The sequence below is a fragment of the Hylobates moloch genome, unplaced genomic scaffold, assembly GCF_009828535.3.
Source record: "Hylobates moloch isolate HMO894 unplaced genomic scaffold, HMol_V3 SCAFFOLD_3, whole genome shotgun sequence".
Classification (NCBI taxonomy): domain Eukaryota; kingdom Metazoa; phylum Chordata; class Mammalia; order Primates; family Hylobatidae; genus Hylobates; species Hylobates moloch.
In genome coordinates this window covers 66,498,861-66,616,230 of record NW_026652278.1, presented here as the reverse complement: position 1 = coordinate 66,616,230, position 117,370 = coordinate 66,498,861, and the positions used below count along the sequence as shown (strand labels likewise).

General features: G+C 53.2%; 1 protein-coding gene across 2 annotated transcripts; it reads right to left on the bottom strand.

The window, feature by feature from the left end:
* Positions 1-11,332: 11,332 nt before the first annotated feature.
* Positions 11,333-100,909, bottom strand: UNC5B (unc-5 netrin receptor B). Of its 2 annotated transcripts, XM_032139326.2 has the most exons (17): positions 100,410-100,909; positions 34,129-34,353; positions 29,274-29,417; positions 28,708-28,811; positions 27,267-27,447; positions 26,359-26,526; positions 25,401-25,565; positions 25,143-25,175; positions 23,000-23,194; positions 22,288-22,677; positions 21,564-21,651; positions 20,546-20,714; positions 20,186-20,419; positions 18,158-18,307; positions 17,418-17,582; positions 16,057-16,238; positions 11,333-15,066 (listed from the first exon to the last, which is right to left on the bottom strand). In XM_032139326.2, exons 1-17 carry the CDS (start codon positions 100,486-100,488, stop codon positions 14,901-14,903), a joined length of 2,838 nt encoding a protein of 945 aa, XP_031995217.1. In that variant the 5' UTR covers positions 100,489-100,909; the 3' UTR covers positions 11,333-14,900. The 2 variants fall into 2 exon arrangements, with proteins under 2 accessions (XP_031995217.1, XP_031995226.1); XM_032139335.2 differs by lacking the exon at positions 25,143-25,175.
* Between the last annotated feature and the right edge of the window lie 16,461 nt (positions 100,910-117,370).

Sequence of the window (117,370 nt, the reverse complement as noted above, 5' to 3'; positions counted from 1 at the left end):
AGCCTAAGGCAGAATAATCGCTGGAACCCGGGAGGCAGAGGTTGCGGGGAGCCGAGATCGCCCCATTGCACTCCAGCCTGGGCAACAAGAGCGAAACTCCGTCTCAAAAAAAAAAAAAGGAAAAAAAGAAAAGAAAAGAAAGCGGGAACCAGGGGAACCAGGCCAGGCACGGTGGCTCACGCCTGTAATCCTAACGCTTTGGGAAGCTGAGGCAGGTGGATCGCTTGAAGCCAGGAGTTCGAGATTAGCCTGGTTAACATGGCGAAACTCCATCTCTACTAAAATTACAAAAATTAGCTGGGCGTGGTGGCGCTCGCCTGTGATCCCAGCTATGTGGGAGGCTGAGGGAGGAGAGTCGCTTGAACCCGGGAGGTGGAGATTTCAGTGAACCAAGATGGTGCCACTGCACTCCAGCCTGGAGCCTGGGCTACAGAGCAAGACTCCATCTCAAAAAAAAAAAAAAAAAAAAGGCGGAAACCTTCCTGACTCCCAGTCCTGGCCCAGTTGGCCAATTCAGAGCAGGGATCTGGATGCTTCACAGGGCCTGAAGATCTGTGACCATGGATAGTAATTTCTTGCCGTTGCTACCCCAGGGCTCAGGGGTGCCACATAGCCCATCGAAGCTGTCAGTGTGTGGACAGGTTCTCAGAGCATCCCCACTCCCTGCCCCAGCCTCTCATTTTATAACCACCATTCCCCAAACACTGGCCTGATCATAAAAGTCTCTGGGTACACATCCAGCATTCTCCCCTGGAGGAATGCTGCCACTCCCCACTCCCTGAGTGTGGTGCTGTATCTGCTTTGTTTGCTCTTCCCTCATAGTGGGCACATAATTTGTGTTCAATAAATACCTGGATTAATACAACCCATCATTCAGGGGGTACAGACTGGGGATTCAGAATGGATCTATTTAACAAGCTCCACCAGCAGGCGAGTTTGAAGACTAGCACTCTAACTTGTCAGAAAGCCCCCCAGCCCAGGAGAGGAAGGGGCTTAGCTCCAGGCTTACGAGCTGAGGGATAATGGTAAAATTACTAAACCTCTCTGAAACCCAGGGTCGGCTTAGGACTATCCGGAGAATTAAGTCAGGTGATCCATGCCAGGCACTCAATGCAAATTCCCATCACTTCCAAGGAAGACACTCCCCACCCTCAAAATGTGATAGTTTATATGCTAGTTTAGTCATCAGGCCTTATTTTTAGCCTTCTTTACATTGGAAAAAAAATCCTCTAATATACAGAGCATTTTCATGAACAGTCTCTCATTTGATCCCCCCCACCCCAGTACCCAGTGAAATGGGACTGTTGTCCCCATTTTACAGATGAGGAAAGCTAGGCTCAAAGAGGTAAAGTGGCTTCCCAGGGCACACAGCTAGCAGTGATGGAGTGGCAGAACCCAGAGCCAAGGCTCTTTTTGTCATGCCTGGTTACAAGCAGGCAGGTGAGGCTGAGGGGAGCCAGGACAGCATGAGGGACAAAGCTGTAGGATCCAGTGAGGGTAGCAGATCAGGGCTACTTCTGGTCCAGCCCCGGGACCATGCCCCATGTCTGTGAAGCTCCGGTGCTTTGTCACTTGATTGCTTTTACTTCATGCAGAGTCCTGAGTTGTTTGTTCAGGACTCTGAACAGGAGCCATTGTTATCTTTATCTTTGGAGAATGTGCATGTATGTGAGTGAGTGAGACAGTTTCAGGACAGCTGCTTAGAGAATCAGAGGTGCCAGGAGCCCTCTTCCAGAGCTCTGAGGCTGGGATCTTTCTCAAATGGAGGAGGCGCCAGCCACTTGGGGATTTGTTGGTTGCTAGGGCTGAGTTCAGGAAGGGGCTCTGGGGATGGCCTCCATCATGAAAGCAGAAAGCCGTGGGAGGAAACAGGTTGCTAATGCATCCGTGGGGCTGCTTCCCAGCCAATGTGGGCTTGTCTTCTCCTCCAGGATCTAGGTGGATGGCGGTGGTAATGTCTAGCTTGGGGACAAGATGAGTCAGGTACTGTTGGGCACACAGCTTCCCAGGGAATGTTTGAGGCTATGGGGGATCAGGGAAGGAACAGGAGAATGGGGGTCCAGAGCCCTGAGCTCTGAGTCTGCCCTGGCCCCTGGCCAGCAGGCCCTTCAGTGACCAGGTAATAAAAACATTTACCCTGACAGATGATCAGAAAAGAGGGAGATTGGGTCAAGAAATGGAAGTAGAGAGGAAACAGAATAAAAGTGTTTTCACAACGCCCACTTCATAGCAGCGGACTCCAGGGACAGGAGGGATGGGGAGGCTGGGGTGGGCAGGCCTGAGAAATTGGCTGGGTTCCTGTCCCTTGCCTGAAGTTATCCTGAACATTGCTTTTGATAAGTGCTATAGGAGTGGAAAGGTAATTTTTTCTAGCCTTCATGAGGTAGAGTAGACACCTGAAACAATCTTGAGATTGAGAAGAGAAAAACAAACAGAAGTTTAGTAATGTGTATATGTCATGTGCACTTGGGAAATACTCAGAGAAATGAGTAAATCTCCAAAAACCACGGCTTTGAGTTCAGGCTTAAATGCCATCTTCAGCTGAAACAAAGAAAGAAGGCCCAGCTGTGGGGATGTGGGCAGGAAAAGCTTAGTCAACAAGGGGAAGGTTGGTCTTGCAGACTGAAGTTGGTGCCTTCTCCATTGGTAAGTGTTTCTAGTGATTAGAGACATCTTTCTCTTCCGGGTGCAGAGAGGGAGACACCCTGACGTATGATTTCTTTTAAAGATGTAAGTTTCTCTTTCCAAAGGGTAAGTTTTCCTTTTGTTCTTAGAGCTTCTCCTGTGTCTGCAGTTTCTCAAAATAACCAGCTCAAAATTATTCTTATGCCAAGGAGGCATATTTTGGGTGGCCTATTCTTGTCTCCTACAGTCACAAGTTTGGGGTAGTGTGTCCTGAACCCCATCTGTGTCTAGGAATGCAGTGGCCATGCTTTTCCGCCTTGAGAGCTCCCAACTCTGTATCTGGCTAGAGCATATGAGGCATTGCAACCGAGCAGATTCAATGACAACAACCATCTATGCTCAAGTATTGTTGGAGAAGGTCAATTACAAAAAATATTTGTAAATGGTAAAGTACTACAGCCATTAGGCATCTTTATTCTTATACATGAGGAGAAAAAGAGGAGGAGGATAAGAAGGAGAAGAGAAGGAAGGAAAACTCCAAATGGCCAAAGCACTTTCCACTGGATCGACATTTTACAATCCTTAATCCTTTGAAAAAGCACCCTGGCCGGGCGCAGTGGCTGGCGACTGTAATCCCAAGCGAGATTACTTTGGGAGGCCAAAGCAGGCAGATCACGAGGTCAGGAGTTTGAGATCAGCATGGCCAACATGGTGAAACCCTGTCTCTACTAAAAATAACATGGTGGTGGGCCTGTAATCCAACCATCGGGATGTGAGGCAGGAGAATTGCTTGAACCAGGGAAGGCAGAGGTTGCAGTGAGCCGGAAAGAAAGAAAAAGAAAAGAAAAAGCACTCTGTTTCTCCTTGGTTTGGAAATGCCTTGAAAGGTTCTGAGTGCTGGCAGAAGCCATCCCACTATCACAAGAGGACCAGCTCCAGGCCCAGGGAACTGGAGGATGAGATGCCAAGGCTGGCCAGGGTGGCCGATAGGGAGGCCCCTTGGCTTGGTGTTCAGAACTGGGCCCTGGAGCCAGATAGACCTGGGTTAGGATGCTTTTTATGTGGCCTTAGGAAGTCAAGCCTCAGTTTTCTCATCTGTGAAGGGGTTGAGAATAACAACCTAACAGCCTTCTAGGAGGCATAGAGTAGGCGTACGGATTGCTGTTAAAGATGGTGAGCCAGAGGACATAGCTCCCGCTCTGGCTCCAACCCCCGCCACGGCCGCCCCCCATCCCGTAGAATGCACCACACACCGTGAGGTCAGTGCAGTTGTCAGCCCCATTTAGCTTATGCGGAAACTGGGGCACAAAGAGGTTAGTACCTCATTCAGAGTCACACAGCTAGTCAGCGGCAGAGCCAAAATTCCCATGGATGCCTTTCTGCCTCCAGAACCCACCCAGGAGGCTCCATGAAAAGTGGTTGGGAGTGGGGGTCACAGAAGCCCTCATCTTCTAAGACTGGAGCCCTACAAGCTCTTCTCTTCTTCTCTTCTCCAGAGTCTGTTGACCTGCAGGCGATATAACAATCAGGAAGAATCAGAATATTTTTCACAGGCTCCTTTTGGGGGAGGGTGCGGGGCGTTCGGAGGTGGGGCGGCGGGGGGCGCGGAGAGCTCCAGGCATAAGGCTCATGGGCCGATGCTGCCATCTCGTGGAATTTCTCTATCACTGCAATGCTCACAGATTGGGGTCACTCACTACGGTCTTTCTTTCCAGGGTTACTGGATACCCATGCGGGGCACAAAGATTCTGAGAGGTAAGATTAGTAGTTATGGTGATAAAGCCATAACTACGGACTCATAACTTCTCTGCTTCCACATCACTAATTTATTTTTTAAGAGACAGGGTATTGCTCTGTCACCCAGGCTGGAGTGCAGTGGCATGATCATAGCTCACAGCAGCCTCCAGCTCCTGGGCTTAAGTAATCCTCCCGTCTCAGCCTCCCTGAGTAGCTGGAACTACAGGTGCAGGCCACCACTCCCGGAACTACAGGTGCAGGCCACCACTCCCGGCTAATTAAAAAAATTTTTTTTTAGAAATGAGGGTCTCACTGTGTTGCCCAGGCTGGTCTCAAACTCTTGGCTTCAAGTGATCCTCCCACCTCTGCCCCCCAAAATGCTGGGATTACAGGCGTGAACCACCACGGATGGCCCACATCACTGATTCGAATTCCAGTCCCCATTCTGACTCTAGCCACCTCTCCTTGCTATGTGCTGGTCAGTGGCTCCCTCCAGGAACGTTCTAGACTTCTGGGAGATGCCAGCACTGACTCCTCTGTCTCCCCTTCATCCATCAAGCATGTCCTTCCTTCTATCCTCAGGCAGCTTAGATCCCAAGGTCCACCATATCAGTAACATCTTCGCAGTACCCTAAACTCCCATGTCCCTCATCTCCCCGTGGCAGCGTGGGCCCACCCTGGGGGAGCCCAGCTACAGCTGACAAATGATCCTCACCGGAGAGTGCCCAGCAGACCAGTGAGTCTGCTTGGAACTCACAGTTATCAATGCCAGATGGGCCTGAGGATTCCCTGCAGTCCTACCACGTGTCTTGGCTCCTGCTTGCTGTAAGAACCGTTGCCATCTTCCTCCTCCACTTGGCCCAGAGCCCTGAACACATCCCTCTGGGAGATGGTCTTTACGGAGAAAACAGAGGCCACCAGTTAGGGATGTTCTCATTTCTCAGCGCCAATCTATCTCTTGCTCCACAGTTACAACAGGGAAATTGCTCTGCGTCCCCCCCCCTTTTCTTTGGTCTTCTTGTTTGAGTTCTTTTTATGGAAGTACCACCTACATAGAGACTAGTGTGCAGATCCTAAGTGTAGAGTTCATGAATGATCACAGAATGGTGGCATCTGTTCCACCAGCACCCGGAACAAGAAAGTGAACACTCTTAAAGCCCCAGAAGCCGCTCTCCTCTGGTTGCTATGTGTACAAAACAAATGACCCCCAAATGTAGTGGTGCCAAAAAAAATTTGTTATGGGACAGATTCTGTGGGTTGGGAAATGGACAGGGCAAGATGAGCATGCCTTGTCTCTACGCTGCACCCCCACTCACTCCCCATGGCTGTGGCCTCGGCTGGAAGACCCAAAGGTTGGGAGTTGGAATCATCTGAAAGTGTCCTCCCTCTCTTGTGTCTGGCAGTTGATGCTGGTTGTTGGCTGGGCTTCCCCTGGGATTACTGTCCACAACTCCTTCAAGTGGCCTCTTTCTGTGGCTTCTTAGGCTTAAGGAAACACAGGGAGTTTTTAGGATCCAACCTTGGGAGTTATGCATGGCCACTTCTGCTGTACTCTGTTGGTCAAGGAGTCACCGAGGTTCACCTAGGATCCAGGGGGAGGGGACATAGACTTCACCTCTTGATGGAAGAGTGCCAAGGTCAAGTTAGAAGAAGAGCATGTCAAGTGGTACATATTATTGCAGTGATAGTTGGAAAATATAATCTGCTATGATGGTCATATGATCTTTGTCTTTATTCTATTAAAATTTACATTAATTGATTTTCAAATGTTAAATCAGCCTTGCATTTCTGGAATAAACCCAACTTGATTATGATGTATCCCCACTTCTCCCTATCGCTTCCCTATAGCACTGCAGCCAAACGTGAGAGGCCACTGAACAGGATATCTATCCTCTATTTCACTCAAGTAGAGACTTGTGCTGCTAAGAAAAGTGAGAAATGAATGATATGCTGAGACAGCCTGATGTTTCAAGAAACAGCTGAGCAGGCACATTTCTCTGTGAAGTGAATTGCTGGTTTGGTGGCTTCTCTCATTCACATGACTGAGCGGCCTGGACACATTCGTGTTTTTGACCCTTAGTCTGTGGACAAACTCCTGAGGCCTGGCTTCTGTGAGTGGACCCCAACGCCCAGAAGCACATCTATGTGAACCTAGAGCAGGTGACCAATAGGGAGCCACACCCCTCTGTCCTTCACAGACCCCAGGCTGCTCCTGTCCTCTCTCCCCATGCTGGGCTTCTCCACACTGCACCCGGGATAATGCTGTTCCTGCATCCCCGCCCCAATCTCCACCTGCATACACATCACCATCTCTCGAGGTGGGGCAGCTAGAGGGACTCCTTCCCATCTTCCTGCTCCCACACACTCTGCTGGTACCATCTCAGGGTGTGTGGTACCAGCTATGTGAATTCAGTTTGTATTCTACTGTGAGCTGCTTAGGGGCTGAGTCCAGGCCTGATGTATCCCCTTCCCCCAGTGCTAGGCCCGTCTGGGGATTAGGGCTGTATTGATTGAATTTCTAGGTATTGAGGACCCTCATGTTGAGGAAGCCTTTTAGGTTGAGGAACTAGGCTGTGCAGATTCAAGCCACCCCCAGTGGGCCTGGATGCCCAGCCCCTCCTGATTGCAGGAAAGCAGGAAGTCACTGGTGCCCCTCCCCACATTCCCCAGCTCCTGGGTTGGGGTCACTGAGAGGACATCAACTTACATTCATATAAACAGGCGCGAGTAGGGCCGGTGACCATCTGAGCATCTCCGGCAGACAGCAGCCTTCATGTCTAGCCTGCTAAAGGGACATCAGCATCTTCTTAGTAAGAAGGGGGTTTGTTGTTTTTTTAGAGAGAGGGTCTCAGTCTGTCACCCAGGCTGGAGTGCAGTGACCCCCCTTATAGCTCACTGTAGCCTTCAACTCCTGGACTCAAGGGATCTTCTTGCCTCCGCTTCCCAAATAGTTGGGATTACAGGTGTGTGACACCTGGCAATTTTTTAAAACTTTTTTTTGTAGAGATGGAGTCTCACTGTGTTGTCCAGGCTGGTCTCCAACTAGTGGCCTCAAGCAATCCTCCTGCCTTGGCTTCTCAAAGTGCTGGAATTACAGGTGTAAGCCACCATACCCAGCCAAGAAGTTTCATGAAAGAAAGCTATTGTAAACTTTTGCCTACAAGTGTCTCCCACAAAATGCATACCTGAGAAGCTATGTCTCAGGGAAACCAACCCCAGTGTTGGAAAATACCGTCTCTTCCAGAAAGGCTTTCTGGACCCCCAGGCTTGGTCAGGAGTCGCTCCGAGTTTCCAAAGCCCCTCACCCTTTTGATGTGTCTCCTCTTTTGATTGTAGGCTCCCAAGGGCATTGTGTGCGACTTTTGTCCTTTACCCCGGAGGTGACCAATGCAATTGGCTGAATGGGTTGTTAAACTGGAGCACGGTTGTCCCCTACACTATATGTGTTTTGAAAAATTGGGACTTGGGCCAGGCACAGTGGCTCACGCCTGTAATCCCAGCACTTTGAGAGGCAGAGATGGGTGGATCATGAGGTCAGGAGTTTGAGACCAGCCTGGCCAACATGGTGAAACCCTGTCTCATTTAAATACAAAAATTAGCTGGGCATGGTGGCGGACACCTGTAATCCCAGTTACTCGGGAGGCTGAGGCAGGAAAATTGTTTGAACCTGGGAGGCAGAGGGTGCAGTGAACCCAGATCGTGCCATTGCACTCCAGCCTGGAGGACAGGGTGAGAATCCATCTCAAAAAAAAAAAAAAAAAAAGGAAAAAAAAAGAAAAGAAAAATCAGGACTTGGGAAGTCCTCATCTCCAGGTCTGCCTGTCCCTGGAATGTTCTATGCAGGCCAGGGGTTATGGTAGAAATAGCGTCTTGTCGGCCGGGTGTGGTGGCTCACACCTGTAATCCCAGCACTTTGGGAAGCCAAGGCTAGTGGATCACCTGAGGTCAGGAGTTCGAGACCAGCCTGACCAACATGGTGAAACCCAGTATCTACTAAAAATACAAAAATTAGCTGGATGTGGTAGTGGGCACTTGTAATCCCAGCTACTTGGGAGGCTGAGGCAGGAGAATCACGTGAACCCAGGAGGTGGAGGTTGCAGTGAGCCAAGATCGTGGCACTGCACTCCAGCCTGGGCGACACAGCAAGACTCTGTCTCAAAAAAAAAAAAAAAAAAAAGAAATTAAAAAAAGAAAAGAAACAGTGTCTTGTTGATAACAAACAGTCACTGGATTCTCCAGGGCCCAGTTCTAAGGAGGCTGGGGTCTTGGTGTGAGATGCCTGTGCTGGTGCAGGAGACCAAAGTGTTTTGATGGCAGCTTTTCCTATCAAATGATGAAGGAGGGAGACATTGCTGTTCAGGGAGGGGAGGCAGGCAGCCCCAGCCTTCAGTGGCCTGCACTGGGGCTCTCAGAGAGCTTTAGTTAAAGGTGACGATGGAGTTCCAGCATGGCCTGGTTGAGCCTTAGCAACAAAATGAGACCGTCTTAGTAACAGCAACAAGGGAAAAGCCAGGGACCTCCACATGTCCTTAGGGAGCCTGCTAGCCAGTGGGAGGGATGGCGTCGACAAAATCAATTTCTGAGCAGTTATTGGAAAAATAAAACGGTTTCATGTTTATACCTCAAGGGTTTGAGGCTCCTGGATCAAATCCATTATATTTAAATATTTACATGTACAAATACGCGTGTGTATATGCACAGATCTTCCTAGGAGGCTACAGAAGAAATGTAACAATTGCCTCTATGGGAGTAGAGTGGGGACTAGGGACAGGGGTGGAGAGGGAAATGAAATAGAGACAGAGGAAGGAGGGAAATCTACTTTTCACCAATTCTGTTGTACCTCTTGATTTTTTCTTTTTTTAAACAGTAGGCATGTATCATTTTCAATTAAAATGGACAAAGGTTTTGAAAATTTGCTGGGCAGTACTGTGTCTGACCTCAAGCTGTCAGCTGGAGTTGGAGTGGATTTCCTCTTCTTAGGGTCCCTAGTGGAGAAGGGGGCACACTTTCATGAGTGACAGGCCTGCAGTGTGCTGGCTGTGCCAGGCTGGCCAGTTGGGAGGATCTCGTGCCACCGGCTCTGGCCCCTCACTGGGCACCTGCACAGCCCCAGGCTGCAACCAGCCCCTTTGCTGCCTTCTCCTGGTTGTCCCTCAACCATCCCCTGGGCTTGGCAAAGAAAGTAGGGTTCAAGGGGTGCGGCTGTCACACTACTGCCTAGAGCCAGGGCCCCCCCCCACCCCACACCCCCTGCCAATTACAGAATTACACCAGCCAGAGGTCTCTCACAGGGTAGCAGATCTATGCCCCACATTTCACAGATGGAGAAACTGAGGCTCAGGGAAGGATAGTGACTCCACAGCATCAGGGCTGGGACCCAGGACCCCTACCTTCAGGACCAGAACTCTTTGCACCCCACCTGCTGCCCAACCTGATTTTAGGTGAGATTCCAAGGGACAGTGGCAGGTAGAGAATGAAGTTTAAATGGGTCGCCTTGACTCCTGGGAGACCCCAGACTGTCTGCCTGCTTGTGGGGGCTACTTGCATGAAATAGCTGCCTTACACCTGGCTCTGCCCACCCCTTAGCTGGGCTGCTGCCCGCCCCCTGTATCCCTCCCTTCACCCCCCATCCTTATGAAGCTGTCCCTTTCCTTTTCTTCTCCCTTATAAATCCTTACCCCAAATAATCTCTGCTAGGAAGGTCATGCTGAATGTGACTGCTCCAAGTCTTCTGGGTCCCCGGGGAAAGATGATGATCTGAGCCTGGGGGTCTGCGTGCAGGTGGGTGCCATTGTGCCCTGCCTGCCCCACCTCCTCCACCAGAGGACAGACGTGGGTTTTCTCTTGTCTTGGTAACTTTCAGTCTCAGACCCAGCCCAGAGGTGCTCCCCACTCCAAGGGGGACAGCTAGGTGATACAGCCACATAGAACCCAGAGCCATAGGTCCCAGAAAGTCAGGGCTGGCAGGGCCTATAGGCACCACATGCTCAGGCTGTGAAAACAAGTTCCAAGGCCAAATCTATCCGGGATGTCTGTGTTAATATGAGACCAGCTGCTTCCTGCAGGGCTTTTCAGAGCCTTTAACACGCTGATTGGGCAACATGACTGTCCAAGATGGGGCCAGGGGGTGCTCTCACCCCAAACTTAAGACACCACAGAATCTACTCATGGAGCAGGCAATCCATGCTGGGAAATTCTCAGGCCAGACTCAAGGCATAAAGGGAAAGACGAGGTCCACAGGGTGGAGGGGACCAGCTGAAATGGGACCCTTGCCAGTCTTCTTACAGCACGTCTGTGCACATGAGAACAAGGCACCCTCTCCTCAATAGCAAGGTACTGCTTTTATTAGCACAAGACCCTTTACTGCCATCTGCTGGAAACATCTCAGCAAATACACAAATCTACAACATACATGGGAATGGAGCCACCCCTCCCCTTTAGATATGGTACTCTTGCCCAGTGCGTTACCTGCCCAACCATGCCTGGCAGCCTGGGGCGGAGTCATAAGATCCCAACCTGCCCATCACTCCCTTTCAGCCTGCACAATAGTCATATATCCTAGGTGAGGTTTCTGAACTGACCTCACAGCCTCAGCACCCTTGGGGATGCCCCCTTCTGAACTCCTCAGAGACAGACAGGGATGCTGGGGCTTCATCTCTGTGTCATCCCTCTCACCCATTACCTAGCCCCTGGCAGACTCACACGACAAACTCCTGAACAGATCCAGATGCACAAGGACTGGGATCCAGATGGACCACGGGCTCCTCCTTGCTGTGTGACTCTAGGGAAGTCCTTACCCCTCTCTGAGCCAGTTTTCCCTTCTGTAAAATGAGGCAGTTGGGCTTGTTCATCTCCTGGGGGTCAGATAGCTCTGAACTGACAGTGACACCTCCACCTTCCATGGAATTTTGAGAAAAGCAACGGAGTCATTCCCAATTACCAATAGGAAGACAGCCAAATGCAACCCGGATTTTATTAGACTAGGAAATATAATTTATTTCATAAAAATTAATTTTGTTACAATAGGAATGCTAAAGGTTATTTGTAGGTTGTAGTTTACAGAATAAACAGAGGTGGGATTGGGGGCCATCCCTGGGGCCCTGCACCACCCCCTCCCGGGCATATAACCATGTCCACAGACCTGGCAGGGGTCCAGCCCTTTGCCCCACCAAGAGCTCCCTGCACCGAAGCTCCTGGTCACCTCCCCTAAGGGACCCGGCTCAGCTGCCTAGGAGCTGGGGAATAGGGACCAGAGTGCCCTGGAGAGTCCAGGAGATGAGGAGGATCCCCTGCACCCTCAGGAGAACCCCTACCCCTGAGCTCTGGAGCCGGGGGCACTGTGAGAGAAGGCAGAGGGAGAGGCACGTAGAAGATACGCTGACTGACCCTGTGGGCTCAGGGAGGGCAGAAGACAGGCACACCAAACTCTAGACGTCCAAACCTGGGACGCAGAGGAGCACACACACACACTTGCTCAGGTGGGGACACGTGCACGTGTTCTCTGAGGGGCACCCTGATGTGCCCACAGAGAAAAGCACAGGCACGCACACGCGCAGCACACACGCACCCCAAAAAAGAGAGAGATAGAAACACCTGCGTAAGGGCCCTGCAACCCCCAAGGGTACCTGAGCTGCTTCCCACCAGGTACATGCCCTCTGGGGCTACCTCTTGGGTCTGAATTAGAGGAGAAACCACTGATCCCACCCCGGAGGCAGGCAGCCTCCACAGACGGATGGAGTCGGCAAAGCCTTTCTGGGCATTTCTCATAGAGCTGGACGGTTTGAACCCTCCCAGGAGGCTCCAGCCAATGGGTCTGTTCTCTAGGACATGGTGCACATTTCCGGAAGTCAGACTGGAAATGGCACCTGGGTGGCTGGCTGCAGCTCATCCGTCAAGCTCCTGTCCTGGGGGCAGAGCAAGCAGCTTCTGAGGGTGCGGCGGGGAGGACAGAAAAGAACAGGGAGGAGGGGCACAGCAGATCACAGGGTCCCCTACAGAAGCCTAGAACAGTGTGTCTGAACCCAAAGAGCCTCAGACCGCAGCCTTCTAGGTATGAAAAGGACACTGAAGCCCAGAAAAGGCAGTGATATGCCTGAAGTTGCACAGCAGTTTAGTGGCAGATTTGCATCTTGATTCTTGGTCTTTGGACTGCCAGGCTGCATGTGGGCACATTAGAGCCTGTGAGGGGAATGGCACCCCCTGTCACGGCACGTGTGGTCTAGCCTGGTCAGACTGCCCTCAAAGCCACGTGACTGAGGCCCACACGTGTTCATGGGCTAACAGTGACCAGTGAGGGTGAGCCCATGGGACGGGCACTTTGGCAGGGAAGGCTCACTGCCTTTGTCTGAGGCAGCATCCACATGGAGGCACCAGGGTCGAGAGCCTTAGTCTCAGCCTCCGGGCCCAGCCCCTGATGCAGGCCTGGCCCCTCAGCAGCCCTGGTAGAAGGAATCTTCTCTCAAATCTCCAGGCAAATCCTCCTCTGCCCACAGCCAGGCCGCACCCCAGCGGAGCTGGTGGGTGGTAAGAAGCCCCACCAGCTATTGAGTCCATGGCAGGGAAGCCAGGCTGGGGATGCTGGCTGGAACTGCGGCCCTAAAACCTGCCCTTCCCTCAGGATACCAGACTTTCAAAGGCCAGGATGTGCTGAGACGGGTCCCAGTGGCTGCTCAGAGGCCTGCTGGGTCACGCCCTAGGGTCACAGCCTGGAGGTGTTGGGGAAGCTGGCATCTGCCTTGCCTGGAGTGCCAAGAGGGAGAGGCCTTTGATGAGGCCTCTGTGCTGGCTGCAAGATCCTTGTCCCAGCCACTGCCAGGCAGCTGCACAGGGCAGGGACTCATCCTGTGCCATGCAGGCCCCTGGAACAGGTTGGGTGGGAGTGGTGTGTGCCGTCCCCTCAACCCTGGCAACCCCGCCCACTGGGAAAGGTTATTTCAGATCTCCCAAACTGTAGCGGGGTGGGTGAGAGGAGGGTTATAGGAGGTGCCTGTGGAGATCAGAGCTGAGAAACCAGCTCCTCAGCCTCCTCCTCCACTCCTGGGCATGCAAAGCACAGCCAGGCCACCCTCCTCCAAGCCTCCCACGTCGCAGAGCTGACTGACACTGGGAAGCTCAGGCTTCTGCAGCTAGAGAAGACTTCTCAGCCCTCACTCTGCTTTACAGAAGGAGAAACCAAGGCTGTGGAAGGGCAGATTCTGGATTCCTGGCCATCAAGAGAGCACCACGCTGCTTTAGAGGCTGCTGGGCTGAGGAGGGGATGAGGGTGTCAGGGCTGGCTCCACCCTAGGGTAAAGATATCCAGCCCCCAGGAGAGAGATGCCCGTGGAGGACTGTCCTCCCCTACTTCATCTCTCTGTTTGAGTCCCACTTCTGGGCCACATCCCTTTCTACGAGCCACCAGACCAAAACCAGCCTGGAACATTCTCCCTGGCTCACAGCTGGCCTGAGCAGTCTACCTCTTTCATCCCAACTTTCTTAATCCAGATTCCCAGGAGTCCAGACATATCTCCCTGGGGCTGTGGGAGGGAGGGCTCACCCACTCCAGCCCTCAGCACTTCTTGGCTTTATGGATTCAGCATCTGCTTAAGATTTTAGAGGAAAATCTAACCAGCTAAATCTAGACAGTGAAAACCCTGTCTGACCTACTCCCTGCACAACTGGGGAAACTGAGACCTTGTCAGAATTTAGTCCAAGATGGATTCGTTAGCAGCAAAGTACTCTCTGTTCAGTCTCTCTCTCCTCAATGCACACACATACATGTATACACACACACACACACACACACACAGGCACATTCACTCCTGGCCAGAAGTGTGAGCGTGCCCATTCTCATCCACACTCAAGAAAAGAGTTTTCTATTTTTTTGTGTGTTGTTTTTCATTTTCTTTTTTTTTTCTTAAAAAGGACTTATCCAAATAATCTGGATAATAAATCATTTGCGTTTCCTAAGAAACTGGGTTTTTCTTTTCCCTTGTGGTTTTGGTGTTTTTCTTCTTCTTTGAGCCTTACTAGCGGTCTGAAGCTTTCTTTCTTTCCTTTGCCTTTTTGCTTTTGGACAGGAGAAAGCAGTTTGTCTGAATTGTACTTGACTCTTCAAAGAGGAAAAGGGCGTGGAAGCAGAAGGGGGCTTAGGGAGAAAGGAGAAATCAATAACGGAGGAAGAAAACGAAGAACAGAACTAAAACCCATGGAACCCAGAAGTTACCAGGCTGAGGGGGGGCGGGTGGAGGGAGGGCCTCCTGCCTGCCCCCAACCAACTGCCTCCAGAGGCTTCAGCCCCATCTTGGTTCCTGCACAGAGATCTCAGGCCAAGAGAGAGAGAATAGGGATGGAGAAGGAACTCTGGGCCCTCTAACAACAGAGTACATGGATTTTCTAAGGCTGGTCGTGGTCTGGGGGTTGGGGAAGAGGAGGAGGACAGGCAACTCTGGCTGTGAACTGGGAGGAAGCAGAGGCCAAACATCCCCATCAGGAGGCTGCCCCAGGCCTCCCTGCACCTGCCTCCTGCCAGTCCCTGCCAGCCCGCTGTCCCAGGAGGCTCAGCAGTCCCCGTCGGTGGCCACAGCCACCAGCATCTCACTCTTGCCCATCTCCTCCAAGGCACTCGCCAGGCTGTTGAGGTCCCCATCGTCCAGCTGCAGAGCTTCCCAGAGGTCCAGGATCACACCCGTGGGGCTCGCTTTGGTGGCAAAGTAATTCAGGTACCTGGCAGAGGGAAGGAGGGCACTGAGGTTCCCAAGCACTTAGCCCCTCCCCGGAGCCTGGGGGTGAAGGGGCACAAGGGGAAGTGGGAAGGCTGTGAGCTTTGGTGTCCCACTGTCCTGGGTCTGAATTCCAGCTACTGTGCTGCAGTCTGTGTGGCTCTGGGCAAGTCAGAACCTATGGCTCAGAATCTCAGTCTCTTTGTCTCTAAAATGGGAACAATGCCAGTTACCTCTCAATAAGATCTAAGATCATATAAAGTAAGGGTCTAGCGTTGTCTCTAGCATGTAACCATCTTGTTCATCATCATCGTTATTATCATTGAAAGACACTGGCCCCAAGAGAGAATGACCACGTCTAGCATGTGGTCATTCCTCCCACCTGTGTTCCCTCCTGCTCCCATGAACTGCCCTGATAGGAGGAACAAAGCCTTAGCCATCTCTGTTAGTCCTATTCATTTCTAGTAAAATGTCTTATCTAAAGCATCTGCTCAATGCAGATTTATTACACATCTTTCAATAAGTATAATATTTATTATCATTGGCCTTATATTTATCCAGCATTTGAGGTTCTCCAAAGGAGTTTTGACACCAAAGTGTATCTTGGTCGGTCAGCAAGCATCTCCGGAGCACATTCTGTGTCCTAGATACCAGGTGCTGACAATGATAGCACCGAGCTGATGCCCTGGCTTTGAGTCTCCTGCTGTTCCGTGAGATGGGCAGGTGGAGCATTATCCCCGCACAATGGGAAAAGAGCAGGGTCTGAGAGTCTGCCTGGCTCGAGGACCAGTGCTCTGAGCATGATGCTCCTCAAGGGAGCAGTATTCTTGAACTTTGCATATCCAATCCTGAGTTCCTGATTTGCCACAAATGGTGGCAAAAGGGCAGCTGGTCTGGCAGATGGTCTTGGCTGTCAGGCTGCCTGCCCTGCCTGCCCCTGTGAGACCTTGAGGACGAAGGCAGATGGGGATGGGCTGTGGTCTGGGATACTCACCGGTCCATAGAGAGCTTCTGCGCTAACATCCGCCAGTCATTGCCCCGTGAGTTGGGGGCATCTAGGCTGTTGCATATCTTCTGGCGGATGGACAGCGGGATCTTGAAGGCATAAGGTCCCAGCTGGGTGGTGATGGTGCTGCCAGGAGCAGAGCAGAGAGTGTCCAGGGAGCCAGCAGGTGTCTGCAAGGGCGGGGGCCAAGAGTGAGAGAGGCACAGCGCTGGGTATCTGCCCTCCAGCCTCTCTCCCCTTGGACTGTGAGCTCATTGAGCCTTGAGTCACTCCCACCTCCTCTGGACAGACTCCCACTGTTCAGGCAGGGGCTTCTCCCTTGAAGGGTCGGTTCCCAAGGGCAAGGCCTGCATGGCCACCCTTCAGGCCTCAGGGGGTGCACCATGCTTACCTAAAGCCCCAGGCAAATGCAGATGCAGCCTCATAGTTAGGAAGCCCCAAGGAGCCCCAGCCACAGTCTAATCCACATGCACCCACTTGTACAGGTGGAAAGTGAAGTCTAGAAAAGGGGAGTGGCTTGCTCATGGCCACATGCCAAGTTAGTAGCAGACGTGGGTCCAGACCTGTATCCAGTGCTCTTTACAATGCCCCAAGAGGAGGATCTAGTGTTGCCACCCTGGGTGGCCTGGGTTTTTAAATCTCAATCCGGATTTTTAATGGTTGAGAACCATAGGCCTGGTCCTTGCATCAACTTGGGTTCGAATCCAGTCTTGCCATTGATGTACTGTGTGCAAATCCTTGCCCTTCCTAAAACCTACTTTCTCACCTCCCAGGTGGGGATCATATCTGTCATGCATCTTCCGGTGCTCGTGAAGATTTAGTGAGATCATGTAAGTTTTCTGGCATATGCCAAGCATATGAATGGCACTCAATCAATAAATGACGCTTGTTAGACAAACGTGACCAAATCCCTGCTCAGACTTGGGAGGTGAGAGGGAACTACAGGGGTCTGTGTGCTGCAGCCCAGCCCCAAATCCTAGAGGTGTCCTCTGGCCCTCACCTCCACCAGCGTGGTGTGCAGCTGGACTATCTGGCCGCCCTTCCCTCACCTCCACCAGTGTGGTGTGCAGCTGGAATATCTGCCCCACCCTTCCCTCACCTCCGCCAGTGTGGTGTGCAGCTGGAATATGTGGCCCCCCCTTCCCTCACCTCCGCCAGTGTGGTGTACAGCTGGAATATGCGGCCCCCACTTCCCTCACCTCCACCAGTGTGGTGTGCAGCTGGAATATGCGGCCCCCACTTCCCTCACCTCCGCCACAGTGGTGTGCAGCTGGAATATGTGGCCCCCACTTCCCTCACCTCTGCCACAGTGGTGTGCAGCTGGAATATGCGGCCCCCACTTCCCTCACCTCTGCCACAGTGGTGTGCAGCTGGAATATCTGGCCCTCCCCTTCCACTTGCCGCACGCAGATCTTGCAGGTGAGCTCTGTGGAGGCCACGCTGTGCCTCTCCAGGGTGAAAGTGCAGTGGAGGGCCTTCTGGCTGCCACTCCAGATGTGATAGAAGGGGATCTCCTGCAGGAGGAGGGGGTCAGGACCAGGCAGGCGAGGCCAGCCTGCCCTATCCTCATGGAAATGGAGGCTCAGGGAGGGTTGGGAGCTTCGGGGGGCAGTTCAGGCCTCTCCACCCAGATGGGGAGGGGTCAAGTGCCCTAAGCTAGCCAGCTGAGTTGGTGTCAGGCCCTCAGTTCCAGAAGGGAGCTGAAGGTGGGTAGGTGGGGAGGGAAAGGCACAGGTGTGTGTGTGTCAGGGGCTGGGGGGCCTTGTGGTCTCAGGTGCTGCTGGGTGGGCAGCGGGCATGCCCTGAAGGGGGGGGAGCCTCTGTGAGGATGAAGGGCATAGGCGTCTGTGCGTGTGAGGGTGTGACAGGGCAGAAGTGTGCATGTGGCTGCCCATTGCCCTGAATTTGGGGACGTGCCTGGAGATGGCTGGGAGCCTAGAGACTGGGGTGGGAGGAGACAGAGACAGTGAGAGACCCAGGGAGGGGTAAGGCCACAGGACAGAGCCGGGAGACAGGGCCCGGGAGGGAGCTGGTCTTCCCGGGCAGCCCTTAAGTGGTGCCCTTCCCCATCCATCAGCCCAGCCCTCACCTGGTATTTGGCCAGCAGCTTGCTCCTCCAATGGGCATGGGGGAGGTCATGGAGGGAGAGGCGCAGGTTGTGGTAACTGTCCTTGAACACCAGGGGTTTCGGCTCCTCCACCAAGTAGCCGCCCAGAGTCCGCTCCAGCTCCAGCACCTCCTGTGGGCCAGGGGCATGGGGAAGGGGAACCCATCACACTTGGCTGATGGGCCTCTTCTGCTGCACTCTACGGGGCAGGGGGCAGGAGCCCATCTGAGTGCATGGCTGGGCATCTGCAAGAGCTCACAGAGGGCTTATGGTGTGAGAAGATGAATGGATGATGGATAGATGGACAGACAGTGGGAAAGATGACTAGATGAATGAATCTATAGATGACCGTATGGCTAGAGAAACTAATAAATGGACAGATGGATGGATAAATGGATTGATGGCTAGAAAGATAGACAGATGAATAAACAGATGGATATACAAGGATGGGTGTATGAATAGAAAGATGGAAGAAAAGACGAATGGATAGACGAGCAATGATTGGGTAAACAGATGGGCTGCTGACTGAATGGGTATATGGTCAGATGAACAGAAAGACAGATGGATGGATGAACAGATGGACAGATGGATGGATAATGGATGGAGGGTTGAATAAACAAAGAATGCCATCAGGCTCAAACCTGGTAACTTCTCTCTTGATTTCTATACCACTCTCTGGCCAAAGCTGGCCATTAGCCAATGCCCCAGGACCAAGAGATCCAGCTGCAGGAGCACTTCCCAGGCATCTCCCACCCATCACAGGGCCACTGGCATCTCAAGCCAGGGTCCTCCCAGCAGGGGACACTCCTTCTCCCATGGGCCTTTCACCTATGTTGTCTGCAGTGTGGGCTTTGGGACAAGTCCCATGAGCCTGGGAGATGAAGGAGCTGGACGGGGCCAGGAAGCAGGAATGGAAGGTGCATGGAGCCATGGGAAAGGACCAGGAGGCGCTGAGGAGGGCAGATGGGAGGAGGGAGGGGAAGGGGCTCACACACGGCCAAGTGTCTGTGTGCTTCCAGGGTTACATCAGGATGAGCCTGAGCTCCTGAGAATGGGAGGAGCACTTGGGGGAATGCACCAGGGCTCTGAGGCTGGCAGGGGACAGTGGTGCTAACACACGGCTCCATACCTGCCATCGTCAGGCTCTAGGTGCTAAAAGACCCTCCCTTCCCCTTCCCTCCCTCCTGTCCCAACCACCCCTCATCTGCATGACCCTTCCTTCACTTGGGGCACTGCTCTCCATCCTTCTGCATATGCTAGGAGCCTGGCTGTCAGCCTTAACTTCCCCTTCCCACCGCCCATCCCATCAGTCACTGGTTCTGTCCATTTGACTGAGCACACGCAGCATCCAGCCCCGCCTCTCCCGGCTGCTGCCACTCCCTGTGGCCCAGGGTCCGGCCCCAGCTTCCCAACAGGCCTCTCCACCTCTCATCTACCCACCCGAGTATAGCCACAGGGGCTTTTAAAGAGCACCTGTGAACAGGTGTCTACCAGGTCCACTCCCCTTCCTGCCGGGTGGATTCCAAATTCCTTGGCACGGGCCCTGAGGCTCCCGGGAAGCTGAGCGCTGCCCATCTCGCCCGCCCTCACATTCACACATTCTCTATGCCTTTTAGTCGGTTGTGCTGAAACGCCTATGAAACGCAGTCATTTCTGTCGGTCTGGAATGCCCTTCACTCCTTTCTGCTCAAACTCCTACGTGTCAGCCTTCTCAGAGACCCTCCCCACCAGCCCAAGCCCCTCTCAGTCTGATACTCCCTCAGTCCAGGGGCAGACCCCATCAGAGCCTTCAGGGATCCCTGGTCTGCCTCCCACCTCTAACCTGGATCTTGGTGAGGCAGGCCCTGTGCCCAAGGCTGTTTCAGTGTGTGAGGGCCGCATGCGGGACCTAATAAGGCTGGTGGCAGGGAGGGGTTCCTGGGAGGGCCCATGAGCCTAGGGAGGGGGATGCTGGCAGGGATCATGCAGCTGGCCGGCCAGGGCTGTGTGAGCACCTGCAGCTGGCCCTACCTTCAGTGCTACAGGCGTGTCCTCCAGGCAGTAGACCCGGAGGCTGTACTCCAGGGAGGTGCAGAGGGCGGGGGCGAAGACGGCCAGCTGGAGCCGCTTGACTGCTGAGCGGGAATAGGACTCGCCCGTGAACACGTAGGTGCCCAGCTGGTCCAGCAGGATGTGGCAGGCCCTGGGCTCCAGCTGGCAGTAGCAGGGTGTGTTCAGGGTCTCCTCATCCAGGGTCACCACCTCCTGTAGGGGACAGCAAGGGTGGGGTAGTGATCACGGTTATTCAGGCTGGGCCAGAGGAAAAGGGCTTTCTTTTGCCTCCTTGGGCAGGTTGGGAGAGCTGGGCCAGCCTTCACCTTGGTTCCTCACCTCCCAGTGGCCCTGGTGGGCCTGGGTCTTGAGCTGAAAGATCCAGTCACCGGCACTGACTTCGGCACAGTGGGGCATGGTGAGGATGACGGGGCGGCACAGCAGGAGGCCTGTGGGTCCACAGGTCACCGAGGGGCTCAATACTGTCTGGGTCCCTTCTGAAAGCGGGCTGGGGGAGGACACAGGGTCGGAGAGAGGCAGTGAAGAGTTCAGCAAAGGTGCAGGCTCCTGCTGGGCTCCCAAGTCTGCCCAGGGCCCGGGAGGTGGAGGGCAGCTCTTTGCCACTCAGGGCTCTGCATTCCCAGAGGTCATGGGGGCAAAGGAGGCAAAGAAAATGGCATGAACCTTGAGGTTGTTTCCAGATTTTTGCTATTCCACTGCAACATTATCATAGCTCAAAATTCCTAGCTTAAATTTTCCAAGGTTGTGTAATCTTGGAAGGTTTTCAATAGGTCACACTAAAGTGCCCTCCAGAGAGCTGGTTCCAATCTATACTCCCGCCCACGTGCCACAGAAGGCCATGTTCCCACCCCCTTGCCAGCAAGAGGGTATTATCTGGAAAAAGGTCCTTGCAAATTCCTTAATAATAATAATTTAAAAATCCCAGCATACCTTGTGGTTGTTTTCATTAGTTTTCTCTGACTGCAAATTAGACTAAACATTTTCTCATAACCTACTGGCCAGTGTGTTTGTGTGAGAGTGTGTGTGAATCACGTGTTCATATCCTTTGCCCATTTTCACAGTGAGATGTTTACTTTTTCTTATTGATCTACAAAATCTCTTTACATAGTAAGGATATTCAACCCTTTGTCATACTTGTAGCCAGCTTGTCAACTGCCTTTGAGTTTTACAATTTACGGTGTTGGTTCTGCAAGTTTTAAATATGGACACAGTAAGATTAATGCTTTCCTTGGAGGACTGTTTGGTCTTGGCATCAGGCTTAGAAGGGGAGCCATGTGTGGGCAGGCAGCAAGGGATGGGAGGAAGAAAAAGGAGCAGGGGCTGGGGCTCTACTCACAGGGTACTTTCTGCCTTGTTGATGAGTAGATACATCTCGTAGAACTTGCCCTGGGGAATGGCTCCATTGGGCACCAGCAAGCTGACCCCTAGGGAGAGAGGGAGGTCAGCAGGGAGTCGAGGAGCTTAGGAGAACAAGCGATTGGGAAGTTGGCCCCAGCTTGGGGCTGGGAGAGAAAGATATCTCCTGAGCTCCAGGTAGTCTCCAGCCAGGGGTGGAAGAGAGGGTCTGGGGACTGGATGCAAGCAGAGGCCAGGCCACTGACCAGTGCTGGCTTGTCTAGGAAGACAGGGTTCTCTGACATTGCTATGGGGTCTGGAGGTCTAAGTACTCCTAGCTTAGCATATGATGCTGTGAAGCTGTTAATTGCTGGCTTTGCAAACTAAAATGGGCGCCCCTGCCCCTCTGCTGCTAGTTCTAGGACAGTGCTTTGTAAGTCTGCTGAACTATGTAGGACTATTCTCTCTCACACAACAGAGACACTGAAGCTTAGACGGTGGCTGGCCCAAGGTTCCTCTGCCCTAGTGAGGGCACAGGCAGGCTTGAAGCCTAGCTTTTCTAGTCAGACCTCTCTATTTTATACTCACTTCCTGCCTCCAGGCCTCCCTTTCCCCATCTGTGAGATGGGATTAGAGCAGCCCTATCTACTGCTGGATGGGTGTTGGGGCAGTCCACAGAGGAGGTGCTAAGGCCAGGCTGAAGCACAAGCAGGGCAGGGGCTCACCTGTGCCAGGGATGCTGAGCCTCCCACCCAGGCAGCCAAAGGTGCTGCTGACGCTGCTCCCTGGGTCTCGGGGCAGGCCCAAGAGCTGCTGGGAGCCGAGGCTGGCGCTGCGCAGGTGCAGGAAGTGGGTGTCCCGGGCGAAATCGCTAGGGTATGTGCCAGGCGGCAAGACCCCCAGCAGGTCAGCCCCATCTGCCAGGCCTGGCCCAGAGCCTGTGGTGCTGGAGCTGTAGACCTTGACCTTAAGGCTGGGTAAGGGGTCCAGCAGAGGAGAGTTGGTCATGGGGATCTTGTCGGTGGAGTCCTGCAGGGCATACACGGGTCCGCGGTAGATGCCGGCGCTGGCTGTCAGGTCAGGAGGCACAGAGGGGTGTAGGAGCTGGGGGTTGCCTGCAGGAGTGGGGGCTATAGTTAGACCCAGCTGTGCCTCAGCTCACTGGCCCAGCTCCCACTGCAAAATCCCACCCAAATGTCCAGCTGTGAAAGGTCTAATTGTTGCCAGCTGCAGGAAGCTTTGGGAATCCCGCAGCCTGGGTCACTCCCTTCCTCCTCTGTAGTTCTCTAATCCATACCCATCCACATAGTTATCTCTAGAGCAAACTCTGCAAAAACCCTGGGAGGGAGTCAGGAGCCTGGCTCTGGTCTGGGTACCACCAGAGCCCTCTGGGTATCCTGCCTCTGCCAACCACTCCAGACATCCTCGAGTTCTTACTGGGCCTCGCCGTCTTAAAGTTGGCGGGGTGGAAACCACCAGTCAGGGCAGCAGATGAGTCAGTGATGTCTGTGTCGAAGTCACGGCAGTTGCGGCGGTACACCACCACCCCCACCGCCATGAGGATTGCCACGACCACGAAGACGGCCACCACGAGCCCCGCGTACAGCGCCGCATCCCCTGAGGCCTCCAGCACTGCAGGGACAGAGGACCACATAAGGGGCAGCACAGAGACCAGGCCCTGGGAGAATTAGGGAGGCCCTGGGTCCCTGGAAAGGGCAGGGCCCAGGGCCAACCAGCACGGTGCTGAGTTCCAGTCTGAGCCCCGTCTACACAGGCTGGCAACCTCGGGCTAGCCTTGAACCTGTCTATCGGTAAAATGGGCTCGAAGTCCTTGCCTTACTGCCCTCCTAGTTGTGGCATGAGAAACAAAAGAACAAACATGTTCATGCCATGTGTTAACTCACTGCTCGCTGCTGATGAGAGAGGGTCTGTGGTTCAGAGTCACTGGGGCTATATAATTTGCCCTATGAGTGCTGGGGTTGAAATCTCTGAGTCTGTAGCAATTTCCATAGGACCAAAGGCCCTGGCTCTGTTATCTTTGTATATAGATAAGCTTTTCTGGCTCTGTTATCTTTGTAAGTAGCTGTTCTGAACTCTTCTTCCATTCCATGCTCTGAGGGTGGAAGGTGGAGGGACGGGGAGCTGAAGAAGTGGAATGAGATGCACAGCAATGTGGTGTGGAGAAGAGGTGAGCATGTGGGGAGAAGGATGGGCCCAGGGAAGCAACCCATGGCTACACTTTCCTCCCCCAGGCAAACATGGCCAGGCAGCAAGTCTCAAGGTCAAAGTGGCAGGGTCTGAGGCAGGGCTGTCTGGTGGAGCTTTCTACAGTGGTGGAATATCCTATGTCTGCACTGTCCCGTATGCAGCCACTAGTCACATATGGCTCCTGAACAACTCAAATGTGGCCAGTACCACTGAGGAACTGAATTTAAAAATTTATTTAATTTTAATTAAGCTAAATATAAGTTTAAACGGCTGAATGTGGCTGGTGGCTTCCACACTGGGCAGTTCAGGGAGAGCAAAAATGGCGGCCAAGATGGCTGCTCTTCCCCTTGCTTCCTTTGGGAGCTCCAAGAAGCACCTGTCCACGCACTCCCTCCCCGGGGGGTCCTCAGAGAAGCAGGCCTGCTTCCTCTGCCTGGACTCCTCTACACCCTGCACTTGGAGTCAGCCTGAGGCTTTCAGCAAGTCAGGGCATGGCTCCTAGCCCTGGATGTCTGCCCACTTCCGACTTCTGTCCCCCTGTATCTCTCCTCAGCAGCCCTCACTCTTGGGCTCCCCAGAGGACCCCTCAGGGCTGGGCTCCTGGTTCAGCAGAGAAATGGTTCCCCCAGCTTGGCTCTGCCTCCTAATGCCCTCACTAACACTGGGGCCACTTGCCTGGGGATTTACACTCGAATCATCCCCAGCCCGACCCCCAGTGAGCTCGGCCGAGGGCCTCACTGATTTTATGATTCCAGAACTAACTGGAAATTGTGGTTTAATTACCATGGGCCAATCTGCTCAAGTGGCTTTGCTGCTCTGATATGATTGCAGTGGTGGCGCAGCCTCTGGGGCTGGAGGGTGAGCCCTCCAGAGCTGACGCAGGACAGTGGGCATCAAAGACAATTTGGAAGGCTTGGCCCAGCTGCTGGGGCAGAGAGGTACAGCAAAGGGCATGAGGGGGGGCTGGAGTGGTGATGCCCCGGCCTTGGCCCAGAGAGGAGGGCCAAGGCCATATGGTCAAGAACACCAGCTTTGGCTATAAAAATATTTGGGTTCAAATCTTGGCTGTGCTATTTCTTGCCTGTGTCTCTGGCCAAGTCCCTTCTTCTCTCTGAGACTCAGTTTCCCCTCTTATGAGAGGAAGCTCAGTAGGGTGTCCTACGGCCTTTCTTTTCTGTCAGCCAAGGGTTTGCCTGTCTGCCGGTGATGGAGATGCAGACACATGCAGTGTCAGGTGTAGATGATCCCATGGGGGGTGGGTAGGGGGGCACCTTCAGCTCTCCCTGCCCTGCACCCTGATCCCGGGAAAAGCCAGCCAAAGAGAACCAGGGATCCCCCAGAGGAAAGAGGACAGCCATGAAATGGGACTTACGGTGGCTGTTGGGGTCGCTTAGAGTTTTCTTATCTGTCAAGGGAAATAAAGGGAAAGACAATGACATACGTGACAGGGAAAGGGTGGCAGAGAAGGCAATGGGAAGGATGAGATGAGATGATGGATGTGGTGGGGGGACAGAGGCCCTGAGGACTGCCGCGCTGCAGGCCGGGCACTGAGGCGTGGGGCCAGGTTTGGGGGACCCTTACATGGCTCCAGAGTCCCCACTCCCAGGGCCCCACCTTCCCTGTGACTCACTTTGCATGCACAGCCCATCTGTGCAGTTCTTAGAGTCGAGCAGTGTCCCGCTGCAGTCACGGCCTCCGTTCTGGGGTGGGGGCGCCATGCACTCGCGGCTACGCCAGTGGGCACACTCAGTGCTGCAGGCTGACCACTTGCTCCACTCCGTCCACGCCCCATCAACTGTAAGAGCATGCCATACAGGAGCATGTGCACGCAGAGACATGTGCACACAGTTATGTGTGCAGAACACAGCAATGTGCCAACACACATGCATGCATACACATCGTGGAAGGAAATGAACCCAGAACACATGTGTGCCACACAGAAATCCACATGATATCCACATAGCCCCATGCCAATGAACAGCCAGAGGTACCTGGCAGGTGGACAAAGAGGGTACAGATAGATGCATAAGGTCATCAACACAATATAGCCCAGTGCATGATGTAGACACACAGACACAAACCCAGGGTAAAGAAAAACAGTGTAGGCACAAACATACAACCCAAAGGAGAGAACACAGCACATGTGCGGGGGTAGGGGAGCAGAGGGGCCGCACAGAGAGTGAGAGGAATAGAAGGTCTGTCAGTACGAATAGGGTCTGTGGCCACGGTGTCTTAATAGTTAGGGGCAAGAGGCTGTCCCTGAGGCTGGGGAGCTCTGAAACCTTGGCCTGGGGCTGACACGCTGACACTGAGAACGCTCAGCTTGGAGGGCAGAAGAGCCCAGGCTAGAGGGTCAGGGAGAAGGGGCTATCCCTCAAAGCCTCTGCCTCCATCTCACCAGCAGCCCAGGGCAGAATAATTGGTCAGAGATCAGAGCATCTAGTCAGCCTGGGCAGCCGGCTGTGGGCTCGGGACAAGCACCTTCTACTCCCCATGCTGGGGAGAGAATGGCTGTCCTGGCTCTGGCACACAATACAGAAGGTGGGACAGGGTTCAGGGTGGGGCTGGACATGGACAAGCCTCCTCACCTGGGCAGATGGTGGTGCAGGCGGTCTTCTGGAACGCCTGGCCCTCGCAGAAGGCCCCTCCGTTGAGTGGGGCGGGGTTGGTGCAGGTCCGGGTGCGCTTCTGCCAGCCTCGGCCACAGCGGTTGGAGCAGGGCGACCACTCTGCCCAGCTGGACCAGCCGCCATTCACTGCAAGGCGGCAGCTGTCAGCTGGCTGGCCTGGCTCTGGAGCCCTCTGCCCTCCCCCAGACCCATCCCTCACCCTGACGAGGCCCCTCTGCTGAAGCCTGGCCTTTCTGGTGAGACCCCTTTTGCCTACAGTGTGAGGGTCTCAGAAGGGGCAGGTAGAGCTGGGCTGCAACCATCAGCACCAGAGGGGACCCAGGAAGTCACTGTCTATGCCCCACCTCATTGTAAGATGGCAAAGAAGGTCCAGAAAGGGCTGCCACTTCCCCAGGGTCACCCCGGGAGTGATGGGGGCCTGGGACTGCCTGCAGCTGGAACCTAGCACATGGTTCTTTCTAAAACTCTGTAAAGTCACCTCAGCTGTGGCTCCACTCCTCCCACCCATGGGGCCCAAGGGGGCAGCAGAGAACAGCCCACAAGCCTGGGCATCGGTCCTTAATTCTACCAGGACAACAGGCTTCTGGACATACTGAGTGGGCCCTGCCTCAGCCCCCAGACTTGGAGAGAATTGGGTCTTCTCCTTCAGAGTTAGGCAAGGCATCTTGAGAACTGGGGAGTGTTCCTGGCTGGGAACCTAGGAATGCCCAACTTGGCCATGAATTCTGCTGTGTTGTGATCTTCATCAATTCACTTCCCCTCTCTGGGCTGCATCCTCCCTACCAACCCAGGGGTCCCCCCTACCCCCAGGCTCTCTCCTCCCTCCCTTGGCTGTGTCTGCCCCTCCCACTGCGAGAGGCCCACACCGTAGACGATGACAGTGGCAGTGGTGCTCCGGCGTTTGGCCACGATGTTCTTGGCGACGCAGGTATAGTTGGCAGTGTCCGACAGGCGGGCCTGACGGATGATGAGGTTGTGGTCGATGGTGAGCAGGAAGTTGGTGTCCTGGGTGGGGTCGATGACATCCTCATTCTTGAGCCATTCCACCTGCAAGAGTGGGGGTGAAGGGGCGGTGAGGGCCCAGGGCAGGTTTGATCATAAACAGAAGAAGGGCAGTTCTACCTGAGTCCACGCCATGGTCGTGGCAGTGAGGCGGGGCCTCGGTGGGACTATAGCACTGGACACTGTACAGCTCTGGGGTTAAGAGCACCATTTGCCAGCTGGGTGGTCTTGGGAGGGGACTTACCACTCAGGACCTCAATTTCATCAACTGCAAGATGGAATTGAATAGCACCTACCCCATAGGGATCCATCGCGAGGATTACATGAATTAGCATGTGTAAGGTGCCGAGAACAGTGCTCAGAGGAAGTTGAGTTAAGCTAACTAAATAAGTGCTAGCCAGGAGTATCTGTCTTCATCATTAACTCCTCCTGGCTCTGCTAGCCAGGATGAAAAGCCTGGGAGGTGATAGGAGAAGGTCCCTGGGTCTGGCAGACCTGGGTCCAAACCCCAGCTCTGCCACGCACCAGCTACCTCACCCTAGGTGGCCACTGGGCCCCTCCCAGCCCTGCTTCCCTGCAGTAGGATGGAATGGTAACATCCACTTTGCAGGGCTGTTGCAGAGACCAGCGTGCCAAGCGTCTAGCATGTATGGGCCAGGGGTGTTTTTCTGAGTCCACTGCACAGAGGAGGGTTTGGGCTGGGAGAGGCTGAGTGATGAATGCACGGTTTTGGGATCAGAGAGGGCTGATCCCAGGCTGGAAGTCAGGGTCCTGACTGCCCCAACCGTCCACTCCACGGGGCAAAGCTGAGATGCAGCTCTAATCCCTGGACCACCAGTGCAGGGAGTATGTCTGGAACAGAGGTAAGGATGGCGAGAGAGGACAGCAATCCAAAGACTGTGTGGTTTCAGGAAGGGGTGATCAGCTCGTGGGGGAGAACACACACACAGACACGCATGATGGAATCCTTTGGCATCCAGAAAGCTGGGGCCATGGGTTCTGGGTGGGGCAGGAGATAGAGACTGAGCTGGAGGTCTACCTAAGGAGCCCCTGAGTTCTGGGGATTTCCGCCTTAGCCACCCCATTCCGTGGGGTTATGCCTGTGGTAGACCCAGCTGGGATCTGGCATTGCTGGGTTCTGCAGAGGTGGCAGTTCTCTTCTCTGTCCCAAGCCTCGATCTCATCCGTGAAAGGGGCAGGGCTCTGGGAGACTAGCACCATGGCTGGTGGTAAATACCATGACTGCCTGGCTTCCGCAGGCATGGCCACAGGGCCATGCTAAGTGGTCCCTACGTCCCCGCTCACCTCGGCCACAGGCACCCCCTCCGGTGGGCGGCACTGCAGGAGAACCTCATGGTCCAGGGGCACCTCCTTGCCCAGAGGCTCCTGATCGAAGTTCTTGCGCAGGTCTGGGAGAAGCGAGAGGGTCCCAAGGCAGTCAGGTGTGGGCAGGATTGGAACCTGATGTGCTACACTGTGGCCACTGGGTGGCAGTGCAGACCCAGGGAACTGTTGATGGGCCCACCTGGCGTCTGCCTGGGAAATTTCCTCTTCTCCAAAGGAGGGGCCTCACTAGGCAGACTTGGGGGAACAGGGTTCCCTCCCTGACTCTGGGATCCTAAGCACATAGTGGCTCAGGATGGGGGAGGAAGCTGCCCGCTTCTTTTACACAGAAGTAGATGAAAAGAGGCCTAGGTTCTGGGTCTAGGAGCCCTCTCTGAGCTGGCATCCACATGCTGGGATGTCTCTGCCGTGGGCATCCTCAGCCAGGGATGCTGGAGGAGGCCCCACAGATGTGAAGTTCCCTTTCCAGCATCCTCGGGGATGGGGAAGGTTCCTGCAGGGACGGGGTGGGGGTCAGGGTGGCGTACAGGCGATGCGGACGTAGGCTCGGCGACTCTTGGTGGTGCCCGCAGAGCTCCAGGCCACACACTGGCACCAGTAATCCTCCAGCCCAAAGAGCTCCTCCACCTGCTGCCGCGACACCTCGATCTGCACCTCACGCACCTGCAGGCCTGGGAGGAGAAGAGAGAGCCGTCAGGGGGCAGGGGCAAAGCAAGGATGTGAGGCACAGGACACCCCCGCTTTCCACCTCGGGTCTTGCTGGCTCTCTTGCTCAAGTGCCCCTTTCCCTCCATTCCTCTTGTCTCCTGTCTCCACCCTGGCCCAAGCTTCATGGCCACTCACCTGCACATTGCAGTGGCTAACACAAGCCCTCTGCCCCTCCAATGCGTCTTCTACCTGGCAGCTAGTGTCATCTCCAAAATGCACAAGTGGTGTGTCATTCCTCCCTGTTATGAGACCCTTCATGCAGGGTCTCAGTGGCCTGCAGGCCGGTAGGGTCATCCCCAGGAGCGGCTCTGAGCTGCACTGTGCATCCACCGTCTCCACCCCACTGCAGCCTCACCGGGTGTCTTCCACGCCCTCATGTTCCCTGGCTCTGTAGCCACGGGGCCCTTGCACATCAGTCCCCTGCCTGGAACTCTTCTGTCTCCTCTGGGCCCAGTGGCCTCCCAGTCCCTGCCAGATTTCAGATTAGCCTCACTTCCCGAGGAAAGCCCCCTCCACCCTGCGCCTCCCCAACAGCTCTCCCAGCACTGCTCGGCACCCCTACCACTGCGCCCGGAAGTTTGTCTATGCAGCAATCACTCCCCTACCCAGCCTTGTCTCCTCCCAGCACCCACTATTAGCTGGACTCAGATTATTTATGGACGCATTCATGTGTTAAATGTCTGTCTCCTGCAGGAGAACAAGATGGGGCTTTGTCCTGCTCACTGCTGTGGCCCAGGGCTTGGCACTGAAAGGGGACTCAGCATGTGCAGAGGCGGGATGCCTGCTCTCCCCGTGGGCCTGGAGCTGAGCAAGTCCCTCTCCCCCAGGGAGCCCCTGATCTCTCAATGGCTCCCTGGTCAGGGCGTGGGCAACTCCCTACATAACGGGACCTACCAGCCTACACAAGGGGGTCACTCGGTTTTCTGTTAACCATCCCTCAATGAAGCCCTCCATGCTCAGGAAAGGGGGGAACCTGCCAGGAATGGGGACGTTCATCTGAAGTTCCTCCCCAAAGGTTACAGAGGCCTCTTCCTCCTCCAGGAAGCCTCCCTGACTGCCTTGTGTCTCAGAATTTCTAAAGCTGCTCCTCCCTGCCACGATGTGTCCTATCTCATCCTCTCATTGCACCATGGATTGTTAAGGTACGCACAGCCGGTGGCATGGTGGGTAAGGACAGGGTTGGATGGCTGGACAGGTTTGCATCCTGGCCCCACCCACAAACCCCAGCTGGGTGACCTTTGCGAAGTTACTCAGTCTCTCTGAGCCTCAGATCCCTCATCATAGTAAACTCTCAAGGTAAACTCTAGACAAGTTATGGTGACTACTCCGCCACAGCGCCCAGCCCGGGCCCGACACAAATATACTCTGGCAAGTCATCTGGATCTCAACCAGCTTCTTGTTACCTTTGAAGAAACTGAGGCCCAGAGAGGGTAGATGGCAGGCACCAAGTCCCCTAGCAAGCTGCTGCAGAGCAGAGGTCAGCTCCCTGGTGTCTTTCCCAGGTCAGAGCTTGGTCCCCTCGCCCACAACTCCTCTCTCTTTTTTTTTTTTTTTTTGGAGACAGAGTCTCGCTCTGTCGCCCAGGCTGGAGTGCAGTGGCGCGATCTCGGCTCACTGCAACCTCCGCCTCCCAGGTTCACACCATTCTCCTGCCTCAGCCTCCCGAGTAGCTGGGACTACAGGCGCCCACCACCACGCCTGGCTAATTTTTTTTTGTATTTTTTGTAGAGACACGGTTTCACTGTGTTAGCCAGGATGGTCTCGATCTCCTGACCTCGTGATCTGCCCGCCTTGGCCTCCCAAAGTGCTCGGATTACAGGCGTGAGCCACTGCACCCGGCCCCACAACTTCTCTCTGGACCTCTCCTGATGAAGTCATTGCTGTAACTCTCCTATTGTTGAGGAGGGTGGGGTCCTTGTGCAGGGAGTCCAGACACGGGGGACAGCCCCGTCCTGATGGCCAAGGATCTAAATGGGAGGTGGCTAGGGGTATGCCATCCAGGGAAGATGCTGCTTCAGGGGTGGGTGACAGTGCCTGCCTGCCATGGCTGCCCAGAGGCTGGCTCCACAGTCAATGCTGCATGGCCCAGGGAGCAGAGTCCCTGCCCCTTGCTTACCAGACTGTGAACCTGTAAGAGTGGGCCCTTTTAAGGGGGTCATGCATGCAAGAAGGTTTCAGCAGTACCAATAGCTGGACAGAAGGAAACCACCACCAGGGAGGAGGCGCGACACCTCGTCCACAATCACCAGCAAGCAGAGATGCAGGGAGCATAGGATGGGGACCTTTGGTCTCCCAGGCTTGAGACCCAGCATCAGACTGCCCCCCCAAGCATGGCAATGCCTCGCCCAGGACACCCAGGGTTGGGCTGCCTGCCCCGATCTGGCATAAGCTGGTGGGGGGCTATTCTGCCTCTCCTGGCCCCCAGCTGTCCTCTTCTTTGTTTTCAGGCCTCAGACCAGGGCTAGAGAGCAGGAGGCTGAAGTGGAATCAGGCCCCACCACTGCCAAGGAAGCTCTGTCCATTATTTGCAGCTAATGGGGACAACAGTGCCCCAATTTCTAGGGCTGGCAGGGCCTGTGTGCCTCGTGGCAGGGTTGGTGAGAGCCATGCTGTTACTATTAGTAATAATCGCAGGGTTATTATTACTATACTAACGGCCTGTGAGGGGCCCCAGCAGGCACACTGTTCCCTCGCCTTGCCTGGACCCCGATGGCTGACCTCTGATACAGGCCAGAGGGGCTCAGTGGGCAGAGAGGTAAGGACCATTTGAGAGAAAGAGGCCAAGGAGAGCCCAGAAAGAGGACAGAGGAAGCAGGTGTTTATTGACTGCCTGCTGGGCCCTGGCATGCTGTTCTGTGCTATGTGTGCACCACTGGCTCTACCCTCACCAGGACCTTCAGTCAACTTCCCAGTTTACGAAGAGAAGAACTGGGGCTCAGAGAGGTTAAGTGACTTCCCCAGGGTCACTCAGCCAAAGAGTGGGGGCAGCTGGCAAATATGTGTTGTTTTGTTTCCCCTTAAAAATTCCTTTTTTCCGGCTGGGTGTGGTGGCTCACGCCTGTAATCCCAGCATTTTGGGAGGCCAAGACAGGGGGATCACGAGGTCAGGAGATTGAGACCATCCTGGCTGACACGGTGAAATCCCATCTTTACTAAAAATACAAAAAATTAGCCTGGCGTGGTGGCACACGCCTGTAGTCCCAGCTACTTGGGAGGTTGAGGTAGGAGAACTGCTTGAACCTGGGAGGCGGAGGTTGCAGTGAGCCGAGATCGCGCCACTGTACTCTAGCCTGGGTGACAGAGCGAGACTCTGTCTCCAAAAAAAAAAAAAAAAAAAATTCCTTTTTCCATTTTTATATTTTGGGTGAGCATGGGACTCCAAATCTATTGTTTAAAATTATGTTTAAATTGTGGTAAAATACACATTCTATGAAACTTAGCATTTTAACCATTTGTAAGCGTACGGTTCAGTGACCTTGAGTACATTCTAGAGTATGGTTTTAAGCCTGACTGGTTCTGAAATCTGTGAGCTTTACATGACAAAACAGAAACTAAAGAAGGGGGAAAGAAGGACAGAGAGACAGCATGTCAGGGAGACAGAGAGTGAGACACAGAGAGGGGGATGGCGAGAAAAAGAAAGAAGCAAAACAGGCACACGGGGAAAAGAGAGAGAGAGAAATGAGCAGGGAGAGGTAGGGAAATAAAGAGAGCCGAAGAAGGAGAAAGAAAAGGATCCAGAAAGAGATGGGAAAACCAAAACAAAACCCAGGAAGGCTACTGGGGAGCCCCCTGAGTCTGGGGTGGGCTGGCTCTGTCAGGTGACCGAAGGGGGTTCCCACCTGCCTGTCTTAAGCCCAGGAAGGGCTTTTCACCCCGAGAGCTCCTGCACTATCAACAGGGACCTGGTGACAAGTGCGCAAGAGCCCCTCATTTAGACTCGAGGGCATCCTGGGGGCAGGCCCAGTTCTGGGAGATGTGGGGAGCCCCAGGGCTCTGCCTCCTCCTCTGGGAGTAGAAGGCTCCCCACATATCTGAGAAGGAAGGGACCCCACGCTTCCTCGAGTTTCCCAGTTTCGGCTGCTCTCCTCTTTCCCTCCAGATTTGGGCTACATCCCAGCACCACTTGGTTGGTTATTTTACTTAATACTATCAACTTTTTCTTTTTAACCTAAAACAATTTATTCTAACACAGGAAATGCCATATCATTACTGTGAATGGAAACCAGTATCACTTTCCACAAACAGAAGGGAACTGTAAAAATAACGATTGCATTGAATTCTGGGTCGGTGCCGTGGGGTGCCAGGGCTGTGAGGCAGAGACCTGCCCTCTTTGTTAAACAGGGAGATTAGCAGGTGTCTGGGAGGGCTCAAGAGCCCCCACCTGACGGGAACTTGCTCCCTAACAGAAGCAGAAGGAGGGAGAGAAAGTGGAAAAGGGAGTGAGGGCTCACAGGGCACTCGGTGCTGTCGAATGCAGTGGGGATGGTCCCAAAGTCAGGCTGGGACACATGGCCAGCACTTGGGGAAATGCTAATCCAAAGTGAAGCTTGGGGTGGGCGGTGGGGAACTGAGGACCAGGGGGCGCCATGGCTGTGTGAAGTCTCACATGGAGCTAGGCCTGTGCCTCTGGGCCTGGGGTGTCCTCGGGTGCCCAGGCAAGTGGGGTGGGCTCACCGGTGGCCTCATCCAGGCCTTCCTGTGTGACGTGGTCGTTCTGGCTGACCCACTCGCCATTGCACTTGAAGTAGATCTGCGTGGCGGGGAAGGCGCGGCAGCGGAGCTCCACAGGCTTGTTCTTCACAATGTAGGCGTCCTGTGGTTCCTGCAGGAAGTAGGGCAGCGGCTCTGCCGGTGCCGACGGGAAGGAGTCGGGGAGCACCTCGCTGCCAGAATCAGTGCCTGCAGAGTGAGTGGAGACCTCTATGAGGCTGTGTGCTGGGAGGGCCCTGTGGCACCCCTCGCCCACCCCAGGGGCCACCGCAGACGAAGAGGACAGGGGAGGCAGAGGTGGGGCAGCCAGAGCCCTGCTGGGGGCACAATCTGCAACCGGGGTCAAGTCTGGCACTCCTGCGGCCTCGGTGTCCCATCTTGCCCTGCTTTTAAGAGGCTGGGCTTTATAAAGAGCCAGTTCCCACTCTGCGATGCTGTGTGACTGTACTTCATTACAGACAGAGAGGCCAGGGAGGTCCCAGGAGGGGAGGCGATCTGTCTGGGTTAGGACACCCCTTGGGCGCCCCCACAGCGTCTGCTCCACTGTCCCTGCCCGGCCTCTATCCAGTTCCTCATGGTGACGCCACCAGACGCAATGGGCTGGAAACGGGGCTGGAGCTCAAACCAGGCCAGCTCTGCCCTGGAGTCACAGCTGCCCTTTGCAGCCCCTGCCAGGCTGGCAAGCGGGACAGGAGCCAGGGCTGCGGGGCAGGGGTGGGGTGAGCCGGCTGAACCAGGCCTGGACTCCACGGTGCTCAGCCCCCCGCAGGTCTCCTCCCCCAGGGGAAGCCCTCCTTCCCAGAAGCCTCCCCACAGAGCTCACCTCCCATGGTCTGTGGCTCTCACCCATCCCTTGGCCTCTTCTTCCCAACCCCCACCCCAGCCAGATCCAGCCCTCAGCACAATGGATGAGGGGACTTCTGAGCAGACGGAGGCTGTGCCTGTGGCAATCTCCTCCCACAAAGGGGGCCAAATGGAAATCCTGGCCCACTCGTCTCCCTGGAAAGAACTGCACCTCAGGAGGTGAGACAAACAGGAAGGGGGCTGTGGCCACTGCCAGTGCCCAGAAGCGGGGGAAACCAGGCCGCCGACCTGCTGGTTTACAATCCACCTAGGAAAACGAATTTTCCAGTGCCAAATGCCAAATGATCAGGTGGCTGGGCACAAGCCGTTGGGGGCTTGTCCTCTTCTGCTGACTGCCCAGAGGACACAGTGAATGAAGCTGTGGGGTGGCACATGGCTGCCCAGCCCCTCCAGCTAGAGGCCCCACCTACAGCCGAGGGAGGGGAGAGGGTGGTGTCCTGGGAGGCCTGTGTGGCCACTGGGATCGTGCACTTGTTCTCTGGTCTAGGAGGCCACATCTGGCCCTAGGGAGTCCCCCTACAGAGGGGCCAAGGGGACACCTGGTTTTCCAAGAACAGAATGTCTGACTATGCTTTCTCTTTGTGGACCAGGAGACCATGCTGAGACTGGGGAGCTTGGGAGAAAATGCATGAACTATCACTGGCTTGGGGCCTAGGCCCTGGGCAGTGTGTGTATGGGCGGTGGGGGTGGGGTAGCTAACAAGATGACACATGACTCCAGCTCCATCCAGCATGTTCTGTAGGGCCCAGGGAGAGAACCTTAACTCCTACCTTGTTATATCTGATGAGCACAAGAGGTGGACCCCCTTACCCTGTCTCTGGGCTGCTCTGAGGATCACATGAGATAAACATGCATGAACGCCTAGGCGGGACCTGGCACACAGTAGGTACATGTTGCTGCATCGAACGAACAACTAATGCTTACCCAGCATCAGGTGCTATGTTTGCAGGAATTTAAATTGTTAACTTATTGAATTCTGGCACCAACCCTGTAAGGTATGTTCTATTAGTCCCCATTTTAGAGATGGGTAAATGGAGGCTCAGGGAGGTTAAGCAACTTGTCCAAGGTCATACAGCTAACAGGCAGATCAAAAGTTTGAACCTGAGAAAAGATTTCAGTGTTTAAGCTGTTGCCCCAGACTCCACACCACCTATCACTGATGTATGTAGCTCTGTAACCATGTGGGTGTCTCCACACCCAGGAATCCTAATAGCACCCTGAAAAAGGGCCGGAACTCCACAGTCCACAGGGCCCTCTCATCAAGGGACCAGCAAGGCTGGAACTGTCCTCATTTCAAAGCAGAGGAAACTGAAGACCATTCAAATGGTTCCCATGACTTGCCTGAGGCCACCCGGTGAGTGGGCAGCTAATGTGGGAAGAGCAAGGCAGATTCCTGAGGCCAGGCCAGGGCTCCCTGACACCTGCTTCCCACTGCCAGGTACAGGGACACATTCACTATAGGCAAACTGGCAGCCCCCTAGGGCTGCTTGGGGATTTGATGAGGAGATGACACAGTGACTTGATCACAACCCAGGGAGCTGAACATTGGCTTTCAGTGGCCTGAGAGCTGGTTGCTGTGCATGCCCTGAGATGGCCACTGAGGCCTCCCTGCCAGGCCAGACAGCTCTGGGATAGCAGGATGGAGCCAGGAGGGCATCTGGGCAGCACAGAACCTGCCAGGCTCCATGCCCACCACCTACCACCAGCATCTTGTCTCCATCTCAGCCCTGAGGGGTGTGGGACAGAGCTCTGCCTTCAGACTCAGAGGCCCCTGGGTCTGAACCAGCCCCTTGCTGGCCTCAGGCAGCTCATCTTTGAAATGGCAGGATTGAGCCTCCCTCTGGGGGTAGGTCATGGCCACAGGAGAAGGGGCATGGGGGCCCATGGGTGCATGTCACGTGCCTGCCCCCATCTTCTAACCGCACTGCCCCCAGCCCTGGGGTGACAGCTGCCTCTGTGCTCTGCGGCACTGCAGGCTGTATTATGACTTTGTTTTATAACTCTAATGCAGACCATTTATAAAGTGGGTGCAGACATGACTGAGGAAAGCAAACATTAGACATCCATTAGTGCAGCAGGCCCTGCATCTGGCAGCCCCACCGCCCCACTCTTCCCACCCCGCCCCTCCTCTCAGCCTTGGTGCAAAGATTCAGCTCTGGTCTTGGCAGGGGCGCAGGCCAAGTGTTCCCTCTGTGCCTCTCTGTTGCAGCAGCACCGGATGGCTCTTGATGTAGCTGTTGCCCTCTTGCTGTGTCTCTATACCCTAGGTGTCCTGGAGGCAGAGACTGCCAGGACATAAGGAAGAATGAGAGGCCCACCTGAGGTTCCTGCCTGGAGGGACCACGAGTGAACTCTGCTGGCCAGCACACAGCCGGTGCACAGTGAATGCAACTTCAGTAAGGGAGTAGGCCAGGCGCAGTGGCTCACGCCTGTAATCCCAGCATTTTGGGAGGCCGAGGTAGGTGGGCTGCCTGAGCTCAGGAGCTCGAGACCAGCCAGGCCAACGTGGCGGAACCCCATCTCTACTAAAAATACAAAAATTAGCCGGGCATGGTGGTGTGCACCTGTAATCCCAGCTACTCGGGAGGCTGAGGTGGGAGAACTGCTTGAACCTGAGAGGCAGAGGTTGCAGTGAGTGGAGATCGCACCACTGCACTCCAGCCTGGGTGACAAAGTGAGACTCTGTTTCCGAAACAACAATGACAAAAAAAAGTAAGAGAGTCAGTATTGGGCATGCCAGGGCCTGTGCAGAGCCCTCACTTCTCCTTGGCCCTGGCTTGGGCCCCAGTGACTAAGGAAGGCTTGAAAGGTGGGCTAGATGAGAGCGACCTATGGCCAGGCTGCACAGATACCAGCTGGGTGGGAGAATAATGGGGTCTCGGGGTTCCTGGATGCTTACCCTGCCAGGCGCTGCTCAGAGGGTCGTTCATATGAACTCAATGAGCTCCACAATAACCCTAGACAGAGATGCGCAAACGTTTTGATTTTTAGCACCTCAGTAATTTTTTTTAAGCTATCCCAAGGCCAAAAAGAAGTCCCTAACAGGAATGTATTAGGTAATTAGATCCAAACAGCTTTGTAAATATTTATATCCTAAAATCTTAGGATAAATTGAAAGAAAAAATATATTTTTATCCCATTCCTAATAGCCACAAAGACATACGAATGGGGATGTGTGCACCTGTCGGGCACTGCACAACTTCTCAAACTTTGCAATCCAAGTGGACACCACTACTCTTACTGTTTGTCATGGGTTACTCAAATGCCACAATCCCAGCTTTGCAAAGATATGATGCCAAATAAAGGAAAACAGAGTGATATGACGCTGAAACTGTGAGCTACCTGGAGCTACTTGTTGGTGCAGTGTCTGAGAGCTATCTAGTATTACCATGTCTCCCACATTAAAAATATCCCACAGCTCCCCTGTGAGTGTGCTGATGAACCCTGGGATAACTTGGCACATAGTTTGGGAACCACAGGCCTATGAGTTGGATATGATTATTATCCCCACAGTGCAGATGAGGAAACTGAGACCAAAAGTGTTTAAGTGACTGGCATAGAGCTATAAAGCTAGTAAGTGGCACTGCTAGGGGGCAAATTCAGGTAATCTGATACTAGAATCTGTCTTCCAAGCTCTGCTGAACTGGAAATGGGCATTTAGGTCTACTATGTGCTACTCCTTGCAATTCTTCCCATTTTACAAATGAAAATGTGGGGCAACAAGGGACATAAAGGGTCACCTGGTCGATGGCAGGAAGCAAGGCTTGAGCCATGTCTCTCAGCCCTGCCTCCGTGGCCTCTCTGCAGGACTTCCTGCTGCTCCATCTCTACAGAGGAACCACATCTAAGATAGGCTCCCCTAGAAGTCCTTGCCTCAGCCAGGCCGGATCTGGGTTTCCTGCTGGCAGGAAAATTCCCACATAAAGTGTTTTTCCTAATAGTAGAACTCGTTTGGGCCTAAATTGCAAAAGTGCAGCCTGCCTTTAAAGCTGCATCCAAGAATGGTCCAGATATCCCGCCAAGAAGCTATGAAAGAGGACACATCCCTGCACAGATGTAATGACAAGACAGTCAAATGAAGGACAGGAAAGATCGCTGGAGGCAGAGGCCCTGGGTTTGCATCCCAGCTGGGGACTGGCATTGCCGTGTGGCCGTTCTCTCTCAGGCCCTGGAGTTTCCGTCTGTAAAATGAGGAGGTTGGCCAAGTCAGTCTCTCAACCCCTCCTCTGCTTCTAACACTTTGAGGTTTAAAGATCCCTTATGGGGAATCTGTTCATGTGTGAAAATGTCCTGTTTAGTAAATTTTTTTCTTCAGAAAGCAAATTTGCTTAAATTAGGGTCACTTTCCTTGCCATTGCTATACGGTGGTCCTAAAGCAGAGCGTGGGTAGAACCCGGGGAAGGAGGAGGAGGAAACACTTACTGTTGGGCTCGCCTAACCATGCTCCAGCCCACCCATCCCAGGCCTTAGATCAAAATGACCACCAGCACCTCTGGATGGGACCTCCGAGGGGTGCCATTCAAACTCTCACCTCTAATTTGCCTTTACCTGCCCATATGAGGTCTCTGTAGAAGTTACTTAAAGGGCCATCTCATCCAACGTCTCCCGTCAACTCCTCAGCCAACCTTGACTCACATATCTGTGGGGATGGGGAATTCATCACGGCTTTTCTCAGCCAGGTTCTTCTTTGGACAGACCTAATAGTTAGAAAAGCCTTCCTTACTCACAGTTGCAGTTTGAGATTCCAGCCATTGCTGGACTTCTAATTTCTATTTTTTTTTTTTTTTTTTGAGACAGAGTCTCGCTCTGTGGCCCAGCTGGAGTGCAGTGGTGCAATCTCGGCTCACTGCAACCTCCGCCTCCCAGGTTCAAGCAACTCTCTGCCTCAGCCTCCTGAGTAGCTGGGATTACAGGCACCCGCCACCACAACTGGCTAATTTTTGTATTTTTGGTAGAGACGGGGTTTCACTATCTTGGCCAGGCTGGTCTTGAACTCCTGATCTCATGATCCAACTGCCTTGGCCTCCCAAAGTGCTAGGATTACAGGCATGAGCCACCACACCCAGCCTAGAATTCTAACTTCTAAACTAACTAAACAGCACACTTCTAACTAAACAGTGCAATTCCCAGTCTGGAGGTTGCAGCCTGGTCCCCCAGTCTGTCTTATCCAAACGTTCTCTAGAAGACACAGTTTTGCACCTCTCACCTTCCTTATGGACAAGTTCCTTATGTCACCCACCCATTCAAAATGCAGGAGGGTGAGGTGACCAGGCTAGGGTCTAGAGGGCACCTTCCTGCTTCTGGCAAGTCTGTTTTGAGTCAGACAGTTCAAAGGCTCCTTTGCAGTTTTGGTGGCTGCTCCTGGAGGGCAAGGAACACACTATGCTCTTCCTGGTGTCCCCCATGGGCGACAGGGCGTCCATCTGGGAGTGGAGTGGAGCTTGTCGGACAGCAGGCCTGTGCCCATCTGTAGGCTTCTTCCCAGGGGCTGGGCTGGGCCTGTGCAGCGCCTGCTGTGGAGACACAGGCTTGCATAAGAGGTGTCAGAATCTGACCCACCTAGATGAGCAGGAGTGAGGGCCCAGGAGGCGAAGGAATGACTTCAGGACAAATGTAAAGACACTGTACCTCTCAGAGGGTCTTCTGAGAGGAGGGGGCGGCTCCAACATTCCTGAGAGGGAGATTGTCACTATCCCTAGGGGAAGCCAGAGGAGTGCTGTGGCCCTTACCATGTCTCTGAGCCTGGGTCCAGGCTGACCCAAGAGCCAGCGGTCCTGGTTCCACTGTGAGACCTTGGGAGGTTGTCTGACCTCTCAGGGCCTCAGTTTCACCATCTATAAAGAAGTGACTAGCAGTTCCTGCTCTGTCAACTTTGGGGTATTGCTGTGAAAGGTCAACTGAGAAAACAGATGCAAGTATCTTTCTTAACAAGCACTGTGGGCCGGGCGCGGTGGCTCACGCCTATAATCCCAGCACTTTGGGAGGCCGAGGCGGGCGGATCACCTGAGGTCAGGAGTTCGAGACAAGCCTGGACAACATGGCGAAACCCTGTCTCTACTAAAAATACAAAAATTAGCTGGGTGTGGTGGCGGATGCCTGTAATCCTAGCTATTCGGGGGGCTGAGGCACAAGAATTGCTTAAACCTGGGAGGTGGAAGTTGCAGTGAGTGAGATCTCACCACTGCATTCCAGCCTGGGCGATGGAGCAAGACTCCATCTCAAAACAAACCAACCAACAAACAAACAAACAAACAGGCAGTGCATGTGCCTGGGAGTGGCAGCAGGCAGGAGCTGTTCTCTAGCTGAACTGTGTGTGGGAGGTCAGAAACCCCACAGACTGTTTCCTTGGCCGGGCACCACCTGAGCCCGAGTAGACCAGACACACAGAAAGTCAACATTCAGAGAGCCTGGAGCCCCTGGAGCCCCACGTTCTTCCGGCTCAGAGAGGGGAAGTGACTAATGCAACACCACACAGCAAATTAACAGCCAAGCTGGACCAGAGCCCAATTGCTGATTCAGGACTGAGGAGGGAGAGGGGGCCCAGAAAGACAGCACCGCCATGGCAGGGTTGTGGGTGAAGGCTTGGGCTCTGTGATTGCCATGCCTGGGATGGAAATTCCTATCCATCTCAGCCGGGTCCACTTCCGGTCAGTCCTGTTGCCCAGGGTGGAGACCTCAGAGGGAGGCTGCTGTGGTCTGGTAGGGAAGGCCTTGAAACCCCCACCGCTGGCTTTTGTCCGCAGGCCTAGGACCCCCAGGCTTACCACCAGGGGTGGGCATCTGTAGCCATGCAGGGCTGTGTGTCTCCAGGGCTGACTGGCTCAGGACAGGGAGGGGAGAAGGAGTCAGGCAAGAGGTGAGGACAGAGAAACGCCCCACGCTGGGCACATTTATCATCAGCAATCACAGTCTTTCTCTAGCCCCTGGACACCGGCTAATTCTCCCCAGACTTGACCTCCCACTGCATGGAAAATCTCTCCCATTCACTGCGTGGCTGATGTGCTCAGTGGGGAGTGGGGAGAGTTGGGGGAGAGGAGCCCATTTATTATTATGTTTTAAAAACACACAACCTCACATGGAAGGACCCCTCCCTGGACACAAAGCCCTTTCTCCATCTGGCCCTGGCTCCTTGCGGCTGTGGGGTTCAGGCAGGGCCCCCCCTCGGAGGCGGTCACAATGGCCGTTACCGATGACAAATGGGGGCTGGCGGGCTCAGGGGACGCCGAATCATTCCTAACAAAGGTGGCTTCTCACGCAGCCCTTTTCCCACACCCTCTGCACCCATCTGTGCCCTGACATCACTTCCTCTGCTGTCACAGGAAGCAGCTTCGCCAAGGTGGCCAGCTGGGGCAGGGGCCTGTATCCTGAAGGGGGTGTCCAGCTGCTCCTGTGAAACGTCTCCCTCGAAGGACTGTGGGGCAGGTGAAGAAGTGGATGGGAGGCTGGGGTTGAGGCCCCAGGGCAGGTGCAGTGCTGGGATGAGCCTGGGCCCGGCTATGGGGGCCACACTGCTTACAGAGCTGGAAAGGGCACTACAGTCACTGGGTCACTGGCCACCCCGACTCCCACCCCCAAGGCCCTCCCTCCAGACCCTTCCTCTGGCTTTGGGTTCCTTTGGCTCAGCCTTGGGACTAATTTTTGGTTCCTTTAGCAAGTTTCAGGTCTGATGGGGTCACTGATGGTGGCCTGGGCCCTGAGGAGGGGATATTCTGTTTCCCCTTCTCTTCCCAGACAAGGAGCTCAAAGCCCTCTGATCCATGCTCCTGCAGATGAGCATATTCCCAGCACCTGGCACTTAAAATCCTGTGTGTTCCAACGACACCGTGCACATTATCGTCAACACAATGACTCTGCAAAGCTGTTCCATTTTACAGATGCGAAAATGAGGCAGAGGAGTGAAAGGGCACGTTCGAGGTCACAGCCACCAAAACCCACAATGGCCCTGAGGGCCCAGCAGGGGCAGCTATTGTTCTGTCCTCTCAGGAACTCGCTAGCTTGCTGGAAGGGATGGGGTCTCAGCTTCCTGACTCCAGCACTTGGCTTCCCTTGCTCTGTGGACCTGCCCCTCCCAAACCGAGATCCAGGGGTAAGGCCTGGGGCCATCCCGGCCCCCCACTCAGTGACAGATGGCGAGCCCCCTCAGACACACACACTTACACCAACAGGCCCACACATGCCCAGCCAGGTTATATCCACAGCTATCTCCGGGGACACCCCGAGGGCCCCACTCAGGCTGGGACCGCAGAGCGCCTTTCTCAGGGCCTATGTTAATGCTGCTGTCCCTCTAAGGCAATGGCAGGCTCCCCACCTGTGACTCAGACCTGCTATTTTATAGGTCACCTCTCCCTGACCCAGGGTTGGCATGGGGTGAGTTTGAGCTGCAATCTTAGACTCCGCCAAGCACCCAGTTGTTCAGGTCCCATCTGGGGAGGGTGCCTGGTGGCTCCCTTTCCTTCACCCCACTTCCAGTCCATGCTGCTGGAGGGACCTGGTGCTGCCAGATGAACCTGGAAGATGTGTCTCACACTGCACGACTGCCCCCACCACCCGCTGCGGTCTCCAAGCCCAGGTCTTCCCACCTGGACCCTTCCTCTCTCTGGGCTCCCTACCTTTCCTTTTGCCCCTAAAATCCACTTTCCTCTTAACACCAGAGTGATCTCATAAGAGAGAAACCCTGCCCTCTAGTGGTGTACAGTCTCCTGCGGCTTCTCTGTGCCCCTGGAGAAAGTCCTAAGCTACCCAGAACCCTCCAACTTCATGGACTCACCAGTCTTCCCTCCCTCCCTCCCTGCCTCTCACCCTCCCTCCCTTCCTTCCTTCCTCCCTCCCTCCCTCCCTCCCTCCCTCCCTCCTTTCCTTCCTTCCATCCTTCCGCAGAGTCTCACTCTGTCACCCAGGCTGGAGTGCAGCAGCATGATCTCAGCTCACTGCAACCTCTGCCTCCCGGGTCCTCCTGCCTCAGCCTCCCAAGTATCTGAGATTACAGGCACATACCACCACACCCAGCTAATTTTTGTGTTTTTAGTAGAGACAGGGTTTCACCATGTTGCCCAGGCTGGTCTCGAACTCCTAACCTCAGGTGATCCACCTGCCTCGGCTTCCCAAAGTGCTGGGATTACAGGCATGAGCCACTGCGCCCGGCCAACTCACCTATCTTTCACTGTGCTCCAAGCCCCACTAGGCGTGTTTCCCTGGGACATGCCTTGCTTGTTCCAGCCTCAGCGCCTCTGCCGGTCTCTTCTTTTGAAGCGCCTCCCCCAATCCCGCCCACACACACATATTCTCTTGGCTGACTCTTTGTCATTGAGATCCCGACTCAAATGCCACCTCTTCAGTGAGGACTTCCCTGACCACCCAGTGAAAATGCACCATCCTCTGTCCTCCCTGTGCTATCTCCCCAATGCCTTTTTTTTCCCCTTGGCAGGCTCACCTCCTTCTGGAATGACCTTCTTTGTGTATGTGTTTGTTAGCTTGCTGTCTGTTTCTGGACAGAAAGGAACTTGCCTTTCTGGAAGGCAAGTTCCTTGAGGGCCTGGGAATCTTGTTTGCGGTGTAGATGGGCCCACTGGGGACACAGGACAAGCACTGGGGTGGCAGGTGGAGGGGGAGGGAGCAGCCAGAGAGGGTTTGGGCAGCGGGGGCGGGTAGGAGGGCTGACCTGGGCTACAGGATCCCATCCCTTGGGAAATTCCATGCTGCAGGACTCCACTAACTGATGGAACTTCAGAGACCATCTAATCGCTGCCCTCAAGGATGGAGACCAGAGAGGGTGTGGTCTGGCTTCAGATCACACAGCACCTGAGCAGCAGAGCCAGAGAGAGAAACTGCACACCAGACTCCCAGGAAAGGAGAAGTAGGGGGGTGACTTCATTTTTCTAAACTCCTTTTTTAATTGAAAACAGATTTTTGGGTTTATTCTGATTACAAAGGTAGTAGCCTCATTGTAAACAATCTAGAAAAAAAATAAAGATGAAAATAAAAGCCACCCCATTCCCACCCCAGCTGAGTTACACTGGATGTTGATCCTGTCTGACTTTTTTAGATGCATGGATATTTAGTTACCTAAATCTGGTCTCACCATGTAAGTTGCATATCCTGTGCTTTCCCTTAAAGGCCATTGACTGAGGACTTTTGAATCATAAGCAGAACACGCTGGGCATCTCTCTCCGTCTCCCCCCGGCACCCCCGCACGGTCACACGTGTCAGACGGGTGAGGGCCAGCTGGGCTGCCTGCTCCTGCCACGCGTTTGAGGTTGCTGGAGGAGCTGAAGGACGCAGAGCTGGCATGGGGAGTGAGCCTGGCAATGCCGTCAAGTTGGCTGTGTGTTTGGGTTCTGGGCAGGAAGATGCCCAGTGTCCTGTCACTTTCTCCCAGAAAAGCCCAAAACGCCTTGGTACAGTCTTGGGTCTGGGGGCTGCCCGGACTAGGCCAGACAGGACAGTGCTTACATCCCCATGCCACCCTGAAAGCCCAGGGTTAAGGCTGTTCTTAGAGCACCCAGGGCAAACCAATTTCCCGTCTCCCTCAGCGCCATGCTCTAGAACCGAATAACCCTTCCTTGCAAAGGGGAGGCAACTGCCAAACACATTTCCAAGTGGAAAAACTGCTGCAGTCCTTGCCTGCTGCCTGCTGTCAGCACCACCACCAGGAGGCAGCTCAGACCCTGGGCTATGGGGCCTTCGAAACTGCGTCCAAGCCCTTCATCTCCAGTCGGGGACCCTTCACCCCCAGCTGGGGACCCTTCACCTCCAGCTGGGGACCCTGAGGCCAGAGAGGGGCAAAGACTTGTGCAAGGGCAAACAACCAGTCTGTGGCTGCAGCGTCACTCCTATCTTGGCATCACACTGGCATAAAGGAAGTCACAGAAGGGACAGAGAAAAAGGGGTGGCCAGACTCTGGCCTTTGCCGATCTGTGAAATGGGCATAAGAAGGGGAGGGCAAATGGGTGAGATAAACAGAGGTAGAGATGGTGCCACGAGGAGAGGGAGAAAGAGCCCCTGAGAGCGCCTGGCAGTAGGGGGTGAATAGAAGGGGTCCTTGGAACTGGGTAGGGGCTTCCCCTTGGATTTTTCTGAATCTGGAAGCCACTTGGATTCCTGCTCAGTCCCCAGGGGTGAGGGAGGAAGGCAGCCATCTCTGGCCTCCATTCCCAAGGCAGGACTGTGGCTCAGGTTCCATGGGCCCCAGGGAGGGCAGGCCTTGTAGACTCAGAGTCCTGGGAACATCCTGGGGGCCTCAGAGGGGTAGTAACTTGCCTCAGGTCACATAGCAGCTAGGAGGCCAAGCCAGGACTGGAATGTGGCATCCTGGCATGCAAGCCATGGTTACTGTGTTTGCCTCTCTGGTCTCAGTGCTGGGAAAGACCCTGGCCCTGGGTTTGGGTGAGCAGCTGAGTTGTCAGCTGGTGAGATATGGGGAGACAGGTGGCACTGGCCAAGGGGAAGGCTTGTGTGGCTGCACAGATGCACTTCGAGGGAGGCAGATGGCGAGCAAGCACTCACTCCCATTCATTCATTCACTCATTCATCAAACACTTCCTGGGGGCCTCCTCTTGACCATGCCTGTGGTGAGGCTCAGAGAGCAATAACCAAGCTTCAGTTCCACCAGTGGGAAGCTCACAGCAAAGTTTCAAGGTTAAGAATCCAGACATCAAGACTTCTTAGACCAGCGCCCAGTCTGCCTCCAGCCTACCTCCATAGCCATGTAATGGTCCCTTTGCCTGCCCACCCACCATCAGTGCAGAAATCAATCCATAGCTCTTTCAGTAGCTGTCTCCTCCTCGGCCAAGGAACCAGCTCACTCTGTCTAGGAAGCAGGCTTTAACTACTTCCAACTTGATGACTACAGGGATTTTTCAATCTCCAGGCTCTTATAATCCCATGCGTTTCTTGAGGTGAAATGCGTTGGTGCTGTCAGTGATTCACGAGACAACCCCGGGGCAGCCACTTCCCTCTGGGCCTCAATTTTCCTTTCTGAGAAATGGGACCACTTTTACTTGCTTTGACTGACAGGGCTGTTGGAAACACCAAAGTCAGAAATACAAAAATATTTTGCCAGCTGGGCAGCCCTAGACACGAGCTAATTTCTATTACAGGAGTCCCCGTATCTGTGGGGGATACGTTCCAAGACCCCCCGTGGATGCCTGAAAACTTGAATAGTACCAAGCTCTATATAGACTTTTTTTTTTTTTTTCGATCTGATAATGGAGACGGCCACTGAGTGACTAAGGGCCGGGTGGTGTATACAGTGTGGACACCCTGGACAAAGGGATGGTTCACATCCTGGGCAGGATGGAGTGAGACAGTGGGAGATTCCATCATGCTACTCAGAATCGCACACAATTTAAAACGTGTGAACTGCTGATTTCTGGAATGTTCTGTTTAATATTTTGGTGTCGCAGTTGGCCATGGGTAACTGAAACTGTGGACAGGGAGACCTCGAGTAACGGGGGACTATTGTACTCCATTCTCAGGAAGAAACAGTGAGTGGACCTTCCAGGCTGCCAGAGCCCCGGCGAGCCCCACACCTCGCCTCCACCCCTGCCCTAGCCTCCCAGCTGCTGCCTTGACCCACTCTGTGATGACACAGAGCTGCAAAAGGCTGATGCAAGCTAGAAGGAGGGAATGAAACAGACTCGTGTGGGGCGGATTGAGTGCCATCTCTAGCCCCGAGGGACGCCCGTCCCTGCTCCCGCCTGCTTGTTTGCACCTGCTGATGTAATCGCCGGATCGCCTTGGCTCAGGGCTCAGCCTGCTCCCCATGTCCTCTGAGTGAGCAGCAGAGGAAGGGTGCAAGGGCCAGAGGGCAGGCATCCAGCTGAGGACACCGTGAGAGGGCTCCGCCAAGAGGGGCACCAGGATGCGGGGAGGGTGAAGGGGAGCAAAAAGCCCGAAACCTGCAGGAGGTCAGCCAAGGAGAAGGCGCTCTGGAGTGCGTGGGACTTGCTTCGATCCCATCCTGTCCCCATTCGCTGGGGGAACCACTCCCTGCCTCTGAGCCTGGTTCCCCTCACAGCTGCAGGATCTCATGAAATGAGCCTGGTACATGTCAGGCACTAAGTTTGTCAGTTCCCTTCTAGGGATTTCTTGAGGGGGGATGAGGAAGTATGAGGTAGGGGTGAAAAAAGAAAGGATAGAAGCACGGCCCAGTGACAGGAAATACCAGAACACTTTTGGGCCACCCGTTCAGTGGCTGACTCTGGGCCCTAGTCTTAGCTCCTGGGACCTCAGTTTGTTTGTCTGTAGAATAGGTGCACCTTCACCATTCCCACCTCACAGAGATAGCTAGAGGCCAGAGGTGTGAAAGTGTGGCATCACACTAAGGCATGTGGCCAGCATGGGGGACCTGGGGACAGCCAGCAGTGAGGGTGGGGTGCCTCACAAGAGCCTGGGGCTCCCAGAGGCTGGGCAGGCCCTTACCAAGCAGTGGAAGCACAGGGAAGGTGGGGCCCGTCCACTGTGCTCGCTGCCGGGCTGGCCCAGGATCCTCTCCTTAGGGAGGAAGAGGAGCGCACGGCTCCCCTGAGGCCTCCAATCAGCCGTTGAAAACACACGGGTGGAGGGGAAGAGAGCAAAGACATGTTCCTGGAAGCTGCCAGGCCACAGCATGCAGCCGAGGCCCCCATCAGCCCAGGGTCTGGGGATCGCCACATCACCAGACTGTCATTTTCAGAGCTAGTTTCCCTGAGAAAGCGGCGGAGAAAAGTTCTTAGTTCACGCGTCTCTTTGGTTGGCATCATAAGCTCAGGGAAGACAGGGAGCCCCTGCTAGACAGGGCAGGCCAGGTGGGGAGGAAATGTCCATCCCAGACACCCCTGATGCCCTCAGCCTGCAAGGGTTACCCTTGTTACACAGGCCCCCAGTCCTGCCAGGTTGCCCTAGAGGGGAAGCTTCACCCCCGCTGGGATTAAACGGCTTCCCTGGCCACAAAGATCTACCTTTCCCTTTAGTACCTCTTCAGTGCTAGCAGGTAATTCAGGTAATAAGTTAACAGCTACCATTTACGGTGCTAACTAGCTCTCAGGTTCTGCGCCAAGTACTTGGAATAATTATCTAACTGAACCCTCCCAACAACTCTTTCTGGTAGGTATTCTTATCATTAGCCCCAGTGTGCAGGCACAGGGAGATTAAGTTACTTGCCTAATGTCACAGAGCAGGGTTGTCAGCATTTGAATCTGGGTCTCTTTGACTCTAAGCCCATACTTTTTTTTTTTTTTTTTTAATAGAGACAGGGGCCTCACTATGTTGCACAGGCTGGTCTCAAACTCCTGGGCTCCAGCAATCCTCCCATTTCGGCTTCCCAAAGTGCTGGGATTACAGGTATGAGCCATGGCGCCCGGCCAACCTTGGTGCCAGTGGCACTCAAACCATGGCCTGCACCAGGACCACCTGGAGTGCCTGCTAAAACCCAGGCTCCTGCCCTCAGGTTCTGATTCAGTCGGTGTGGGGTGGGCCTTCAGAATGTACATTTCTAAGAAATGTCTAGGTGCTGCTGCCAGTCCACACACGGCTCTATGCTCTCTTGCCTCCCGACAGAAATATCAAACGCTTAGTGCACATAATGGTGCTTAACATATGTCAGCTTCCTTTTCCTTAACACTTCTATGATTCAGCTGGAGACTTTTCAAAAGGAGCTGAAGGAATTACACAGCAGTATGGTGCCAGGCTTTAGCTATCTGAGCCGGAATCAGGACCTGCTGTGTGGCAGTAACAATAAATGATGGCCATCGCCTATGTCCCTGCAAATTCGCCTCTCTGGGCCTCCATTTCCTTCTCTGCAGAATGGGGTAATAGTATTTCTAGCATGGATAAGACACGTTAATACACGCAATGAGCTTAGAGGAGTGCTGGGCATGTTAAAAAGACTTAATGAACAAAAGCGGCATTCTTGTTTTTATTATTATCATTGCTAATACCTATATCTTCTACATTATTTCATTTAATTGTTGCAGCAATCCTATGAGGTTGGTATCAATAGCCATCTCTATTGTTTATCTAAAGTTGTGCAAAGTCAGACAGTTACTAAGTGGCAGAGGAAAGATTCTAAGCCAGGTTTGCCACCCCAATGGCAGGAACTGTCCACCATTAGCAAATAGGGATGCCCACTCTGACCGCTTCCTCTGGAAAGGATAAAGAGTTATTTTCTTATATTTCCAGCAATTCCTTCTAGTTCAACATTCCCCATTCCCTGCCACCCATTTAGCTCAGAGTACATCAATATCACTGGTGAAGGAAGAATGTCTCCAATGGGGCAACCAGAAGCTGTGTCAGCCACCAATGCTTGGTGACCTTGGGCAGCCAGATTCCCTCCCTGTCTGTCCGTTTGTCCCCTGGTACTTTCCCGGGCACCTCTGTGGCTCAAGGACTGGCTTGGTGTTGGCTAGCCCAGCCCCTGGGAGAGGGGATGGTCATTTGCTTCTCCTGAGAAGCCCTGCCCCCAAGTCCTCTGGGATTCCAAGTTCAAAACAATAGAGGCTTCAGGTTGCCCTCGATGTAAAGGTTTAGTAGGTGGCTAATTTTAGCTGAGAAATACTCGGCATTTTCCCAGCCGCCGTCACTGCCGCACTCCGTGTTGGACAAATGGCCTTGGTTTTCCTCTCTGATTGTTCTCGGCTGGGGGCTGGGGGCTGACTCTAGCTCAGGACAATTCTCTTTGTGTCTGCTTCCGGGTGGCTCTTAATAACTCAGAGAAGGGGATGGGATGTCTGGAGCTCTCAGCTCGAGCTCTCTGGCCCCCTCCCCCGTGCCCTGGCTGCCTTTCAGTCATCAGGGGCATCCCGAAAAGTGGCATTGGAACAGAACTTGCTGGACTCCTCAAATCCTCAGGCTTGGGGAGGGAAGGCTTGTGGCCTGAAGGGGCCTCCCTTTGAACAAATGAGGAAACTGAGGCCCACAGAGGGTGTTAACTAGCCTGAGGCCACACAGTTCTCTGGCAGAGCTGGGCCTGAGCACCAAGTCTACAGACTTAGTCCAGTGCTCTTTGTGTGACATGCAGGAGAAACCCCACTGCCTCCACCCTGGTGTGGGGACACCTCAGAACGTAGGATGCCCAGGCTGCAAGCTGCAAGCCTCCGTGGAGACACCTGGAATGCTGCCTTCCCACCCCTACCTGGCTAAACCCTGTTCCTTCTCCAGGTCTCACCTTAAAGGTCACTTCCCCAGAGAGCCCTGACTGCACCACTCCCAGCCCAGGGCCCTGGCTCTTCGTCTGGCATCTCTTTTCCTTATTGCCCTCATTACCTTTCCAAGTTATATACTTATTTGTGTATTTCCTTTAATGTCTGTGCCCCCATCGACTCTGTGGTCCCAGGGCAGAGGCTCAGTAACAGCCACACATTTAACCTGCCTGGGCAGCCAACAATCTGACAGGGTTCTCGGGGAGGGTCCTGGAGCCCTGCTGTGCCAAGTGAGGCCCAGGGGGTTCAGGGGAGTGACTGGGGTGACTAGAGGGTAATCAAGGCTCATGACAGTGGCCATTTGCCATCAATGTGGACTTCTTCAGATATTTCCAGCAGCAAGATGGCTTTACTGTGCTTTCTCCTTGAGCAGCATTTCTGGCTGGATGGCACCTGTTTACCCACTGCTGTAACCCAGTGCCAGCCTGGCACACAGTAGATGCTTAATAAATCCTTCGTGCATGAATGAATGAGTCTCCTGGGCGGGCTCCTCTGGGTCCTGTTCTCCCCAAGGAAGAGGCCCGGATTCGATCTATGCCCCATCCCTCCCAACGATGACTCTGAAAGCAAGAGAAATGAGGAGCCCAGGACAGCCCCCCCACCATCCCGGCCCTGCCCCATCCCCCCAGCCAGCTCAGAGTCCCTCTCTGCCTACACAGGCCTCCACTGTGGTCTCCCTCCCCCAACCCACTCCAGCCGGGACCAGTATGCTATAATTAGAGTCCTCCTTCCAGGCTCCGGTAATGAGGGGGTGTCGGGTGCCAGCCGTAATTACAGCCTGGTTAGAATGAACAGGAGCCACCTCCAAGCCAAATTACAAAGTCTACAGCCGGACTCCCTCCTGCCCCACTCCCTTTTTATGGGCTGGTTAAAGGAAGGGACCGGGAGTTTATGGAGAAGCCAGCTCAGGCTGGGCTGCAGTCTCGGGAGAGTTGACAGCGAACAGTCTGGGCCTGTGTTGCTTTGAAACTATCTTCCCACCTCCCCGATACCCTGTCCCACCCCCGTCCAAATTCCCATCCAAAGCCAAGGTCAGAATAGGCAAAGAAGCCAACTGAGGCCTCTCTTGTAACCCTTCCCGTCAGAGCCTCCATCTAACGGCTGGGTGTTCTGTGCCAGGCCTGGGGTCACAGGCTTTACGTAGTTGTATTCAGTGGGCACAGCAACCCTGTGGACAGGTACCATTACCCCTATTTTACTAACCAAGGTTCAGTGCTTAAAATAACTTGCCTCCAGTCACACAGCCAGTAAGAGGCAGATGCGGGGCTCCAGCCAGGCCTGCACAGGGCAAGACTCTAGAGTATAGGTACACTCCATCTTGCACCCCTCACTGCACTGGGCACAAGGAAGGACTCGGCTAATACTAAGAATGATGTGTTTTGTAGGTTGAGGCAGGTCAGAGGTCCACCTGAGTCCTTCTCTCCCTTTGAAAGATGAAGAAATTGAGGCTCAGATTTCTACTGACGTCTCAGGGAAGGATGTCCTTTGGGGAAGTCGGGGCCAGCATTTGGGAGGTCTTTTGCATGCCAGCCAGGGCTTTGTCAGCCTCAGAATCTCAGGATATTAGAGTGTGCAAGGGCTATAGAGTCAATCTAGTCTAGAGGCAAATGCACGGCCACCTGGCCAATCCTGAGGCTGTGGCAAGCATCACTAATAAATTGTGGCACATCTGGACAAGGCCTCCTTCTCAGCATAGGACTATACTCAGCCACAACCAATCAAGTGATGAAGATATTCCACCCCCTCCCCATCTGATTAATCCCTATTCACCCTCACTTAACCCAAGGGAAAAACACGGTCCAGAGAGTTGGGGTGACTTGCTTAAAGAACTGAGGGGCCCTTATTCCATAATGACAGCCTCTAGGTACTGCCAGCTTGCCACTCTCGGTGCAGCCCTGTCAATTATGGGCTTCCCGAATGGAAAGATTTGGACTCAAGGTCCCATCCTCTCCCCATTCCCACGCTGGCCCCTAATAGCGAACCAGCCGGCTGCTCTGCTGCCCTCACCAGAAGGTGGCTTTCGTAAGGGCTGCGGGGGAGCAGACTTGCTCAGCAGCGGAGGTGTCCCAGTGCGACAGCAGCAACCTCTCCGCAGGGCTCCCAGCTGCCTGCCCGCCCCTTCCTGGGCCTCTTGGCTGGGCTTTCCTAACAGCCCGAAAACCTGGCTCCAGCCACCCACTGCCCACTCACCACAATTGGCCTGCAATGACTCAGTCTCCTTGCTACCTCCTCCTCCCGTCTTCTGGCCCTGGCATCCCCCAGCTCTTAGGAGCCTCTTCAATAGTGCCTTTGATCCTGGCTGCCGAGGCTCCTTAATGAGGACGGCCTGCTGCCTTCAGCAATGGGATGGCAGAGAGCAGCTTCTGGGAGCACAGTGACGGTAACAGGGTGAACACAGCCCCGATGCCCCCCAGCCTCCCCCAGATGACCAAAGGCCCTGAGCCCAGAGGCCCTGCAGGGAAGACAGGAAAGCTGCTGAGATTTTTTGGGAGGTGCCTGCCTCACCCAGCAGTGCTGGGCCTGGACTGGAGGGCATTTTCAGAAGGGCACTTTAATTAGGAAACAAGGCAGCCAGCCAGCGGGCCTATGGGCCACACCCGGTGCCATTAGAGGCCTCCGTGCTCCCGGGCCCAGCCTGCCTCTCTCGCCTCCACCCACTCCACCTCCTCCCTAGGGTTGTGGGGAAAGGCGGTCCCCGAGCACCCCTGCTTGCCTCCCCTATCCTGAGGGCCCTGGCAAGGAATGGAATGCCGGATTTCTCAGGTGTGGTTTCTCAAGCTGAGTTTTGGATCTCAGGCTGGAGACAGCTGGCAAAAGCAGAGAAGCCACCCCCTGGCCAGTGGCTGGGGCAGTGGCCGGAGCAGTGGCCACCCCCATGCTGGGCCACAGGAAGGAGACGGCATCAGTGCCTCTGCTCCTGATGCTTCATGCCCCGCTACCTCTCTCCACCAGGAGCTATCGTGATGAAGCTCCTGCCTGGCAGTTGGCTTGTTTGTCCCCTAGAGGCTCCAGCTCAAACCCAAACTGTGCTGTTCCAGGCACTGTCCCCAGCAGGCAGTGTTCCCACAGCCACAATGGGCAGACTCCGAGCTGCCCCTATCCAGTCCCCTCGGCTATCTACCCCAAATTCAGGAGGTGGGCAGAATGCACCCTTGAGACCCTCAGCAAGTTGGGCGGGGACCCACGCCGACTGACCTGGCTGAGCCTGGCTATGGCTGAGCTACTGAGCTCCACACTCCCGCCCTGTGGGGCCTGGGCAAGTCACGGGTCTATATTTCCTCCTCTGTAAAATGGGACAATCCACAGGAATCTCCCAGGCCTGTCGTTATGGTAAATAGAGTCACGTATGTGAATGTACCAAGCACAGGGCCTGACTGCAGCATTCAGTAAACTCACGCTGACCTTGTGTAGGCTGAAGTCCTCCCCACAGTCCAACTCGGCTGTGTGACTGGGCTAGCCACTATGCCTCTCTGAGCCTCGGTTTCTTAGTCTTTGAATGGGTGAACAGTACACATTCTCTTATAGATGCAGAAGTGCTTCATAAACTATGAAGGGCTGCCCAAGTCCAAGATTAGTCATTATTATTTTTCTCTTTTCCTTTTTTTTTTTTGAGATGGAGACTCGCGATATCGGCTCACTACAACCTCTGCCTCCCGGGTTCAAACGATTCTCCTGCCTCAGCCTCCTGAGTAGCTGGAATTACAGGCACGCACCACCACGCCCGGCTAGTTTTTGTATTTTTAGTAGAGAAGGGGTTTGTCATGTTGGCCAGGCTGGTCTTGAACTCCTGACCCAAGGCGATCCTATTGCCTTGGCCTCCCAAAGTGCTGGGATTATAGGTGTAAGCCACTGCGCCCGGCCCAGTCATTATTTTTCTAATGAATGGCTATACTTCACCTCCCTCCACCCTGCCCATGAGGAAAGGCTGGGCCATTCTATCCCAGTTCACCCCACGGGACCCTGGTGACATTGGGCTCACGTGGCCTCACACGGGCTGCCTGCCCCGAGGCTCGACTCTTCCCTGTTGCCTGTCAGCTGCCTCCTGGACAAGGTAGTACCTGGCTGGCCACTGGGCAGGGAGGACAAGAGGGGATTGGGATGCTCAGTTCTTCAGCGGGAGGGTCTTTACCCATCTGGCAGCTCCTCTGCTGGGCTGGGAATCAACTCCTCGGGAACAGGCAATGTTGGGGCAGGGTGGGGACCTTGGTGACTCTGGAGGCAAGTGGGTGCCAGCTTGGCTAGTCTCACCCTTGGCTCCTCCTGTCCTTTCTCTGAAGAGCTCCAGCAGGGCTGCTTGGGATGTTGCTAGCTGTGTGACCTTGGACAAGTCCCTTCCCCTCTCTGGACCTTCCCCCTCTGAAAGGGTGCTGCCCAAGGCCACGGCTTGTCCTGCTGCTCTCAGGTGCTCTGGAGTGGGGGTTCCAGAAGAAGCATAGAGAGCTGGCCACACAGCTCAGGAAGGGGCCAGGCTTCCTGGAGGAGCTACAGGGCTGGGCTTGGCCAGCAGGTGGGCGGAGACAAGCCTGATGCAATACAGATTCCTGTATCCTAGGAGGGGAGTGGGGGGCCCTGCATCTGCCCTGCCCTGGCCCAGGCTGAGGGCACCCCATGTGTCACTAGAGAGTGAGGGAACCTTACTCAGTGGAAAGAGCCCAACATCCGCAGGATAGAGTCTCGGCATCAATAGCTGTGGGGGCTTCAGGCAGGTGATTTTGGCTCCCTGGCCTTGGTTTCTCCGCCTGTAAAATGGGCTAACAGTCCCTAGCCTAGAGGATAAGTAATGCCTTAGCTCCTGTGCACCTGGCATCAGGTAAACTCTCAAAAACATTCCCAGTGAAAGCACGTGTTTCTTGGGCACGGCACTTCAAGCCTCTGGCCTCTGTTTTCCCACCTGTAAAGAGGGTATCAGAACATTGCCTACCTCCAGGAGCTCACATATATCAAACGGCTTTAGCACAGGCAGGTGCCTATGCATAGCATGGATTCTAGGTGTTTGTGGAAGCCGCTGAGCCAGATGACCTGGAAGAGTTCCCTGCATACCTGGCCACAGCCTGCACTGGTTCCAGGGAGGGGACAGAGGCTCCTCTTTGCCCTACAACAGGCGTGGTTGTTTCCTCACTCCTTGTCAGGCCCCAGATGGCTGCTGGGCCCCAAGCCATGGACAACATCTTCCAAGCCCACACAGCACCTCCAAGGAGCAACTGGCATGTACGTCTCTCCACGGTGAGAATTCAGTCCGGGCTGGTGCAGCTCACCACCGAGGCGCTCCTCGAAGATGCTGTGTGAGCTTGGCATGCAGGAGGGAGCTCACCACTCAGCCAGGGATATGCCTTCTTGCCAGGGGCTGGGAGGGGAGCCCATTTCACAGATGGCATACACTGAGGCACTAGCAACCTATGTGACTAGCCTGGGTGGGCCTGGAGGCAGAAGGGGGCAAGAGAGGTGCCACGGGTCCTGAGACATCTGAACTGAGGTAGGCGTCTGTTCTTCCCTTCGGCTTTTTCTCAACCTGAACTTCCCTATTCACTATCTTTTTGGTGCCTCCCACTTACCCTCTGAGGTAGGCATAACGGTCCCATTCAAGAGGACACAGAGAGAGGCTCAGGAGAGCTGAGTGGTGGGCCATGCTGGCTGGAGGACATCAGTGGAAAGGAGCAAGGTGGGATCCGGGGGTGCTCACCCCTCAGTGCCCGGCAGAGCCCCAGGAAGCACCTGCTGGCTCACAGAGAGAACCCAATGGGGCTGTGGGTTTCCAGGTCCCCCTTAACCCTCCCTTACCAGGAGGGTTGATGCCAGCTGCTGCACTCCTTCCTCTGGGCCCCGCTGTTGGGGCTGTCCCAAGCCTCCTCCTTAGCAGCCTCTTTAATCCCCGACCCTGATTGTTGTCCCCCTGCACCTTCCCTGCTCTGTGCTCACCCTCCCGCCCATCCTGCCCAAGGTCTTCGTCTGCACTCCACACCGGCTGCCGTGTTCTTGTGACATCCCAGGGCTCTTGTCTCAGCTCAGTAACTAACATGCTGTGTGACCCTGGACAAGTCCCTGACCCTCTCTGGGCCCCTGCTTCCCCATCTGTCACTGAGGGGGTTAGGTGAGAAGCTTGGATGTTCTAAGAATATCAAAATCCACACACCAAATGCACAGGTGGGTGTGCTGCTAGGCATCTGGGGCCTTGGGCTCCTGGCTCACCTCTTGGCTCCCTTCTAGGGGCCCTGGAGAAGCTGGTCTGGGGACTGGGCTGCCAGGAAGTGCTACCGTCTGCACGCCTGAGTCCCCACCTGGGCTCCATCTGCTCTCAGAGCCTTCAGCGCCTCTGTCTCTGGCCTCTGCCCAAGTCCCCTCTGTTCCCGAACCTATCCCTGCCCTGAGGCAATGGTGGTTGCCCCCGTCACTAGAGCCAACTCCTGGCAGAATTATCTCCCTCCATTCGAGCTTCCATTAGTCCATAAGTACACCGGGCCCAGGCGGGGCACTGGGGAGACGCGGCAGCCATAAATCACCATGGCTCTCCTGAGCCCAGCTGCCAATGGCCTGAGAGCTCTGCTGGCTCAGCGGAGGGAGGCTCCCTTGCTGGAGGAGCTGGGGCCAGGGCTGGGAGTGGCTGTGTGAGTGGCAGCAGCATAGGGGTGTGGCGGGTACTCGGCCACTCACCTGGTCACCTCTGGGGTATGACATTGTGACAGCAGGGCCCCAGCTCCATGTGCAACATCACCTGGAGATCTTCCAAAGAAGGGGCTATGGTAGGGACCTTGACAAGTCATTGCGACTCAGAGCTTACAGATAAGTTTCCTTATCTGTAAAATGGGTGATCATACCAATAGCACAGGGTTCACGGAAGGATCACTGAGACCACGCCCCCTGCCCAACCAAACAAATGTCCAGCACGGAGCCTGCCAGGGAGTATGACTCAATACACAGTCGATTTCCTCCCTACCGTGGGGGCTCAGAGCAGGCAGTGGCAGCTGCTTGCCTATGTTTAAAGCCACAGCTTTTACACTATGCTCTTGCCTTTTGTTGTTGGACAGAGACAGCCCTTTGGCTTTGGATGCAAGCTGCTGGAGGCCAGACAAATCTCAGCAGAGCTTGCAGAAGCCCAGAGCCACTGTTTGGAAAGGGTGAGAATTCAGTCCGGGCTGGTGGAGTGCTTTTGGCTTCCTCTGTGAATGAAGTTTGGTTGAGAAAATTAAATGAGATCACAGGGGTGATATTAAAAGAGCAAATTACTTTAAAGGGTTTCTGCTCGTTCCAGATCTGACTGGGGATGGATGGCGCTAATTATGAACAAGGAGTGGCCTCTCAGTAAAGCCTGTCCCTAAAGCCCCGGGGTGTTTCTAAGTTAGGGACCCTGGAAGTGAGAGCCCCAAGCTCCTTTTGGGTCAATTCACATTCCCTTCCCCCATAATCAGTGGGAGCCGGTGACATTTGGAAGTCTGAGCTGTCTAGGAAATACTTCTTACCACCCTGTGGGCCCATGAACAACTGCTGGGACTTCTGAGAATGACAACTTGGTGATGACACTTGCATCAAATCCACAAAGCAATCTAGCAGCGTGTATGAATGGGGGTGTGTCTTTTTACCTAGAATTCTGCTTTTGGGAATCTCTCCCAAGGAACCCAACCAAGCTGTGAGCATGGAGATGTTCAATGCAGTGTTATTTACCAGAGTAAGATACCCAACAAAGGGAGAACTGGTTGAGTAAATTAAAGTATATCCCCACTGTGGGTTCTTCTCGGGTATTAATGGCTAATTATGAAGTCTATGTAATTATACGAGAAAGATTCATGGAATAATGTTAAGTGTGGAGGCCTAAGCATGAAATGAAACATGTAAGTATATGATGACATCATAAAACAAACCTGGGCATGAGCCTGAAAGGAAACACACTAATATGCAAAGTAGTGGTTGCGTCTGGGTGGGATTAAGGGTGATTATTTTTCAGAACTTAGTTCCCACCATTTGGGGAAATATGGCAACATTATCTGGACTGTATAAACAAACAAACAAGCCATTTCCTGGACCCAGAAATAGTAGGGAAAGGGTCAGTGCCTAGTGTTGTTTCTAAGGGTGCCAGGCTGCTGTTCTGGAAGCAGGACCAATGGTGGAGGCTTGCCACGTGCACAGCTGGAACCTATGGGGGCCTGGGTGGTGGTCATCCACCCTGCTCAGTGCACCTGTTGCCACAGGAAGGCCTCTCTGGGGATGTCCCATTGTTCTCCGGCCAGGAGGAAGGTGGGAGGCAGAGAGAATGGCTGGTTTTAAAGCCAGGAAATAAATCTCCCTCCCCCCAACCCAGCCTCTCTATTCAGGCCAGCTTATTGATGGGGACCCAGGGGGCCCAGAGACAGTGAGCCGACTTCCCAGGACTCGTGAGAAAACCTCCCCACACCAGGCCCACACTGTCTTGTGCACTCTAGGGGCCCATCCAGAGGCTTCCTCTGGCCATTTCCTGGCATTGTCAGCCCTATGCCCCCCACGACAGCAGGACGCCAAGTACCCACGGTCCCAGAGCCATTTGTGCCCCTTCTGATCACCACAGAAGGTTGGGGCCCAGGCCCTGAGTCAGATAGTGGGTAAAACAATTATCACAAGCCCTTTCAGAACAGATAGTCTGTCCCGCCAGCCCCAGTAGGACACAAAACCCCCTCTGCTAGGCATAGGTAGGAAGCCACAGACATTTGCATATAATTTACACTACTTTGCATAACCACCTGCTATAGGGGAAAGAGCATTGAACCAAGAGTCAGACCTCGGAGTCCAGTCCCAACAATACTGCTGACTTGATGTGACCTTGAGCTCATTTTTATCCTCTCTACTAGGCATCAGTTTCCCCCTGTGCTGAGGTGGGAAACTGGATTGCTGGTTGGCGAGCGTGGACCTGGCTAAAGGTTGATGGAGTTGACATGATATAGTGAGCAGGAAGGACACACCTGGAACCAGAAGGGGGTCCCTGGGACCCTCCACCTTGCAGCGATCCCCACCTTAACAAATGCTCCCTGAACACCTCCTGGGAGACATGCGTGAACCAGCTTTCCTAGTGTCCTGCGGACCCCTGCTCCCCTACTGACCACGGGTACAGTGTCCACCTCTCACTCCCAGGCTATGGGGATCCCTGGGGAGGGGCACCCTCACACCTCCACCCAGCTCTCCTGCCCCTCCTCCCCTTGGCAGCCCTGGGGATGCCACAGCTTCTGACACCCTGGAAATGCTTTCAGCCAGGAACCAGGGAGCTTGGCAGGGGAGAGGGAGACAAAGCCCCAAGTTGCCCTGGGACTGAGTGGACTTAGCACACAGACATACACCCCACCCCCACTGTGGCCAGAACCAAAACAATGCTGGGGAGCAGTGACATCAGATGCGCTTGGCCTTTCCTGCCAGCTTGCCCACCTGCTACAGATATTTCCAGGGCAATGGACGAGGAGAAGGTGGAAAGAAAGCCTCATTCCCAGGAAGCTGCACTGCTGCTGCTCCTCCTTGGGCATGGTGTCGGGGGAAGGGAAGGACACCCAAACTCGGGTACTGCCTACTCCTGGGCCTGGGCCTTGCAGTAGGGTGGCCAGCATCACTAAGACCAAGCCATGGGGAAAGGAGGTGGTGGGCCCCTTTAATGGCAGGGCTGTGGCACTTCTGATACTCAGTGCTGTGGAGGGCTGGGCCTTTGAGGTTCCCCCAAGGCTGGAGTCTGCAGCAAGGAAGTGTGAGAAGCAGAGGGTGCAGACCCAGAGTCCATAGGTGAGGAGGTGAAGTGTGGAAATGAGGGGAGGATTTTAGAAGTCTGAGCTGCAAGGAAGCAAAGAGCTAAGAGGGATGGAGGGAAATGCCTGGGGTCCTGGGAAATGCCCAGTGTCCTGGACACAGGTCCTGGGGCTTGTGCTCTGTCTGTCTTCTCTCCTCCTGTCCCTTGAGTTCTCTAGGAAAACCCCCTCTTCTCTTTCCTAACCCTCAAGCCTCACCTCCCCATCCACCGTCTACTTTCCTGGGGAGACCCAAACAGACTGCCAGGCTGAGTCAGGTCCTGGGGGTCTCTGGGGCTCCTGCTGTCGCTCCCTGCCCGCTCTCTGGAATGGACTTCACTGCTACCAATGCCTTCCCTCTCCTTGCAGGTGCCATCTTACAAGGCAGGTCCCCGTGAAGGGGACTGGCCTTGGGCAAATCACTTCACCTCTCTGAGTCTGTTTCCTTCACAATAAGATGGGAGAAATGATGCCTACCTCATAGGGTTAGGGTTGCTCTGGAGAATAAACGAGGAGATGCATTCAACAGGCTCGTGCAGTGCCTGGCACATAATGAAAGCTGAACAACTGCTAGTGGTTTTCATTATTAGCAACCTCTCCAAGCCCAGGTTTCTTTCCTCTTTTGTACAATGCAATACCAGTCCCGCCTTCACAGGGTAATTGTGAGATGAGAGGAATGAGAGATTTGAAAGCACTCTCACGGAAGCGGGCAGTGAGGCGGAGGGCGTGGCTGCTATTATCTGCAGGGCTCTGGGACTCATGGCAGGACACTTGGTAGGCAGCAGGTCAAACTCTATCCTGCTCAATACAGAGACACAAAAGGGAGCCACCCTCACAGCCTGGTGCTCTATCACGCTTCCTGCTGCTCAGACCCAAAGTCAGCCCATTTGATAGATGGCAGAACAGGCCCAGAGAGGGCAAGAGATCAGCCTAGAGTCACCATGAATGATCAACTATGTAGGGACTAGACCTGGAAAGAGAAAACTCAAGATTCAGATACCACTGAAGAGCGTGTTAACTGTCCCTTCAGCCACTTTTAAAGCACAGGCATTTGGGAAAATATTGTAATATATATGTGACACTTATTTTTAACCCAGATTTCAAATCACTTTTTTGTTGGAGGAGGTGAAGCGGAACATTACATAGCACTTCATTTCTTACAAAGCTGTCACACCTGTTACACTTAAAGAGGCAAAGTCCTAAAAAGCAAGGTTAATTTGAGAGGAAATAAAATGAATGACTTGAGGTATACATCTCCAGCCTGTGGGTTTTTTTCTTGGGGGAAAACAACTTAAAAAAAGATAAATATCCTCAATTCTTCCCTGTGTGTGCTTCAGCCTGTGGCACTGAGACTCTCACAGGAGAGGAATTATCTCGGTTCATTCATTCCCCTATGTGGCAAGGGTTTCAGATACGGACGGAGCTCAGGGTCTTTGCAGGAACCATGTACGCTTTGCAACTTTAATCACTTTGTCTGCAGGCATGAGCGAAACAATCTCCAGAGACAGCCAGCATTTAAAAGCAAATTTATTAAAGTAGACACCACCTTCCTGACACAATGGCACATGATGGATTCTTATTTCCCATTGTGGAGCAAATGGAAAATCGCTCTCGCAGATGAGGAGATAAACTGTGCTCTGGGGCCTGCAAGTCTGAAGTCCAGGGTGGCTGCCAGAAGAAAATCCAATTTGCCTTTAAATGCCATGTACAGTGTTTCTATCGTACCTACCACCTACTATATCAAAAGGTGAAAGTTTAAAAGTTTAAAAACCGCATGAAGACATATGAAGACTACAGCTGTAGGAACCAATCTCAGAAAGGCACATCATCAGTTTGTCTATCCAGGCTTTGAAGATTCTACCTTCCTTACCCTGACCTCTGACAGGGAAACTCCTTTGGAAGGAGTGAGGATTTTCTAATCATCCGAGCAAGCAGCGGGGTAACCTCTGACAGATTACCCACTCTGAGTCCTAGTTTCCATATCAATATATTTGGAAGACCGAAATAAAACAGGGATAGCAATACCTTGGTACAACTACTACCATGGCTGAGTCCATGACAGACATCACTAATCGACCCAACTGAGCCTGATCTGAGTCTCTGAGTCAGCACATCTCCTGAAAGTCATTATTGTTTGTTCAGGGTTGGTAGCAAGAGGAAACCTATTTGCCATCCCTGAACTCAGTGATCTCTAGAATTCCTTCCACCTCTAGCATGCTGTAAGTATTGCCCTCTTCAGTGTCTACTATGTATCTAGATCTATATTAGAATCTGTAGGAGACAGAAGTATACTCCCACAGATTATAAATTAGAAAAGTTATAATCTCTACCCCAAAGTGCTGGGAGCTAGGAGGGGGATAACCCTTCAGGAAACCACTGCAGTGCAGCAACAACACTTCAGAATTTAGCCCTGGATCTGTTTTGGCATGTGCCCAGCCTGGGAGCCACCACCTCCCCATCCCACACCACAGCAGACATCACTAATTAATGCTGACTTCTGCAAATGAGTCCAGATGTGGCCCTAGATTTCTCAACATGACACCCTGGGCAGTCACCCTCAAACTTTCAAAACAGCCACCTGAGATAAACCGTTTGCCACTGCTGCCCTAGATTTTGAGGTACAGGCTATACAGGTCTGGGGAGGTTGGGGCTATCAGGAAAGGATTCCTGGGAAAGTCAGGAATTAAGCTGGGACTTGAGGAAGCATCCGCACACCCAAGCCAGGCCAGACAGATGAAGAAGAGAGGCCAAGGCTGGGAGAAGGGCAATGATGGGGACTTCCAGAAGGGGCCTAGCTCATGCAACCCGGTAGGAAGTATCCCATTTGGACCCAGCAGAATGGCTGGGGGTTCGGGGTCATCCCTAGGGCCGGGGGAAAGGAGTTCTGATGTCTCCCCCACCGGCACTGCCCCTTTATTCAAGGCATCCTGGGGAGCAGGGCCTGGGGCACCACCTGGTAAGAGGCCTTCAGCAGACAAGTGGCTCAGGCCCAGCGGGGCTTGCCATGGCCTCCCAGCACCCCTGCCCTGCTCAAGAGTGGTGAGATGCCTGGTGTCACGGCAGTCTCCTGAAGAGGCACAGAGATGGGCAGCTGTGGCCACACACTTTCCACTTAGCTCCTCTGGCTGTTCTCTTGAGCCTAAACATATGCTTGGGGAGAGGAATCACGTCCCCACCCCATCCCAGCCAGAACCAAAGCGTGAGCACCGGAGTGGGAAGAGGGAAATCTGGGCTCCAAAAGCCCTCATGACACTGGGATATGTGGCCAGTGACCCTAAGAGGGACCTTTCCAGAAGATTCTCTAAGTAACCTATCTGTTCCATGCCCTAACCTCCTGCAGCCTTGGTTTTTCCTTCTGTATAATGGACTACCCCACCAATCAGATATCTGCACTGCCCACTGTGTTACCCGCCTTCTACCTGCTCTGTGCTTTGTGGCTGTGGGAGAGAGATGAGGGTGGTAGGAGGAGCCAGGGACCATGCCAGAGGATTCTCCTGGAGTTAGAAATGACAGCTGGAAAGCCACATTCCCAGAGATGGCTCTGGATCCCAAGGGCCTCGCCTGTACAGCATAGTCTCGGCACAGAGGTGCAAGGTGCGTTCCACAGGGCCAGGGGCCCATCCCAGCTTAACAAGCTTGGAATATACACTCACACATAGGGGTATCACTCTCTGTCACTTTTGTCCCCACCCCCTGGGGAGCCCTCAACCCTTGCAAGCTGGTGCTGCGGCAGCTGGGCCAAGTTTTGAGGGGCAGCCAGGAACTGGCAATCCCAAATGGGGTCCCTTTGGCAGCCTAGCTATGTCAGGGCAAGAGCTTAGGCCATGCCAGGTTACTGGTGCCCAGGCTGCAGGCTCTGGTGGGCAGCATGCCTGAGAAGCCCAGGAGGACTTTGTAGCTGGTGCCAGCCCCCAGCATGTGAGCACGCTGGGGCTGTGGCCATGGTCACGTTCTCATGAGTGCGTTCACCCCTGGGGTTAGGTGCCTGTGTGGGGCTGTGCAAAAAGGGACTGAAAGCTTGGACACAGAATGGGACATCTGAATGTCATGCTGGGGCCCAGTGGCCTCTTTGCCAGAGGGAGCTATGTTTGGGATCACCTGGCCAACAGATGCAAATACAAGCATATGTGTACATACTGCCCACAGGAAGGAGTGGGGTGTAGGTGGGAGTGGAGATGGCTGGTCTGACAGGGTGTGTTTTACATCTGTGTGTGTGTGTGTGTGTGTGTGTGTGAGAGAGAGAGAGAGAGACACTTTGAAAACAAAGACCTTGGGCTGCAAAGAAAAATGATGAGATTCTTAAGAACAGCGAGTGCAGCAGATATTAGCTGGTCTACTGGGAGTTGTTACACTAACCGTGTGTCCATTCTGCCTAATACATAAATTACTAATGTAAATTAAAGGATAATTGAAGCCCTTTAGGCCCAAATATTTAAATTATTTAACAGGCAGTCAGGAATAGGAGAAAAAGGAAGAGCTGAGTTTAACACCCAAAGAGAAAAAGTGCCAACTCAGGGGAAGAAGGGGAAAGTGGGCCCCCCTTCTCCCTGCCTCCCGCTAGCTCATTCTGTTCTGGAGGTGTGGGGGGCTTTTCTCCAGGGCGCTGTGTGTATTGCCTCCCTCCTGGCTGTCTAGGCTCCCAGGGCGTCCCTGCTTGGGAAAGTGCTGCCAAGGCCAGAGGCAAGGCTGCCTACCTGAGAGGTGGGAGCAAGTGGGGGGAGCTCAACTCCGCTTCTGCTCCTCAGAGACAGGACCCAGGGAGGCCCCAAGACTGCTATCAAGAGCTGAGAGCTGGTACCAGGGACCTGGGTGCTTGGATGGTTCCCAGGGTGAAACCAGCATCTCCTTCCCTGAGATACCACAAGCCTGGAAAGGCAGTGCTAGAAGAGAGGCTTTGGCAGAGGGGAGAGAGAAGGGGGCAATCGAGTCCACCCCTCCCCATTATACAGAGTAGGCAAGTAAAGGCCACATAGGAGGAGGTGAATCAGCAGCTTGCCAAAGGCAGATGGGGTGTTCCCATCCTGTCTCCTTTTCCCTGAGGCCTCGAGAGGGGTTTTCCAGGTCTCAAGGACACAAAGTAAGACCCGCAAGTCACTAGGGAGCCTTACTTCACCTGGGTCCTACATCCCAGGGCAAAGCAAATAAGGAAGCATGTCTTTCCTTAGACCCCAGTCTGATTTCTATAGAACTTGCTGCCTGGTTTTTGTTCTATGGCACAGAACTCCCAACCATGCAAAGGTCCCAGTGTGAGTGCTGTGGCTCGCTCACATCCATGCTGGGGCCTGGGGACTTGGGGTGTACAGCTGAGGAAGGCCCAGACTCAGGCTCCCGAAACAGCCCAACTCAGCTGGGGCCAGGGTGCCAGGTTAAAGTGCAGAGGCAGGTCTGGGAGCGCAGAAGGTGAGGCCTCCAGTTGACTGCAACATCTGGGCGCCTGTCCAACAGCGAGGCCTCAGTGGGCAAGAAAGAAACAAGTCAGGCCTGCTGATTCACCTCTCCTCTCCGCACGTTAGCCAGGTAGGGGCAGGGGTGGAGGGGACTGCTGGAAGGCTGGGTAGATGGAACAGTGCCTTCCCTATAGCCATGGCCCTCTCTGTGCACCCAGCGCCAATGGCACCTGCTCCAGGGAGCCTTCCCTGATGTTCTAGATGTTCACTCTGCAGCCGAAGATGCTGTCACCTCTGAGTGACCTCTCTGTTCTGACTCTGTAGGCACCTTCAGGGCAGGGATAGGCCTTTACTATCCTATTGTCTCAAGGAACCTCTGTGAATAAGCTGGTGGTCTATTATTGCTCAGTAGTGAGCTTCCTGGACAATGCTGCTGGGCCTGGACACGGCCCCAGCGAACAACCTGGGCCATGCACTTCCTCGTTTGGTTTGCACTGGAATCTGGGCAAAGGCTGGAGGCTGAGAGCTCCTGGCGCTGACATTCTCCAGGTAGCAGGGGCGTGATCAGACAGGTCCTGGATGGCTGCAGGGTGGGGTTCTGGTCACGCAGGGAGTGGGCAAGGGAGTGTGAATGACTCAGTGCCAAGCCCTCCCTGCTTCAGGGAGCACCGTGAACCTGGAGTGTTTAAAGAAGTGATCACCCCAGAGGGAGTCTGCTGGCTGGTCAGCTGTCCTCTGCTCCCCTCTCTGGCCTGGGTCTTAGTCTTACTGACACTATGGATATAGTCTCAGCTTTATCTCCTTTAAAGGGTGGGTGTGGATTCAAAGAATGTGGCTGGCTCTGAAAGGGTTTTGACAGATGTAGAGCGCTGGGGTGATTATATTCATTGTTCATCCTTCCTCCTTTCCTTCCATCTACTTATCCAGCCACCCATCCAACTGTCAGTTTGTCCCTCCCTCCCTCACTTCCTTCCCTTCTTTCTCTCAACCCAGTCACTCACCAATCCTGTACCCACTGATTATTGGTGAATAGATATTGAATATATAGGACTCTGACCCACAGCTTGGTCCCTGTGCAGAGAGGGAGCTCAGAGAGCCCACAGGGTGCTTCCCTGATTCAGCCCCACCTCCCTCAGGTGGGCTCCCCTACCATCCTGGCCCCCCACCCCACCGTGATCTCACCTGCCCCTGGGCATGGAGAGCCACAAAGCCATCCTTCTGGAAAGAACCTCTCAGATCCTCTCCCCCTGGGGTCCTCCACCTTGCTGGGACCTCCATGTCCTCTCAGCGTCATACCTCTCCCAGCCTACAGTATGCAGCCCCCCCAAGCCACACCAGTCTTGTTGAGGAATGAACTCCTACCAGGTCTCCCTTATTAAGGGCAGCTTTCACCAACTGCTGGGCTCCTGAACTGGGGGCTGGTTTCTCCTTAGGCTTCCACAGGCGCGGAGTCTTGTTTCCCAGCTAAGCTACCAGTTGCCTGAGGACAGCCTGAGCCTCAGTCCTCTCGGGGCTGCCCCCACCTCCACCTCCAGCCAGGTGTGCCAGGCCTTCCGCACACCCTCGTTGAGACACAGAGAAGAGGGAGCCATGAAGCCCAGACATGAGGAGGGTGCTGGCGGTGTATGGAGCAGTCGCAGCCCCGGTGTCCTTGGGACTGCCCTGAGACCAACAGAGCTGACACGATTTGCTCTATTTTCACAGAAGGCAGGACGACAAGACGGGTCACAATGGAACGGGAGGACACCAGCTTGTGGCACCCCACCTGAGCACCCAGAGTGCCTACAGAATAGACAAGGAGGGCCAGACCCATCTCCAGAGGGCAGCTGTGGGTGGAGCAGGGACTCACAGGAGCCCACAGAGCAGATCTAGGACTGGCCCAAACCTAGTGGCCATGTGGCACGGTGAGGCTGGCATGGCACCCAGTCTGTGGCCCTGCTGGCTACCAGGGATGAGGTGGCATATTCTCTGGATGAATCCACCCCTTTGCCTCCCCACATCAGAGACTAGCTGGGCTGCCTCTCCCCGCCAGCCCACCCAGAAGGGCAGTTCAGACCCCAAGCTCTGAGGGCTCAGGGCCTCTCAGTCTGTACCACCAGGCCCTACTGGGATTCTGCTAAAGAAGACCTGATAGAGGGGTCCCCCCTGCCAGACTCAGCCCCCATTACCCCATCAACAAGACAGAGCTGGGCTCACAGTAAATGCGAATGTAGGTGCGAATACCCTGGGATCTTGTCAAAACGCAGACTGATTGTGGTCTGGGACAGTGCTGAGGCCTTGAATTCCTAACAAGCTTCCAGATGATGATGGTAGCAAAGCTCTAAGGGGCTCCCGGCTCTAAGCCCCAGCTCCCAGAGGGACGGTGTTATGGAGAGAGCACGCGTCAAGTAGGATAAAAAGAAATCTTTTCAAAAGTGGTCCCCAAGGGTTGGGGGAGAGGAGGTCAGAGAAGGGAGCCCGGGGACAATAGTGAATAGAATTGGGATTATTTCCTGAACTCTGACTCCTCGTGGGAACAAGGTTATGAAAAGCTTTTCTTAAAATGGTTATTATTTAGTGGCCTGTCCAAAATAAACACACACATGCACTGCACGGAGCCAGGCAGGAAGTGAGGAACATCTGGGAGACATCTGGCTGCTGGAGAACTGAGAAGTGGGTTGGGGAGGGCCAGCGGGAGCTGGAGACGGTCTGCGTGCCGTGGTCGCCCACAGTCACACAAGCACGCCAGCACGCCCCCGCCGCCAGCCAGTTTGGAGCACGCAGGCATGCACACATACACACAGGGTGTCCCCGGGACCTGCAGGACCTTGCTGGCGGCAGCTGCAGATCGCGGGTTCTCGGAAGCGGACATCCTTGCTCTCAGGATCCGCCTTCCCTCCTCCCTCTTCTCCTCTTGGAGGTTGTGATATTTATGACTTGCCTCTCTACATATGCAAGCTGAGTGTTTTCCTTCCACCTGCTCCCTGGCTAGCCTCAGAAAGGAGCAGGGGCCTGAGTAGGGGCAAACTTAGGGCAAGTCTCCAGGCTCCTCCAGATCTGTGCCCTCTGTAAGAAGGGTATGACTCTTCTGCCTGGCTCACTGGAACACTAGAGGCCATTCACCCAACTGATATTTACTGTAAACCTTCTGCAGTGCCAGGCAACATCCCAGGGGCTGGGTGTCATCTTAGGAGATTATAACCAAACCTTAACACCCAAGTTTAGGGTGTTGTCATAATGCCTGAGTGGCCCTGGGGTGGGGGGCCACCCTTACCCAGCAGGCACTGGCCCAGGCTGTAGGGATGAAGCTGCCACCACCCTATGAAGGCCAGGGCTCAGAGTCTCATGCTGATTATGCCTGGGGGCACCCTACATCATTTCTGTTGTGGGCGTGTTGTGCAGGGAGTTCCTCCAAGGAGACTAAGAGGGCAGGAACCTTGTGTTGCACAATTCTCTGTCCCTAAAGATGCCTGGCCCAGTACTAGATACAACAGAATAGGTGGTGGCTAAATAAATGGAGAGACCTGGGCTTGTACAAAGGGCACGGTCTCTGCAGACAGACACACCCAGGTGCAGATCCTGGTACTACCACACACCAGCTTTGTGACCTTGGGCAAGTTGCTTCACCTCTCTGGGCCTCGGTGTACTCAATTATAAACTATGGAGAACAATAGTTAGCTCCAAGGGTTAAGTAGCCTGATACGTAAGGTCCTTCACGCAGTGCCTGGTATTTGGTTAGAACTCAACCAATGTTATTATCACTAGGCACAGAAGAGATTTTAAAAGTAGTATTCACTCAGTGACCTTAGGTGATCCCTGTAGCTGTGGTTCTGATTTTCCTCCATGTTCCTTCCAGCCCACCCTGGACCGTCTAGTCTCTCCAACCTTGGCCGTTCAGGTGGGGTGGCCTCTGAGGAGGGGGTGGCAAAGCCTTCCCAAGCCCCCCGGGGAACAGGGAAGGGAAGTAACCCTAGCTGAGAACCTTGGTGTTGGGCACTTGATGGACGGCATCTTCCCAGAAGCCTTCAGAGCTGTGCCATCCAACACGGTGGCCACTAGCCATATGTGGCTGTTTAAACTTTAATTAAAATTAAAAGTTCAGTTCCTTCATCACCCTGGCCATATTTCCAGTGCTCAATAGCCACGTGTGGCTATTGGCTACCAGACTGGGCAGTGCAGGCAGAAGACGTCCCCATCCCTGCAAGAAGTTTCACTGCACAGTGCTGCTGCAGGGAAGGTGTGACAGCCCCCACTGCACAGATGGGGAAACTGATCTGAAGCCCAGGCTCTTTCTGCTCGGCCCTAAAGCAGCCCCCAGACTCTTTTCCTTTTTTTTTTTTTTTTCCTTTTGAGACTGAGTCTCCCTCTGTCGCCCAGGTTGGAGTACAGTGATGTGATCTGAGCTCACTGCAACCTCTGCCTCCTGGGTTCAAGCAATTCTCCTGCTTCAGCCTCCCAAGTAGCTGGGATTATAGGTGCATGCCACCACGCCCGGCTAATTTTTGTATTTTTAATAGAGATGGGGTTTCATCATGTTGGTCAGGCTGGTCTTGAACTCCTGATGTCAGGTGATCCGCCCGCTTCAGCCTCCCAAAGTGCTGGGATGACAGGCCTGAGCCACCGCGCCTGGCTCCCCAGACTCTTGAGTGGGTGGGCTGAGGCCCTCATTGGGTGTTCCATGGTCCCACCTGCTGGAAGGCTGGGACACACCCAGTGCTCTGCTGCTGGCAGGGCCAAGCCCAGGACAGAGAGAGTGACACCATGGCCCCGTCTCCCTCACTCAGGCATCATAAAGACATCTCCAACACGTGTGTGTGAGATTCTGGGGGCCGCCGACCAAAAACCCAGACCCAGTGGTCTACAGGAACGGATGTGGCAGGAGAGGGCACTGGGCACTCCTGGCCTGCCATGCCAGAGCGCCAACCCTCTGCAGGGACAGCCAGGGTCTCACAGGGACAATGGCTATACAAGGGCCTGAACTGCAGGGTGACCACATTCCAGCTACAAAGTGGATCCCCCTGGAATCTTGGTGTCCACAGGCTGTGTTGATGTCTCTAGAGGGTGAACAGGCCCCACCCAGGGAGAGGGGGGCAGACCTGACTGTATTGGTGCAGGGCCCAGATGAAGAGGAAGCTGCCCACTCAGCTGCAGGAAAGAAGCCCACGCCAGGCTCTCCTCTCCCTCAGTAGTCTTTCCTCTCTGCTGAACTAGCTCAGGGGACCTCAAAGTACCTCACAATGAGCACTACCACTTTCTGGCCATGTCGTTTTGGGCACTGTGGGCCTCAGCTTCCTCATCCCTACAAAGGAGATCATCTCACCCAGGGGGAGGTGGGGCGAGGTCACATGTCATAGTAACAGACACAGGGTCTGGGCCATGGCTGACTAACACCACGCAGGAAGGGAGTCACAGGGAGGGCCTGAGACAGACTGCGAGGGAATGCCACGCCCCCCCGCCATGTCCCTTCCCCACTCCACTCCAGGGGGCTGGGGTTGGCCTAGGAAGAAGGGCCTCAGGCCTCCACAAAGCCGATCGGCAAGCTGGGCCTCTGTGCAACCTCTCTGAGCACCAGGCCATGTGTGAGCATCTCACTAGCAGCCAGGGACTGCTGGGCAAGTCTCACCTCCTCCTGTGGTGACTCTAGGCCAGCCCCACATTCCCTCCAGGCTGTAATCACATAGGAGGTGATACACAAGATAACTAACGGGCTGCTATTATCTCTATTGTTAGAAGTTTATTATTACTATTAGCCTGGCCTTAACCCACTCTAATGGCCCAGGCGCACCATGATGATCCTGCGTCCTTGGGCGGCACTTAGAAGCACTGGGCCTCCACTTGGGCAATGGTAATGGGAGGCTCTTTCCAGTTCCGACAGCCTGTGATTTAAAGATAGAGATCTCCTGGGGAGATGCCAGGCCAAGGAGAAGACGGGCCTTCTGTCGTGGTGCCAGTTACTACTGTTATTGTTCAAGTCCAGCCCATCCTCCCAGGGACAGAGCTAGATGTGCCCGATAAGCACATTTCCCCTCTCTCTGCAGCCTCCTCCTGCTCAGATAATACATGTGTTCACCAGGGCCTCTGGCTCACTCCTGGAGCAGACCACAGCCCTGGAGACAGCACTAACCCAGGACACAAGCTAGTTCTCTGACTGGAGAGGGCTATGCAGCAGTGGGGATATGGGGCATTTGAGGAGGTCTTCATGTGTCTTTACGAGCCAGGTGCCTGTAGGATGTTTCTGCGGGGCTCTTGCTGAAGCTACTCAGTTACAGACTCTCTGGGGTGGCCTTTGGCACTGGCAACCCACCAAGCTTCTCAGGCCTGCTTAGGCAACCTCTCCTCTAGCTAAAGTGAATCACAGCTAACTGAGTCTCAAGACAGGAGCCTTGGGAGGTCTGGAGCCAGGTCATGAAACCCAGCTGGTTGCTGACTTCTCTAAGCCTCAGTTTTCTCCTCTGTAAAATGGGGGCCTAGTTCTTGCCTAAGGAGGCTTTGAAGATGCATGGGGTCAATACAAGTAGAGCGATCTGACCAGTTCCTGGCATACATGTAGGCTACCATGATGATAGACTCTCAGACACATCAAGTCCAAAAACAACAACAACAACAAAATTATAGAATCTTGGATTCGCAGGCTGCTAATTACAAGAAGCTCAGCAGGCCATCCTAAACTTGCCCTTCAAGCACGGATTCCTATTAAAGTCTTCTTCTTGGCCCTTGTGGACTGGTACCAAGGGGCCTGCCCCATCTTCTTCTAAGGGCCGTCAAAGGAACCTTCTGGTTTCTCAGCCACAGGCATTCTCAAGCTAGACAGATGGACAGCCAGAAATATCAGCTACGCCTCTGCTGTTCCTGCCCCCATCCTCCCCTCAGGTCTTTTAGAAATGAGACCGAGTAGTGGAGCGACAGTGCGGGAGGAGGAGCAGGCTGCAGGCAGCTGCTGGGCTGGGAGGAAATCATTGCTGGTAGCCTCTGCTCAGCCGTGACCCTAACAGGAAGCGATCGTGAGGGCCCCTTGGGAGGCTGGAGTCTGAAGACAGGGAGAGGGATGGGGTTTGGACCTTCCAGGCCTCACCACCCGTGTCCACCCTGCTGGCCCTGTGCCCACGGCCTGTGCCTATCAGAGGCAGGCCACGGGCATCACCACTATGGCTAGTCCACCCTGAGAGCCTGTCTTCCTTCCTGGGGTTACTGGGGTCCCCCCTACTGGGAGAAGGGGAATCAGGCTCAAGAGGTTACATGAGAAGAGGAATTAAAGTATCCTTGGTGGTGAGTGGCTGGCCTGGGCCAGTGGGCAGAAGCCAGAGGATGCAGATTTGGGCCGGACACCAATAGCTGCCCAAGTCATCCAAAAAATTGCAGCAGGCCGCATGGCAGGAGAGTGAGCGTGCCCATGGGGGAGGGGGCACAGGTTGGCACATGAGAAGCGCGGCTCATAATCTCCGGGGCTGCCTCCTACAGCAGGGCTTCTGAGGTGGAGAATGGAGAGACCGTGAGGGTAGGTGGGGCAGGTGCGGAGGGAAGGAAGACTCAGCAGGAACAGCAGCTAACATGCCACCTTCCCTCACCCGCCTGGAGCCCCAGCCCAGCCTTTCCTGCCTCCAGGCACCCCACACTGGGCACCTGTTTATTTCTCCATGAGCCCAAGACCATTCCCCTCACAGAATGGGCAGCTCCCCGAGGGCAAGCCCGGGGGTTTAGTATATATACAGGGTCTGCCAAATCCAGATGTCTGTGTGCTCACATGCAGATAATAGGAGGGAACCCTGTGAAGATGACCAGAGGAATCTGGGCTTCAGGGTCACCCAGGGGCCCTCTGGCACCAGCCACCATATGCTCGGCTTATAATCTCTGGGGCTCCCACCCATCCAGCAGGGGTGTGTGCCCACTGCCCGCCCCCGCAGATGCCCTGCTCTTGCACTGCTGAACAGAGGACTGGGGGTGGAGTGGGCTCTCCAGACTGCGCCACTGCAGCTAAGCACCAGAAGCTAACCTCAGCGCTGGGCAGGGGCTGGCATGGACCTTCTGACTAACATGCACAGCCTCCCATGAGGCTGGAACTATTAGTGATGGGGAAACGGGGACCAAGGGGTTAAGTGATCACCCAGTGACACGCATGAGGAGCCCCTAACTGCTCCGTCAGGACGGGCGACCCTCATCCTACCCACCCGAACTCGATGGCCACCCTCAGGCCCATTCCCTTCCTGTGCCCAGGGCCTCCTGCCACCTCAGGCACCCCCTCTTCATAACGAGGTTCTCCTGGGGGTGAGGCGTCACCTCTGTTGATGTTCCTTTATAGAAAATGTTTCCCCTTCCCAGGGCCACGGCTAAAACCTGCCCCACTACCCCCAACGCCATCCCAATGCCAGTAAGCCCCGGACACTAAGGTATCTACTAGCTGAGAGGTTTTCTGGCACACTGAGGGAGATGATAAGTCAGTCTGCCCTGGGTCACTGGCACTGTGGGGGCAGAGGTTGGCTTAGGGTGGCTGGGGGACACGCCACTCAAATCTGAACCCACCCTCTCTTCCACCATCCCAGGACAGCTCAAGGGCAGGGAAATGAACAGGGTGTTACCAGGCCTCCATTTCTAAGTCTGAGCAGGCAGAAGCCTAAACTCCCTCGTCTAAAGCCTCTAAGGATTAGCCAGGCATGGTGGTGCACACCTGTAGTCCTAGCTACTAGGGAGGCTGCGGTGGGAGATCATTTGAGCCCAGGAGGTCGAGGCTGCAGTGAGCTATGATCGCGCCATTGCACTCAAGCCTGGATAACAGAACAAGACCCTGTCTTTAAAATAGTAATAATAATTAAGCTTCTGAGGATATGTACAAGAGAGTGAAAATGCTGTCCAGGTGTGTAATCCCAGCACTTTGGGAGGCCTGAGGCAGACAGATCACCTGAGGTTAGGAGTTCAAGACCAGCCTGGCCAAGATGGTGAAACCCCATCTCTACTAAAAATACAAAAAGTAGCCGGGCCGAGTGGCTCATGCCTGTAATCCCAGCTACTTGGGAAGCTGAACCCAGGAGGTGGAGGTGGCAATGAGCCGAGATCACGACTCTGCGCTCCAGCCTGGGTGACAGAATGAGACTAAAAAAAAAATAAATGCAAATGTAAGCATGGCGTCGATGCCTCAGACGTCCACAGGGCCTATCGCTCATCAGAAACCACAAGACATTCTGAGTGAAGGGATTGAGGACAGGAGTGAGTGTGAGCAACAAAGCTTGTGGTCACTGGAAACTTTGGGAAGAAAAGAGCCACTCTGGAGAAGTGAGCCCTGGGCAAGGTGAGCGTTGTGGGGATTTTGCCTGACTTTCATGACCCTTTGCACCCTCCAGAACAGTTTACCCCTGAGGTCTTTGAGCAACCCCTCCCTGTGGCTCCAAATGGTAGGGAGACTGGTGTTTCCAACAGGAAACGGGCTTTCCACCCGGGGCGGGGGGGCCCCCAGCATCTCTAGTTTTTAATGATCACACTCCTATTTATTTAGCTTCTGAACAGCCCCAGATTTATGCCTGAGGGAGTTACAGGCTGTTGGGCTATTTGTGGTGAAGTTAATGAGGCGACTCAGTGGAAGCTGCCTTGTCTCCCGCCCCCCTCCATGGGAAGACACAGGAAGCCCCTCGATCCCCAATTACCTGCCTGACAGGAGCCTCTCCCCACCTTCCTCATCTTCCCCAGCTCCAGGTACCACACCTCTTCCCCCAGGCTCACCTGGCTCATCACCAATGAGGGAAATGGACTGGCTGAGGTTTTACTGTTTCTACTTGCCTTAAGGTGAGCATCAAATATTTCTTAAGACATAATAAAGGACTTACGAAGTCCTAGTAAAGACCACTTCTGCTCCCAGTAAAGCTACCTCCTTCCCGATCCTATAGAGGCCACAGGCTGAAGATGGAGGCAGGAGACTTCCAATACGGACTTCAACGCACCTCCTTCGCACCAGGTGCTACAGGAACACCTAGCGTAATAACAGTTAATGCACTCAGGATTGCCAGCTTTGTGCTGAGGACTTTCCGTGTATTTACTCATTGAAGGCTCACTGCTCTTACCCCCACTTTACAGGTGAGAAAACTGAGGGCTTAAGAGGTGACCCCCAAGGGCACATGGTCAGTAAGAGGCAGAACCGAGTTTCAGACCCAGGCTATCCAACTCCAAAAGTGCCCAAGCACTGGGTAAGACGGCTCTCTCTCTAAAATCTCATTTAAATCTCATGGAGACCTTATGGGGTGATTGCTATTAATTCTACTTTGTGATTGAAGATGAGACTCACACGGGCTAAACTGTCCAGGAACACGTGGTTTGGAAGCAGGGAGGGGAGTATTTGAACCCATGCCGTTGCCAGAGCTTTTCCACATAAGCACGAGTCTTGGTGACCAGGCAAACAGGGGTCATTAGGGAACGTGCACTTGGTCCCCAGAGTGGGCCTCTGCTCACAGGCTCTGTGGCCTTTGCTATTCCACACCCAGCCTGGGATCCTAGCTACCCTCCACCCAGGCAGGCCTATTTGCCCACCACCTGCGCTTCCTGCCTCTTCTCCAAACCTCTGAATCCCCTGGAGCCCCATCTACACCTCCGCCTCCTCCAGAAGCCTTCCACATCCCAGCCATGGAGCTCACTCCTCTGAGCTGGAGAAAATGTGGGCATTCTCTTCAGGGGCATGCATCTTCTCTCATTCCTAAGTAGAAGTTTGTGAGCTCCTTGGGGGTAGGTTCTGGGTCCCCTTGGAGTGAGGTACAGAGAAGGGAATGATAAATATAGGGGTTCACTGGTCTCAGGACCAGGGTCCCTCTGGCCTCCTGAGGGCTTCACTGGACCTCCCCATCCATTCTCCCAGAGAAGAACCAGAGCAGACTTTCTTTGCACAGAGAGGAAACCAAGGCCCAGCTAATGGCAAGAGCCAGGGAGTCTCCAGTCGGGGCTTGGGCAGGGAAGCCCAGCACCCACGAATGAGGAGGCCACTGCCGGTTAGGGTGGGGCAGGAGGGCCCTGGGTCCCAGCTCTGAGGAGCTCTGAGAAACGCTTTACGACTTTCTAAGTGGGCCTCTGCTGACAGCTTAACAGCCAGCTCCTCCCTGCCCCGGCTTCATATTTACGAGCTGGCTCTGAAGGGGGGCTCAGGAATCCGGCCCACACCACCCGATCCTCAGCCCTCTGGCTCCAGGGCCAGCAAACCATAAAAAATGATCTTGCATTGCTTCCCTTCCCCCACGTTTTAGGTGAGGCAGGGTGGACATGGCAAGGGATGCTGGGGACAGAGAAGGTGTAGGGTTTTTCTCTAAGGCTACACAAGCACATTCTCACAGAGGGGAATTCAACTGCCCAGGCTTTGCCCAGTCCAGGGGCTCCCTAGTCTGAGCTGTCAAGGGCTGGACATACTCATACTTATGGGGCACCTACTCTAAGCCAAGGTGTCACCTCCAATATCTCATTGAATCTTACAACAACCCTAAGGAGTTTGACAAGGTTTGGAAAGGTCTTTGGGCTCAGATCTCCACTGTTCCCTCCTGCCCCCACCAGAAGGCCTCTTCAGTTTACAGTTGATGAGTGAGACCCAGAGAGGGAAAGGAACTTGCCTAAAGTCACACAGCATATTAGTGGCAGAGTGTGGACCTGAACTAGGGCTCCCAGCTCCCAGGGCAGTAGGACCCATGCTGCAGGCTCCTGACATGCCAGTGGGCGAGGTGGGGATGATCCCTTTGCCTTCCACATGGGTCCCTCTGTCTATAGACGGCCCAGATGCAACCAGGTGCTCTCTAGGGCTCTCAGCAGCTTGGGCACTCTAAGGCTGGAATTCCACAATGGTGCCTGGTCTGAGGCCCAATTGGTGGGGAGCTGCCCTTCCTTTTCAGGTTGAGGCCAAGAGGCCACACCAGCCCTGGCCATTCTCTAAGCTCAGTCCTCAGAGCTGGAGGCTGGGCTCCGGGAGCCCCCTAGGACCCCCCTACCCATCCCTAAGTGTCCTCCCACTGTCTGGCCTGGGAAGGGCCAGCATGTCCCACAGGATGTGGCCGTCTGGCTGGCTGAAGCCTCTACCACATCCCCTCTGGGTGCTCTCCAGGCCCAAGGCTGAGGAATGCTGACCACGGAAGGAACCCCACCCTCTGTCCCCATCCCAGCCCACGCTGGCACAGCCTCCAGTCCACATACCCTCTTCTTCCCGCTGAAGTGGGTCAGTCCCACCCAGGGAAACCAGTCCTCAGCTCTCTGCTGAGTTCAGGGCTCTGGCTTACAGTGGGGGCTCAGCAAATGACCATCGAGCCCCCAGAGGGGTTCAGAAGGGCTGGTGCTAGAGGGAGGTCTGGTGGCTGCAGGCCTCTTAGTCCCACCCCTCCTGTCTTTCTCTGTGGTCTGGGCCCCTTCCCTGGTGGCTCCCCTAGCGAGGGGCTGTCTGCAGATAATCAGGGAACAGATTCGGAAAGAAGGAGGAAAAAAAGCACTCCGGCGCCAGACAGGATCCTTATCTTCTGGGGCGGGATGTCTGTCAGAGGCAGAGGCAGAGGCAGTGGCAGCAGCAGCGGCAGCGGCAGCGGCAGCGGCAGCAAGGCAGGGAGTCCTGCAATAGAGGCCCGGCATTGCAGCCAGGCTGGGGGAGGAGGGGCCACCCTGGGTGCTGGGGGTGGGAAGGGCTGGCCTCTCCTTCTGGGCCAGGAGACCAGTGGGAATCTATCTGGCCTGCTGGGGAGGGGATCTGGATGCCAAATCCTGTCCCCTCAACCCAGCTTTTAGGATGAGTCTCCCTGATGTGTTCAGAATGACCCTGGGACCTCTGCAAACAGAGCAAGGGAAGAGAGGCCCAGGGTTCCAAGTCTCCCAAGTGCCTAACAAGGCAGCAGGGCCCCCAGACCCAGCAGCCTGGAACTGGCTGGGGGACTGTCTCAGCCACAAGACTCTGGCCAAGTATTCTAGCTGCATCTAGGTGCTCTCACCTGTAGAATGGGGATGAAACCCCACACGCCTCTTGCACTGAGCTATTAGGCTTCTCCCCAAAAATGCCATCCAGAAAGTGCCTTGCAAAGGGAAGGTGTGTTCTGCCTGGGGCTTTAAGCCTCCCACCCCAGGGGCTCCCTGCTGGTTCTCACACAGCTTGACAGACCAAAGGACGGTCATACAAGGGGCTTTGCTTCTTATGCTGGCCCCCAGAACACTTTCAGTGAAACCCCACAACATGGTGAAGGTCCTTTTCATAGAGCAGAGAGCAGGTTTTCCGATGGGGCACTGTTTCCCCAGGGCAGTCCATAAACCTTGGGACCAAGAAGCTTCGATTCCCTGGCTTGGACTTCTCTGGGCCAGGCCTGAATCTCAAGAATGAAGCCTCATCTCGGTGAGGGCCCCAGCAAAAGCCCCTGGAGAGGGCGTTGTCAAGTGCGGGCCAAGGGCACAGGCCCTAATCAGGCCCCAAATCCAGGCTATTTTGCTGCTTTCTGGCTGTGTGACCCTGGGCAAGTGTCCTTATCTCTGCCCCCCACCCCCGGGGTTAATTTCCTCATCTATAAAATGAGGAACATATCTCTTCAGTGCTAACATTTTGTAACTTCACACTTGACCTAACAGGCTCTGCCCCTGAGAAACTTGAACCGTAAAATTGAAGGGAGCCATATAACACATATAACTGTACTCACACACCCATCAGGCAGAGAAGCATCAAATCGAGTGTGCCTGTGTGGCCTGGAGCACCCTGGGACCAGGTTCTTTTGTGGACCCTGTTTCTAATCTCCTGGCAGCCTCAGCCAAGAGCAGTTAGAGTGGGCTGGTCTCCTGCAGGAGTTGGACCAGTTCATCTCCCAGGGATGGGCTGCAGGAGGAAATGCCAGCAAGGGTCCTGACAAAGAAGGAAAGGCTTCTGTCTGGTGCTGGGGATTAAAGGCACACTCCCCTATGCCCCACCTCCAGGTCCCTGTGCCCCACCTCAGCCCCACCAGAACCTGGCTGGCCTGTCTCCCAGCTGCCATCTGTAGGGGCTGGTCCTCACTAGCTGCTGTGGCAGCTGAGGGCCTGGGAGAGGGAGATGCAGGCTGCAGAGCTAGAAACTAAAGCCAGACTGGGACGGTGGCCACCTCTGGAGCTAGAGTGATGGCCCGTGGAATGGGGAGGCAGAGGGAAGGGGGAGACAAGGGAGTATAGGGACGGGTGACAGGCTTGGCCAGTGGGAGAGGCAAAGGTGAGAGCTGGCTGAAGCCGCCAGCATCTTCCGGGCTGTTATTCTGGGCAACGTTTTATTTATTCAGAGGCTAGGGATGGGGCTCAGCATTGGTTGGCTCAATATTTATTACAAGTGCATTGACCTTGTACCGTGGACCCCGTGATGGGCCACCTCAGGACCCTCTTCCTCATCTCCTCGGTGCCAGGACACACTTGAAAACCTGCAAGGAAGAGCCGACGGGTCCTACCTTCCTGAAAGACCACCCAGTCCAACTCTCGCTTTACCTTTGGGGAAATTGAGGTCTGAGGCAGAAACAGCCTTGCTCAAGGTCACAGGGCACACTAGTCCTTGATCCCTGCTCTCTTGGCATTTAGGCCATCAGAACGGACAAATGCTGTGGAAGTAGAAATACCCCAGACCACATTCAGAGGGACAGCGACCTGCCCACCAGCCCCCATCAGGTGCAGACACAGCTGACAGAAATCCTGGAGTAAGGTCGCAGCTTTGTGTACAAGGCACTCAAGCTCCCTGAGCCTCAGTTTCTCCCTCTCCATGAGCAAGGTAATCATGCCCATCTCACAGAGTGGTTGGGGGGACTGCACGAGAACACCCTGGAAACTGTCAAGCCCCATCCCACTGGAATTGGTTTATTCACTGACATGCTGCATGGCAGGCTGTGCCGGGAAGTGAGGCAGCATGGCCATGGGGGACTGGTATCCATCCATGGCCCCTAAACCCCTTCCTTATCACAGCTATCAAGGCTAGGCAGGCGGCAACTAATAAATCGGCAGTAAGAGCTCCTTCTTAAGCAACTGAAGACATGTAAATGACCGAAAGCAAGGCCAGGGCTGCCAACTGGCGGAGCTCACAGTGACATCACATGCCCATTTGCTCCAAGCCTTCCAGCAGCTGAGGTCAGCTTGTAAAGCGGGAGCCCCTCCCCCTCCAGCCCCATGCTGAGCCAAGAGGAGCATGGCACTGCCAGGGCTGGGGCCGGGGCTGGGCCACCAGCTCAGGTTCCACTAGTTCCTCCCTCCTTGTGCACTCCCTCTGCAATCGACTCTCCTCCACCCTCCCTGACTGCATTTCCCTCATGAACACAAGATTGCTACTTCTCATATAACACATACACGGTGGTGTGAACTTCTGGTAAATGAAGATCTTATTTAAAACTGTGTGCTATCAGAGGAGGAGATGAGATAGGTTTTGACACAGCTCAGCTGCCTTGCCAGGAAAAGGAGGTGCTGGGGGGCTGTGCACAGAGCCACAGGCCATTCCTGGGAGTTCCTGGGCAGTCATCGGAGATGGGCCACAAGGCTCCTGGCAATGCTTTCAACTCATCTACGAGGATCAAAAAGGGTATCCCTTTCTTCATCTTTGCAGGAGGGTTCAACAGGGAGGTTTTCCCATTTGAGAATTCAGTTTGCTGTGTGGAACAAGTGACTTAACCTTGCAGGGCTTTCCAAGAATGCAGAATTTTGGATCAGAGAGGCCTTGGAGATCCTCAGGTTCCAGGGTCCTCTACCACAGCTACACAAGAGGACCACCTGGGTGATTTTTAAAGATCCTGATGCCCAGGCCAGAACCCAAGACCAATTAAGTCAGAATCTCTGGGTGGGACCTAGGTGCCAGGTGATCCCATTGTCCAGCTAAGGTTGAGAATGACCAAGCTAGTCTCTTTTTAACATAAGTGTGCAGCAGAATCACCTGGGGTGTTTTGTCAAAATTCATATGCCCAAACCTGGCCCACAGTCCCTAAACCAGAACCTTCAGGGTAAAGGCCAGGCATGTGCATTTAAAAAAAAAAAACTCTTAAGATTTTTACATACAATTGTGGTTTATCGTTTGCTGAGCACCTGTTCACAAGGGCCCATTGTGTGTTGGGCACTGTTCTGAGCATCGAGGGTACATTGCTGAGCGTACGCAGCCCTGTGCTCCCGGTCTGGGGAGTCAACACATAAGTCTGTATTCAAACAACCATTCCAGATGGCAAGAAGTGCTGGAAGAAGAGTAAAAGAGGCAGGGGGCCAGGAAAGGACTCTCTGGAGAGGGGCCACTGGAGCCGAGACCTGGATGACAAGGGGCCAGCCACGCCAAGCTCAGTGCGAGAGCACTCCCTCCAGAGGCACGTTTGCTGATGTGTGAAATGACGACTCTATCACCTCACCCCCATTGTGTTTTTAGGGTCCCCAGCAGGAAATGCTTGGAAGAGGCCAGCGGGTGTCAAAATGGCACCTTCTGCCCCTCAGGAAATTCCATAGGCTGCTGGGCTAAGGGGACTTTATGATGCACAGCTGAAAGCTATAAGGAATCCTATGGTTCACTAGTCCAACCCCTCATTTAACAGACAGGGAAACTGAGGCTCAGAGAGAGGAAGTGATTTGCCTTGATGTAGCATCTCTGCTCTGACAGGGTTAAATGGGACAATGACTTCACCATGGAGGTCGCTTGCTGCTGTCAAGCCCATTGTCTTTACCCCCAGCCACACCTCAAATCCCTGTTCCTGGCTGCTCTCCATATAAACAACCTGTGTGTTCCAGCCATGGTACAAGTCTGTGACACATCCAGGGAGCTTGAGTGGTGGGAAGGTGGGGAACCCCCACTTCCCTGCCCCATAATCTTTCTGTGGGCGGGAGGTCTTTCCTCCCACACAAGGAAACCCATGAAAGGCCAGACAGAATGGTACCAGATAAGGCCATGGAATTTGGAATTTGGTGGGATCTAGAATTTCCCTTATGGGGAAGGCTGGTCCCAGCTGTCCACCCATGGTGAGTATCCAAAGGGAGGCTGTGCCAGACTCCAGGGATGTGGGGGGAGGCCCACATACCCAGGGCCGGAGGCCTGATGAGGTGGGGAGGGCAGAGAGAAGGTGGCTGCTTGTCTTTGGAACGTCCGTCCCCAGAGAGGCAGGCTAGGTCCACAGGTCACTTGGTGGACAGGACATTGAAAGCAATTTTGACCTTGGCCACTAGCCTGCTCTGCTCAGTCTGATGTCCACCTTTGTGGTATAGCCAGGAGGGCTAGAGGCTAGGGGCTACCTGTCTTCAACCTGCTTGGCCTTGGCTTCTCTCTGTGTTCAGGGGTCAGCAGCTTCCCTTGCTGAGCCATGGAGTGGAGGTAAGTTCCTGGCTCCTAAACAGGCCTGTACCCCTCCTCACTCTGACCAATCAGAGTGAGGGCCCTCAGGTTCCTTCTAATCACAGCTGAGTTCCCCTAGGGAAAACATGGAGGTAAGACAGGGTGTCCTTGAAGGACAATCTAGAATGGTCTACAATTCTTCTTTTCTTAATCTTTCTCAGTCACCAAACCAAGGCAAGAGCGGAGAGGAGGCGGTAGGGGTGAAAAGTCAGATGGTAACAGTGTAGGTCAGGAGGTAGCTCTGTCTCAGTTTGCCCAGCCATAAAAGGGCAGTGAAAACACTCCCCCTGATGACTTCGTGGGGCTCTTAAGAAACTCAGTCAATAAGAGGGTGTTTTTGCATGCAGCGCTCTGTGCCTGGGAGCAACAGGCATCACCCTGACCAGCGACGGTGGGACAGCCAGAGATGGCACCAGCTCTTACTCAAGCCAAGGGACACGGGGCCCTCATGCACCCCTTTATAGGGTCTGCGAGACTGTGGTTCCTAAGAAGCTCTGAGAACTACACGCCCTGCCCCAGAAGCACAACGACTCCCTAGAAGGAGCCTTGGAAAGGAAGTCCAGGGAAGTGAGAGGGAGATGCCCCAAGGTCCCAGGGAATTTCTGTTTAGCTTGCCCTTCCAGCAGAGATCAGGGCCTCCGGGGGCTCGGGCAAGCGCTCTGGTCCAGTGGGCCATGATGGGAAGGAGAGTGGATGGCTTGATCCACGCTTCCGGCGGCCCCTTTCCCTTGAGAGGTCAGACCCTCAGCAGGCCCTGCCCCGCCCTCTACAGGCTCCTCAGGATCCAGGGGCAGGGGCGGAGGAGGACACTGTCAAGGGTGTAATAAACAACTTACTGACTGGTAAGCAGAATTCTCAGGCTTGGAGCAGGATCTTCCTGCAATCATGCCCCCACCATCTTCCCAGGGTCCCCTCCGCTCTCTGTAGGAGCTGAGGTCTGGCTAAGCCTCTTTTCCAGCAGGCCAGCTGATCTGCCCCTGGGGCTTGTTGCTCCCCATGCACCCACAAACACTCACTCTCTCTGACCAATCCTTAAAATGGCAAAGGGGCTGACCAAGGCTGGCTGACTGGCCTGTGGGAAAGGTCCAGTTCCGTCCATCAACCAACAGCTCTTTAGGGAGACAACAATCACATTGGTGGAAGAGTCTGCATTTTATAAAGCAGCTCCAAGTTCAATTCCCTCACCACCCAGTCACTCCACAAGGAACTCCAGAGCATCCAGCACTCCCTGGGCATTGAGGGAGGTGCGCAGCAGATAAGGCCCAGCCCCTGCCTTGGGGAGTGGGTGTAGGGTGGGCTCATGGAAGGAGCACCGAATCTGGAGTCCAAAGGCTAGGGCTGAACCCAGATGAGGCCCTGACACTAAAAGCTAGATTAGGGTGGGTCACTTCACTTTCCCAAGCCCCATTTTGCTCTTCTGCTAAGACCTTCCTCCCAGAGTCATCGCAAGGACTGAGTGGGACAATGCATACACAATGGCCAAGGTGGGCACAGAGCAGGCCCAGGGGTTGCCCCTCGTGTGCTCAAGCCCCCTCCACAACTGAATGTGAGGCCACGGTGTTTAATGTTTTCCCGTCTGATAAATGAGAAATGGTATCTTGTAGTCGTTTTACAATATGTGTTTATCTAATTCTGAGTGAGTCTGTTTGAGGGTCATTGTTCTATCTTATTTTGTGCATTGTCTGTTCGTGTCTTTTTTTCCCACCTTTCTGTTAGGGCTTGATCCTTTGTTCCTTGATATTTAAAAGCACTTTATATACCATAAATATCAGCCCTTCGTCTGTGGCATATGTTAGGAATATTTCTCTCAGTTTGTCAAGTACTTTATCTTTTGACTTTGTTTAAGGTGTTCTGTGATTTTTTTTTTTTTGTCGAAAATTTAAAAATGTTCATGTAATAAAACTGATCAGTTTTTTATTTTATTGCTTCTAGATCTTAAGTCATAGTTAGAAAGCCTTTCCCACCCGCAAGTTTAAAAAGGAATTTACCCATGTTTTCATTTAGTAGTTGTATCATTGTTTACATCTAGATCCCAAATCCACTTGGAGTTCATCTCTCTGTATGGTGTGAGACTTGAATCAAATTTCACCTTTTCCCACATAGCTACCCAGTAGTCCGAGCACCATTTATTAAAAAGTCTGTATTAACCCCAGTGACCTGTGATACCACCTTTGTTATGTACTGTATTTCCACAGACATTTGGGCCTAATTCTGAACTTAATATTATCTTTGGTCTATTTGCCAATTCGCACACCAGTAAGCACACTGTTTTAATTACAGAGGCCTTCCAGTATGTTTTACTATCTGGCAGGAATAGTTTTACTTCTTCTTTACCCCTTTCTAATGTTTCTAGTTGACTTCTCTCATTTAATCACATTTGCTAATACATCTAGCGGTGAATACTAGCAGAGGTGAATACCAGCAGGGTATCTATTACTGATCTTACTGAAAGTACCTTTAGTGTTTCCCCATTAAATAAGATACCAGCTTTAGGACTAGGGTATGTGTATGTGTGTGTATATATATATATAATTTATTTTTATTTTAATTTTATTTCAATAGTTTTTGGGGAACAGGTGGTATTTGGTTACATGCATAATAAGTTATTTAGTGGTGATTTCTGAGATTTTGATGCACCCATCACGTAAGCAATGCACACTGTACCCAATGTGTAGTCTTTTATCCCTCACCCCCTCCCACACTTCCCCCGTCTCTCTAAAGTCCATTATATCATTCATATGCTTTTGCATCCTCATAGCTTAGCTCCCACTTATAAGTGAGAACATATGATTTTTAGTTTTCCATTCCTGAGTTACTTCACTTAGAATAATGGTCTCTGGCTGGGTGCGATGGCTCACACCTGTAATCCCAGCACTTTGAGAGGCTGAGGCAGGCAGATCACCTGAGGTCAGGAGTTCGAGACCAGCCTGGCCAACATGATGAAACCCGTGTCTCTACTAAAAACACAAAAATTAGCCGGGCATGGTGCCACACACCTGTAATTCCAGCTACTCGGGAGGCTGAGGCAGAAGAATTGCTTGAACCCGGGAGGCGGAGGTTGTAGTGAGCCAATTATCGTGTCGTTGCACTCCAGCCAGGGCAACAGAGCAAGACTCCATTTCAAGGAAAAAAAAAAAAGAATAATGGTCTCCAATTCCATCCAGGTTGCTGTGAATGCCATTATTTCATTCCTTTTTATGACTGAGTAGTATTCCATGGTATATATCTCTATCTATCTATCTCATCTGAAAAGTATCCCTTAATTCCTATTTCTTTTAGTGTAGTATTTTATCCAAGCTTTGTTCAGCATCTATGATGATAATAATATGATTTTGTTTCCTCAGATTCATTAATATGGAACATAATATTAATTTGGCATGTTATTAATATTAGCGAATTCATTTGGAACCACTCTTGCATTCCTGCAATAAATCAGAACTGGTCATGATGTTAAAAAAAGAGAATGGAATTGGATGCTGCTGATCAGAGCTGCCATCACTAAATACTTTCTCCATCCTCTCCAAGTATTATCTGATTCCACCCTTAAGGCAGCTCTGGGAAGCAGGCTTCATGATTCCCATTTCACTGATGAGGCAACTGAGACTAACAAGAGTGAAGTCGCCTGGCAAACATCATGCAGCCAGCAAATGAAGGTGATAGGATGGGATCTTGGGTCTCAGTGATTCCAAAGACCCTAATGATACATGGGTGGTGTTATCTGGCTGTTATTCAATTATTAAAAATGCTTATGGGCCGGGCGAGGTGGCTCATGCCCGTAATCCCAGCACTTTGGGAGGCCGAGGCAGCCGGATCACTTGAGGTCAGGAGTTCGAGACCAGCCTGGCCAACTTGGTGAAACCCCATCTCTACTAAAAATACAAAAATTAGCCCGGTGTGGTGGTGGGCGCCTGTAATCCCAGCTACTTGAGAGGCTGAGGCATGAGAATCACTTGAACCTGAGAGGCAGAGATTGCAGTGAGCCGAGATAGCGCCACTGCACTCCAGCCTGGGTGATAGAGCGAGACTCCTTCTCAAGAAAAAAATAAAAAATAAAAATAAATAAAAATGCTTATGATCTGATAAGATTTTGGGAAGACAATATCTCTGTAGGAACTAGGGGGTGCGGAAGAGGAGACTCTATTTGTCCTAGAAGCTTGAGTGGTCCTCCTCAACCCACCACAGGCTCAGCAGAGGAGCGGTGTGAGGGGCTGGCAAGGTGTGGCCAGCCAGGTGTGCTGCCAGCAGGCAGTGTCTGCAGGGTGTCCTCGAGTCTGCGTGGCACAATGGCAAGCAGTCCTCAAGACCCATGTCCCCTTCCAACTTGAGCTTCTCTCTGCCTTGGCATTTATGTGTCAGGCTCTGAACAGTGTGGGAGCAACTCAGAGAGTGAAGACTAGTCCAGGGATGTGGTGGGCTGGGAGGGAACAAAATGCAGAGAAGAAAACTCTTAACTCTTACTCCCTGCTGGTCCTGCCTGCCCCGTTTTCTAAGAATGGGCAGCCGGCCGAGGGATTATGTAACTTCTGGTGGGCATGGCAGATGGTGTGCTGGCTCACACAGCATCAAACCCGGCACTGACACTAACCTTCTCTGACGTGGCACCCAGGCCTCCTCTGCTCTGGGATGTGGGGTGTGCAATGGGGTCAGGGTATGAGGGCACAAAGATGGATGAGAAGTGGCTAAAACTCTTGTCACTTAGCTCAACAGCCGTGGCCAGCCAGGCATAGGAGAAGCCAGGTAAATGGCACGTGGGCCCTCTCATCCCTGCCACACAGGCAGCAGTTCCCAGGATGCACCGCATAGTCCAGGGGCTGTTCTGCAGGCCTCCTGCTGCCTCAGATCAGCGACCCCTGTGAGTTTGGAGAACAGTTTCTGAAGCACCTCTCTGGGTGTTTTCTCACTTGGCCCCACCTGGCATTCAGCTTCTTTTGTTCCTTTTGCTGATGGGTAAACTGAGACTCAAAGAAGGTGGGTGAGATTTGCCTATCACACAGACACAGATTTGGCCTTAGAGCTGGAGATTCCAGACTCCTAGTCCAGTGCCCTTTCCAAATGTGTATAACAAGGCAGGCTCTCCCAAATGTGTGTAACAAGGCAGGCTCTCCCCTCGCTGATAACCCTCAGACAATTACCAAGTCACCCCACAGGCCTTCCTGAACTGTACCCACGGTGCTTTACAGCGATGGGCTTTGACGGCTGGAAGGCATCTCAGAAGTCTGTAGGATAACCCCACTCTACCTTATGTCTAATATGCCCGTGTCAAGAAGGGAATATCAGAAAGAAAGAAGGCGGGCTCTGTGGATTTGGGATCCAGCAATCCAAAATCCTGCTAGAAGGCAGGATCCAGCAATTTGTGGATTTCCTTCTGGGTGGAAAGGAAAGAAAACCGACCTTCACTGACCATGCCCATTTCCTTTAATGTCCCCACAACCAATCAGGGGGCCCAGTTTATAGTGAGGAGATGCAGGCTCATGAAATTGCAGTTAGTGATGGGGCCAGGACTTGAACCCAGGTTTTCTGATTCCAGGACAGAACCTCTTCATTTGAACAGAGGAAGCTCAGAGAGGGAAAAGGACTGGCCCAATGTCACAAAGCAGATTAGCTACACGGCTAGGATTAGAATCCAGTTTTTTATTTCCAAAAAAAGAAAAAAAAGAATCCAGTTTTCCCAGTCCTCAACTTGGGGCTTTTTCTGCTGTCATTTCGTTGTGTGTGTGTGTGTGTGTGTGTGTGTGTGTGTCTATACAGAAGTGGGATGGACCATGAGGAAAATGTGGGGCTGGATCAACTTTGCAGCAGGGGTCACTGTGCCCAGCAGCCCCAGCTTTCCTGGGCTGCCAGGGAGGAATTCCAGATCAGCCTCTGGCAGGGGCCCCTGATAAGGACCAGTGAGCCACCAGCTAAGGATGGTCACTGGGCCAGGCTTGCTGCTGCCTGGGGATGTTTAATCTCCCAAAGATGTCAGTACTGGACATGGTGCCACCGACAGTCTGTATCAGCCAGACCCCGTGGCCAGAACTGCTCTCCTGCACCAAGCCCAGCTCCTGCTAAGAAGCTGGTAGCAGTTGCTATAGAGGGCTGAGGCTTGGAGTCAGATCTGGCCGTGGCCTTTAGATACACCTGCTCAGCCCACACTTGCTCTCAGGCCTCACAGCCAATTGTCCATGTGGTGAGCATTCTCTTGAGCCACAAGAAGGCAAGGTGGGGAGAAGTGATAATGGGCTTGTGGCTACAAGTAGGAAACAAACATTTTAAAGTGGCCTGGACCAGCTGTGCCTTACGAGGGCCACCTTGCAGATAAGTACAAAGTTTACCAGCCCAGCAAGTGTCTGCCAGTCTACTTTCTCTATGTAAAGGGGCCAAGGGCACTTGACTGCAAAACTTGGTTAATTCTCTGTGGCTCCGCTGGATTTAGTGAATAAATTCCTTCCTACCTAGGGGCTCTGATCACTGAAGACTTGGCTCTGGCTTCCACCATGTTGGGTACACAGTAAGTGCTCAAAGAAAGCAAGCAGCAGATAATGAAGGCAGGGAAGCAGGCAGGCAGGAGGGGAAGGCTGGAAGCAAAGGAATGAAAAAATCTTCTAATTCTTTGGTTACTCATCCACAGCAGCAGGTCCATGCACAGCTGGGACAAAATCACAGCTACCTCTCGGGTGAGTAAGGGCTGACCGTGAGTTCTCATTCATCCATTCTACAGAGATTTATCCAGTACCTTCTGGGTGCCAGGAATACACATGAGTGAGCAAAATCAGGCCCAGCCTCCCTAGTCACCTAGTGCCATGGCTGCTCTGCCATCACCTAGTCGTTTCAATCCATGCTGCCTGCCCCTGCTGAACCTGTCTCCCCAACCCTGGAGCCCTGGCTTGGTGACAAGGAAAGGGAAAGAATGCAGGCTGCCCCATCCGAGAGACTCCCACCCCACCACGGGTCACTGCTCACTCCGAATCTCACTCTGCTCTGCTGTGTCACAGAATGACCAAAGGTGGGACAGGGATGGGGGAGGGGGCCAGGGACAACTTTCCTGGAATTCCTGACTCAATTTCTTGTAAGCTCTGCATCCTGCATGGGTGTCCAGGTCCCCAGCCAGGCAGGCGGACGCCTCTGATCACATTACAGAGCTGCTTTCCTCGGGCTTTGTCTCCTGAAGGCAGTAATGCCTCCAGACGCCGCTTGGGGCCTCTGGGGGTTGCAGGCTCCTGGGTGATCTCAGCAGAAGACGCCCTGGGGATGCCTCCTGGGTCAGGGCAGGCCCAGGTGAACATCAGGCACCAGAAAAAGCAGCCTCTCTCTTCCTGCCCCTCTCCTTGGCTCTCTGGTCAACCTGGAAACTGCCACTTTGGGACTCTCAGTCCCCGTTCTGCCCAGAGATGCACAGGGAGCGAATCAGGGCCCAGGCCCAGCTCTAGCCCTATCCAGGGGTCAGCCAGATCGGGGGGTGGAGGAAGGGCAGGAAGAGAAGGGAAGGCAATGCAAATCCACAGAGCACCCACTCTGCCAAGACTGTATATGTGTTAGTTCACGTCACATCAGCACCTGGTGAAAGTGGTGGAATCATGCCTATCTCATGAATTGGGACACTGAGGCACAGAGGGTGAGCCACCTCTGGAAGATTCAAATCCTAAAGGCTGGGGCTCTTTCCACTGTACTAAGAGACCTCTGGGCCTAGAAGTCTTGAGTTGCTAGATGATCAGACACGAGTCAGAAGCTGAATGTAGAATTTGTCTCCTGGGTAGATATGCCAGACATTCCCACCCATACCTTCACGTACACATCCCCTACCAGGGCCACACTCTCCATTTACCCAAAGTCTCTCATCTTTCAAGGGCCAGTCAAGTGCAAACCTTCCTTCTTCCAGGAAGCCTTTTCTGACTGCCCAGGCCACAAGAGCTTCTTCCTCTCAACATCCAGACATTTCCCTTTGTTCCACCCAATACATGGCGCCCATATGATGATGAGGATGATGATGATGACAGTAGTGAATGTCACTGAGCTCTTCAAAATATGCAAAACACTTTTAAGCATGATCTCATTTATCCCCAAATCTAATGAGATTGGTGCTATTACTACTCCCATTTTACAAATGAAGGAACTAAGCTCAGAACTAAGCTCAGAGAGGGTAGGCAACTTGCTCTAAGACACACAGCCAGATGGTGGCACTGCCAAGATTTGAACCCAAGTAATGTGACTGCACAGCCTGCACTCTAAACATCGCACAAGACCCCTCCCAAGACACACACATCTTGGCTCATCCTTGAGTGATTCATATCTGTTGCGTCACCCTAACCCCCCTTGCACCCCAGCATCACAGGCCAGGCACTTGGCCCATGCTTCAAGAAGCAGCACAAAGCCCATCAGTTCTTCAAGAGTCAGGCCCATGGTTTTCAAGCTTCTGACCGTGGAGCTCAGCACTTGCTCAGGCTGAATGAATGGGCATGTGCATCAGGTTTTAGGGTGGGCTGGTGTTCTGATACCCTATATGGAGACAGGAGTCCTCATTCCCCAACCCCCAAGATTGGCCTACCCCTGCCTCTGAGAAATGAAACTATGCATGACATGGGGGCCAGGTCTGCAAAGTCTGTCCCTAACACACCCTCAGCAGGGCACACTTGAGCTTTGGAGTGGGCGACAAGGGGGGGACCACGGGCTCCTTCTCGCACATGCCCAGGCTGCCTCTGCCAGTGGGGCCCTTCTCTACCTCCTGGGCCCTGCTTGGCATCTGGGGTTCTCAGTTTCTGAGGCAGCAGATGCTTATGGAGCAGGAAAAAGGGACCGAGTTCCCAGAGGGTGATTTATGGCTTCAGTGAGAGAGACACCCAGGGCTGCATAATGCGTGCAAGGGCATTCCAGTCAATATATTGACTTTCCGGAGGGGCCTCTGTAAACACAAGTGGTTCTGGACCTCCCCTACCTCTGTTTCTTTCTGACTGCTGCGGCCTCTTCAGATAGAACCAGACAAAAACCCCACATCCTGTATGGATCATCCTTCCTCCTCTGCCCCACTCCAGACTTACAGATGGGAAGGGAAACCAAACAATCAGAACCCAGAGAGGGAAAGGCACTTGCCCAAGGTCTCACAGTAAATGAAAATCAAGAGCCAGAGTCTCCTAACTCCTTGGCCAGGAACGGCTGAGACTCCTGGCCCTGACCTCCCAGCTTTCACTCCCGTGGAGGAAGATGATGATGCATTGCTGGGCTCTCTCCAGGGCAGGGTGCATGCCAACAGGCCCTGAGTGATCGCTGTGTGCCGGGCACTGTGCTAAGGGCTTTACCATACATCAGCTCATGAGACTCTCAAGGCAATTCTGAGGATGATGTTATTATTACCCCCATTTTACAGATGAGAAAATGGAGGTACAGTCCAATTAGGTGAACTGCTCAACATCATCAAGTTAGTCAGTGACAATGCTGGGAGGCCGTGTTAACCTCCGTAGAATTCCAGTTGGCAATGCCATGCACTCTGCTGCACCCGCAGCTAAGGCCCCAGGGAGACGTGTGTGTGGAAAGAGAGCAGCTGGGGGTTCCCAAAAGTGGTGATGACAAAGGATCTCCCCACCCCTACCCCTGCCAAATGGCTCACAGAAGTGCTAGGCAGATTCCATCCTTCCCCTTCTTACCCACTTTGTGTTCTCTGGTGGGGGCAGGGCAGAAGGTAGAGAGATACCTCCCCATGTCTCCACCCCCAATATGATCCCTACCAGTGCTTAGAAAGTATTTTCTGGGCTCGTTCCACCTTTGGGAGCCACACAGAGAAATCCAAGAAGAAGGCCTTTTGCCTCCAGGGCCTGCCATGGTCCTAGCCCACAGAATCAGAAGCAGCTGAGAGGGCTCGTGACCCAAGCACACACATCAGTTGAACCTGGGATGCTGGGAGGTGGAATGGGGCCAGAGGGTTTGTTCTCCAAGGATTGGTGTCCACCTCAAGATGGTGAACACAGCAGATGCTAACAGGGGCAAATTTCCCAAGAGTAGGGAGAGGTCGGCTGGCACCCCTGCCCACATACCCAGCTAGCTAGCCCCCATCTCATCCTCTCTTCAGGACATGCTCTCAGAAGGACCGGAAAAGGACAGAGTCAAGGTCTGGCACTCATCACCCGCCCCAGGAAGCCCCATGCCTTACAACCTTGGCTCTGCTGTGCTCTTCCCTGCATATCATCTGTCACCCTCACATGGCATCTGCAATGCTCTGAATGCCACTTAACATTTCTAGAGTGGACATCAGCAACACTTACAGACAGCACCTCCTCGAGGGCTGCGGCCAGGGCTGCTTAGTAGTTCTGACCTTGTGATGGTTAATACTGAGTGTCAACTTGATTGGATGGAAGGATACAAAGTATTGATCCTGGGCGTGTCTGTGAGGGTGTTGCCAAAGGAGATTAACATTTGAGTCAGTGGGCTGGGAAAGGCAGACCCACCCTTAATCTGGGTGGGCACAATGTAATCAGCAGCTAGCACAGCTAGAATATAAGCAGACAGAAACATGTGAAAAGAGAGACTGGCCTAGCCTCCCAGCCTACATCTTTCTCCCGGGCTGGATGCTTTCTGCCCTTGAACATGAGACTAGAAGTTCTTCGGTTTTGGAACTCGGACTGGCTCTCCTTGCTCCTCAGCCAGCAGACAGCCTATTGTGGGACCTTGTGATCGTGTGAGTTAATACTTACTAAACTCTCCTTTATATATATATTCGTTCTTTCCCTCTAGAGAACCCTGACTAATACAAACCCGGGTCCCAGTCCTATCTCTTCAGCCTTCTAAGTGAGAGCTTCCACCTCCTCGGTGAGTTCTTACAAGGACAAAGTGAGATTGCACATATAAAAGGGTTTTGTAAACTGTAAAGCAACATGCACACCAGGGTGGGGGAAGGGACTGTGATTTTCCTGTAGGCCTCCTTGCTCCAGAACAGTCCATCTTATCCTAGAGTTGAAGTGATGGAAGTCCTTCCTGTGGACAGCCCTGGGAAAGCAGGGAAATGCTTCTGTGACCAAGAAAGTGGTAAGGACAGTGGAGTCCAGCATGTGTGTGGGTGTGTCTGTCCTCTTTCAACTGCTACCGCTGAGAGTCCCAGGCCCCAGCCACATCAGCCTGAGATGGGGTTCTCCACTGGGGATCCCACCCACTCAAGCTCTGCTGGCCCCTTCTCCAGCAAACTCTAGAGGAGAACTCACTCCCTTTGGTGGAGACAGGCTGAAGCATAAGCTGACCCAGGTCAGAGAGCAGATCTCCAAACCACAGCCACTCCCATGCTCTGGGGAAGCTGGGAGTTGACTGCAGGAGACTCCAGGTCTGGGACTCTGATCTTCCCAGAGGGCAGTAGCCCAAGCTGCTGGGCTGGCTTAGGGTCCATCTCGGCCAAACTTCCTCCCCCTGGAGCACCAGGACCCACCTTCAGGCAGGCCTGTCCCATCCGCACTCAGCAGGGGAAGCTGTCCTCTGCCCTTCCAACAGCAGAACCTGGCACTCAGGCCAAACCCTGCTCACAGTGCAGGTGTGGGGCAAAATGAGGTCTCTTAAGTGCTGATGGGCAAATGGCCTGTGTCCCATCCTGAAGTGGAATCCCCAACGGAATACAATGGATGGAGCTTCCCATGCCTGGTGGTGACTCACTGTCTCCACATTACACATACCTATTTATACACAAACACACCACAAATGTGCCCATGTGACATTGCCCACCCCCCACACACCCAAACACACACACAGCCTATACATCACACATCCTGAGTTACAAAAGGCACAACCCTCCTCAAACACACATCCATCCTCCGGCACACACCCAGTGCATGCCTCGCCCCCACGCACACCTGACACCCCAATGCAACACCACACCCACCCTCCCCTCCCACTGCAAACTCCCACCTCCGCCCACCTGCTCAATACACATTCTCACCCCCCACACACTCCTTAATACATACTCTCACACCCACAAGCCTGCCTTCTTGGAGAGGCGAGGCGAGCCGAGCCGTGCAGCGCCGCGAAGGGGTAAGTTGCAAGCGCTGGGGGCAGCCTGTTCTGGGAGGTGAGAAGGAGGGCGGCTCCGCGCACTCACTCGCTAGGCGGTGGCGTTAGAGCTCCCGGGGCTCCAGTGGACCGATTTAGCTCGGCTGGGGAGGGAGGTGGAGATGGGGACTGGGGGTGGGGGACGCAGGAGAGGGTAGAATCCAGCCCCGAAAGCGGCGGAGATGCTAATCAGGCCGCTTAGTTGGAAAAGGTAAATTCGGGCGCTCCCAGCAGCCCAGCGCTTTTGGAGAGAAGGAAGAGGAAACAAAAGGGGTGGGGGTGGGGGAGCGGGGAGGCGGCTGATTGATGTCCGCACTTCGGCAAATATTTTCGCTGCCGTTAGCATCCCCGAAGACCGGAAGGAACGCCGCGGGACCTGTGGCTTAGCGCGCTCCGCCCGGGCTTGTCTGCCCGCGGGGGCTCAGCGGCTGAGGCGGCTCTGGGCCGGAGTTCCAATCCAGCGCCACCCAACTCCCAGTCGGGGGCCGAGGCCAGTGCCGGGATGCCAGCTTCTCCCAAAAAGATCCTGCCTCAGGGAAATGCATGGAGCCGGGGGCGGGGGGGAAGCCCGCGGCGCCCCCGGCGGATCGCAGACCCTAGGGGGGCGGGAGGTGGCGCCCCAGCCCCAACCTCTGGGGCCAGCCCAGTGGGTGGGAAGTGCCCATACCCTAGGCCTTCCGGAAAGTGCTCTCTCCTTGTATTATTCTAATTACGGTATTTTTAATTTCCTTAAAAAAATAAGAAACAGAAAAGCACAGAACGCACTTGTTTGGTTTCATTTTGCCTTCACAGCTTTAATGACTCTATTTGTGGAAGCTGTTTAGGAAACTGGTGAGGAGGAGAAGGAGGAGGACGCCAAGAGAAGCGCCAGCTCTGGCCTGAGTGCCGGCTTTCTCCTCCCTACCCTCTGGGGGCCATCTGTCCAGGCTGCAGTTTCCCTAGGCCCAGGCTCCCACCCCCAAGTCTCAGCCTATGACCCAGCCCCCTCTGCCCCTTCCTGAAGGCGGCAGTGGCCTCCAAGCTGTCTCCTTTCCACCCAACCCCAACTCTGAGGGTCAAAAGACCTGCCGCCTGCAGGCCCTGGGGGAGGGAGGTTCCCAGCACTGTCTATTCAGAATCACTAACCTTGTCTGAGAGCACTTGGAATGGAAAGGATCCATCTCCCCCCAGCCCATCCCCAAAGTCTTAGGCAGCCCACAAACCTCCTTAGAAAACCTCTGTGGCTCAGGGAATGGGGGGTACTCATCTTAAGCCCTGACACCCAGGAAAAGGGTCACTAGACCTTCGGTCCAGGAGAAACTCAACAACAAAGAGGTGGGGGAGGACACTGGCTCCTAAAGCTTTGAATATAAGTAAAAAGGAAAACATATTCTGTCCCCAACTCTACAAATGGGTGCAGAGCTCTAAAATGCTAATGTTTATTTGGCCATGCAGCCCAAGGGAGCTTGGCTTGTGACCCGTCTCCCTTCCCCAGGTCAGGGCAGTGGCTCAGGAGGCCAATGCTGGGGGTCGGGGGAACCACCTTTGGGCACTTGCCCGGTCTCAGAGCTTCACTCCTGACCTTTGGCTCTGCCCTGTTCCCTCTCTCCTGGAACACCTCTTCACCCTCCCAACTCTCAACCTCTTTCCTCCATCCTGCCATGAGTTCCAGTCTAAAGCAGCCATCAAAGCAATCTTATCTTTAGCTGCCTGCCTTAAGTGGTGCCTCAATTTCAGAGTCTCGAGCCCACACCCATGATGGTGGGTCTCCAGCCCAGGTGGAATGAAGGAGCTAGAAGCACTAGACTGAGGTCCTGAGGCCTCAGTTCAAGTCCTGGCGCTACCGGTGAGTCCCAATGTGACCTTGGGGAAGTTGGCCTGTCCCAAAGTGTCAACAGTTAAATAAGTGGATTGGAAAAGAGGGGAACTGTTTTATCCTACAGAATTCCCTGTTTGTGGGGGAGGGGAGAGAGGTGGAGGAGAGAGATTACAGGAGAAATTCCTCCCCTGCAGTGGTACTTTCACTTTAATGAGAAAACCCATTAAGACACTTGATTTTCCATTTGTTTAAGTGAGATGAGTGTTTGCTACAGTGAGTGCAGAGGGAGACGAGGACAGGCTACCATTGTGTGTGCACACACACCAAGCAGAGACACTACAAAAACTGTGATTTTAATGGCACCTTAAAAAGAAGTATTATCGTGACACCTCGACTCGTTCTCAACCATCCCAGCCAGAGGCCATGGAAAGGCTCATTAAAAGCTCCAGGAAGGGCTGAAAGGTGGGGTGGGAGGAGATTTCCAGGGCCAACCAAAGCTTTTGAAGTGGCCTTTTCTGGCTAGTCACTTGCTGACATTACCTTCTAAGGGTCTGGGGTTTTATGGTTCCAGTTTTGATTTCTCCAGCATCAGACTTTACAGCTTAAAAATATTCTCAGTGCTGTGAAGGGAGCTCATTCCCATATTCACCAGGGATGGGGTGGGGGTGGGGAAAAGGAGAGAGCGGTGCCTGCCACTTGAGGGGAGCTTGGACACCCCCAGTAAAGATCCCTCTTTGCAGAGACGGCCTCACCTGCCTCAGTCTGTTATGAGCCTCATGGCAGAGGGGTGGTGGATAAGAATGGGAGGGAGGGTCTGCTGGACTTGAATCAGTCTGGCTATTGGACAAGAGCCCTTCACATGTCTTCAATCTGTGGCCAAGTGAAGGCAAGATTTGGAGAAAGCCAACACTCTGGCCTTGATTTCCCCCATCAGTGAAATGGTGCTTGTGAAAGATCCACTGGAAAAACCCAAAGAACATTCTGAAAGAATGATGCTCTGTGCCTGTGGCATTAGCGAAAAAAAGATTGTGTGGGAGGCAGGGACATGTTCTCCCTCCTGAAGGCAGGTTTCTAAGGGCCACACATTCTGGGCAATGAGAAGGCTGCAGGCCGACCCCACCAGTTGGCCCCTCTCCAGGCTGGTGGGCAGGCAGCTCCTGCCGCGCTAAGTAATGAGCACAATTCCAACGCCGCTTCTGCTCGCTGGTGAGAAATCAAAGCCGGGTATTAGAGGCCATTTCTGACTGGGCACCATTCGTGCCCAAATCCATCAAAGCCCTGGGCCTGGGGTTTCTTCTGGGGAAGGTGGGGGCTGGATGCTTTGTTAAGCAAGAAATGCAGGCCACCCCCAGCCTTCCTGTGCAAGCCCACCCACCCAGAGAACTATAGGCCAACCAGTCTTGTCTTTCTCCTACAGCAGCCCCTCATTCCTGGTAACCTAAGTATTTATTCCTAATCCCACTGTCCTGCTGGTACAAAAGCAGCTTCCCAAGACACAAACCTGCCCATGTGCCATTTACAGAGACTTCACCCTACCCTTCAATCATCTCCTCAAACCCCCTCCAACCAGAAACCAACAGCCCAACCAAGCACCTCCCACGTCTAACTGCACCCTTTAAAACAAGGTTGGACATTCAGCAGCCTGCCTTCCCCCATCCCCATCATTACCTTCCAACTTCAAAACACTGCTTTAAATACCAGAGTCTGCCCAAATCATAATTAACTTGGATCAAATGGTTGAGTGTTGTAACTCTACTGCACAGGACTTGCACCAGAAAAAAAAAAAGTGGGGAATGTGCTAAAGCCAAGCCCTCACTCCTCGCCGTGGGAATCACTAATTCCAGAATGAGGAATCTTTGGCTATGGAGGGGGGAAGGGCGGATGTCAACATCGCAGCAGGAGGTAGGTGGGGAGGGCTGCGTCATCTCGTTCACTTTCTGCTCCAGTTTTCCTGCTCCACTCTCAGCCTCAACTCAGAGAGGACTCCGTGCAGGAGTCCCCGTCCCCACCTGGCTCCAGAGCCGAGGCGCCCGGCAGCCGTGGCTAGCCCACTTGCTTGGGTTGGGGTACTAGAGAGAGGGTGGCTCCAGTCAGTCCACAGCCTCCCCGAGAAGACGCAGCCCAGCCAGCGACGCCGGGTCCAGCTACAGGACGAGCGAGAAACGTATTCATCCACGGCGAGAGAGGCGGGTTAGGGACTTTATTTCGGAGCCTACCAGTTCGCTGAAGTCATCTTGGTGGGTCCAGAGCGGGCGCTGTACCAAGGAGAGCGCACCTAGTCTGTTCCCCGGACAGCGAGAATGTCAGTGACCCATTTAAAAGGAAACTCCGCAGGATCGCTAAGAACCCCCGCCCGCATCCAACACACGCACACACGCGCACACACACACACACACACACCCTCCAACACTCAGAAAAAAAAAAAAAAAATTCTTCCAGACCTGCGGGCCCAGCGATCTCGGGGAAAGCTATGTGTGCAGGACTTAACCCTCCCCGCTTCAGGAGCCCTGCAAGCCGGCCTGCCCCGGCTGCCGGAGCGCTTACTGTGTTCAGCAGGTCTTTTCGCTCTCTCCCTATAGCCTGCAGATTCCTGTCCCTATACCGCGTAAGAGCCTAGGCGAGCCGGGACCAGACTAGTAAATTACCGGCGTACGGCAGCGAGCGCACACCTTGCTTATGTAGCCACAGTTCTTTTTCCGGGCGGATGCCAGGCGCGCGGAGAGCCGGGCGTCCCCAAGAGGCGGATCCTCCCGGAGACTCAGACCCTGACTCCGACACCCCTTCCAGGGAGAAGAAGGGATCCCTTTCAGAAGCGAGCAGGGAGCTTTCAGCTTACTGTGAACCCCCTTCCCTGCGCCCCCCTCCCGTGATGTGGATGCGCCATTGCCCACTTTGGAAGGCAGTAAAATCTACATTCTAACTTGGGCGCCCTTGCCGCTTTTCCTGCGCGCATCGACGCGACAAAAGACTACCTCAACTTCAGGACAGAGTGAGGCGCAAGGGTCCCCTAGCCCCGCGCCCCCAGGCCCGATCGCTTCCTACCTGCTTGGCTCAGCCTCGGGTCCCAGCAGAGCAGTAGTGCCAGCAGCAGCGCGCCCCGAGCTCCGCTCCGGGCCCACATGCTCCCGCGGCCCGGTTCGGGCGCCTCTCCCCCAGGGCTGTCTCCCTGGCCCCAGCCTCGCCGCCGCCGTCTCCGCCGCCGCCGCCTCCTCCTCGTCGTCCTCCCCGGCGCCCGGCAGCGCCAGCCCGTGCCTTCCGTGGGGGCAGCGGAAGCCACGCCGCGCGGAGGGCCGCCTGGCACTCGGAGCGCGGTGGGTGCCTGGCGCCGGCTCTCGAACCAGGCTCCGGCGCGCCCCTCTGGCTCCGGGTCTCCGAGCGCTCGCCTGGCTCCGGCGCTCTGGCTCCGAAGTTGCGCGACCGCTCAGTGGCGCTCGCAGCGGCGGCGCCGCGCAGTCCCAGCCCCTGTGCGCGCCTCTCCGAGCCCCGCGGCTGACTGCGGCTCCGGCGCCCTAGCCGGCCCCAGCCGCCTGCCACAATGCCGAGCGCCGCCGCTCGCTCGCCGGAGTGAGTTCGCCAGCTGAGGGGACCGCGCGCGGCCGGGGCGGGGCCTGGGCGGCCGAGGGCGGAGCCGGCAGGGGGTCCTTGAGGGGGGGATCCGACGGCCATCTGGGCGCGGCCGCGGCAGAGCTGGGGGACCCCAGGGGAGGGTCCTCGCGAGACGCTGGGCGCGGCGCTTTGAAAACCCTGGCCCATGGAGAATGGCTGGACGTGGAGGCGGCCCAATTTTGGCTCCCCCAAATTAAGGAAATCTGGCTTTGCGCCTTCATTTGGCTTGGCCATGTCAGCTTTCTCCTCTGATTAAACATAAGACTCTCACTTTTGGCTCCCCTGTCTGTAGTATGCGTTCTGCCTTCCACATGTGGGGGTCTTTCCAAAAAAAGCCTCCCAAAATGAGAACACCCAAGTCCTGGTTACGCGGGGGCTTACAGCGATATGAAGCTGGGTATAGATTAGGATCATCCTGGCTGGCTGTGCTTGTCTGTATGATCTCCGGCAGAACTGTTAACCAGACCCCTGGAAACCCCTCCAGCACTCTGATCCTGGGTTGTTGTAAACCAGCCTCCTACGTGACAGTGGGACAGCCATTTTTGGCTCAGTGTAAACTTGGACTCTGCCCCTTACTTACTGTGTGACCTTGAAAAAGTTACTTAACAATTCTGATGCTCCCTTCATCATCATCTGTAAAATGGAGGAAAAGGATAACTATTTCACAAGGGGGTATAGAATTAAATTTTAAAACTTGTGTGGAAATTGCAGTGCAAGTGTCAATAATCTCTTTCCAAGATTCTCCCCTCCCAGCCAGTCTGATTCCAGGGGGAAAGACCTGACCACCCAAGGGTGGTCCAAGGAGCACGTGGGGACAGGTGAGGTTTAAAGGATGGGCAGTATCTTGGGACTGAAACCCAGAGAGATCAGAACGAGCGGATCAGCTAACATAGGCAAAGACCTTTCCTGTGCCAGGCACAGGGCTAAGCATTCTGTATGCATCACGTCAGTTAATTCTCACAACCCTCTGAAGTAAGCACCATTTACATCCGGTTTTACAGATGAAGGACCCGAGGCACAGAGGTGTAAAGCCACCTGCTGGAGATCACACTGCTTGGAGTGAATGAGTGACTGAGCAAAGGGAATGGGGGAGATGGGATTGGAAAGAAACCCTCTGAATGGGGGAGCCTCACTCAAACACCTTCCCTGGGGCTGGATTGGGCTGTGCGAAGGGGACTGTCCTAGCTGTTTCCCCAGAGGTGAGGTGAAGGCAGGACTACCCAGTACCCTCTCCACACACACTCCCCTCACAGGCCGGGGTCTGGAGTATCTGGGGGAGGTCATGCATGCCATCAGCACATCTCCCTAACCCTCTCTGACTGGGCACCCAGCATCAGGAGGGTGGCAACGGGTGGACTGGGACTCCCTGGGGGAAGGACTTCCGTCAATTGAGAGAGGCTGCTGTGGGCAAAGGTAGGTTGCTTAGCTTGGCCTCTGACAGCCCAGGCAAGGGCAGTGGATGAGAGAGTCAACAGCTCAGCACACCCAAACAACTCCACCTTGCAAATACACATGCACACACACACCTACCCACCCATACACACCTGCAAAGGTACATACACGAAAACATACAACAAAGACAATAGGTGCAATGTTTCACCTCCCAGAAACATCACACCTACAAATAGGCACCCCACTCCAGAGACACCCACATACCAAAGATGTATGCCTAAAAAAAGCAAACACGCAGGCACACACAACTAAAAACACAAATAGGCAGATGACTCCCAAGACAAATAGATATTTAGATACTTAACTACTGCCAGGAAACACATACAGGCACGCCTGTGCCAAGACCCACATCTGAAGGTCATCCCCTGGATGCAGGCACATGGTCAAGGTTGTGCCTGTGCTAGAGAGCTCAGCAGGGACCTCAGCAGAGATGGGCAGCATGCAGAGACCACAGCATGTTCTCTCTCTCCCCCCAACCTCCTTCTCTCTCTCCTTCAGGCCAGTGGGGTATTGGAGATTTTTCTAAAAAGTTCCAGCCCTTGGAACTTTGCTGTTTAGGTGGTAAAGTGTAGCCAGCAGGCCCTTCTAGTCCAAGTATCAGGTATCATGGCTTTAATTCCTGGCTGGAGAAAAGGGGGACTGGAGATGGGGGCAAGCAAAAGGAGGACATTAGCCCCTCTCCTGCCAGTCCCTGCCCCACTTCCCTTCTCAGCCTAACCACTCTCTCAACTCTTGAAATATACTCATGGGAGGTCCTGGGCCCTGCTCTCCCTCCAGGACTCCAGCATCAGGGTACGGGATTTTGTATGTTGGGAATCCTCTGTAACTGCTCTGTGCCCCTGCTCCTGTACCAAGTCTCTGACCCTTCTCTAGCCACCTGCAGCTGAGCAGTTGCAGATGGGGTTCCTCTCCAGCCCTGGCATCTCAAGAGTGCAGGCTCTCAGCTGAGGCCAGGGAAGGGGCTTCAGAGGGAGTCAGACTCCCCCTGAGCCATACCTTTCCCCAGGATGGGTGAAGAATGGGCAGGGTCCCTGCCTAGGGGATGACACATTAGGATAGCAGGATTAAGATTTGCCAGGGTGTTCCCAAACCCAGTGCCATGGGCCTCACAGCAAAGGCATCCTGCTGGGAGTTAAGCATGAGGATGAGGCAGTGAGTTGCTTGAAGTCAGGTGCCCTGTGTTCCCTGTTCCCCATGATATATCTAGCACTGAAGACAGTTTCCGGCATGGCAGGGATGCAAGCAACCTTGGTTGAGTTGGTACATTAGTAAGGCTGGGGGGAAAGGAGCTGATGGTCAAAGGGCCTACAAAGTTGCTATGTGAGCCCCACCCTCCCCTCCCCTCCATTTCCTGGGGTCTGGGGGTTCTGAGGCTGGAAGTAGGGCAGGCTTTGTGGCATCGATCTGCTTTGAAATCAGTCCCAGAGCCAGTTCTCACCCTTGGTGGGGACTGCAGATGCTTCCACCGGCTACCTTCACTTCTCTCAAACCACAGGAGTGTGTAGGAAAGAGTTCTGGATCTGGAGGGCTGTGGCCCTAGACCTGGGGGCTGCTCTTACCTACTGGGGGATCTTAAGCCAGTTACTGAAACTTTCCCAGCGTCAGTTTCCTCAGTTGTAAAACAGGAATAATAATTACTTCACAGGATTAAGAAGAATAATAAGGCCAATAGCCTGGCTGTATAAAAACTGCCTATTTGATAACAATTACGATTTAAAAGCAGCTGTAGGGGCTCCCGGCAGGAGTGGCTGCCGGCTTGGGGTTGACGCCTCCCGCTCCGCCGGTACCGTGTGCGCGAAGGTGCCACCAGGCGGCGCGCTGCCGCTTACGCCTCCCCGTGGCCGCCAGCCTCCCTCCTCCCGCGGTGGGAGAATTGTCCTGGCCCCACCCCGCCTGGAGCCGCCCTGACAGGGTCCTTGTCCCGGGTTGTCAGGGGAAGTGGCACTCAGACGACTCCGTTTGCAGGATCTTGAGTGGGAAGGCTGGGGAATGAGTTCACGATGCCTCCCCCGAGTCGTTCGGTCCAGAACGGACCCCAAAAACCTGGACCCTGGAGAAGGGAAGCGCCTAAAGCTGAAGTCCTTAACGCTTTACCATCTCTTTGTAATAATATTATCAGAGCTAAGGTTGAGTGCTTACTATGTGCCAGGTACTATTCAAAATCCTTCGGCCGGGCACAGTGGCTCACGCCTGTAATGCCAGCACTTTGGGAGGCGGAGGCGGGCGGATCACTTAACGTCAGGAGTTCAAGACCAGCCTGCCCAACATGGCGAAACCCCATCCCTACTAGCAATACAAAAATTAGCTAGACATGGTATCGTGCTCTGTTAATCCCAGCTATTCGGGAGGCTGAGGCACGAGAATTGCTTGAACCCAGAAGGCAGAGGTTTCCTGTGAGCCGAGATCGTGCCACTGCACTCCAGCCTGGGGGACAGAGTGATATACTGTCTCAAAAAAAAAAAAAAAAAGTACCGCTTTAAACATTTTAAAGTGCACAATCCAGTGGTTTTTAGTATATTTCCAATGTTGTGCAGCCATCACCACTACCTAATTGGAGAACATTTTTATCACCTCCAAAAGAAACCCCATACCATTAACCCCATTCTCCCCTCCCCCAGCCCCTGGCACCCATTAATCTACTTTCTATCCTATTCTGGACATTTCATATAAATGGAATCATACTATATGTGGCCTGGGTCATTAAACTTGGACTCTTAACTTCTACTAAGTACTGTGACAACCTTCTTCCTTCCATCCAGCTTCCCCAGTCTTTTCCGCCAACCCCTCCAGGGTTTTCTCACTGCTGTTCAGGCAATGCAAGCAGTTGATCACAAAAGCCTCGGGCTCAGGCAGATCCGGGTTCAAATCTCGATTCTGTCTTGGACATTATAACTTATTTATCGCCTCTGCTGTCACCTTCTCAAAATTCTTTTATTGTTGTGAATGTTTAAAATGCCATCTTTTCATTTTAGAAGTTTTAGTTTTACAGAAAAATTGCAAATATAGTACAGAAAGTTCCCATATGCCCCTCACCCAGTCTCCTTAATTATTAACATCTTACATTAGCATGGTACTTTTACTACAATTAATGGACCACTGATACATTATTATGCTCTAAAGTTCATTCAGATCTCCTTAGTTTTTACCTAATGTCCTTCTGTTTTCTGTTCCAGGATCCCATTCAGGATCCCACATGGCATACAGTCATTGTGACTCCTCAGGCTCCCCTTGGCTGTGACAGTTTCTCAGTCTTTCCTTGTTTTTGATGACCTTGACAGTTTTGAGGATTATTCATTGGGTATTTTGTAGAATGTCCCTCATCTAGGATTTATCCATTTCATAATTCTTAATAATTTGGAACAAAGGGCTCTGATTTCCACTTTACACTGGGCCCTGGAGATTATGTGTCCAGTCCTGCTTATGCTTTATGGGGCACAGAAAAGGCAGGCTGAGCCAGAGCTGGCACATGCAGCAGGCTGTAGCTAGCATGCCCTGGCATTGCCGGGGGTGGGGATTGGGGGGCTTATCTGAATGGGGGATGCTGGAAGCTAGACCTAGGAGTGAGAAGGAAACCTTAAACATGGAGAACTCAGGAGGGAGTCTAGGCAGAGCAAACCACACGAGCAAAGGCCTAGAGTTAGATATTTGATGGTATGGTCAGGAGGTGGCCACATCCTCATCCTGCCCCTCAAACAGCACACCAGAAGGCCAAGAAGGGAAAAATCTCTACACAAGGGCAAGGCCTGCTGTGCTAGAAATGAGATTTGATTCTGTAAGAAAGAGGAGTCATGGGTGCTGATTGAGCTGGAGAGAGGCCTCATTGGAGCTGTGCCATGGGAGCTTCCTTGCGGCTGGGTGTGAGGGCAGACAGAGCAGGAGCCAGCAAGGTGGCCACTGCGTGGTCCTGGGAAAATGGGGCCTTGGCCCAGGGATTCAGGTGGCAGAAACTAGGGACTCTGCAGAGGGAGAAAGAGTTCCCCAAATCTGGTGCCTGAGGGAGGGTGGGTACTTAGGGATGGAGGAAGGGAGGGGAGCTGGGTCAAGTGGCAGAGGTTGCAAGGGGAGACATGGTGAAAGGAGGAGGATGGCTGGGCTGGGGAGAGGGTAGTGGACCTGGGTTTGGACTTGGTGAGTTAAAGGTCCCTGTGGACTTCCCAGCACATAGCAGTGAACACAGGACTGACTGATGCTACAGGAGTGGTCAGTATCTTAAGAAATAAGCATGCTAGCTAGTGTGTGCTGGGCATATTAGTCAGTGTTCTCCAGAGGGACAGAACCCATAGGATATATGTATGTATATAGGGAGAATAGGCTCATATGCTCACAAGACGAAGTCCCACGATAGGCCATCTGCAAGCTGGGGAAGAGAGAAGCTGGTAGCAGCTCAGTCTGAGTCCGAAAGCCTCAAAACCAGGGAAGCAGATGGTGCAGCCTTCAGTCTGTGGCCAAAGGCCTGAGAGCCCCTGGCAAGCCACTGGTGCAAGTCCCACAGTCCAAAGGTTGAAGAATCTGGAGTCTGATGTCCGAGGGCAGCAGGAGCCGAGGGAAGTGTCCAGCACAGGGGAAAAAGAAAGAAGCTAGAAGACCCAGCAGGTAAGGTTATCCCACCTCCTTCCGCCTGCTTTGTTTTGGCCGCACTGGCAGCTGATTGGATGGTGCTCACCCACATCGAGAGTGGGTCTTCCTCTTCCAGTCCACTGTCTCAAATGTTAATCTCCTCTGGCAACACCCTCACAGACACCCCCAGAAACAATGCTATATCAGTCTTCTAGGCATCCCTCAATCCAATCAAGTTGGCACCTAATATTAACCATCACACTGGGCAACTATAGCAAGCTACAAACCCTGCCAAGAGCTCCGTCTGAGTTAGCTCCTTCATTCTCCATGATTACCCATGAGGAGATGTTATGATTTTCCCCATTAAAAAGTAGTTATCATTGCTGGTATCTTTTAAGCACGACTTGAAGCTGTCAGTATGTACAGAAGTTACCCACCCTTATCTGCGGTTTTCCTTTCCATGGTTTCAGTTATCCACAGTTGAATGAAGTCCAAAAATATTAAATGAAAAATCCCAAAAACAAAACAATTCATAAGTCTTAAATTCTGTGACTTTCTGAGTGATGAAATCATCCCTTTGTCCATCCCTTTTAAAAATGGGAAAACAGACTTGGTTTCCCTGCTTAGCTAGAAACTTGAGGCTGGAGTCAAACCTAGGCTGTGCTTCTAAGCCTATATGTTAAACAAACACAAGACGCTGCCTCTCTAAATCCCGTGTGTAGTTCTTTTATCTCAATGACATGATTTCCCACTGATCATCTCAATTATTCCTAGAGGCTGGTGTTAATCACGGCCTATGACAAATGAAACCACAGCTCCAAAAGGGAAAATGACTTGTCTAAGGTCAGCTGGTAAGTACTGACCCTGAGCTTTTAAACGCACATTCTTATGACTAGTCCACATTACCAACCTTTTCAAGGTTCTGCCTGGACTTACAGATGGGGAGTTATCTGTGTAGGGAGATGAGGAAGGGGAGAGGCTACATAGAGTCTAACAGGGCTTAAAATAATGAGATAGTCCGATTAAACTTTCTCACTCTCTATTGTTTTAAACATTCCAATTTAAATGTATTCTGGTAAACATCAAGTTACTTTGGCTAATAAAAACATCAGGCCACTTCACATTTGTCTTAAAACTACAACGATACACCTTTTGACATATAAAAATGTCTTTTGCCGTTTCAAATATGTTCAATTTCAGCATTGTGCATGTGATACTTCCAGTATTGTTCATGTGTCATGGACCATTAATCAAATTAAACACAATATTTATACTATCCAGAGAGTACAAGATAAAGTAAATAATTCACTCAATGGGATTAATATGTAAATCAGCTTTATTTACAAAACACTAGCTCAAGAATTATAATACTGTGAAGCTTTCGTTTAGGCAGAAGTGTAATCACTGAAGGTATAGCACTTCCTTAAACTAAAAATGAGAGATAATTAAAAATAAATTTGGAAGAGAGACAAAATTCCCGCATTTCTTGTTGTGGTTCTGGATTTTCAGTAGCAGGCTCTTTTGAAAGCTGAGTCAGCACTGAAGATAATTCACTATTGTTTTCAGGATAAATGCCAAAGATATCTTCCAGTGGCAAGTATGCTGAAGGTGATTCACAGATGCTTTCTGAAAGACCAGGAGGAAGAGGAGGTCCCTGTGCTGTGGACTGTCCTCCTGGATACATTGGCTCTAAAGATCTTTATTGAAGGAAGAGGCAGAGGAAAGAAACCCTATAGCAAGGTGGAGTATGTGCATGTGTGGGAGGAGAGATAGGTGAAAAACTCTTTTCTGTTGACTTCTGACTCCTTGATGAATGGCCATATGGGGAGTGCCCCTTGTCAGATATCCCATCCTTCTTGAAATTTCAGCAGCCAACCTCTGGTTTAGAATATTTGGATTTCTCTTTGTTCAACTCTTTTGTTATCAAATCAATTTCTTCTGAACTAAAAAGTTGGATCTGGTTAGCTTTTTATTAGTTGCTTCTAGATCTGCTGTTCCTGATGACTCTTCATCATTGCTGGCATCGTGTAAGCAGGACTCAAAGCTGTCACTATGTGCAGAAGTCCCCCCTTATCCAAGGTTTCACGTACCCACAGTCAGCTGAAGTCCAAAAATATTAAATAGAAAATTTCAGAAACAAACAATTCATGTCTTTTTTTTTTTGAGATAGGGTCTCGCTCTGTCACCCAGGCTGGAATGCAGTTGCATGAACAAGGCTTACTGCAGCTTCGACCTTCTGGGCTCAAGTGATCCTCCCATCTCAGGTAAGCCTCCTGAGTAGCTGAGACGACAGGCATATGCCACCACACCTGGTGATTTTCATTTTTTTTTATAGTGACATGGTTTTACCATGTCACTCTGTGACACCATGTCAGTCTGTGGCCAAAGGCCTGAGATCGGTCTCAAGCTCCTAGACTCAAGCAATGCTCCTGCCTCAGCCTCCCACAGTGCTGGGATTACAGGCATGAGCCACTGTACCTGGCTTTCAAAAGTCTTAAACTGCGACTTTCTGAGTACAGTGATGAAATTTCACACCATCCCACTCTGTCCCACCTGGGACATGAATCATCCATTTGCCTAGTGTATGGACACTGTCTGCCTTACCTGCCTGTTAGTAACTTAGTAGCCATCTTTGTTATCAGATCCACTGTGGTAGTATCTTAATGCTTGTGTTCAAGTAATTCTTATTCGACATAATAATGGCCCCAAAACACAAGAGTAGCAATGCTGGCTAATTGGTATAATTGCTCTATTTTATTATTCATTATTATCCATCTCTTACTGTGCCTAATTTATAAATTAAACTTTATCATAGGTGTGTATGTATAGGAAAAAACAGTATATAATAGGGTTTGGGACTATCCAAGTTTTCAGGCATCCACCAGGGTCTAGGAATGTAGACTCCAGGTTAAGTGGGGGGACTACCATATGCGTTTGTAGAGATAAGAGTTCTCTCTTAATATGGCGAAACTTTTCAAGAATTCTATGTTTTCTTTAAATTAATTTTGTAAGTTGTATGTTGAGTTATTTTTAAACAAGTGACAACTTCTGCTCCAAATTGAGAAAGCTGTGAAAAATTCAATGATTGTTGCCCAGAACATTATCACCCAAGGACATGTAGGAAACAGGACTTAGGCTGATGCTGGCTGGGGAGTGTTGACTGTTGGAATGAGGGGAACCCAGTGGTGGAGAAGGTCAAGGACAGGAAAGTTAAAGAACTAGCATACTCATGTTCCTGCTCTGTGTTTCCTCTTCTCTCTCTTTTTAAAAAGTTGAATGAGGTGTGATTTACATACAATGAGATATACAGTTTCTAAAGTGTAAAATTCTATGAAATTTGACAAGTAAAGACATCTAGTAACCACAATCCTAACCAAGATAGGAACATTTCCATCATCTCAGAAAATTCCCTTGAGCTCCTTCCCAGGTAATCGTCATCCTGCAGAGGCAGCCACTATTCTGATTTCTAACATCATAGGTAAGTTTTGCTAATTCCAGAACATCACATAAATGGAAACAGATAATATGTACAGTAGTCCTACCTTATCTACTGGAGATGTATTCCATGACCCCCAGTGGACACCTGAAATTGGATAGTATCAAGCCCTCTGTATATAGTTAGCCCCCTGTATCTGTGGGTTCCTAATCCATGGATTCAACCATCTGCACATCAAAAGTATTTTTTAAAAAAAGCAATAGAAAATAACAATAACTACAAATTTTAAAAATACAGTCTAACAACTGTTTATATAGCATATACATTGTATTAGGTATTATAAGTAATATAGAGATGTTTAAAGTATATGGGAGGATGTGAATGGATTATCTGTGTTAACTTTAAAAATCATAAGATCTATAAATGTAGAAAAGGTGACTTTATTTCCTGTAAAATGTTACAGCTGCAAAGTGGCCATCCTGCAGGCTGGAACGCATAGCCTCAGGCAAAGACCAGAGCCAGGCACTTCGAAGGAGGAGGGGTTGGGGTAGCAGCTTTGTACAGAAAGGGTTGGCTAAATATACATATTCAACAGGTTACAGGGGAAGTTATGAATATTCATGAAGGTAGTCCTGAATGCAGGTATATAGAACATGCATGTAACATACAACCCATGTTCACCTTGGGGTGGAGACTTAATATTTAGATGTATTACAATAAGGCCCTATAAGTCAAAAGGCACTCAACGCACAGCCTCTGTAACTGGGCCAGAACCAGTCCACGGTCGGTGGTCTCCTTAATCGGAAGGTTACTGGAATCAGCAGCCCAATCAAAGCTATAGTTGTGGTGGAACAGGGGCTGGGGTCATTTGCTCAGCATCTGATGGAGCTACAAATTGTATTAATCTTGCTTATCTCCAGGCCAGTGCTTGTTTAGCTGCTAGAGAGAAAGAAAAGCCTTGTGGCAGTTAGAACATAGCTTCTCCTTTAAGTGTAGGGGGTATGCAACTCAACATTTATCTGGCATGGCCTAAGGTCCTGTTTATAATTTGTTATCTTATTGCCACAGTCTGTTCTGTCAGTCTTACAGTCTCTATCTTAATATCAGTGGTGGTCAGTTGTCCTGTCTAAACTCTAAAAGGGAGGAGATATAATGAGGAGTGTCTGACCTCCTGTCCTGTCATTTCCAGGAACTCAGTTTTTAAGGCTTTTCCAGGGTCCCCTTGGGCAAGAGGCAGCCCATTCAGTTGGCAGGGGACTTAGGATTTTATTTTTAGTTTACATATGCAAATACTATGCCATTTTATATAAGGGACTTGAGCAACCATAGATTTTGGTATCCATGGGGGCTGGGGAGGGGGGTGTCCTGGAACCAATCCTCTGAGAATACTGAGACAACTTTCCTATAGATACATACCCACGATAAAGTTTAATTTATAAATTAGTTACAGTAAGACATTAACAACAACAAATAATAAGATGGAACAATGATAACAACATGCCAGCATCACTGCTCCCGTGTCTTGGGGCCATTATTAAGTCAGAGAAGGGCCGCTTGAACCCATGCACTGCAATGTAGTACAGTGGATCTGATAACCAAGATGGCTATGAAGTTAGTAATGGGTTCATCACATATATAGGATGGGTATGCTGGACAAATGGATGACTGAGATTTCATTATGCTACTCAGAAAGGTGTGCGTGCAATTTAAAACTTGCTTGTTATTTCTGGAAATTTTTCTTTCTTTTTTGAGACAGAGTCTCTTGCTCTGTCTCCCAGGCTGGAGTGCAGTGGTGCGATATCGGCTCACTGCAACCTCTGCCTCCTGGGTTCAAGTAATTCTCCTGCCTCAGCCTCCCGAGTAGCTGGGATTACAGGCATGTGCCACCACACCCAGCTAATTTTTGTATTTTTAGTAGAGTTGAGGTTTCGCCATGTTGGCCAGGCTGGTCTCTCTTCTGATCTCAGGTGATCTCCCCTCTCAGTAATCTCTGGGATTACAGGCGTGAGCCACTGCGCCCGGCCTGGAATTTTTCATTTAATATTTTTGGACCCCAGGTAACTGAAACTGTGGACATTAAAACTGTGAATAAGAGGGGGCTACTGTGTACTTTTCATTTTCATCTTTCCTGAAAGGGTGACTCTGTAGGCTCAGACTCAGACCACGCCACACCGGTTGCAGTCAAGAGATCTTTATTGGAGGAGTCCGAGGGAGAGCCGAAGCGGAAGAAGAAAGAGAGCGAGGGCTCTGCAGCCTCCGTCTTTTATGCCTAGGGATGTTACGTAGGGGTTGCTGGTTGGCTGAGGGGCTGGGTCTAGGCTGAGGCGGGAAGGCGTGACCTCTGATTGGCTCCTTTTGGTGGGCCTGTGTTGGGGAGGAAGAAGAACCCGGAACCAGTGCCATTAGGGTGCTCCTGTTACCTAACATTCCTCCCTTTTTTGTTTTTTAAGAAGTGGGGAGGTGGGCGTCGCTGTTCATCTGTCTACTTCCTGCTGAACGGGGGTGTCGTGGGGAAGGGATATTGGAGGACTGTAGGAGCAGAGCAGCAGCAGGAGGCTAAAGAAGACAGCACTGAAGGTGAACACTTCCTGGGGTGTGAAGTCTAAAAATGTCCCTTGTAAGTAGAGGTCATCTATGGACGCGAACCATCCGTATGGCAGGGAAGGATCTGCTATGAGCCACGTATCTTCTTGGAGGGCCTGGAGGAAATCTAAGAAATTACAGGTCCTGGAGGCGGAGGCCATAGGTACGGGAGTCCTGGTAGTCTTCCTCGGTTTCTAGGAGTTGGTAGTGCCTAATGAGAAGCTGGTTAAAAGTCTGGTTAGATAAGGAGGAGATTCGTTGTTGTATGAACTTTATTAGGCAAGGGAGGAGAATACACAAGGCCGCTATGCCTAAGAGGGGTCTGAGAAACGGTAGGACCCAAGCTAAAAGAGGCATTTTTAGAGTGTCCCAGGAGAAGGAACGAGAATCTGAGATGCGTTGTCTGATCTCAGAAGCCTTGTCCTGTATACGCTGGGCAGCATCTCGCACTATCCCTGACTGGTTAGTGTAAAAACAACACTCTTCCCCTAAGAAGATGCAGAGTCCTCCTTTTTCAGCAGTGAGGAGGTCTAGGCCTCGGCGGTTTTGGAGAGTCACTGCTGCTAAGAGTCTATTTGAGATTGTAAAGTAAAGATAGATTTTGTTATTTCCTGTAAACTGAGAAATCTTTTGAGAGGGTGTGGTAGTAGGATAATGACGTGGACAAGCCGGCTATTCCAGTCCCTGTGGCAGTGGCTATTTCTAATCCTATAAGTAGGGGTATTAGTTGCACGGCTCTTCGCTGACGGACTTGAGCTTTGAGGGGTACTGATGAGGTCTGATTCCCTGGGGCAATGTCAATGTGGGGGCTTAGAAAGACTAAGGTGCAGGTGCCTGTCCAGTTAGTGGGGAGGTAGATATAGGTTGACATTCCACATAAGAAGAATATGCCTTGGCTGGGTAGACAGAACTCGTTATGTATGTTAAAAAGGTGTGTGAGTTTGTTGTTTTCATTCTCCCATACTCCTAGAGTACTGGCTAAGGTAGCTCCAGTGAGTGGCTGGAAAGGGGTGTTGGGAGCAAACTGAGTGGCTCCCTGTGTTTTATTTTCCCATTGGAGGAAAAAACGTTTTGTATCTACTAGGAGCCATTCAAGAGAGCGATTGAAAGAGGGGATAAGAAGGCATTCACTAGTGGTGGGGGTGCTGCTGCAGGGAGTCCAGGGGTGAATGGTCACTCAGGGAGTATGTCTGCCATTACAGAACCCGGACTGTTTGTTGAGTAGGGAAGAGGTGATGATTTGGGGGGGCCCAGAGAAGCGGACAGGCTGGTTGAATGGAGCTGTTTGGGTGACTTGAAAGCTAGCATGATCCATTGGGGCTTGAAGTTGTAAGGTGTAATTACACTGATGTGGTGGTAGGTGCCCTAGAGGCAGGCCAGATGACAGGTTGCATTGTATGCATAAAGGGGCTTGGAAAGTTAAAATAGTATTTGTGGTTACAGGGCCGTATATGGGCTTTTTATTGTTTGTGTAACGGGTGATGTTGGAAATGTAAGAAAGCAAAAGTTGGGTTGCACGTCCTGTCATGGTATTTTTGGTCGTATCAGAGATGGGGAAGTCGGCTAATGACTGCATGTTTAGAAGTTGGAAAAGGTCTTTTCCTTCATAACGAGGGTGGTAGGTCAAGTTGGTGAAGACCTAGTTTTTTGCGGGAATGGGAGTGGCAACATAGCCAGAGGTTGATAGAGAGATACACAGCCAACAGTCATTTGCCAGGGAAGGATTGGACTGGTTTAACAGAGTGTGAGTTGAGAGTCTTGTAGAGGTAATTAGGAGCTAGTGGAAGGGGAGAGGTGGTTGTATGAGGTGTTGAAGGAAGTAAGAGGGACACATAGGCAAAGAGTAAAAAGGAAGGTAAAGAGGGTGCTCTGGAAAACGAGACCATTTTATCCAGTCTGAGTTCTCTCACCTATGTTTTTTGGAGGAAGCGTTCGTTCCTCAGGGTCGTGGTAGGAGCCTTTAGGCGGGGTAGTCGTTGGGCATATGGTCTGGCCTCGTGCCTGGACTATGGGAGGGCCAGAGGTGGAGACAGCACCCCAATACTCCTGCAGAACCGAAAAAGTACCTCCGGTATTAAGGAGGAAAATGACGAGACGCCCATCCACTGTAAGAGGCACCTTGGGCTCCTGCCGGGTGATGATGTGTGTCGGGGAAGAGGTCCCAGGGCCCCGTCAGTCATAGGCCGCTAACCCAATGAGATCAGCTTCAGGACAGGGGTCTGGCCCAGCTCCCCCGAGGGAGCTGGGACAGTCGGTCGCCCAGTGGCCAGACTGTTGGCACTTGGGGCACAGTCTTTTGGGTGGCCTGGGATTAGGACACTCACGAGCCCAATGACCTTTGTTCCCACATTTAAAGCAGGGTCCAGGGGGTTGGCGGTGAGTGGTGGACATAGAGGCATGGCGTCTGATAGGCTGGGTTGAAGCCTTGAAGGCCTGAGCCAACATCTGGCACTTTTGCCTCCTTGCCTGCTCGTCACGGTTGTGGTAGACTTTGAATGCAGTGGCGAGGATCTCGGTCTGCGGGATAAAGGGACCTCTGTCTAGCTTTTTTAGTTTGGCCCGAATGTCTGGGAAGCTTTGTGCAAAGAAATGGGACATGAGAAGTTGCCTTCCGTCGGGGGCTTCGGGGTCTATGTTGGTGTATTGTTGGAGTGCCTGTGTAAGGCGGGCGAGGAAGGCGGACGGGTTTTCATGTTTTTCCTGAATGATTTCGTGAAGTTTTTCAAAATTGACTGCCTTTTGGGCTGCCTTGCAGAGACCTGTTATTAAACAGGTGGCGAAGTGGTCTCGGGCCGAGAGACCATTCTGGGAGTTATAGTCCCAGCCAGGGTTGTGTTTGGGGACTGCCTGCGCCCCGATGGGTAGGGCTGGGGTTGTTTGGTGAATCAACAACCATGCATAAGTACGGGCCTGCTCCTAGACCAGTCTGCGCTTCCTGAGAAGGAGGGGGTTAGAGAAATTCTGATGTAAGAGGTGGAGTTAGAAGTGTATGAGCCTAAGCGTTGACAAGACAGTCACAGAGAAGGGAACATGGACAGGAACAATATATTTTGTTCGTGTAACTTCTGTAAGAGGGGCGAGGACGGAAAGGTGTGATGTGGAACGAGAGATGGGAGGGCTGAGCGGTGGAGGTTGCGGAGGAAGGGGAAAGAAAAGAGAGGTTGGGGGGAAGTGGTAAGGGGCGGGGCCGCCGCTGGCCGGGCGGCAGCCGGAGGGTGGAGCTGAGGGTGGTGATATGGAGTTAAGATCAGGGGAAGGTGGGGGCAGCGATAAGATGTTGAGGGTTATACGGGGCTGTGGGCATAGGTGATCTCTTCCCATTCTCCTGTTCGTTCACAATATTTAGAGGCCCATAAATGGGTCATTTATTTTGGTTGTTTAAGGGGTTGTGAATTTGATTAAGCGTTTAGGTTTGAGGTCGGCGGCAAGGCCTAGGGTAGCCAGATTGTCTAGAAGGCATTTTAGGGGGGAGTCAGCTGGCAGGGATGCGGAGCCTCCCATAGTGGGAGAAGGGGCAGTGATGGCTAAGAGGGCATCCCCTAATTAGCCGAACACTGTAACCAGGTTCAGAGCCTTCGGTTGGTCATCACCAAGGCGAAGGGACTGAAGGGCCAACAGGATGGCCGAAGGACCGTGAGCCACCTGGTACCAGGATTTTGTACGTAGCCAACGGTATGGCGCGGGGCGGAGGCTCAGGCCGGAGGGGCGAGGAGGAGAGGGAGAAAACTCCGTTCCCTGCGGGTCGAGGAGGGGAAGCGAATGATAGGGGCCTACCACTGCCGTAGGGGCGTCGGGCGAAATGTGTTTGCGATTTGCCCGAGAGGTAGGCCCAGGAGGGGAAAACTTACTGAGATGAGGCCGGTGGTGGGCGAAGAGTGTGGCGAACAGGAAAATGGGCGAAGACTGATTGGGGCCTGGTCTGAGCCTGAGAGGGATTGGGGTCCCACCAAAGGCAGGGAGTCCCAATCCGAGTCATGGCACCAATGAAAGGGTGACTCTGTGGGCTCAGACTCAGACCACGCCACACCGGTTGCAGTCAAGAGATCTTTATTGGAGGAGTCCGAGGGAGAGCTGAAGCGGAAGAAGAAAGAGAGCGAGGGCTTTGCAGCCTCCGTCTTTTATGCCTAGGGACGTTACGTGGGGGTTGCTGGTTGGCTGAGGGGCTGGGTCTAGGCTGAGGCAGGAAGGCGTGACCTCTCATTGGCTCCTTTTGGCGGGCCTGTGTTGGGGAGGAAGAAGAACCCAGAACCAGCGCCATTAGGGTGCTCCTGTTACCTAACATTTCCAAGTTCATTTTGGGTCTTTTTAATGTCTTTCATGTCTCTTTTTAACAGAATACATTTATAAGGACTGTTTAAGTTAACAATAT

What these genes read in the sequence shown, in the direction of transcription:
- UNC5B (XM_032139326.2), bottom strand. Translation starts at nt 100,488, where the DNA reads ATGTGGGCCCGGAGCGGAGCTCGGGGCGCGCTGCTGCTGGCACTACTG. An exon ending in AGGGGGTGCCTGTGGCCGAG is followed by an intron (nt 27,448 to 28,707) that starts GTGAGCGGGGAC and finishes CCACTCTTGCAG; the next exon opens with GTGGAATGGCTCAAGAATGA. An exon ending in AAGCGACCCCAACAGCCACC is followed by an intron (nt 23,195 to 25,142) that starts GTAAGTCCCATT and finishes CTGTCCCTGCAG; the next exon opens with TGCTGGAGGCCTCAGGGGAT.